The sequence below is a fragment of the Melospiza melodia genome, unplaced genomic scaffold, assembly GCF_035770615.1.
Source record: "Melospiza melodia melodia isolate bMelMel2 unplaced genomic scaffold, bMelMel2.pri scaffold_28, whole genome shotgun sequence".
Lineage (NCBI taxonomy): Eukaryota > Metazoa > Chordata > Aves > Passeriformes > Passerellidae > Melospiza > Melospiza melodia.
In genome coordinates this window covers 8,976,371-9,090,371 of record NW_026948600.1, presented here as the reverse complement: position 1 = coordinate 9,090,371, position 114,001 = coordinate 8,976,371, and the positions used below count along the sequence as shown (strand labels likewise).

Genomic DNA, 114,001 nt, shown 5'->3' with positions numbered 1-114,001 from the left:
TGGGGAGACATCTCCACAATCCTCTACATGGTGAGTTTTCTGTGGCAGAGCAGGAGGAGGAGGAGGATGTGTTGCAGAGCGGGGCTGCCAGGGGCACTGTCAGAGGGACAGGGCAGGATGGCTCCTGCTGCCAGGGACGGCTGCAGGGGGTGAAGCTGAGGCTGCAGCCAGGGCTGCTCTGAGATGCAGCTCATGCCCAGCTCATTTCTGAGGGGACTTTTCATGAACTCATTTAGGGTAGGAGTTTCCTGCTTGGGTCTCCGCTTTCCGGAATCTGTCCTCCCATTTTTGCCTGGCTCAGTTTGGGGGCAATAGAAACTCAGCTGTGCAGGGCACAGCAGGGGCTGAGACTCCTAAACCATCACAGTGAGGATTCCTGGGAACCTCAGCAAGTGTCTGCACCTGCCCAGCCTCCAGATCCATGCAGCATCACCTTTCCATGGTGCCCAGGCTGGGGGAGCTGTTCTTTAATCCCTGCAGGGCCCAGCAGCTGCAGGGCAGGGCTGGCCCAGGGGCTGGGCTGGGCTCTGGCAGCTCTGGCAGGGAAGGAGCCCGGGGCCACAGGAGCAGCTGGGGCTGGGACAGCTCCAGCAGCAGAGCCGTGGGCAGGCAGGGAGGGAGGCAGTGCTGAGGGAAGCCCTGCTGCAGGGCAGATGTGGCACCTGCCAGGCTTGCCCTGCAGGGCAGACACTGCCCTGAGCAGCACAGCTCTTGTGTCCCCTCACAGCCAGCACAGCCCTCAGCACAGGGGCTTGGGGCCCTCAGTCCCTCCTGGGCCAGCAGAGCAGCCCCAGAGATGAAGGGCATCTCTGCGGCCTTGTGCCCATTCCCTGCTGACCAAGGCCTGAGGGCCACAGTCCTGCCCTGCTGCTGCCTGGCAGGGGCTGGGCAGGGCTGGCCAGAGAACGGCTTTTCCTCAGGCCCGGCTCTCTCTCTCTCCTTGCCTTGCCCAGGGTGCTGCTGGCATTGCTGAGGGGCTCTCTGCAATGGCAGTTCCAGCGGCAGGGCCAGGCCCAGCCCTTAGGCTCCTCCTGTGCAGGCTGAGCACAGCAATGGGGTGTCCCAGCTCCCTGTGCCCGGGCAGCTCTGGGCAGGGCAGCCTGGGAGGATGGCAATGACCCCACTCTCCTGACTCTGGGAATGGCAGGAGCCACTTTGTGTGCCAGGGATCCCTCTGCTCTCAGCTGTGTCTCCTGGCTGTCCAGGGTAACAGAGGAGTGGATCTTAGAAAGGTGCAAGTCCAGGGCAGATGGAACAGGAGAGAGGGACAGAGCAGCTCCCCTCATTCTGCACTAAGCCTCAGACAATCCTCCTGCCTCTCTGGACTCTGTTCTTCCACAGTGCCGCAGAATCTCACGTTCTGCCTCTTTCATTCCCCGTCCCATCACCCAGGCAGCTCCTCTGCCATAGGAGAATATTCTTTATCCAAGTCATAACACTAGGACTGGCCTCTGCCCTCACTGTTCTCCTGCACTGACTGGGAGTCAGGGCTGATTCCCAGGTGTCCTGCAGGTCAAGGTCCACCTCCTCACACAACATTGGCCAGCAGCAATCGGGGCTCCAGCAACAAAGGTGAAGGAAGATCTCAAAGACATAGACAGGGGGAGGTGTTTAGTGGCAGGAAAGGGTCTATGAGAAACAACTTTGATTTTCTGTGAGAAATCTCCCCTCAATTACCACTCTAATTCCTTCTTCAAAAGGTTCCACTGTCTGGAGACAGCAAATGTCCAACAGCAGCTCCATCAGGCACTTCCTCCTGCTGGCATTGGCAGACACACGGCAGCTGCAGCTCCTGCACTTCTGCCTCTTGCTGGGCATCTCCCTGGCTGCCCTCCTGGGCAACGGCCTCATCATCAGCGCCGTAGCCTGCGGCCACCACCTGCACACACCCATGTTCTTCTTCCTGCTCAACCTGGCCCTCAGCGACCTGGGCTCCATCTGCACCACTGTCCCCAAAGCCATGCACAATTCCCTCTGGGACACCAGGGACATCTCCTACTCAGGATGTGCTGCTCAGGTGTTTCTGTTTGTCTTTTTCTTTTCAGCAGAGGTTTCCCTCCTGACTGTCATGTGCTACGACCGCTACGTGTCCATCTGCAAACCCCTGCACTACGGGACCCTCCTGGGCAGCAGAGCTTGTGCCCACATGGCAGCAGCTGTCTGGGCCAGTGCCTTTCTCATTGCTCTTGTGCACACAGCCAATACATTTTCCCTGCCCCTGTGCCATGGCAATGCCCTGGGCCAGTTCTTCTGTGAAATGCCCCACATCCTCAAGCTCTCCTGCTCCAAGTCTTACCTCAGGAAAATTGGGCTCATTGTGGTTACTGCCAGTTTATCATTGTGTTGTTTTGTGTTCATGGTTTTCTCCTATGTTCAGATCTTCAGAGCTGTGCTGAGGATCCCCTCTGAGCAAGGACAGCACAAAGCCTTTTCTACCTGCCTCCCTCACCTGTCAGTGGTCTCCCTGTTTTTCAGTACTGGCACATTTGCCTACTTGAAGCCACTCTCCATCTCCTCTCCTTCCCTGGATCTTGCCCTTTCAGTTCTGTACTCGGTGGTGCCTCCAGCCCTTAACCCCCTCATCTACAGCCTGAGGAACCAGGAGCTCAAGGCTGCAGTGTGGAGAATGATGACTGGATGGTTTAACAAACCCTAAACTGCTGGTCATGTTCTGCAATACGCTTGCAATTCAAGTTGTCTTTGATAGTAGTTAGGTTTGGTGCTTTAGGTGTTGTCTTTTTCTTTTGTTTTAGTTTTTTAAGATTGTCCAGAAATAAATGCCATTGTTTGTGCCATTTCTATATTTGTTTCTTTCCACCTTTGCTGTGGTCATAGACTGTGTCAATGAGGTGCTGCACTCTCAGTGGCTTCAAGTGAACTAAAGTATCTCCCAGCAGTTTTCAAGGGAGATCCCCTTTTTTTCCTTCTCTGGAGCTGCAGCAGCAATGTCTGTGTGCAGAGCTGGGGGCAGATCAGCGCTGGCCCAGCAGCTGTGCCCAGCAGCAGCAGCACTTGGTGTTGCCAGTGCTGCTGCCATGGCCCTGCCCCGCTGCCCCGGTGGCCCTGGTGTTGCTGCAAGTCCTGAGTGCTCTCGGGGCCGGGCACAGCCCTGGAGGTGGCAGTGCCGGGGCTGCAGCAGGGACAGGCCATGGGCACTGCTGGGGCAGCGCTGATGCCTCAGCCCAGGGCCTGGGGGCTTCAGACTCCTTGCCCAGGCTCTCTCAAGAACACGCCCAGGCCAATGCTCAGCACAGAAAAGCCCCGTGAGCAGCCCCAGGCTGGCTGTGGGCAGGCTGGGGGCAAACAGCATGGCTGGGGCTCTGCAAGGGCCCTGGGGCAGATGGGAAGGAGCAGCAGAGCAGGGGCTGATCCATCCCCAGTGCACTGGACAGCCCAGGGCAGCGTCCCAGAGCGTCCTCATGGAGCTGCCAACAACGTCCCCCCTCTGCAGCTCTGGCCTCTCCCCCAGCTCACACAGGTGCCCCATCCTTGCAGGCACAGACACGGCAGCACTGGCTCAGCAGCCCCTGTTTGCATTGCACAGAGCAGGGGGAGCACCCCCATGCTGTTGCTGTGGGGACATGAACCTGAGGGAGCACAAATGCCATCAGCCCCTGGGGCCAGCAAGGGCTGGGGGACACCAGGGAAACCACTCAGGTTTCTCTTGGCCTCTGCAGTCAGCCAGAAAGTTTGCTCCCATCAGCTGGGAGTTTTCTGTCCCACTGCAGATGCTGTTGCTCAGAGCCAGGGCTGCCTGGCAGCCACCCTCAGACTGCCCCAAGCATTTCCTTTCCTTCAACTGTGCTTTCGTTCTTCTTTCCTGATCCAGATTTCTTCCTCTTGCCCATCCCTGTTCCCTCCCCTGCAAACAGCCCCTCCCTGGTTGCCCTTTCCCCTCTGGCCCCACTCCCCATTGCAGTTCCTGACTTGGCACCATGGGAACATCCCTTCGGCTGCAGGATCATCCTACAAATGCTGCAGGAATTGTCTGCAGGCTCCTGCAGTCCCTCGTGCTGCTCCCTTGCCAGAGGCACCCCAGGCCAGGGGGACACATCTGGGCTGCTGTGTCTGGCTCTGGGGCTCCCTGTTCTGGGCAGTGAGGAGGAGCTGCAGAGGCTCAGCAGGACTGACAGGATGGGCTTTGGGGCTGGGAGGAGAAGTTGAGGGACCTGGGCTGCTGGAGCTTCTGAAGAAGAGGCCCAGGGCTCCTCCTGCAACTGCTCCAAGGGTGGTTTCAGAGAATCCCAGAATCAACAAGGTCTTAAAAGACCTTGGAGATCATACAGTCCAATCTGTGCCCTGGTACCACCTTGTGTCCCCTGAGCCTCCTCTTCTCCAGGATAAACAACCTGAGCTCCCTCAGCAACTCCTCACAGGACTTGTGTTGCAGACCCCTCCCCAGCCTTGTTGCTCTTCTCTTGACACACTCCAGCCCCTCCATGTCCTTCCTAAACTGGGGGCTCAGAACTGGACACAGCACTCAAGGTGCTGCCCAAGCAGTGCTGAGCACAGGGGAAGAATCACTGCCCTGCTCCTGCTGGCCACACCATTCCTGATCCATAGGAGTGCCAGGGGTCTGAAGAGAGAAATGGTGGGGAGGGAGTGGGGATAAGGTCTAATTGATTGTCAGCCATGAAGGGTCTTGATTTTCATGCATGTTCAAACTGCATTAGAAGGTGCAGGGGGTCAAGAGTTACTGAGAGAAGCACAAAGGGTGTATATGAACAGAGATGAGGAAAAGCAGAAAGCAGAATTTTGTAATAAAAAGCCAGAATTTTGGTGGCAGCAGTTCACGAAATGCAGGCAGCTTTGAATACAGAAGAATCTGCAGGGAAAAACAAACAGCCGATGTCAGGATCTATTTTTAGGAACACAGGACCTGTGCATTTTTCCGCCACAAGAAAAGACACTTAAAAAAATTCTTGCCCCACTTTGAAGGGTGCGGGACCCACCTGTTTTCATTGTCATAAAAAGGGGCACCTGCAAAAAAATTGCAGAAAGAAACAGCAAGATGAGAAAACTACTCAGGAGAATCAGAGAGGTCAGGAGTTTTGTTTAATGAAGAGGACCAAAATACAACCAAAAGAGCCCTTGATAATAAAGCTAAAAATAGGTCCTCAGAGTGAAGAAGTTATATTTTTAGTCAATACAGGAGTTTCTTGGTTGACAGTGACAAAATTACCCCAGGGAGATAAGTCGTGAATGAGTTTCAGTAATTGGAATTATGGGAGAGGCTTTCCCTGTAATAAAAGGAGTGCAAATTGAAACAGATGACAAATTTGGAGTAAATGATTTATTGTTGATACCAGAGGCTGAGAATAATTTTTTAGGCAGAGATTTAATAATAGCCTTAAATTTACAGATAAAACCCTGTGAAGGAAAACTTAAAATTTATTCTTTAACTGAAGAAGATAATCTAGAAATTAATGACAGGGGTTGGCATTCAGGTGAAGTGGGAAAAAGTTTAGAGTAAAGGAGTCTGGTCCCCTTAGTCCCTCCTGGTCAGCACAAGCCTGTGAATTTTATGCATTACTTTGTGCATTATTAATACTAAAAGGGCAAGAAGGGACTGTTTATACAGACTCCAAATATGCTTTTAGTGTAGTACATACTTTTAGAAAAATTTGGAAGGAAAGAAGACTTATAAACACTCAAGGGAAAGGGTTAGTAAACGGCGAATTAATAATTCAGATACTTGAAGCTTTAAAAGGCTCAAAGAAAATAGCAGTAGTTCATGTAAAGGGACACCAGAGAGGGAGGCATATTAGAGTCCGAGAAATAATTTGGCTGATGAAGAAGCAAAAGAAGAACGACCTTAAGAAAGGGAGATACTGAAATCATCACCTAACAAAAAATAGAAATTCAGCAAGAGACACTTTCCCTTTCACTAGAAGAACTGGCAGATATAAGGAAATTAGGAGTAACATTTAAGGAGGGAAAGTGAGTTTTTCCTGATGGCAGGATTATGATGCCAAAACCAGTGGCACATTAGATCTTAGATAACTTGCATAGACAGACACACTGGGGAACAAGAACCTTTTGTGATCACTTTTTAAAATTTATGGGTGTATAAGGATATTTGAAATTGGAGAGCAAATTACCCAGGGGTGTCTCACCTGTCAAAAGGTAAATAAGAAAACGTAAAGAAGCCCTCCCTCTAGAGGATGCAAAACAGCCTTCAGGCTATTTGAAAAGATCCAGGTTGATTTTATAGAATTGCCTAAAGTGGGTTGGTGGAAATATTTGTTAGTTATAATAGATCAACTAACTCAGTGGGTTGAAGCATTTCCAGCAGCTCAGGCTACAGTTCAAACAGTAACTAAAATACTGTTAGAACATGTAATTCCAATAATATGATAATATGGTAGTGTTAGCATTCAAAAACACATAATCACGGGGGATTATACGCGGTGCTTTTTATTGAAGAGCTCTGGGAATCAGGGTATATTCAACCCAAATCTGATTCCAACCGTACATCCAAAATGATCATGTTTTTATACTCTATCGTTACATAACTTTCATGTTAATTATTAAACTTATATTGTTCTATTGTATCCATAAATTTAACCCCTCTCTGAATTTCCAACATAGTTTCTCATTATTCTTCCTATGGTTATATAATAATTACATTTAATTACTAAACAATCATCACATCTAACAATTATATAATTTATCATACTGCTTACGCAGGTGCAGTTGATCTGGGAAAGCACAAAGCCTAACATTTTAGATTCTATCTTTAACTTTTTCCAGGGCTCCACTATCAGTAGGATTTAAGTTGCTTTTATTAACCCTGATTTATTAAGAATGAACTAGGCACTCTGGAGTGGCTGTGGACTGCAATTCCCTTGAGCTCAGACACAGAAGAACACCGGTGGAAAAGAATAAAAGACTTTCTGAATCAGTGGGAACAGCCTAAAAGGATCAAAGATCTCCTCCAGGGTTACCCGCCAGCAACATTATTAGAATTTATTACAAAACTGCAATTCCAGAAACTGAGATTGATAACACCTGTTGTTGAAAGAGTCCAGAGACAACTAAGACATTGGGAGTGCAGTAAACATGGTTTAGGGTGTCATCCGTGGATATGTATTGTTTGCACACTTTGCTTTAACTCATGGTGGAGAGTAACTAAGAGGGAAGAGAAGGAGAAACAATTGATTTGCTTGCTTTGCTATAATTATGTATTTAGACAGCTAACTATAGAACGCATTGCTAGTGATTTTTTTTAGATACCAATGAGACTGGGAGACGGGACCCTTCCAGGAGCAATTGGATTAATAGAGAACTTAGATCAATTGGTTCTTGCCATATTGGCTGTAGCACAAATAAGAGAACGAGCAATTTATAATATTATAGACCAGTGTCTCATAATCGATAGTTGTTGTGGAGAAGAAGTCTATATATCACATCATAAGCGCATTCCAGGGGCATATTGGCCTGGCGAGTGTGCCTATTGGAGGCTGCGATTTAATGCACTTCTTGCACTTGAAGTAGAAAATATTTAGTGAAATCTTATTGTGGTTGACACATCCCTGAAATTTTGGAAAATACAGGTTTATGGTATTCCAGCCTAACCTTTCCCCTGTTCTTGTCGTTTTAATTATTTCTTCTTAACCAGCCAGAACTGAGAAATGGCATTTAAGAGGGGACAAGCAAACTGTGGGGCTATGGGTACCAAAGAAACTAAAAAAACCAGTGACTAGATCCCTAGATATTACCTTTGCTACTGAGAAGACTGGCATCTCGGCCCTTGGTTGCAACCCAAGGGGCCTTGAGAAAGGTAGAAAGGTAGATTTCCTAAAGAAATCTATTATATTATTTTCACTGTGATCATTCTGGTACCCTGGATGGTTGGCCAAAGCCAGAGAGCCACACTGGACAGAGTTTCTTCAATAAAAAAGCAAACAGGGCAAAAACCAAGTCCCAGCAATTTCAATATTTGTGACTATTGCAATCACCCTATGAAGATTAAGGACAAGATGGGATCTGTGTTTGTGACACACCCATATGTTAGTTCTGCCTGCTACAATCGCAACCACTTTATAGATGTTTGTGTTAAAGAAAGAAAGATGCATTGGGTAGGGAAAAATTTAAACTATAATGGACGAGCTCCTCAATCCCATGGTAATCAGATTTGCCCCCAGTATGAAAAGTTCTTTTGTTTTGAAAGAGATGATAATTGAAATGATCCAAGTATAAGCATGGGAAACCAGGCACTAAGAGAAAAATTGAAAGAGAAAATAAAAGAAGAGAAAGAAACAAAGGAGAAGAGAGGAAAGAACAAGAGAAAAGAGTCAAAAGAATTGGCTGAATTGTATAAATAACTTAAACAGCACTACAAAGATTGGAACCTGCCAGCCTCGAATAAGAATCTGTTTGTGAGGTTGATGCAAGAGATTGCTACACAATTGGGATTATCCAAATGTTGGATTTGTGGAGGTCTAAAAATAGCTGAAAAGATGGCTGTGGAAAAGTGAGAGCTTAGCTCCAGAACAATTTTTAAAATGGAACCATACCCAAATTTCTAGAACATTGAAGAGACTTGAAAGATAGATTCTAAGCTATCAAGTAATTGAAATCATTTGTATAACTCAAGAAGGAAGAAAATTTAATAAAGTAGTGGGGCATACTCCTTGTAAATCCACATTGGTGGTCAATATGGATAATTGTTCAAAAGTTTGGTGACCTGAAACCCCTGTTGGATATTAGAGACCAATAAAAAATAAACTGTGAATGGGATGAACAGATTGATATATGCTGGTACAGAAGTCCTGGAGCTAACCCCTACCGATCTATCAATGGCTCAGGATTGGTCATGGGGATATAGGACCCTAATTTGCCTGTTGAATCGAGTGATAGGGCCCCAAGTAGTAGTGGAAGTGGTGTCAAATCACACCACCGGTGCCTTAAAAATGTTGGCCAGGCAATATACACAAATGCGGGCATTTGTGTACCAAAACAGGATTGCCCTAGACTATCTGTTAGCAGAAGAAGGAAGAGTTTGTGGGAGATTTAACAAATTTTACTGCTGTATAGAAATTGAAGATTATGGAGAAGCTATCACCGAACCTGTGGAGGAAATTAAAAGGGTGGGTCATGTGCCAGTACAAAAGTTGAATTCAATCTAGAAAGCAGATTGGTGAGATAACCTCTTTGGAGGTGTTTGGTAGAAAAAGTTAGAGTTCATGTTGTTTTGTTCAATTTTGAGACTTTTGTTTCTGCCTTGTATGATTCCATGTTTTATTAGGCTAATTCGCTCAGTGATTCAGGAGATGCAGATTACAATAATATCTCTAGATTCAGAATCAGTAGAAAGAGGAAAACCAAAATCTGTGATGGTACTAACAGCTCAATCAACCCGTGTTAAATAATAAGGACCTAAACAGATTGAAATAGCCCAGGAAATGCTAACCAAATTTGAAAAAAGTGTGGAAAATTAGAGGCAGCAACAGAAATGCTGGAAAAATTTGAAGCTGAAAAGAGACAAGAAAATCAAAATTCTGAGGAATATAAAGGATATCAGGGCATAGATTTTTAATAAAGCACAGATCATAATGATCAAGAAGAGAAATGGGGGATTTGTGGTAAATAGGTATGATTCATGCTGATAAAAATTGAAACAGGAATCAATATTAATACAGTAATTAATATTTGTGGATAATAAAACAGTTAAAAATTGTAATGCCAAAGAAGAAAGGGAGAAGAGGGGCTCCACCCCCCCTCCCTGCAGATGTTCAGGAACAGGAGGAAAGCAAGAGATAACAGTTGCTAAAAATTAACACAGAAGGGACACTCTGGTTGGGTCCCAGAAAAATGTTAATTATAAGGGATTTATTGCCTTGATATGTAGATGTAGTGATATGTTAGTCTTGGCTTACATTGTACTGGCTTGGTGGCGCATGTGTAATCCAAAGGTGAATTAAAAGACACACAGGAAGACTACGAAATCTTCATCAGACGACCTCCAAAAGACTTGTGCGACCACCAAACTGAGTGGTGGCGCATGCGCGGTAAAGGTGGTAATGAGGGTGGAGATAGAAATATGACAAACCAAAAATGGGAGGAGATGGTATTAACACATGGCATGTAAGGGGGTAATTTTCACTTGGCAAGCTCATATGTGAGGTGGCACAGGTCCAAAAGCCCTTCACTCTGTACCCCACATCTTTTTTTCCTTATGCGCTATTATTTGAACCAAATTATCCCTTACTTATATATTTCCTCAGCTATTCAATTAAAATTGCTGCTATCTCAAATATTGTTTGGGTTTTTTTTATGATGGGAATATTGGGCAAACATAACACAGACAGCCAAAAAAGCTCCTTGTGGGCAGAGCTGGCAGCATTGGACCCCCAAATTGTGTCCAGTGCTGCCTTGGGTAGCCCAAAATCGCCAGTAGAGGCACTGGATGTTTGTGCACTGGGATGCTTTAGAACCATGGCTGAAATTTAGGAACCCCAGCCCTAATTACAATGTCTCCTTAACGGTCTGCAGCACCCAGAGCAGAACTGGGGCATTGGCCCAATCAGCTCCAATTTTGCCCCATTTTGCCCTCCCAAGGCACTGCTTCCAGCCTGGGCTGCCCCTGTGCTCCAGCTGCAGCTGTAGAGCCCTCAGAGCTGCAGCTCTGCTCTCCTTCTCCTCCTCCCCCTGTGGCTTCTGTGTAGGGACCAGCAGTGGCCCAGGAAGAGCAGGAACTCCAAACGTGCTCTGGAGCCCTCTGAGGAGCCCTGGCAGAGTCAGCACCGAGTACCAGCTTTCCTCAACATGCCAGGGCAATTCAACATTTCCAGAGTGGCTGTGCCAGGGCTGAAGGAAGAAAACGGAGTGAAAGGCTGAGGGTTTGCAGGAATTGTGGTGTAAAGCCACTAGAGGGGCTGCTGTGGACCCAAGACCTGCCTGGGGTCAGGTGCTGCCTTCCTTCCATTCAGGATCAAGGAGAGCAGTTGCAGATGTTGCACAGGGCGTGTGCCAGGCCCTGGGACACTGCTACGCTGCCAGTGGGCGCTGTGATGCAACCTGCTGCCTTGGCAGCTTCTGCTCGCTGCCGGTGGTGGTGCCGGGAGCGATTGGTGCCCGTGAGTTTGCAAAAGGAGCAATTTCCCCTCCTCTCTCCCGTCCGAGGCCGCCATGGCCCCTGAGGGGATGGAGCTGGACCAGCGCGCCTCCTGCTGGCCGGGAGTGCTCCCTGCAGCACCCCCTGATGGCTGCAGTTAGAACTGCCACAAAAACCAACAGCACTGAGCGGGAGGGAAAGTTCTGGGTTTCTGTTTTTTGCTCTGTTCTGGTTTATAAATTTCTTAGTAAAGAGCTGTTATTCCTTTTCCTACACTTTGGCCTGGAAACCCCACCATTTTTGAAATCAGAAAACATTTTTGACATGGGTCTTCATTCTATTCCAGGAACATTCCCACTTTCTTGGCACATATTACTCATAAACGAGATGTCAGCTCCTGAGCTGCAATGTGGATGGGACAGACACCTAAAGGGAAGACAGGATCAGGGACTTGGCCACCTCATGCTCTGCCCTTTAAGCCAGTTGGGCCACCAAGGGCCCTCTCCCCAGATGGCACTTCTGCTCACACGGCCACTCAGGAGCTGGCTTTGGCAGAGTTTCACACTGTCCCCAGTGTGCCATGGCTGTGATGCCGAATTTTGCCCCAAAAGGTGAGAATAACTGCTTAAGAGACTCATCTTAAGTCAGATAAGCAGGAGGTATTTTATTATGACGCGTCGGAGAAATCACAAAGTGGATTTCTGAGTTTCTCGTAACAAAACAAGCCTTTTATACAATTTTGAATATAGGATTACATCAGATCATATACATCATCATATCTTTGCATGCATATTCATAGGGGGTGTGGCATAGGCGGAGCGTGGGCGGGGACACTTCTTTTGAGGATTATCTTGGTGGTCGTTCCGGTTGCCTTCATCATGGGCTGGGGTCTCTTGATGAGTCTTCTTCCTTAAACTTTTGATCTCTTCTCCTAATTTGGTCAGTTCTCGGTGTACTTGGCTTGGTCTCTATGGCTTGGCAAAGTTCTTAGGGTCAGTTTGACATTGTTGGCTCTGAACATGCTTAGCCCATCGCTTCTCCTCTCGCTATCTCTTCCTTGTCATTGTGTTCTGTGCTTTAGCTGATTAATTGCTCTATGTGTTTCCTAATACTATACCTTCTTCAAATGCCTCACATTCTATGTTTTAACTCATTATTTCTTGAAGGCTATTTGTTTTGGGGCTTCATTCCCCTCTTTTTCTTATAATTTACGAATTCTTTCGTCAAATTTTAACCTTATAGGGCGTTGACATGCTTGTATCATAGCTCAAGTTTTGAACTCTTTAGCCATTCATCGATTCTTAGCTCTTCTTCTTTCTTTAACTAGTGGACTCTTTCTCGACTGTCTCTAATCTTGCTGTGAATCAATACAGAATGATCAGAGAGACTCATGCAACACATTTTTTAAACTTTTCACAATTATGGCCCGGCACTAAAACGAAAGTCTGTGGCTGCTCTATTCTGTAATACGGCACGATTAACACTTTGCACACTTGTAATAAGCTTAAAGCTTTTATCGTTTTATTTGGCCTATCTTTGGCTTAACATCTCAATTGTTCAGCTCACTAGCAATAATATAACTGCAGCAATGAAATGCATTTCGTGTAGCTTTTACTTCTTTTCTCTCTTCTTTCTTTTGAGTTTTGCTGTTCTCCACTTTCTTACTTTTAATCTCTGAAGGTTCTCGATGCACTGATCTAATGCTTGGTCAGGATTTTCTTTAAAGGGCTCTACTACAGTTTGGGTCAGTGGGACTCGTTGTCTACATTGGGCAGCTACAATGTGAGAATTTTTCTTTATTTCTAGTCTCTTTAGTTTGTGATTCAAACGCTACTTTACAAAAGCAGTAATTATTTGTTCTGCACTCTCATACAAATTAAGTCTCTCTGTTCCTGCCAAACTTGTAAATTTGTTTAACGCTCTAATTCAGTTACGTTCTCTTACTCATTGGCTACGACACCTCTAACACTAAATTTGCCACACAAGTGCTTGATCATACTAGTAAGTATACTTGCACCTAGCACATTTTAGAGCAACCTAAGCACAGCAAAACATATTACTACAAGCACAACAGGTTGTACTACTCAGTGGTATGGATTCATCAAATTGCGTGGTAAGAACATAGTTTACTTAATCTTGTGGTGGGTTCATTAGGGCTCTGGTAGCTGGTTCACTATATTGTGCGAGACGTTGGAGGTCTTGCTGTACATTAGAGAAAAGCTTTCTCAGTAGTCGCCGTCTTTCATCTTTTGCTGTTATTCTACCTCACTACTCGTCATCTCTGATACGTAAGGCTTCACCCATTTGGCAGGTATCTAGAGAGTCTCTCGAGAACTCAATGATTAGAGTTGTAAAGGTTTGAGGTGGAGTCTGAATTATGATGTCTGCTTTTCTTGTTTGTTCTCCGGAGCTTTCTTGACTCGTGAGAGTGGATTCACGTGGGTCTCTTCTTGATCTGAACTGCAATGAAGGTAGTCAGCAGTGCTTGGAAAGGTTCTTTTCACTTTTCTTGTAGGGGTTTTCTTAAAAGATTCTTAACATACACTCAATCACCGGGATTAAACGGATGCAATTTACAGTCAGGTTGTTTAGGTTGGTGCTCTATCATCACAGTAGCATTTTTATCAAACTGTTTCTTCACCGTAATTACATAATCAGAAATGTATTGATTTCTGATTTGGTCTATGGCTTCTCCATTTACAACTTGCATAGCATAAGGTCTACTATACAAAATTTCAAATGGGCTTAACTTTTCTTTTGATCTTGGTTTGACTCTCAGCCTTAGCAGAGCAATAGGTAAAGCTTGACACTACTGCAAATTAGTTTCCTGGCATATTTTGGCAATTTGCTGTTTGATAAGGTGATTCATCTTTTCTACTTGCCCACTGGCCTGTGGACGGTAAGGCGTGTGTAATTGCCATTTGATTTGTAATGCTTCACTTATTGCTCTCACTATTTTTGCACAGAAATGTGTACCCTTATCTGAAGAAATGCTCTTCGGTACCTCAAACTGTGGAATAATTTCATTTAACAGTACTTTAGTTACTTCTCTTTTTCTTTATTTGTCTTACAAGGGAATGCTTCAGGCCACTCAGAAAATGTATCAGTTAACACTAACAAATACCGAAACCCCCCTTTTCTTGGGAGTTCAGAAAAATCAATTTGCCATACTTCACTTGGGAATTTACCTCGGTTTATGGCTCTTTGGTGTACCTTGGTTCTTGTATTCGGGTTGTTTTTCAGACACCGCTCGCACTGGGACGTGACGTGTTTTATAGTGGTAAATAGTTTCGGTCTTGCTATCCTGGTATGCAAATATTGGTAAAGTGGGTCTAGACCTATATGGGCCTTCTCATGTTCTGCTTTTACAAACTGCTACATCACGTTTCTTGGTATTACTAGCTGTCCTGTTTCTAATTGACTTCAACTATTTTTTAATATTTTGCCCTTATTCTTTTGAATCTATCTATGGTCTGATTCCTGGTAGTCCGGCTGGGTATCGGTATCTAGCTCTCTTGGTATTAGGGCTACTATTTCTACTTCTTTAGTTCTTGTGGCAGCCAATTTAGCTTCTGTATCTGCTTTCTTGTTTCTTATTTTTGGAATAGTGTTACTTTTCAGATGTCCTTTACAATGCATTATGGCCACTTGTGCTGGGAGTTGGACTGGCTCTAGCAATCGCAGAACTTCTTCTGCAAGTTTGACTGTTTTTCTTTGTGTAGTCAACAGTCTTCTTTCTTTCTAGATGGCCTCATGAGCATGTACAACGGAAAAGGCATATTTAGAGTCTGTCTATATATTAATTTGCATGTTTTTTGCCAATTCTAGGGCTCAAGTCAGAGCTATCAGCTCTGCCTTTTGGGCTGAAGTCCCTGCAGGCAAGGGGTTCGACTCAATTACCCTTTCGGTAGTAGTGACTGCATAGCCGGCCATCCTTACTCCTCGCTTCACGAAGCTGCTGCCATCTGAGAACTAGTTGTCTGCATCTTTGAGCGGCTCTTCTTTGAGATCTGGGCGACTGGAGTAGACGGCTTCAATTGTTTCTAGGCAGTCGTGTTCGATGGGTTCTGCTGGGGCTCTCCCTTCTAGAAATGAAGCTGGGTTCACAATGTTAGTTACCTGAATGGTTACGTCATCTGATTCAGCCAGGATGGCTTGGTATTTTAGGAATCTGGAAGGCGACAACCAATGGTTGCCTTTCTGCTCTAGCACAGCTGACACGGTGTGAGATACTAACACAGTCACCTTTTGGCCTAGCGTGAGCTTCTTGGCCTCCTCTATGTTAATTATCACTGCAGCTACTGCCCTCAGACAGCCTGGCCATCTTTTACTTACTTCATCTAATCGCTTGGAGAAGTAGGCCACAGCTCTTTTGTGTGGTCCCAGCTGCTGTGCTAGGACTCCTAGGGCCATCCCTTGTCGTTCGTGGGAAAACAGCCAGAATGGTTTTGATACATCTGGGAGACCTAAGGCCGGTGCTCTCATTAGCTCCAGTTTCTACTTGAAGGCCCCTTCTGCCTCGGGGGTCCCAACTAGAACGTCTTTAGCTTCTTTCAATAAATCATACAGTGGTTTAGCGAGTATTCCGTACTGGTAGATCCATAGCTGATACTACTCTGTCATCTCTAGAAAGGCATGCAGATCTCTCACTGTCTCTGGTTTAGGCATCTGACAGATGGCCTCTTTTCTAGCTGCTCCCAGGGATCGCTGTCCTCTGGAGACTTCGTATCCCAGGTATTCTACTTCTTTTGCACCAGCTGTGCTTTCTGTTGAGAAACTCGATATCTACTTAAACTCAGGAAATTTAACAAGGAAATTGTTCATTCAATGCATTCTTTCTCTGTCACTGTTGCTATTAGGAGGTCGTTTAAGTACTGCAGAAGGGTGCCATCTCTCAGTGGCTTTTTCTTACTGTTCTAAGGCAAAAATTTTTTGATTCTCGGGAGCTAAGGGAAGGCAGAAGAGTGCGTCCTTCAAATCTAATACGGTGAACCAGGCCAAATTATCTTTCAGTCTAGTTAAAAGCGTGTATGGATTAGCAACTACTGGATGTAATGTTTTGGTTATTTCGTTTACTGCTCTCAGATCTTGAACTAGTCTATTAGCTTCATTAGGTTTCTTTACTGGCAGGATTGGTGTATTAAAATCTGATTCGCATTCTATCAATAACTCCAGTTCTAAAAACCTTTTGATTATGGGCTCAATCTTCTTCTTTTCTTCTATCTTCAGAGGGTATTGTTTTCTTGCCACTGATTCTGCCCTAATTTTAAGTTCAACAACAATCGGTGCTGCTTATTTGATTTCAGGGGGGGGATTGTGAAAGGGGCTAGCGGTGGGCCTGTTAGCTAAAGGAGCAAGAAGTAAGAAGAAGAAACTGATAAGGAGCTTTCTTCAAGGCTTTGGCAGCTTTCTCAGAAGCCTTGGCAGCACGCCAGGTAACTCTCATGGCATCTGAACTTTCTTTACCAAGTTCTCCATCAGAGCCTCTTTCTACCTCAGCCCCCCCCCCGTTAGGTATCAGCCTCGACCTTTTGTCTGCATTTTGCTCCGTTTCTCTCTCTATTCTCTATTCTTTTAAAGCTTCAAAGAGAGAGTTCTAGGTTACTGTTAAATCAACAGCTGTTTTATCTGCTGCTCGAGTAGTAGCTTAGACTAATGGGTAAGTCTCGCTCGGGATTTGCTTGAAATTGTGTTAGTTGTGATTCTCAGGTTAAGGTTCTACACAACTGATTGTTAGGCTTAGAGCTGTAATCAGTTCTTCATTTACTTAAAATTCCAATTTGTCCTTATTGAACTTTAATATGGCTCTCAAGTTTTTCAATAGGTCTCTTCTCAATAAGGGCTTTGGTGAATTTGGTAAATATAAGAACTGATGAATTCTCATCTGTTTCTTAATACTGTATTTAATGGGTTTCAGAAAGTAAGGCTTTTCTGGTTGGCCTGTTGCTCTCACAAATTGTATAAATCTATCACTTTTAGGTACCAATTCTTGATTTAAAACTGAAAAAGTTGCTCTCGTATTAATCAAAAGTACTGTTTAAACTGTGCTTTAACCTACTGAGTTAATTGATCTACTATAAATAACAAATATTTCTACTGACCTACTTTAAACAAATCTATAAAATCAACTTGGATCTTTTGAAATAGCTGCTAGGCTGTTTTGCATTCTCCGGAGGGAGGGCTTTTAAGCACTTTCTTATTTACCTTTTAACAGGTGAGACACCCCTGGGTAATTTGCTTTTTTTTAAATTTCAAATATCTTCATACATCTAAAAAAATTTAAAAAAAAATGATCACAAAAGGCTCTTGCTTCTCAATATGTCCGTCTATACAAGTTATCTAAGATCTAATGTGCCACTGGTTTTGGCATCATAATTCTATCATCAGGAAAAACTCACTTCTCCTCTTTAAATGTTGCTCTTAATTTCCTTATAGCTGCCAATTCTACTAGCGGAAGGGAAAGAGTCTCTTGCTGAATTTCTATTTTTTGTGAGGTCATGATTTCAGTATCTCTCTTTCTTAAGGTTGCTCTTTTTGTTTTCTTATCAGCCAAATTATTTCTCTGACTTTAATATCTCTCTCCCTCTGGTGTTTAACAAATATGAACTATCTCCCCATATATTAACTCCTTCCTTTAAGTGTTTATAAGTCCTCTTTCTTTCTAAATTTCTCTAAAAGTATGTACTACACTAAAAGCATATTTGGAGTCTGTATAAATAGTCCCTTCTTGCTCTTTTAAAATCCACAAGCTTGCGCTGACCAGGAGGGACTAAAGGGACTAGACTCTTTTACTCTAAACTTTTCTACTTCACTTGAATGCCAACTCATGTCATCAGTTTCTAGATCATCTTCTTTAGGTAAAGAATAAATTTCAAGTTTTCTTTCACAGGGTTTTATCTGTAAATTTAGGGCTATTATTAGATCTCTGCCTAACATATTCTCCTCGGCCTCTGGTACCAACAATAAATCATTTACTCCAAATTTGTCATTTGTTTCAATTTTCACCCCTTTTATTATAGGAACAGGGAAAGCTTCTCCTGTAATTCTGACTACTGAAACTTGCTCACAACTTACTTCACATCCTTGGGGTAATTTTGTCACTGTTGACCGGGAAACTCCTGTATTTACTAAAAATACAAATCTTTCACTCTGAGGACTTACTCTTAGCTTTATTATCAAGGGCTCTTCTAGGTGTAACTCGATCCTCTTTGTTAGACAAAACTCTTGCTCTCTCTGACTCTCCTGAGAAGTTTTCTCATCTTGCTGTTTCTTTTTGCAACTTTTTTGCAGGTGCCCCTTTTTATGACAATAAAAACAGGTAGGTCTCGCACCCTTCCTTTTCTTATTTCTACTACATGCATCACAACAACGTTCTTTAGGCTTTGGACCTTTCTTATCTTTTTCCAGGGCTAGTACTAGGGGATCTTGAGGGACTACATTATTTTCGCATTCTTTTTGCCACTCAGGTTTATTTCTTAGGGTGAAAAACATGTCTGCGTACATTATCTCATCCCATTTAACTTGTACAGTGGCTACCACTGTGTACAATATTTAAGGAGTGTCTTTTTGCTTATGTTTCCCCCTGGAATCTTTCCCAAGTCCTTCCAGTGCTTTAAGATACATCCTAAGGGGGTTTTCATATTTACGTCTTTACTCTGTTGACCTCCCATGGCTATTCCTTGTGTCTGTTTAACTAGGTCAGTCTCCCTCTCGCCTCGCAGCGATACTACTTGCGTCTCATTCACTCTCAGCCATACTCACACACCTTTATGAAATAATTCCTACCTTATGGTCTATATCAGAACAGACTGTTTTACCAGGTTTGGTCACGGATGGTCGCTTACAGACCGTGAGATACCGGTTTGCCAAATTCATGCAATCGCAACCGTAGACAGTATAAAGATGTTTCTTGTAAGATTTCACAACAGACACATAGAACAGACACAAAAAGATCACCGGCTGACAGACTTCTCAGAGAGCAATCTTAGTTCTTAACCCTTAATCCACAATATTATAACATTAAATAGAATGTTGAAAACAGTAAAACAGTTTCTCACACAGTAAAAACAGACCAAAGATACCAAGATAAACAAATACTCCTTCTAGCAGGACTTTAACTTGCGTTTTCTCTTTTTTTTTTTTTTTTTTTTTTTTTTTTTTTTTTTTTTTCTTCTTCGTTCACAAAACCAAATGCTGGGACTCTAACCCATGCTGGGACTCTAACCCAGTAGCTGGGACTCTAACCCAGTAGCAGGACTTTAACTTGCGTTTCTATTACTGGGACTCTAACCCAGTAGCAGGACTTTAACCTGCGTTTCTATTTCTGGGACTCTAACCCAGTAGGGATTCTTTACCGGGGCGTCCCCCAGCTTTCCTTTCGGCAGTCACGTCTGACCCCTGTTTCCCAACAAAAGCGCTTTATTCTAAAACTAATAATCAATTGAAATACCTCTTTATTGGAGCAGGAGATCAGGAGATGCAGGATACTCTTCATCTACCAGGAGCACTGGTCTGGGGGGGAGTCTCTTCTGACAAAAATTCGTCAGGGCGCCCAGAGAGTCCTGACTCCGGACTTGGCCGGGGAGGACCCCTCAAGGCCTGGATCTCCTGTCTGATCCCATCTGGGGTGCCAGAAATGATGCCGAATTTTGCCCCAAAAGGCGAGAATAACTGCTTAAGAGACTCAGCTTAAGTCAGATAAGCAGGAGGTATTTTTTTACGACGCGTCGGAGAAATCACAAAGTGGATTTCTGAGTTTCTCGTAACAAAACAAGCCTTTTATACAGTTTTGAATATAGGATTACATCAGATCATATACATCATCATATCTTTGCATGCATATTCATAGGGGGTGTGGCATAGGCGGAGCGTGGGCGGGGACACTTCTTTTGAGGATTATCTTGGTGGTCGTTCCGGTTGCCTTCATCATGGGCTGGGGTCTCTTGATGAGTCTTCTTCCTTAAACTTTTGAACTCTTCTCCTAATTTGGTCAGTTCTCGGTGTACTTGGCTTGGTCTCTATGGCTTGGCAAAGTTCTTAGGGTCAGTTTGACATTGTTGGCTCTGAACATGCTTAGCCCATCGCTTCTCCTCTCGCTATCTCTTTCTTGTCATTGTGTTCTGTGCTTTAGCTGATTAATTGCTCTATGTGTTTCCTAATACTATACCTTCTTCAAATGCCTCACATTCTATGTTTTAACTCATTATTTCTTGAAGGCTATTTGTTTTGGGGCTTCAGCTGACAGACTGATGGACAGACGGGACCCTGTGTCACCAAAAGCAAGGCCTGACCCACCCCTGCCACACATAGCTGTTCCAAAATGTCTCCAGACATCACACTTTTCCTGTCTCTGACACCCCACCATGTGCCATGGTCTGATCCCAACTGCTCTGGCAAAGGGGCAGGCTCCAGAACCCTCACAGGGCCTTCATGGCATCGTTGTGGGATGATCACGGGAGAGGAGGGGTTTGGGAGGGGAGAAGAGGAGGGGAGAAGAGAATCCCGAGCCTTCTGAAGGCTGCTTTGGCCATCAGAGTGAGGAAGATCCAAGGCCGTGCCAGGTTACTCTGGGGTGGGAAACATGCTGGGAGGAGTGTTCAGGGTTTCTTACTTGTTGGGGGTTCTCCTAGGAAATTGTTCTTTTTGTGACTCTTTGGACTCTGAAACTTGTTGCTGTTGCTGGTGGTTTCATTCTCTCTTGTTGCTGTTTCAGGAAATTGTTCTTCTCTCAGTCCTTTGGGATGTTTGTGCCCCCACAGGGAGGCAGAGGAGCAATTTTTTAGTGGCAGCACACACAAGAGTGTGTGCCCATGGGTGGGCACCCCCAGTGCTCCCCAGTGTCACAGCACATTCCCGTAGATGTCACCGGGTTCCCGCAGTCTCCCCTGGGTTCCCCTCAGCTCCGCGTAGGTCACCTGGGGATCCTGGAGTGTGGTGGCATGGGGGGACGCTGCGAGACACATGGGCTGTGGGATCTGGATGGGGTGACACTCGTGGGTGAGGTGTCCCTCTGTGTGTGTCCCCACCTCCCATTACTCACCCCCTGCTCTCTTGGTGACCACGATGTAGGTGTACAGCAGCTCCCCCTCCTCTGGGGGGGCCGGGGGATCCGGGGGGACCCTGACGGAGCAAACGGGATGTGGGGGAAGAAATGGGAGGTCGTGGCGGTCGGGGTAAAAGGAGAGAGTGTGGGTTGAGCCCCCATTCACTTTTCCTGCTGCTTCCTGGCAGTTGCAGAGGAAAGAGGGGAGGGGTGACTGTGGGATCTGAGGGCTATGACCCCTCTCAGGAATCCTGAACAGCCATGGGGGCCTCAATTTCCCACAGGACCCCCAAGCATCCCTGAGGTCCCCCAGAATTCATGAATATCCCCAGTGCCCCCGACCAACTCAGCCTCAAGAACCCAAAGCCCGGCAGAGACAGAGACACCCAAACACCCCCAAGGGAACCCCCAACATCCCTGCAGGACCCTCCAGCACCTCCCCAAACCCTAAAGGACCCCCAGACAAGGTCACAATTCTGGGGCTGTGAGTGCTAATTGCTCCCCAACTCTACAGCTCCCTGGGACCCCTGTCTCCCCATTGTCATCCACCGATAAGGTGCCACTCGTGCCAGGTCACAATGACACCCACAAGCAGGTGCAGGAACAAAAGGGCCCAACCGACCCTTGCAGCCACTGCAAGAAACAGAGGGGGACACGGTGTCAGGGTTACCCATCATTCCAGGGGTCCTGCACTCCCTAGTGACCCTGTGTGTCGCCACCTGTGTCCCTGTGTCCCCATGTTTTCACTGTCAGTGCCAGCTCAGGGCTGAGTGCTCAGAACATGCGGTGCCGTCCTGTCCCAGCTGGTTGGTGGCCACGTACTGGTAGGTGCCCGAATGTCCCACATTGATGGCTCTGAGCTCCAGGAGGGGACCCCAGCCAACCTCCTGCCCAGTGTGCAGTCAGGTGAAGGTGACAGGGGCTGAACTCACCTGCACCTAGCAGCGCAGGGTCATGGGGTCACCTGCACGCACCTGGTGTGACAGGGGACTGGGGGCGATGGTGGCAACGACCACGGGCACTGTGGGGACACAGACAGGGCTGAGGGCACAGGGAGGGGCTGGCAGCCGGTGTGGGTGGGTATGGACAGGGGGGGATGGGTGTGATGGGGGATGTTGGGGATGAGGTCACACCATGGAGGGGTGAGAGGACACAGGGCAGAGGTGGGGGGACACAAGCAAGGTGTCCGGGGGCCATGGAGGTGCCCAGGCAGGAGACCCAAGGGGTCTCTTGGGGCTCCCTGTACCCATCCTAGCACTCATTGCGCACCGTGACGCAGAGCCGGGCACTGCTCTTCCACATGGCCTCCCCTTGGAGAGCGCCTGGCAGCTGTAATTCCCCCAGTGGGAGACCCCCACAGTGGCCGAAGACCCCTGCAGGCCCCCCACCACTTGCCTGTCCTGGTAGAACACGTGCAGGAGGGGGGCTCAGGGCCGCAGGGGCCTGGGGGTGCTGAGGCAGCTGAGAGTCAGGGGGAACCTACGGTGAGATCAGGGGGACCTTCCAGCACTTGCACCATGAAGAGCTCAGGGAAGGAGAGGGGAGGGAGATTTGTGACCCCAAGTTCCCTGGAAGGGGCTGGAGGTGTCAGGGTGGCAGCTCTGGGATGCTCACCATGCACTGTCACTGTCACCAGCGCAGACTCCTTCCACACCCAGTATTCCTATGGCCTTTGCAGCTGTAGTGGCCACTGTGGTTCAGCTGCAGAGGGGACAGGGACAGCTCGGTGCTATTGGAGAACACCTCCAGATCTGTCTCCTTTTGGTAGAAGGACACCAAGGTGACTGTGTTGTTCCACCAGCCCTGGCAGCGCAGTGTCACTGTGTCCCCCTCCAGTAGCGCCTGCCCCAGTGCCTGCAGTACCAGCCAGTCTCGGAGACAGAGAGGATTCATCACATCACATCACATGACAGGGATCTGGAGGGTCCTGGTGAAATCGGGACCCCCACTGGGTCGCACTCAGTGCACCAGAGGTCATCAATTCCATCAACAGGATCCTCTCACTCTGGGATGCTCTGGGATGTCCCAGAGCAGGGGACAGGCTCTGGTAACACAGGAGGTGACCTATGGAGCAAAGACCACCAGGGGCCCTCAGGGATCTCATGGGTCCCAGGCTGGGGACACCTAAACATCCCTCACCATTTGAGACTCTCAGGGGGGGACTGCGCCTGGTGCCAGGTCTGACACACCGGTAGGTGTCTTTCTTGGTGACAGTGATGTTTTCCTGTCCGTCCTGCACCCAGCGCTCCCTGTCCTTGTACCAGGTGGTAGCACTGGCAGTCCCCGAGCCCTGGCAGGTCAGTGTCACCCTGTCCCACAGCACTGCCGGCCTCCACGGGGACTCCACAATGAGCTGGGTGGTCTGGGAACCTGTGGGTGACAGGGGACACCAGACTACCAGGGCCAGTGCAGGGCTGAGGACAGCAGGGTGGGGTCATGGCATCCCCCAAGGACTCACCAGCGAGGCTGAGGGTCTGGGCTAAAAGGGAGAAGGGACAGGGCTGGATGGGGGATGGCACTGCAGGGACAGCAGCACAGGGAATATGGGGTGTTGGGGCTGTCCCCAAAAGGTCTCCATGGGGGCATTGGTGTGGCACAGATGTCTCAAGGGCAGGGACACAGTGGCCAATCCATGCTCAGGAATGGGGACCCTGTGCTGACACTGGTCAACATCAGCAGCCCCAAAGCCACATCCCCATGGCCCTGCACCCATGGTCCCATTCCATTGGCACCTGTCCCCATGGCCCATCAGCGTGGTGCTTGTCCTCTTGTCCCTGTCCCTGCATCACTGTGTCCCTGTCCCCACAGCTGCCCCCGCCCCAAGGTTCCTTCTTCAACATCCTTGTCCCAACATCTCTATCCCCTGTCCCCACATCCCAGTTCCCCTATTCCTGAGCCCTGTTCCTGTCCCCAAAAGCCACCCCAGGACTCTGGTCACACTGGGCTCAATGCCCTGCTGACCCTGGGGACCTCAGGGGACCCCACAGCTCCCCTGTGCCCTGTCCTCTCCCCATGCCCGGGGTGTCAGGCCCGTGCCCTGGGCACTCACCCCACAGGAGCAGCGCCACCTTCCCAGCCATCCCGGTGTCCCCAGCCATGTGCACTGGCTGTCACTCGCTGCTGTGGCCACCGCTCCCCTGGCTGGTGACTCTTCGGATGAAGGGGAAGGAAGCGAGGTCATGTCCATCCCCACATGTAGGTAGCCCTTGGTGGGGGCAGGGTGGCTGCAAGCTGGGCACAGGCCAGGGACATTCTGGGATAGTCTGGGGACATGGTTGGCGATGGTGTTGCCAGGAGTGGGGGGCTCAGGAGATGTGGGGAACCAAGGGTGGGTGTCCAGGGGAATTGGGGTCTCCATGCCTAGGGGGATTCAGGGATGGGAGTGCTGTGGAAACAGGGTCCCCAAGGATTTGGTGTCATGGCATGTGGGTGCCGGAGTTGGGGGTGCAGAGGGAAAAAGGGGACCCTTGGGAATAGGGGTTCTGGGGGAAGAAGCAGCCCGTGGGATGGGCTCAAGGCAATGGTGGTGCTGGGCAATGGCAGTTCTGGGATAGAAGTCCCCAGGGAGGAGAGACCAAAGCAATGGGGGTCCCATGGTTGGGTTCCCAGGGGAATGGGGGTGCCAGGGATGCGCAGTGGCTGGGTGGGCACAGGGGTCACAGCTCCTTCCCAGGGTGCTTCAGAAATCGGGGTGACCCAGGGCCCAGCGCTGCCTCCCTGGGGTGCTCATTTCCTGGGGAAGTATCACATGGGGGTCCTGGGTTGCTGTGCCTCTGTGCCAACCCCTGCCCTTGACTTTTTCCTCTCTTTATTTCTCTTATTTCCCTATTTTCCTCACTTTTGTGCCATGTACCCCCATCCCCAGTTCCTGACGCAGCAATCCTGGGAAACACCTGAGCAAAGAACAGGTTGGGGGCACCCCGGAGAGAGGGAAGATGGGGAGTGGGGGAGGCAGGAAAGGGTGGGCAGGCTGTGGGGGATGGGTGTGTTGGGCTGTGTCCCCTCAACACTTTCACTTTCTTTTTCCTAGACAAGAAGGAAGAGGCCATTTGTGCTCAGTTTCAGATGGGAAAGGGGCAGGGTTCTGTCCTGGGGGACACATCAAGGGGGGTCCTGTCCTGAGAGAATCCTGTCCCAGGGCGTGACGTATCCTGGCATGGGGGGTCCTGTCCCAGAGGGTGGCAGTTCCAGAAATGTCCCTGCACATTCCTGGCCGGGTGCCTGTCCCAGGGGTGGCACATCCTGGGGACCCCTGTCAGTGCAAGGGTGGGGCCCAGCCATGGCCCAGCCCCACTGCACAGGGATGGCCATTGCCCAGCCCTGCTCTGGCCAGCCCCAGGTGACAGTCAGGACCTGAGGGTTCCCCCTGCTCCCTTGGCTTTGATTCTGGCAGATTTAGAGCTGCTGCAGAGGTGAGAATTCTGTGGGTGGAAAAAGGCCTGCCTGTGGTTTGCTCAGCCCTGCAAGAAGCACAAGACCCAAAGACAGGCCAAGCAGTGGCTCTGAGAGGGCCTTAGATGGTTTTCAGAGCAGGGCAGGCTGGAAACTCTCCCTGCAGGGGCAGCTGAGAGGGAACCAGTCCAGAAATGCAACAATTGATCACTTTGTCCCTTTGCCCAAGGGACTGAGAAAAACCACAAAACTACTGCAAGGACAACACAATCTGCTCAACAACCTGACCTGGACCCTCCTTCTTGAACAAACTTGCAGCCCTTTGGAACCTCATGGAAAGAATGTGTGTGTTCTGGATGTGTACACCAGAAGAGAGGGGAAAGTGTGAAAATATTGAGCAGGGGCTGCACACGAGGGGCTGGGGAACAGGGGTGTCACAGCAGGAGCAGGGAGTGTCCATGCAGGGGAATTCAGGGCAGGCTGGAGTGGATTTACCAGGGAATCAGACCCTGGGGCACACACAGGCATTTCCACAGATTCCTGTGCACTGTCCCAAGGATAGACAGAGCTTCTCCCCTTCTTCAATGGGAAGTCAATCAGGTTTTAGGGTGGAAATGAGAAACACAGGGAGAGTTCCTAAATATGGGTCAAGAAAAGGTTTCCTTATGGGCTGGGTTGCTGCCCAGCAGGCAGGGAATAATCCCATGGAGCTGTTGGACACTCAGGGAGATAAAGCTGCTGTGGGATGCAGCAAGAGAACCAAAACTTCTCATTTCATTGTGATTTATTTGTGTTTTTATTGTGAGGGATTTGTTGGGAAAGCAATGGATTCTATAAACCAGACCATTCTATACCTTGTCAGATTGATTTTTGATGAGTTTGTTCTTTCTTGGGAAAATAATGCTTTTGCTTTTATTCTATAGATGTATAATTTTGTCTCAAGCAATTTGGCATCAGGTGTTGCCTGGGATGGAAGAGCAAATGGGGGGACCTGACCCAGGGGTGTGTGGAGCAGGGGCACAGAAACTCCCAGGACAGCCCTGGGGTGCCCCAGGGTGGGGGCTGTGCTGGGCCTTGGGTCACCCCAAAATCTGAGGCACTCCAGGAAGGAGCTTTGACCCCTGTGCCCACCCAGCCACTGCCTATCCCTGGCACCCCCATTCCCCTGGGAACCCAACATTGTCCACCAAGAGGGCAGGGGGTGAGTACGGGGAGGACACACGCAGGGGGACACGTCACCCATGAGTTTTACCCCACCCAGATCCCACAGCCTGTGTGTCTTGCAGTGTCCCCCTGTGCCACCACCCTTCAGGATCCCCAGGTGACCTACACGGAGCTGTGGGGACCCCAGGGGCAACTGCAGGAACTCGGTGACATCTACGGGAATGTGCTGTGACACTGGGGGGAACTGGGGGGTACTGGGGGTGCCCACCCATCCGCACCCACTTGTGTGTGTGCTGCCACTAAAAACTGCCCCTCTCCATCCCCATGGGGGCACAAAGATTCCCAAAGGGCTGAGAGAAGAACAATTTCCTGAAACAGCAATGAGAGAGAATAAAACCAACAGAAACAGGAACAAGGTTCAGAGTCCAAATGGTCAAAAAAGGAACAATTTCCAGGGAAAGCCACAAAAGGAATAAACCCCAAATGCTGTCCCCAGCATGTTTCCTCCACCAGAGGAACCTGGCAGGGCCCTGGACTTTCACTGCTCTGATGGCCACAGCGGCCTTCAGGTGGCTCTGGACTCTCTTGTCCCCTGTTCCAAACCCCTCCTCTGCCCTGTACTCAAGACGATGATCTCACAAAGGCCCTGTGAGGGTTCCAGAGCGTCGCTTTTTACCAAGGCAGTTGGGATTAGGGCATGGCACAGGGTGGGGTGTCAGAGACAGGAAATGTTTGATGTCTGAAGACATTTTGGAACACCTGTGTGTGGCAGATGTGGGTCAGGCCTTGCTTGTGGTGAGAGACAGGGCCCCATCTGTCCATCAGTCTGTCAGCCATGGCACACTGGGGACAGTGTGACATTCTACCAAAGCCAGCTCCTGTGTGACCACATGAGCAGAAGTGCCACCTGAGGAGAGGGCCCTTGGTGTCCCAACTGGCTTAAAAGGAAGAGCATGAGATGGTCAAGTCCTTGACCATGTCTCCTCTTGAGGTCTCTGTCCCATCAACTCTGGAACCCAGAAGTTGGCAACTCTTTAATTGACATTTAAATTAGAAATGTCAGCCAAGGAAAGTGGGAACATTCCTGGAATGGAAAGAAGACCCATCTCTTACATTTTTAAATTTGGAAAATTATGTGGCTTCCAGGCAAAAGTGTAGGAAAAGGAATACTAAGAAATTTATAAACCAGAACAGAACAAACAACACAAACCCAGAACTTTCCCTCCCACTCAGGGCTGTTGGTTTTTGTGGCAGTTCTAACTGCGGCCATCAGGGGGCGCTGCAGGGAGCACTCCCGGCCAGCAGGAGGCGCGCTGGTCCAGCTCCATCCCCTCAGGGGCCATGGCGGCCTCGGACGGGAGGGAAGAGGGGAAATTGCTCCTTTTGCAAACTCACAGGCACCAATCGCTCCCTGCACCACCACCGGCAGCGGGCAGAAGCCGCCAAGGCAGCAGGTTGGATCCCAGTGCCCACCGGCAGCGTAGCAGTGTCCTGGACTCAGGCACATGCCCTGCACAACACCCGTGAGGGCTGTCCATGAATCCAAATGGAAGGAAGGTAGCACCTGACCTCAGGCAGGTCTTGGGTCCACAGCAGCCCCTCTGGTGGCTTTACACCACAATTCCTGCCAACCCTCAGCCTTTCACTCTGGTGAGGAGGGCAGGGATGGAGCAGCTTTGGGGACACCTGGAATCCACACAGGGTCACTCCTCAGAGCTCCACAATGGCCTCAGGCAGAGCCTCTGATGGATATTTACTCACATTTCTTTCTAATTTTGTGGCCAAAGTCAGAATCCAAGAATTCGTTCCATGAGGTTCCAGAAGGCTGCAGGTTTTGATCCAGGAGAGTCCAGGTGACATTGAGCAGATTGCTGTGGGATTTGCAGTAGTTTTGCGGTTCTCTCTGTCCCTTACAAAGAGGAGCAAATGATCAATTGCTACATTTCCGAACTGGTTCCCTCTCAGCTGGCCCTGCCGGGTGGGGTTTCCAGCCAGCCCTGTTCTGAAAAGCACCAAAGGCTCTTGCAGAGCAACTGCTTGGGCTCCCTTTGGGGTTTGTGCTTCTTGCAGGGCTGAGCAAACTAGAGGCCGGCCTTTTTCCCCCACAGAATTCTCACCTCTGCAGCAGCTCTACAGAGCCAGAGCCCCTCAGAATTTGTCTAGGGTGACCTTCAGGCCTCCAGCACCTTGTGGGGGCTGTGCTGGGCCTGGAGTCACCCAAAAATCTGAGGCATCCAGAGAAGGAGCTGAGATCCACAGGCCCATCCAGCCACTGCCCATCCCTGGAACCTCCATTTCCCTGGAAATCAAATCATGGGACTCCCATTCCTTATGTCCCATTTTGCCTGGGACCTCTATCCTAATACTGACCTTCCCCAGGATCTCCATGGCCCAGCACCCCTCATTCCCAAGGAACCCTCTCCTATTCCATACCCTGAAACCCTCATTCCTGCAGGACCATGATTCTCCCAGGACCCCCATTCCCGTGGGGCCCCCCCATTCCCCCAGCATCCCCATCCCATGACCCAAAATCTCTGGAGCCCACGTTCCCCTGGGATTCCCATCCCTGAGACCCCCCAGCCCTGGGCACTCCCATTCACATAGGCCCCCCATCCCCAATGATTCCCCCTCTTCGGGACCCCCGTTCCCACAGACCCCATCCCTGGGTCCCCAAACCCACCAATCCCTCTGCTCCTGGGAACCCCATGTCCCACCTTGTCCCTACCCACCCTTGTCCCCAGGTTGTTCCCACCCATCCCACAGCCTGTCCCCATGGCCACATCCCCATGATCCTGTGCTTGAGGCCACCCTGCCCCCACCAAGGGCCACCAACAAGTGAGGACAAGATCTGACCTCGCTTCCTTCCCCTTTGGCCAAAGAGCCACCACCCAGGGGACAGCCACGCCCAGCAGCGAGTGACAGCCAGTCCACACGGCTCGGGACACTGGCATGGCCAGGAAGGTGGCGCTGCTCCTGTGGAGTGAGTGCCCTGGGCACGGGCCTGACCCCCTGGGGATGGGGAGGGGGCACAGGGGGGGCTGTGGAGTCCCCTGAGGTCCCACGTGCCAGCAGAGAGAGAGCATGAGGTGACTGGAGCCATGGGGTGGCTGTGGAGACAGGAGAAGGGGGACTGGAATGTGGAGACAAAAATGTCGGGGCAAGGACTTGGGGAGGCATCAGGGGGCTAGTAGGGTGACCTTTGCCAGCATGGGGTGGCCATGGCGTCCCCAGTTCAGGGGTGTCCACAGTGTGACCCAGTGTTCAGCCTGAGCAAGGGATGGCTGCAATGTCTCTGTCCCTAAGGGGTCCATGTCACACAAGGGCACTTTGGGAACATCCCTGACACCCCATGCCCCTGTGCCTCTGCCCCTGTCTGCACTGAGCCCTGTCCCTTCTCTCTTACATCCCAGACCCTCGGCCTTGCTGGTGAGTCCTCAGGGGATGCCATGGCCCCACCCTGCTGTCCTCAGCCCTGCACTGGCCCTGGCAGGCTGGTGTCCCCTGTCACCCACAGGTGCCCAGACCACCCAGCTCGTTGTGGATCCCCCCTGGAGGCCGGCAGTGCTGTGGGACCAGGTGACACTGACCTGCCAGGGCTCGGGGATTGCCAGTGCTACCACCTGGTACAAGGATGGGCGGCGGCGACAGCAGCAGGGACAGGATCACCTCATTGTCACCGAGAGAGGAACCTACACATGTGAAAGACCTGGCACCAAGTTCAGCCCCTCTGGGAGTGTCTTAAAGGGTAAGGTTGTTTGGCTGTCCTCCGCCTGGCACCCACGGGGACCTCGAGGGCTCCTGGTGGTGGGCTCCACTCCATGGGTCACCTCCTGGTGTGACCACAGCCCATCCCCTGCTCTGGGGACATCCCAGAGCATCCCAGTGTGGGGGAACCCCATGTTGGAATTGGGGACCCCTGGTGCACTGGGTGTGACCAGGGGTCCCGGTGCCATCGGGTGTGACAGGACCTCTCTGTCCCCCAGACTGGCTGGTGCTGCAGGTGCCGGCGGGGGCACTGCTGGAGGGGGACACAGTGACACTGCGATGCCAGGGGCTGGCAGGACAGCACAGTTGCCTCAGCGTCCTTCTACCGTGATGGGAAGAAACTGGAGGGGGTCCGTGATGAGCCTGAGCTGTCCCTGTCCCCTCTGCAGCTGAGCCACAACAGCCGCTACTGATGTGAGGGCTGGGTGGGGTCCTGGCAGTCATGGTCAGCAGCAGTGACAGTGACAGTGCACGGTGAGCATCCCCACTGCTGGAACTCTAATCTCCTGACACCCCCAAAACCACTTCCCCGCAGACTCAGAGCCACAGTCCTCACCTCACCTCACCTTCCCTGAGCTCTTCCCTGTGCTGATGCTGGAGGGTCCCCCCGAGCCCACCAATGGGTCCCCCCTGACTCTCAGCTGCCTCAGCACCCCCAGGCCCCCGCAGCCCCGAGCCCCCCTCCTGCACGTGTTCTACCGGGACGGGCAGGTGGTGGGGGGTCCACAGGGTCCCTCAGCTGCTGGTGCCCACTGTGGGGGTCTCCCACTCGGGGAATTACAGCTGCCAGGTGCGCTCTGAGGGGGGGCTCTGTGGAAGAGCAGTGCCCAGCTCCACGTCATGGTGCGCAGTGAGTGTGGGGATGGGCATGGGGACTCCCAGAGACCCCTCAGGTCCCCTTCCTGGGGACCTCTGTGACCCCCAGACACCTTTCTTGGGTTCCTCCACCTCTGCCCTGAGTCCCCACATTCCTCTGTGGTGGGACCCCATCCCCAACATTATCTATCACACCCATCCCCCCTTCTTCCTATTCCCACACACCGGCTGCCAGCCCCTCCCTGTGCCCTCAGCCCTGTCTGTGTCCCCACAGTGCCCGTGGCCAATGCCACCATCACCCTCAGTCCCCTGTCACACCAGGTGCGTGCAGGTGACAATGTGACCCTGCACTGCTCGGTGCAGGTGGGCTCAGCCCCTATCACCTTCACCTGGCTGCACAATGGGCAGGAGGTCGCCCAGGGTCCCATCCTGGAGCTCAGGGCCATCGATGTGGGACATTCGGGCAGATACTAGTGCATGGCCACCAACCAGCTGGGACAGAACGGGCACCGCGTGTTCCAGGCACTGAGCCCAGAGGTGGCACTGGAGATGACACCTGGCTCACCCTGGGTCACAGGTGGGGTCACATGGTGTCGCCAGGTGGTTCAGGACCCCTAGGGTTCAGGGTGACCCTGACACCGTGTCCCCTCTGTCCCCAGCAGTGGCTGTGAATGTCGGCAGGACCCTCCTTTTCCTGCTCCTGCTCCTGGCTGTCATCGGGGACTGTCACTGGTGGCACTGCTGCGGTGGGTGACAGGGGGGCGTGACGGGGGTTCTGGAGTAAGGGGGAGTCACCAGAGTGAGGGCAGAGATCAGGGATCCATTGGGAATCAGGGCTGCTGTGGGGATTTGAGTGTCCCATTGGTGGTTGGAGCTGCTGAGGTCCCAGGAAGGCTCAGGGGCCCCGGGGTTCCCACAGTCACCCCCTCCCTTTTTCCTTGAAGCTGCTCGGAAGCCACAGGACAGGTGAGTGGGTGTCTTGGGCTGGGACTCCCCTTTTTCCCTCCCCAGACACCACCCAGACCCCCCCCTCCCCCCCAGGACTCCCCCGGTGGAGGGGACTGTGCTCAACACCCACATCATGGGCACCGAGTGGGCAGAGGGTGAGTGCAGGGGGGGACAGGGACACGTCATCCACAAGTGTCACCCCCATCCAGGTCCCCATAACCATTGTCACTTTCAGGACCCCCACGGGTGTCTCTCACCCCTGCCCCACCTCAGGATCCACAAGTGACCAATGCGGAGCTGTTGGGACCTCATGAGGGACAGCGGGACCCCTGTGACTACGATGACGTGCTGTGACACTGGGGGCACTGGGGGGCACTGGGGGCATTGATTCCCTTCAGGGGTCCCTTCTTCCTCTTCACAGCACCCCATGGGGCTCCTCATTCCCCCTGCCAGTGCTGGGGAAGTGCACACACATTTTTCTCTTTTATTGTACCCAAAATAATGGTTTTTGATTAAACTGTGTGAGAAACAGAACTCACTCTTTAAAATTTGTAAATGTTTAATAATGGATAAAAATGACAGCAAACAGCATGCTGGGTGGTTGGCAACTGCCAGAGGCACACAGTTAACTACAACAATTCTCCTTATGTACCTTTTCATTTGTATTTGGTAAATACATACTCAGGAGGGTTATATATATTCAAACATTCTTTCCAATTTACATATTCTGGGAATTTTTTGCTGGATTTGACCCTTGATTCATTTTCATAAAATATATGCCATACTTCGGATTAAATTTGTATATTTTATGTCCTAACAAGGCCCCCCTGTTCTGTGGTTTGACAGTTCTTGATAACTGAATGGTCAGTGGTAAATTCGTCTTCTCATTCTCTCTTTTGATGTTTATTTACTTGCTACATTTCAATGTGTTCCTATCATACAGATAAGATACTCCACCAGTACATTATATGAACATTTCACAATGTGCTATTTCACGTAATTATCTGAGTTATTCTCATAATTGTCACTTAGTTACACAAATAAATTAGCTACTTCTGCAATAATTGATGTTTTAATACACAGCACATTGTCTCTATCTTGATATTTTTTGAGTGTCTAAACTATAATATATTTATCATGCTATAAATATATATTCTACACAGGGATTAGGTTAAAAAGGCTGACAAACTGTGGTCTATCAAAAGAAGTTAAAAAGTGATTACAAACTGTATCATATCAAAATAATTTGCAATAACCAATATAGTAGTGAAAGCCAATGACTACACTGTCATTCACAAGAGGGGGAAGGTGTACTGAGGAGTTTATTTGACTTCTCCTTATCCTGCTCTTATTTTGTCAGCAATAAATTCAACTCATATCTCTAATTCCGAGGCAGTTTTACCTGTGACAGGATTTGATGACTGATCTCTCCTGGACCTTGTCTCAACCCAGGAACCCTTTGCTCAATTTTCTCTCCCATCCAGGTGCAGAGGGCAGTGAGAGAGCGGCTGTGGTGGGTGCCGGGCACCCGGCCACTGTCCATGCACGGCAAGGCAGGGAGGAGGAGGAGAGTCCAGGTCAGGCTGTTGAGCAGATTGCTGTGGGATTTGCAGTAATGCTGGAGCTCTCTCAGTCCCTTGGGCACAGGGACAAAATTATATATTGCTGCATTTCCAGACTGGTTTCCCCACAGCTGCCCCTGCAGGGTGGGTTTCTAGCCTGCCCTGCTCTGAATACCATTAAAGGACCTCGCAGAGCCACTGCTTGGACTCCCTTTGGGGTTTGTGCTTCTTGCAGGGCTGAGCTAACCACAGGCAGGCCTTTTTCCTCCAAAGAATTCTTACATCTGCAGCAGCTCTAAAGCTGCCAGAATCAAAGCCAAGGGGACAGGGGGCACCCTCAGGTGCTGGCTGCCCCCTGGGGCTGGCCAGAGCAGGGCTGGGCAATGGCCATCCCTGTGCAGTGGGGCTGGGCCATGGCTGGGCCCCACCCTTGGATGGCCACTGGCTTCAAGGAGCAGGAGTTTGGGAGCTCCTTCCGGACCAGGGCTCTATTCCCCAGCTGCTCTTGCTGGCTCAGATCCTGCAGGGGATGAGCAAGAATGGAGAAGTCTGGAGCCCCCCAGAGTTGCCATCCTCCAGGACAGGACCCCCTTGTCCAGCATATGTCCCCCCTGGGACCGGATCCCCCCAGGACAGGAGACCCCTGGATGTGCTCCCCAGGAAAGACCCTTCCCCCACCACCATGTGACACTCAGCACAAACGGCGTCTTCCTTCTGCTGCAGGAAAATGAAAATGTTGGGGAGGCACAGCCAGATACCCTCACCCCTCACAGCCTCCCCAACCCTCCCTGAAAACCCCTCAGTCTTGCTTGCCCCACCCTGGGATTCCCCCAACCCATTCTCTGCTCAGGGCCTGCTCAGGATCATCAAGCCACATACTCAGGGAGTTGTGAAATTGTGGGATAAAATTATGGAAATGGAAATGAAGAGAGGGCAAAGTCACTGGGTGTGTGGGGACACCGACCCAGTGTCCCTCGGAATCTGTCTGAGGCAACCCCCAGGCCTCCGGCATCTTCTGGGGGATGAGCTGGCTCTGGGTCACCCCAAAATCTGAAGCACCCCATAAAGTAGCTGAGACCCATGGGCTCACCCAGCCACTGCCCATCCTTGGCACCCTCATTCCCCTGGAAAACCATGGGACCCCCATCCCTTATGTCCCACCCTCTCTGCAACCCCCATCTCAGTACTGACATTGCCCAGGATCTCCATGGTCAAGCACCCCATTCCCGAGGAACCCCCTCCTGTTAATTCCAACCCCTGAATTCTCCCTTCCCCCAGGACCTTGGTTCTCTCCAGGACCATGGCCTAAACCATGACAGACCCCCATTCCCAGGGACACCATTCCCCTGGGATCCCTCATTCCCCTGGACACCCAGCCCTGGCTCCTCAAACCCTCTGAGCCCCCCAGTCCTGCAAACCCCATGTCCCACCATGTCACCCCCAGCCTTGTCCCCATCCTGTCCCCACCCTACCCACAGCCTGTCCCCAGCTTGTGGCCACCCTGCCCCCACCAAGGGCTACCTACACGTGGGGACAAAACATGACCTTGCTTCCTTCTACTGGATTCAAAGAGAAGCCAGCCAGGGGAGCGGTGGCCACAGCAATGAGTGACAGCCAGTGCACATGGCGGGGGACACCGGGATGGCCGGGAAGGTGATGCTGCTCCTGTGGGGTGAGTGCCCCAGGCACAGGCCTGACACCCCGGGAATGGGGAGGGCAGGGGGCACAGGGGGGCTGCAGGGTCCCCTGAGGCCCCCAATGCCAGCAGAGCCAGAGCATGAGGTGACCGGAGCCATGGGGTGGCCGAGGGGATGGGAACAAGGGACAGGAATGTAGGCACAAAAATGTTGGGGCAAGGATTTGCAGAGGCATCATGGGCCTGGTGGGGGTGACCTGTGCCAGCATGGGGTGGCCATGGCGTCCCCAGTTCAGGGGTGTCCACAGTGTGACCCAGTGTTCAGCCTGAGCAAGGAGTGCCTGCAGGGTCTCTGTCCCCAAGGGGTCTATGTCACACCAGGGCACTTTGGGGACAGCCCCCATCCCCCATACCCCATGTGGTGCTTTCCCCAATGGTGCCACCCCCATCCAGCCCTGTCCCTTCTCCCTTCCAGCCCAGACCCTCGGCCTTGCTGGTGAGTCCTCGGGGGATGCCATGGCCCCACCCTGCTGTCCCCAGCCCCACACTGGCCCTGGCAGGCTGGTGTCCTCTGTCACCCACAGGTGCCCAGACCACCCAGCTCCTGGTGGAGCCTCCCTGGAGGCCAGCAGTGCTGTGGGACCGGGTGACACTGACCTGCCAGGGCTCGGGGACTGCCTGTGCCACCACCTGGTACAAGGACAGGCAGTGCTGGTGGCAGGAGGGACAGCACCGCCTCAGTGTCACCGAGAGAGGAACCTACACGTGTGACAGACTGAGAACCGGGCTCAGCCTCCCTGTGACAGTCTTAGATGATGAGGGGGATCTTTAAAGATCAGCATGGCCCCTGAGAGGACAGGGCGGGCTCTGCTCCATGAGTGGCCTCACATCCCTCGTGTGGCAAGGGCCTGTGACCTGCACACAGGGACATCCCAGTGCACCCCAGAGCACCCCAGAGCACCCGGATGTCCCCAGTGCTATTGGCACCCACCTCAGCCTGGTCTCATCAGTGAGATGTGACCTTCCTCTCCCAGAGCCCACTGGTGCTGCAGGTGCCAGCACAGGCACTGCTAGAGGGGCACACCTTGACACTGCGCTGCCGCTGCCGGCAGGACAACCATCTCACCAGGGTGCAGTTTTACCGAGAAGAGAAGGATCTCGGGAGGTCCCTAAAGGGGACCACGCTGTCCCTTTCACCTCTTCAGCTGCACCACAGTGGCCGCTACAGATGCGAGGGCTTGGTGGGGTCCTGGCAGTCACGGCTAGCAGCACCAGTGACAGTGAAAGTGCACTGTGAGCACCCCTGTGGCTGAAACTCCAGTATCTTGACAATCCCAAAGCCACTTCCCAGCAGACTCAGAGTCACAGTCCTCACCTTCCCAGAGCTCTTCACGGTGCGGTGCTGGAGGGTCCCCCCGAGCTCACTGTAGGTTCCCCCCTGACTCTGAGCTGCCTCAGCACCCCCAGCCCCCTGCGGCCCCGAGCCCCTCTCCTGCACGTGTTCTACCAGGACACACAGGTGGTGGGGGACCCAGAGGGTCCCCGCAGCTGCTGGTGCCCACCATGGGGGTGTCCCAACTGGGGAATTATGTCTGTGAGGTGCAGTGTTGGGGCTGGGGCCGTGTGGAAGAGCAGCACCTGGCTCCGCGTCACGGTGCACAGTGAGTGAGGGGATGGGCACGGGGAGCCCCCACAGATGCCTCAGGTCCCCCACCCTGCCTGGAACCCCCCAGCCCTCCCTGACACCTGCTCTGGGGTACCCAACCTTTCCCAGATCACTCCCTGGCTCCCAATATCCTTTCTCAGGTCCCTCCCTGGGACCTCCAGCCCCTACATGGGTACTCCCATCCTTCTCTGACACCTTTGCCGTCTCCTGCAATCCTTGCTGCAGGTCCCTCCCAAGGTCCCCCTATTCCTGGCTCGTGTTTCCCTCCATCCCTCATTGGGTCCCTGTGGGAACTCAGCACATTCCTGATGTGCAGTTACCAAGACAACCCTTGGGGAGCTCGGAGGTCCTGGAACGTTGCCAGAAGTGTTTGGTGGTTAGACTTTAATCCTGCACAGGAAACAACACCTGTATGAGGATGGGAGGATCACACAGGGAAAAATGCTGAAGGGATAGATTAATTATAATGTGAAAACACAAGTTTTAGAATCCCCGTACAGGGGGGTTCTAGGAGACAAAATGGAGGAATTAGGGCGTGTCCTGTCCTTCTTCTTCTTCTTGTCATCCATTTTCGGTGGTGATAGTGGCACTTTGAGATTGGTTCTTACTGAACGTGCACTTGTCAATAAGGGTGAAAGGTATTGGGGAGAAAAAGCAAATATCTGACACGTAGTTTTTAGTGAAAATAAGCGACCGCCCCAAGGGCAGTCAGTGTGCTCATGGCTGGCTTGCTGTGCGGACCTCTGTCGGCCGGGAGAAAATATTGTAGACAAGAATTAATAAACAACACTGAAGAACAGAAAAAATTCAAGACTCATTTCGTCCTTTGGAGCGCGGGCAGCCCCAAGGCCATCCCGAGCCTTTCCAGGCCATTAGAACAGCCGAGAACAGGGCAGGTCCCCTCACCCCTCCCTGGGTCCCGTCACCCCTCTCTGCAGTCTCCACACATTCCCCAGGTGACACCACCCCGTCCCTGGGTCCCTGTACCCTTCCTGGTGTTGCTCATCTCCCTCTCCAGGTGTTCCCTCCCTGACCCTCCCATCATCCCTCGATGTTCCTTTCTAACCCTCCCTCCCCCAATCTCTGCACACCCTCTCCTTCACTAGAGTTCTCCTGCCCCTCCCTGACAACCCCCGGGTCTCTCAATGTCCCCTGGTGTCCCCCTCTCCCACAGGGGTCCCGCCCTCGGGGGTGTCCCTGTCAGCACAGTCCCCCAGGGTACAGGTGGCACTGGGGGACCGACTGGTGCTGAGCTGTGCGGTGGCCATGGGGACAGGTCCCCTGTCCTTCTCCTGGCACCGGGAGGGCTCAGGGGCACTGTCGGACACCGGCCCCTGCCTGGTGTTTCACCGCATTGGGGACAATGACAGCGGCCAGTACCGGTGCTGGGTAAGCGATTGGGACAGCGTGGCTGAGAGTGTCCTCCTGAATGTCACCGTCCTCCGTGAGCGGGACCCTCGATCTGGGCATGACCCCACCCATGGCACCCCCATCCACCTCGCCATGTGCCAGCCGCATCTCTGTCCCTGCAGTGCCCGTGGCCAATGCCACCATCATGCTCGGTCCCCTGTTACACCAGGAGCGCACAGGTGACAACGTGACCCTGCATTGCTCGGTGCAGGTGGGCTCAGCCCCTGTCACCTTCACCTGGCTGCACAATGGGCAGGAGGTGGCCCAGGGATCCCTCCTGGAGCTCAGGGCCATCAATGTGGGACCTTCGGGCACCTCTCAGTGCGTGGCCACCAACCAGCTGGGACAGGACGGGCTCCGCGTGTTCCGGGCACTCAGCCCTGAGCTGTCCCTGGAGGTGACACCTGGCTCACCCTGGGTCACAGGTGGGGTGACATAGGTGGGGTCACCAGGGAGTGCAGGACCCCTGGGGTGATGGGTGACCCTGATGTGACCCCCTCTGTTTCTTGCAGTGGCCTCAGGGGTCGGTGGGGCCCTTTTGTTCCTGCTCCTGCGTGTCATTGTGACCTGGCACCTGTGGCACAGTGTGGGTGGGTGACAATGGGGGGATCCTCTACAGGGAGCTGTAGAGGCCCACAGAATTGGAGAAACCATAGGGAAATAACCACAGCACCACCATTGTGACTTTGGCTAGGGGTCCTGTAGGGTTTTGGAAGGTGCTGGATGGTCCTGCAGGGATGTTGGGGATTCTTTCCAAGGCCCTGGGGTATTTTGGGGGAGTCTCTGTCCCTCCTGGGATTTGGGTTCTTGAGTGTGAGTTGTTTGGGGACACTGGGGAGGCTCATGGATTCTGGCGAGCTTCAGGGATACTTGGAGGTTTTGAAGGGGTTCAGGAATCCTGAAAGGGGTCAGGGCCCTGGGACCCCACAGTCAGTCCTCCCCTGCTTCCTTTGCAGCCGCCAGGAAGAAGCAGGAAAGGTGAGTAGGGGGCTCAAACCACACTCTCCCCTTTTACCCCAACCCCAAGACCTCCCATCCCCTTCCCCACAACCCTTTTGTTCCCTCAGGGCCCCTCCGGATCTCCCGCCCCCCCAGAGGAGGGGGAGCTGCTGTACACCCACGTTGTGGTCACCAAGAGGGCAGGGGGTGAGTACGGGGGACACACACACAGAGGGTCAGGTCACCCACAAGTGTCACCCCACCCAGATCCCACAGCCCGTGTGTCTCTCGCAGTGTCCTCCTGTGCCACCACCGTCCAGGATCCTCAGGTGACCTACATGAAGCTGCGGGGACCCCAGGGGCAACTGCAGGAACTTGGAGACATATATGGGAATGTGCTGTGAACTGGGGGAAACTGGGGGGCACTGGGGGTCCCCACCCATGGACACCCACTTGTGTGTGTGCTGCCACTAAAACTGCCCCTCTGCCTCCCTGTGGGGGCACAAAGATCCCAAAGGGCTGAGAGAAGAACAATTTCCTGAAACAGCAAGGAGAGAGAATAAAACCAACAGAAACAGGAACAAGGTTCAGAGTCCTAAGGGTCACACAAGGAAAGATTTCCAGGGAAAGCGCCTAAAAAGGAACAAACCCCGAACACTCCCCCCAGCACGTTACCTCCACCAGAGGAAACTGGCAGGGCCCTGGACCTTCCTTGCTTTGATGGCCAAAGCAGCCTTCAGGAGGCTCTGGATTCTCTTGTCCCCTGTCACAAACCCCTCCTCTGTCATGTTCCCCACACGAGGATGTCACAAAGGTCCTGTGGGGGTTCCAGAGCCTGCCCTTTTGCCAGGGCAGTTGGGTTCAGGCCATGGGCTACGGTGGGGTGTGAGAGACAGGAAGTTTCATGTCTGGAGACATTTTGGAACACCTGTATGTGGCAGGGGTGGGTCAGGCCTTGCTTTTGGTGAGACAGGGCCCCATCTGTCCATCAGTCTGTCAGCCGTGGCACACCGGGGACAGTGTGATGCTTTGACAAAGCCAGCTCCTGAGTGGTCGGGGGACCAGAAGTGCCATCTGAGGAGAGGGCCCTTGGTGTCCCAACTGGCTTAAAAGGCAGAGCATGAGGTGGCCAAATCCCTGACCCTGTCTCTTCTTGGGGTGTCTGTCGCATCCCTGCTGGAACCCAGGAGGTGGTAACTCATTTAAATGAGGAATATCTGCCAAGGAAAGTGAGAATGTTCCTGGAATGGAAAGAAGACCCATCTCTAAACTTCTTTTAATTTCCAAGATTATGGGGATACCAGGTCAAAGTGTTGGAGAATGAATAACAGCTTTTTACTGGGAAATTTATAAACCAGAACAGAACAAACAACAGAAACCCAGAACTTTCCCTCCCGCTCAGGGCTGTTGGTTTTTGCGGCAGTTCTAACCGCGGCCATCAGGGGGCGCTGCAGGGAGCACTCCCGGCCAGCAGGAGGCGCGCTGGTCCAGCTCCATCCCCTCAGGGGCCATGGCGGCCTCGGACGGGAGGGAAGAGGGGAAATTACTCCTTTTGCAAACTCACAGGCACCAATCGCTCCTGGCACCACCACCGGCAGCGGGCAGAAGCTGCCAAGGCAGCAGGTTGGATCCCAGTGCCCACTGGCAGCGTAGCAGTGTCCCAGGGCCAGGCACACGCCCTGCGCCACACCAGCGACCGCTCTCCCTGATCCCGAATGGAAGGAAGGCAGCGCCTGACCCCAGGCAGGTCTTGGGTCCATAGCAGCCCCTCTGGTGGCTTTACACCGCAATTCCTGCCAACCCTCAGCCTTTCACTCAGGTGAGGAGGGTAGTGTGATAAATAGGTATGATTCATGCTGATAAAAATTGGAACAGTAATTGATATCGATACAGCAGGGATGAAGCAGCTTTGGGGACACCTGGAATCCACACAGAGTTACTCCCCAGAGCCCCACCATGGCCAGGGGCAGAGCCCCTGCTTGGTATTTCCACACTTTTCCCTCTTATCTGGCAGACACCTCCCAAACCCAAGCATTCTTTCCATGAGGTTCCAGAAGGCTGCATGCTTTCTTCAAGAAGGAGGGTCCAGGTCAGGATGTTGAGCAGAATGTTGCGGGTTGTGCGGTAGTTTTGTGGTTCTCTCTGTCCCTTACAAAGAGGAACAAATGATCAATTGCTACATTTTCAGACTGGTTCCCTCACAGCTGGCCCTGTCGGGTGGGTTTCCAGCCAGCCCTACTCTGAAAACCATCAAAGGCCCTTGCAGAGCCAGTGCTTGGGCTCCCCTTGGGGTTTGTGCTTCTTGCAGGGCTGAGCAAATCAGAGGCAGGCCTTTTTCCTCCAAAGAATTCTCACCTCTGCAGCAGCTCCACAGACCCAGAGCCCCTCAGAATCTGTCTGGGGTGATACCCAGGCTGCCAGCCCCTTGTGAGGGCCGTGCTGGGCCCTGGGTCACCCAAATATCTGAGGCACCCAGGGAAGAAGCTGGAACCTGTGGGCCCATCCAGCCACTGCCCATCCCTGGCACCTCCATTCCCCTGGAATTCAAATCATGGGTACCCCATTTCTTATGTCTCCCCCTCTCTGGAACCCAGTACTCACATTCCCCAGGATCTCCATGGCCCAGGACCCCTCATTCCCAAGGAACCCTCTCCAGTTCATTCCATCCCTAACATTCCCTTCCCACAGGACCATGATTTTCACAGGACCCCCATTCCCACAGCATCCCCCATTCCCCCAGCATCCCCATCCCATGACCCCAAATGCCTGGAACTCATGTTCCTCTGGCACTCCCATCCCTGAATCCCCTCAGCCGTGGGGACCCCCATTCCCAGTGACTTCCCCTCCTCAGCACCCTCATTCCCACGGGCCCCATCCCTGGGATCCCCCATTCCCCTGGACACCCATCCCCACATCCCCAAACCCCCTGAGCCCCTCTTTTCTGGGAACCTCATGTCCCACTGTGTCCCACCCAGCCTTGTCCCCGCCGTGCCCACAGCCTGTTCCCAGCTTGTGGCCACGCTGCCTCCACCAGGTGCCACCTACGCATGAGGATGAGACCTGACCTCGCTTCCTTTCCTTTCTTTTGCCAAAGAGCCACCACCCAGGGGACAGCCACCCCTGGCAGTGAGTGACAGCCAAGTCCACATGGCTGGGGACACCGGGATGGCCGGAAAGGTGGCGCTGCTCCTGTGGGGTGTGTGCCCTGGGCATGGGCCTGACATCCTCTCCCGGGGATGGGGAGAGGAGGGGGAAAAGGGGGCTGTGGGGTTCCCTGAGGTCCCCAAAGCCAGCAGGGCATGGAGCCAAGTGTGACCAGAGTTGTGGGGCAGCTTTTGGGACAGAAACAGGAGACAGGGGGATGAAGATGGGGGGGGACAAGGATGTTGGCTGTTGTGTCCCTGTCCTCAAGACATCTGTGCCACACCATTGCCCCCAATGAGACCTTTCGGGAACAGCGCCACACTCCATGCCCCCGTGCTACTGTTCCTGCAGTGGCACCCTCACCCAACCTTGTCCCTTCTCCCTTCCAGCCCAGACCCTTGGCCTCACTGGTGAGTCCTCAGGGGATGCCATGGCCCCACCCTGCTGTCCCCAGCTCCCTGGTGGCCCTGGTAGGCTGGTGTCCCCTGTCACCCACCAGTGCCCTGACCACCCAGATCTTAGTGGAGCCCTCCTGGACACCACTGGTGCTGTGGGACCAGGTGACACTGACCTGCCAGGGCTCGGGGACCTCTGGTGCCACCACCTGGTACAAGGACAGGCGGCGCTTGCGGCAGGAGAGACAGGAACGCTTCACTGTCACCGAGAGTGGCACCTACTGGTGTGACAGACCCGGCACCGGACGCAGCCCCCTCGTGATAGTCTTACAACGTAAGGGGGGTTTGGGTGCCAATGTAAGCCTGGCACCCACAGGGACTCTGAGGGCTCTGGGTGGGCTCCGCTCCATGGGTCACTTCCTGTGTGACCAGAGCCTGTCCCCTGCTCTGGGGACATCCCAGAGGATTCCAGAGTGGAGGAAACCGTGTGGTAACTGGGGACCCCTGGTGCCCTGGGTGTGACACAATGGGGGGTTCCTGGTGCCATCAGGTGTGACAGGTCCCCTCTGTCCCCCAGCCTGGCTGGTGCTGCAGGTGCCGGGGCGTGTGCTGCTGGAGGAGACACGGTGACACTGCACTGCCGGGGCTCCTGGAATAGAACAGTCACCTCAGCATTCTTCTACCGAAAGGGGAAGGAACTGGGGAGGCTCCGCTATGGCACCAAGCTGTCCCTGCCCCCTCTGCAGCTGAACCACAGCGGCAGCTACAGCTGCGAGGGCCGGATGAAATTCGGCACATCAGAGAAGTTGTTGTGATCAGTGCCGGTGACAGTGATAGTGCACGGTGAGCACTCCACAGCCCCCACCCCGACACCCCCACAGCCCCTCCCCAGGGATTCAGGCTCACAAATCCCCCTCCCCTCTCCTTCCCAGAGCTCTTCTCGGTGCCAGTGCTGAAGGGTCCCCCCGAGCTCACCGTGGAGTCCCCCCTGACAGTCACCTGCCTCAGCACCCCCAGCCCCCTGCAGCCCCGAGCCCCCCTCCTGCACGTGTTCTGCAGGGAAGGCAGGTAGTGGGGGGCCTTCAGGGGTCCCCGCAGCTGCTGGTGATTGCCGTGGGGGTCTCCCACTCAGGGAATTACAGCTGTGAGGTGCAATCCGAGGGTGGGGCCGTGTGGAAGAGCAGTGCCCAGCTCCGTGTTACGGTGCACAGTGAGTGCGGGGATGGGCACGGGGAACCCCCACAGATGCCTCAGGTCCCCTACACTACCTGGCACCCCGCAGCCCTCCCTGACACCTGCTCTGGGGTACCCAACCTTTCCCAGATCCCTTCCTGGCTCCCAATATCCTTTCTCGGGGCCCTCCCCGGGACTCCCAGCCCCTACATGGGTACTCCCATCCTTCCTTGACACCTTTTCCACGTCTCGCCATCCCTGCTGCAGGTCCCTCCCCAGGTCTCCTCGTTCCTGGCTCGTGTTTCTCTCCATCCCTCATCGGGTCCCTCACCGAACCCTGGGTCTCTTCACCTCTCTCTGAGGTCTCCACACATTCCCCAGGTGACACCACCCCCTCCCTGGGTCCCTGTACCCTTCCTGGTGTACCCTTCTCATTTCTCTGATGTTCCCTCCCTGACCCCCTTATCATCCCTCGATGTTCCTTTCTAACCCTCCCTCCCCCAATCTCTGCACACCCTCTCCTTCACTAGAGTTCCCCTGCCCCTCCCTGACAACCCCCGGGTGTCTCAATGTCCCCTGGTGTCCCCCTCTCCCACCGGGGTCCCGCCCTCGGGGGTGTCCCTGTCAGCACAGCCCCCCAGGGTACAGGTGGCACTGGGGGACCGACTGGTGCTGAGCTGTGCGGTGGCCATGGGGACAGGTCCCCTGTCCTTCTCCTGGCACCGGGAGGGCTCAGGGGCACCGCTGGGCACCAGCCCCCACCTGGAGCTGTGCCACATTGGGGACAATGACAGCGGCCAGTACCGGTGCCGGGTCAGTGATGGGGACAGCGTGGCTGAGAGTGACCTCCTGAATGTCACTGTCCTGAGTGAGTGAGACCCTCGGGCTGGGGATGACCCTACCCATGACATCCCCATCCCACCTTGCCCAGTGCCAGCCCTGTTTCTGTCCCCACAGTGCCCGTGGCCAATGCCACCATCACCCCTGGTCCCCTGGCACACCAGGTGCATGCATGTGACCCCATGACCCTGCGCTGCAAAGTGCAGGTGGGCCCAGTCCCTGTCACCTTCACCTGGATGCACAATGGGCAGGAGGTGGCCCAGGGATCCCTCCTGGAGCTCAGGGACATCCATGTGGGACATTCGGGCAGATACTAGTGCATGGCCACCAACCAGCTGGGACAGGACAGGTACCACGTGTTCCAGGCACTGAGCCCAGAACTGTCCCTGGAGGTGACACCTGGCTCACCCTGGCTCACAGGTGGGGCCACACAGGGTTGCTGGGAAGTTCAGGACGCCTGTAGTTCAGGGTGACCCCAATATGTCCCCCTCTGTCGCCAGCAGTGGCTGTGAATGTCAGCAGGACCCTCTTGTTCCTGCTCCTGCTCCTGGCTGTCATTGGGGGCTGTCACTGGTGGCACCACCGGGGTGAGTGACAATGGGGGGGGGATGGGAATCCCCCAGAGTGGGGGCAGAGATCAGCAGCACCCAGGGCACCTGAGCTGGGGGACACTGAGCCCTCAGTGACCTCAGCTGGGGATCCTGGGGGAGTTTGGGGGGAATTTGGAAAGTCTTGGATGGGCTCCAGGGCTGTCCCCAGTTGGGCTTTGAGGAACCATGTGGTGCCTTTTGAGCTCCTGGAGGGTTTGGGGAGCTGCTGGAGGACTGTGCAGGGATGTTTGGGAATATTTTTGGGGTCCTGGGCAAGTTTTGGTGTGCCCATCCCTGCCGGGCTTGGGGTTCTTGGGGCTCATGGGGTCAGGGACACTGGGGTGTTTGGGGACCCTGCTGTGGTGCAGAAGTTCTGGGGAGTTCAGGGGTGCTCAGAGTGTCCTGGGGAATCTTGGATCCATTGGGAATCGGGGCTGCAGTGGGGATTTGGGGATCCCATGGGTGGTTGGAGCTGCTGTGGTCCCAGGAAGGTTCAGGGCTCCTGGGGTCCCCTCGGTCACCCCCTCCCCTTTCCCTTGCAGCCACTAGGAAGCCCCAGGACAGGTGAGTGGGGGGCTGAGGCTGGGACTCCCCTTTCCCCCTCCTCAGACACCACCCAGACCCCCCTTATCCCCACAGAACCCCCCGCAGAGGAGGGGGCGGTGCTGGACTCCCACATTGTGGGCACCGAGTGGGCAGAGGGTGAGTACGGGGAGTGACAGGGACATATCACCCACGGGTGTCACCCCACCCAGTTCCCCACAACCAGTGTCTCTCACAGGGCCCCCCTGTGCCTCATCCCCCAGGTGACCTGCTCGGAGGTGCCGGGATCCCACAGATGACAGTGGGACCCTAGTGACATCTGCGAGTACATGCTGTGACACTGGGGACACTGGGGGCACTGAGGTCCCTATCCAAGAGCACCCCCCGCACCCCAGCTCTCATGGGTGCCCACTGTGCCCAGGGGGTGGCCACAAGTGGGGGCTCCCATGTGAGGCTGCCCAGAACTCCCCGTTCCAGTTCTCCCCGTGCTCCCAGTACCCCCAGGGGCTCCCCATTCCCTCCCCCAGAGCCAGGGGGCACAGGACCCTTGTCCCTCTTACAGGACCTAAACTCAGCTTTTTGATTAAACCAGGAGACATGGTTTTTGTTTCTTCAGCTCTGCCCTGTTCAGCTCAGGAAGAAAGAGGGTCCCAGTCAGGTTGTTGAACCAATCCTTCTCAGTTTGCAAAATTCAGAATCCAAAGGGTCACAAAAGGAAAGATTTCCAGGGAAAGCCACCAAAAGGGAACAAGCCCTGGACATTTCCCCCAGGACATTTCCTCCACCAGAGGAACCTGGCAGAGCCCTGGACCTTCCTTGCTCTGATGGCCAAAGCAGCCTTCAGGAGGCTCTGGATTCTCTTGTCCCCTGTCCCAAACCCTTCCTCTGCCGTGTTCCCCACACGAGGATGTCACAAAGGTCCTGTGGGGGTTCCAGAGTCTCCCCTTTTTCCGGGGCAGTCAGGATCAGGCCATGGCACAGGGTGGGGCTGAGTTTCCAGTCAGTTCCAGCAGCTCTGGACACCTCTCCAGGTCAAGGCAAGCTGTGTCCTGCCCTCTGCCAAAGGAATGGTGACAAAGGCTTTGGCAATGTCCATGGGGACACCACTTGTTTGCCTCAGACTCCAGCTTGTCCTGGAGGTCCTGCACAGCCTCTCTCAGTGGTGCTGGCACTTGGTTCCAGCCCCTACAGTCCCTGTCTGTGTCCACTCTCCACTGGATTCACGCTCTGACCATGAGGGTCTCTTGTAAGGGGCATTCCCTGGAAATTGTTCCTTTTCTGACCCTTTGGATTCTGAATTCTGTTGCTGTTGGTTTTGTTCTCTCCTTGCTGTCCCTGTCCCCCATACTCACTTCCTGCCCTCTTGGTGATCACATCTTTGGTGTCCAGCACCTCCCCTCCTCCAAAGCGGTTTGGGGGGGGCTGTGGGGAAAAGGGGGTGTAGAAAGGAATCTCTAGAGGGAGAAAAAAGGGTCCTGGCTGGAGTGTCTCACTCACTTCTCCTGGAGCTTCCTGGCAGCTGCAAGGGAAAGGCTGGAGAAGGTGACAATGGAGTCCCCAGAGACCTTGAACCCCTGGGGGTCCTCAGGACCTCCAAACCTCCCTGGGACTCCTGAACCCCCACTGGACCTTTGAATGTCCCCAGCACTCCTGAGCACCCTGAAGCCCCACAGAACCCCTGAATCGTCCTGGTACCACCAACCCCCCTTTTACTGCTGAACCGCCAGAAACCCAAGCTTCCCCATACAGGGAGGGGCACCCCGTAAACTGTCCCAGGATTCCCAAAGCCCTCTCAAAATCTCTGCACGACCCTCCAATACCTCCCGAGCCCAACCAGGAGCTCCGAGTCCCATCATAATATTCCTCAAGACCCTCCTGGAATGATACAGGAGCACCTGAAGATCCTCTGGAATCCCCAGCCAAAGTCACTTGTTGCTGTCCCTTTGTCTGCCCCCTACCTGGGGACCTCCCTTTGACCAGAGGATCCCCATCCATATCCATTGTCACCCATCCATATCCATTGTCACCCACCCAGGCAGTGACACCTGTGCCAGCCCCCAGTGACACCCACGAGGAGGACCAGGAATGGAAGTGACCCAATGACCCCTGTTGTCACTGCTGGGGACAGAGAGGGACACATCAGGGTCACCCAGAATCCCGGGGCTGCTGCAGCCCACAGGGGGTCCTGTGTGACCCCACCTGTATCCCTGCGACCATGCAGTGTCACCTCCAGTGCCAGCTCTGAGGACACACAGTGCCCATCCAGCTGGTTGATGTCCATGCACTGCTAGGTGCCCCAATGTCCCACAGCCACAGCCCCGAGCTCCAGAAAGGGACCCTGGGCCACCTTCTAGCCATTCCACAGCCAGGTGAAGGTGACAGGGGCTGTTGTCCTTGTCCCTGCATCCCTGTGTCCCTGTCCCTCTGCCCACAGCAGCCCCAGCCCCAGGATGCCTCTCTCCACATTCCTGTCCCTACAGTTCCATACCCGCTGTCCTGTCCCCACGGCCACCCCATGGCCCCGGTCACCACCTGCACTGACTCTGGTGCTATTAGGCACTTCAGGGGACCCTGAAGCACCCCTGTGCCCCCTCCCCACAAGTCTCTGCCTCACCAGGGCCCATCCCTGGGGTGTCAGGCCCGTGCCCAGTGCACTCACCCCACAGGAGCAGCATCACCTTCCCGGCCATCCCGGTGTCCCCAGCCATGTGCACTGGCTGTCACTCGCTGCTGTGGCCACCGCTCCCCTGGCTGGCAGCTCTAAGGGTGAAGGAGAAAGAAGGGAGGTCATGTCTCATCCTCACGTGTTCGTGGCTCCGGTTGGAGGCAGTGTGGCCACAAGCTGGGGACAGGCTGTGGGCAGGATGGAGACAGTCTGGAAACAAAACTGGGTGGCAAAAGGTGGGAGATGGAGTTCTCAGGAGTGGAGGGTTGAGGGGATCTCAGGGATGGGTGCCCAGGGGAATGGGGGTCCTGAGGAGGGGAAGTCACCAGAGATTGGGGTGCAAGGGGAATGGGGGTCCCCAGGGCTGGGGGGACTCAGATATGAGAGTCCCAGAAGAACCTGGTCTCCAGACTCATGGGAGGAACGTGCTGGTGGAATAGGGGGTCCTGGGAATTTCAAGGTAGCGTGGGAAGGGGGATTTTTGGGGATGGAATGAATGGGGGAGCCAATATTGCTGGATGAAACGTGCATGGGCTTGTCTGGCCTTGCTGCTGGACCAAAGGCAGCAGCTGTGGTGGTCTCAGACCAGAGACACCCCCGGCTAGCTGGGTATTGCAGCTGGTGCTTGGGACAAGTCCAGGAAAGCAGGAACTCAGTTTTACCTCTGGTGGAAAGGCTTTAGGCGATGGTGAAGGAAAAAGGAGATGGGTCCTGCTGGAGGGTTTGCATGCAGAGCTTTATTTCTAGGTCACAGACCTCTGAATGTTTCAACAGCTCCAACAGAACCCAGAACCCTGTGGTCGCCCCTGTCTTTTAAGCCCGGGAGAGGCGGACGGAAGGGGTAGGTATGCCACCAAGGAGGTAGGAGGGGGGAAGTCTCAGGAGAAAAGTGACACCTGGATAGCCCAATGTCCCCAGGGCTGCGGGGCATCTTTTGAAGTTTGCCAATCAGACAATGCTCTAGCTGGAATGTTAAGATTGACAGAGAGCACTTAGCAAGGGGGCAAGGGGGAGGGGAAGGAAGAGGCTGTTGGCACACCTGAGGGAGGAACTGGGATAGCTAAAACAGGAACTGCAACAGGAGAGGGTTCCTTGGGAATGGGGTTCCTGGGCCAAGGAAATCCTGAGGAATGTAAGTACTGGGATGGGGCTTCCAGGGACAGGGGGCTGAAGGAATGGGGGTGCTATGGTTGGCTTCCCTGGGGAATGGGGGTGCCAGAGATAAGCAGTGGCTGGGTGGACCTGTGGTTCACAGCTCCTTCCCTGGGTGCCTCAGATTTTGGGGTGACCCAGGGCCCATCACAGCCCCCTCTCTGGATCTGTGCTCCTCAGCCCCCAAGGACTTTTCCCTCTCTTTTTTTCCATTTCCATCATTTTACCCCTCAATTTCACAACCCCCCAGTTTGTGTCTTGATGATCCTGAGGGACATCTGAGAAGGGAAAGGGTTGGGGGAAGCCCAGGGTGGGGGAAGCAGGGGTGAGGGGTCTGCAGGGAGGGCTGAGGAGGCTGTGGGAGATGGGGGTGTACGGCTGTGCCTCCCCAACATTTTCACTTTCTCTCTCCTGCACAGAAGGAAGAGGCCGTTTGTGCTGAGTGTCACGGGGCGGGGGGGGGGAAGGGGGGAGTGGGCTCTCTCATGGTGGGGCACATCCAGGGGTCTCCTGTCCTGGGGGGATCCTGTCCCAGGGGGGACACATGCTGGACAAGAGGGTCCTGTCCTGGTGCATGGCAGCTCCAGGGGGCTCCAGACTTCTCCATTCTTGCTCGTCCCCTGCAGGATCTGAGCCAGCAAGAGCAGCTGGGGAATGGAGCCCTGGCCAGGAAGGAGCTCTCAAACTCCTGCCCCTTGAAGCCAGTGGCCATCCAAGGGTGGGTCCCAGCCATGGCCCAGCCCCACTGCACAGGGATGGCCATTGCCCAGCCCTGCTCTGGCCAGCCCCAGGGGGCAGCCAGCACCTGAGGGTCCCTCCTGCCCCCTTGGCTTTGATTCTGGCAGCTCTAGAGCTGCTGCCGAGGTGAGAATTCTGTGGGTGGAAAAAGGCCTGCCTGTGGTTAGCTCAGCCCTGCAAGAAGCACAAACCCCAAAGGGAGTCCAAGCAGTGGCTCTGCGAGGTCCTTTAATGGTATTCAGAGCAGGGCAGGCTAGAAACCCACCCTGCAGGGGCAGCTGTGGGGAAACCAGTCTGGAAATGCAGCAATATATAATTTTGTCCCTGTGCCCAAGGGACTGAGAGAGCTCCAGCATTACTGCAAATCCCACAGCAATCTGCTCAACAGCCTGACCTGGACTCTCCTCCTCCTCCCTGCCTTGCCGTGCATGGACAGTGGCCGGGTGCCCGGCACCCACCACAGCCGCTCTCTCACTGCCCTCTGCACCTGGATGGGAGAGAAAATTGAGCAAAGGGTTCCTGGGTTGAGACAAGGTCCAGGAGAGATCACTCATCAAATACTGTCACTGGTAAAACTGCCTTGGAATTAGAGATATGAGTTGAATTTATTGCTGACAAAATAAGAGCAGATAAGAAGTCTAATAAACCCTTCCATACACCTTCTCCCCATTATGAATAACTATGTAGTCATTGGCTTTCAGTATATTGGTTTCCCCCAATTATTTTGACATAATACAGTTTGTAATCTATTTTTAACTGCTTTTGGTACACTACTATTTTTCACCTTTTTACCCTAATCCCTGTGTAGAATATATATTTCAGTGTGAATATTATGTTATAGTTTAGGCTCTCACAAAAGATCAAGATAGAGACAATGTGCTGTGTGTTATAACATTAACTGTTGCAGAAGTAGCTAATGCCTTTATTTGTGTAACTAAGTGACAATGATGAGAATAACTCAGATAATTTTGTGAAATAGCTAATGTTGATTTAATGTACTGGTGGGGTATCTGATCTGTATGAGAAGAACACATTGAGAAGTAGCTAGTAAAGAAACATCAAAAGGAACCTCCATTCCCATGGCACCTCAATCTTCAGTGATTTCCCCATCTTCAGGACCCCCATTCCCAGGGACCCCCTCCCTGGGATCCCCCATTCTCCTGGACACCCATCCTCAGGTCCCTAAACCCCCTGAGCTCCCCACTCATGAGAACCCCATTTCCCACCATGTGCCATACAGTCTTGTCCCCAGCCTGTGCCCAGCTTGTGGCCACCCTGCCCCCACCAAGGGGACGGACGTGACCTCGCTTCTTTCTCCTTCATCCGAAGAGCCGCCAGCCAGGGCAGCGGTGGCCACAGCAGCGAGTGACAGCCAGTGCACATGGCTTGGGACACTGGGATGGCCGGGAAGGTGGCGCTGCTCCTGTGGGGTGTCCAGACATTTTTTCATAGAAATCCTTTCTTTGGGATTTTTTCATCTTCTGGGAAGCTGAGGCCCCAGAAAGAGAATGTAAACAATAATTATCAGCTGCTGTGAAATGCAATAGGTGCACCTGAGATTGGCTCATGTTCCATGTGTACAATTAAGGGCCAATCACAGGGCAAGCTCTCTGGAACAGAGTCACAGAGAACTCTCTTGTTTTTGGATTCTATTCTATTCTTAGCTTAGCAGCTTCTGCAGCTTTTCTCTCTATTCCTTTTAGTATAGTCATAATGTATTATATTTCATATGTCAATAAATCCAGCCTTCTGATCATGAACCAAGATTCTCTTCCATCTCCCTCACCCTGAGAAACCCTCATCAAGTCTCTGCAATAGTGGGGTGAGTGCCCCAGGCACAGGCCTGACACCCCGGGGATGGGGAGGGCAGGGGGCACAGGGGGGCTGCAGGGTCCCTTGAGGTCCCCAATGCCAGCAGTGCCAGTCCATGTTACCCACAGTGGACCTTGGTGGGACTGGGGATGTAGGGTGGCTTTGGGGACAGGAACAGGGGGGCAGGAATTTGGGGATGGGGATGTGGGGACAGGAATGTGGGGACTGGCACCTTTGGGCTGAGGTAGCTCTGGGCATAGGGACAAGGGAACTGGGATGAATGGACAGAAGGGGACAAGAATAGTGAGGATGTGGCCATGAGGATGGGCTAATGGGGATGGGATCATGAGCTGGTGGGGGTGACCTGGACAAGCATCTCTTCCCCGAGATGTCCACGGTGTCCCCATATTCTGCCTCAGCCCGGGGTGGCCTCAGTGTCCCTGTTCCCAAGGCGTCTGTGCAACAGGGATGTGGTGCACGGGTGGCTGTGACACAGACATGTCCCCCTGCCTTGCCAAATCTTTTGGGGACCACCCAGACACATTTTCCCACAAGAACTGCTGTCCCCACAGGGACAGTTTGGGGCCAGTCCCCACACCCCTTGCCCCTGTGCTGTTTTCCCTGCAGGGCCACCCCCACCCAGCTCTGTCCTTCCTTCCAGCCCAGACCCTCAGCCTCACTGGTGAGTCCTCGGGGGATGCCATGGCCCCACCCTGCTGTCCCCAGCCTCATGCTGGCCCTGGCAGGCTGGTGTCCTCTGTCACCCACAGGTGCCCAGACCACCCAACTCCTGGTGGAGCCTCCCTGGAGGCTGGCGGTGCTGTGGGACCGGGTGACATTCACCTGCCAGGGCTCGGGGACCACTGGTGCCACCACCTGGTACAAGAACAGAAGGCGCTGGGGGCAGGAGGGACCTGACCGCCTCACTGTCACCGAGAGTGGCACATACAAATGTGACAGACCCGGCACTGGGCGTAGCCCTGCTGTGAGAGTCTTAGATGGTGAGGGGGCTTCAGGTGTCTCCAGCTGGCACCTGCAGGGACCCCAAGGGCTCTGGTTGGGCTCAGCTCCATGGATTACCTCCTGTGTGGCCAGAGCCTGTCCCCTGCTCTGGGGACATCCCAGAGCATCCAGTCTGGGGGAACCCTTTCTTGGAATTGGGGACCCCTGGTGCACCTAATGAGGGGGTCCCGCTGCCATCAGGTATGACAGGACTCCTCTGTCCCCTGGACTGGCTGGTGCTGCAGGTGCCAGCAGGGACACTGCTGGAGGAGGACACGGTGACACTGCGCTGACAGGGCTGGTGGAACAACACGGTCATCTTGGTGTCATTTTACCATGAGGGGAAGAAACTGGAGGGGCTCCACAATGGCACCGAGCTGTCCCTGTCCCCTCTGCAGCAGCACCACAGCGGCAACTACCACTGTGAGGGCCGGGTGAGCAATGTGGCATCAAAGTGGAGCGTGTAGAAGAGGGTTACAGTGACAGTACACAGTGAGTGCAACAATGAGGACAGGGAAGCCCACTGAACAGGCACACAGACACCACCCTGATTTTCCTCTCTCCCTGGCAATCCTTGGTGTAAGTCCAAAATTCCATACATTATTGTTTCAGGGGGACTCAACAATCTCAGATCCCCAAATACAAACTGAATGTGTCTTCAGAGCACACCAACCTACTAAAATGATAACAACCCAACAGAGAGTTATTACACAACTAATCAGGAAAGCTAGAAAACATCAGTGCTCCCTTGCAGGAAGAGACCTTGTGAATATATACTTACTTCTCACTCCAGAGCACCTCAATTGCCTACTTCAAACATCTGAACCATTGCAATACGCCTCAGACAGTCTTTAAACAGGCAAAGATAAGCCATAAATTCTACCATCAAACCATTTCTGTGCTGCACAAGATGTTCAAAATTACCCGAGACCTGGCAAGATCCATTGTAGCCACCTGCCCAAATTGTCAGGAACATGGCCTTGCTTCTGTCAGAGCTGCAGTCAATCCAAGAGCACTAGAGAGTCTCCACATCTGGCAATCAGACACCACACACTAAGCACCTTTCGGCAGACTAAAATACATCCACGTCTCAATCAAAATATTTTCCAGTGAGATTTTTGCCTCTGCCCATGCTGGTGAAAAATCAAAAGATGCTATAAAACATTACTTTTTCATTTTTTCCACCTTAGCAGTTCTACAGGAAATTAAAACTGATAATGCTTCTGCATATACCTCACACTGATTCCAACAAGTTTCTCTCCACTGGGGTATAAAACATGTCACAGGCATGCCACACTCCGCCACAGCAAAGTCCATAGCGGAGAGGGCCCAATGTTCCATCAAAAGGATCCTTGATCAACTGAGAGGGGGAATCCAGATATTATCTTCCATTGAGAGACTGGCCAAGGCCTTTTATGTATTCAACTTTTTGACCAACTCATTTATGGAGCCAACTCCCCCAGTCATCAGGCAGTTTACTAATTCAGCTGCAGCCCAATTAAAAGACCAGCCCCCTGTGTTGATCAAAGACCCTGAATCTAAACAAATTTATGGGCCCTTTCCCATTAAATACTTGGGTAAGAGAAGATGCCCTTGTCTTTACAGCAACACTCCTAGGATCGATCCCAGCAAAATACATAAAAACTTTCTCTGGGAACGGTGAGGCAAACACCAGAGCCACCACCAGAAGAACAGAATGGAAGCCTAAGAGAGAGAGCAGCAGCCTGGAAAAGAAGAAGGAGAAGGACAGAAGAAGATCTCCTAAGCAGCGTTGACCACACACACCAAGACCAAGATAGCTCAGACATCATTAACCAGGATCTATGTCTTAACATTTGTAAAAATTATATTTTAGCATTGATCCATGATTCTTCTAATAAGCTGTGTTCACACACTTGCCTTACAGAAGAGAAAGTTTAGTGGGACCACAACTTATGTTTCATCTTCTAATCTCTTTATCTGTTTGCTTTTAGGACACCCAAGCCTCAAGATACTAAATTAGCTAAAGTCAGAGGATGCTGCCGTTGGTTGGCGCTGCAGCAGGAATCTGGATGCTCCTCACTGAGCCACATGCCTTCAGCTGGGCGCTTCCACAGACAAGCCACAATTTCTTGTCCATGGCCATGCCTGTAAGGCACTACAAGGCATGTGTTTTTTCTACCTGTTGTCACATAGGGAGTCAGTATACCAGGGCATCCAGCTGCTGAAAGATCAAGGAAACAAGATGCAGATGGAAGGCAACAACGACTGGTTCACTGGAATTTTAAAACACAGCGGGATGAAAGGCTGGTTTACATCTTTAGTTAAGACTGTTTTGTGGAGACTGTTTATTGTATTCATTGTGTTGGTTATTTCATCCTATTTTACTAAATTCCTGCAAAAATCTAGGGCAGAAGCCCTCTTTATAGACAACAAAGAGGCGGGAGTTGTGAGGGCCCAGGGGCCTACCACTGGAACTGTAATACCTCAGGGCAAAGTGACCAAGGAAAAAGAGAGACACCGCTCTGAATGCAATCGTGCCACCCATGGCCATTTGCAGGCTCATGGTGATGCAGCACGTTTTGCTGGCATCGCCCAGTTCAATTCCTGTATTTTCCTTATATCTTCACCCCCTAGAAGGTTCTCCCCTCTCTTCTACAGTTTTGGTCCTTGCTCACTGCAATGCTACCCTGATTTTTCCCCCATTTTCCATCTGTGTGCCCAGCCCCATTTTGTCTCCCTTCCTGCACCCTCTTCAGGGCAATCCACAGTGTTTGGAGTTCCACACAAAGACCCCGCACTCGCCTTGTTCACCAGCAGTTTAAGCAAGTGTGCTCCCAGCTCTGGGAGTGCAGGTCCCTCACAGAGGCTGGGTGTGGGCAGGCTGGAACATAGGAACTGAGTGCAACAGGGAAAATAGCCTCGAAGAAAACGCATGAATCCCGTTTTGGGGGTATTTTAGTCCTGTGGGTGGGCCACCCTTTACATCAGGGGCAGCTCTGTGCAACAAATTATCCAAAGATGAGAGGGACATATATGTTCGAGTTAGGGAGTTCTTCTTTCAGAATGGAAGACTTTTACTAAGGGAAGTTTTAAGTCGTTTGTTCATTGGCTGTTTACGGAGTTCCCAGACATTTCTGTTGATTCAGTTCGTCATGTAGCATTTTGGGACTGAGTTAGGGAAAGACTATCTTTTGCAAACTCAGGGAGTGATAAGAGTCACAACATTTTCCACAGTTTTTCACATGTTTTATGGAGTTTTCTCAAGGGTTCAAAGTTCTAATATTCAACCCAGACTTTCTGTTCTGCCCCCAGCATTCCTCAACCCACTCACACCATTAGGATGAGAGACAGAAACTGCTGTAAAGCACAGACAAGCCACCTGCTGTCTGACATCTCCGCTCCTTCTCTACCGCCTGGCACGTCTGCACAGATCACACAGGCCTGAATTCTACCCTAACTTATTCTCCAGTACCTCTCCTCCCTGGATCCCCCTCAGATAGCTCACAAAATGGAGTCCCTCCTCTGGAGGGGGTTGTCAATGTCAAACTCCCTCCCACCCTCAGCTCTCTCATTAAATCTTCCCCATGTGTTGGGTCCTACCCCTGCATCACGTACCACCCCTGCATTGGGATATCCAGCGCGTCCTTGCCTACTCCCGCTGCCCTACCCCCTCCAACTCAGCCCCTTGCGGATCCCACACTGTCGGAGCCGGAAGTGTGAGGGGCGGTAACCGGAAGGCCGCCATCTTGGCTACCAAAGGCCCACAACACCGGGCCTGGTCAGTCACCCCAAGGCCCCGCTCCTCTGCCAAAGAACAAGTTCTGTCTTCTGGAGAGGAGAGGGAAGGTTCATCTGACGTTCATCATGAGCCTGAGGATTCTTGGACAAGGATGTTGAAGCTGGCGGCAGAAGAAGGGGACTGGGAATTGGTAGCTAAATTACAAGACCCACCGGTGCAGTAGCAGAGTGGGGCTAAGCCCCAATTGGAAGCTCTCATACATAGCAGATGAAAGACATTTATAAAGCAGCGAATGACCATGGGAGGGGCTTGCCCTATATTAATCATTTGTTAAATAACATCTATCCAATACATGTGTTGGTGCCCCACAATTTGCACCATTTTATGCGCATCCTACTTTCTCCCACTGAAATTATTCTGTGGGAAGGAATGGGGAAAAAACTACTGCAACATCTATTAAAAGACTATGCTAGAGAAGACAGGCGGGTACACCTAACACTAGACCATCTAGCCAGGGAGGAAGATTTCAGTAATCCTAATTCAATAGACCTTCCCTGAGCTCTGTTAGAAGAGACCTGCAGGGACCTGGGAAATCCCTTCTAAAATTTATTGATCACCTTACACAAGCAATAGAGAAGAAACTTGAACATCCAAAAGCCAGGAAGGTACTGCTTACTAAACTTGCTGAAACAAATGCTAACAACACCTTTAAAGACATTTTACCTTCCCTACCCCTCTGCAGAAAGCCTACCATTGCACAAATGGTCGTGGCATGCACCATTAGGGCATCCTTATAGTGTGATGCTAGCCGAGATAATGCTTCCTGTCACGGTGTAGTAGAGGTGCTGGTAGCCTCCCACGTTATTCCCTGGCACACACATGAAAAAGGACCTTGCTTTAAATGTGGGGAGGTGATGCATTCTCAATAGAATTGTAAAAACACAGGCTATTACCAGGGACCTTCTAGGTGTCACAGCCACTTTCCTCACTGTCCCCCTTGTCCACACGCTTTCCAACATCAGCAAAACCGATGCCTGCGGGAAACCCCACACAGACACAGAAAGGCCCCGCACGATGACACCAAATGCAAGCCCGTTCTGCCCTACTCTCCCCAACATCGTGGAGAACCAGCACAGCGACCTTCTCAGATCCATCAGGACAGCTTGATCACTGCAGAATGCTTGACAAAAGACAGCTCTGCCCCGGAACCTAAAGGCAGCTGGTAAGCGCCTTTTCTATTCCAATCCACGATATTTATGTTCACCATATTCCAAAAGGCAAATACAGGCCTGAAGGATGGCCCAGAGACATTTTGATTTTAACCAACACCAGGGAAGGTATGGAGACACACACTATACTACCTGAGATAGTCGCCTTGACATCTTTGCAGGAGATACCTGTCCAGGCTTTATGCTTAGACCCTCCCCTTTTCATTCCAAAAGGAACAGTTATAGCCAGAGCCTACCTCCCACGGGATATGATCACCTCACCAGCTCATCCAAAGCTGATGTGGGCACAGATTACGGGCAGAAATAGACCCATTCTAAAGTGTGCTTGGTCATGTAAAGCGAGAAAGAGATGTCATTCAGGACTATTAGATACAAGAGCTGATGTCACTGTAATTTCCCTCTCTGACTGGTTAAAAGAATGGCCCCTAGTTCCAGGGGTTGAAGTGATAACTGGCATCGGGAGAGCCACTACCAGCTTCTGGAGTCAAGGTACCATGTGCATGGAAGGTCCTGAGGGCACAGTGGTACCGTAAGATCATTCGTCACCCGGGCACCAATAACAATTTGAGGAAAGGCCTCTTGTCCCAAAGAGGGACAGGGCTAGAGATCATATCAACACCTCAAGATTTCCAATGGGGCAACCGAGTAGCGTGCCACCCTTCAGTCAACCTGGAAGACCAACGACCCCATATGGGTGGATCAGTGGCCCCTCCCAGGCAGAAAGTTAAAGGCCCTGCAGTCCCTCATGCAGGAGCAGCTGTCTGTGGGCCACATTGTACCCTCTACTAGCCCCTGCAATGCACCTTTCATTATCATATGAAAGCCTGGCAAGGACAAGAGGCGGCTCCTGCAGGACCTCAGGAAAATCAATGAGGTCATCAAGGACAGGGGGTTCCCTCCAGTCCAGCCTGCCCTCAGCCTCCATGTTACCTCGAGATTGCCGATGGTGCACCATGCCGTAGTTGAGGGTAGCAGTTTTTGGAGTCCTCCTATTTTTCGGATATCTTCTTTGCCATTTAGGCTGTGATTGATGGAGCCTGAGCATAGGAAGAGCATTGCTTTGAAGATTGCATGGGTTGAGATGTGAAGGAAGGCTAGTTCAGGGAGGTTTAGTCCAATTGTACCTATGATTACACTGTTATTGGCAGATGGTTGATATAGATCTTAATGACTACGTTTTTGACACCCCCATGCAACCCAATGACACCCTCCTGGGTTGCCTTTTCCGTCACTAAATCGACAAGCACCTTTACAGAGGTACCAGTGGACTGTATTGCCTCAACGAATGAAGAGGAGACCAAATATTTGTCAATGGCTTGATGTCCAAATTCGCTTGCCCTAATGCTAATCGCTTTTCGTTATATGGACCATTAAATGAACATCCTAATGCTATCATTTTTCATTACATGGACGACACAGTTGTTTGTGCAGAAGCTCAAATCATTCTGGATGTTGCAGTACAAGATGTCATCACTGTGGTACAGGAGAAAGGTTTTAAGATTGCAGCAGATAAAGTTCAAAGGACAGCCCCTTGGAAGTGTCTCGGCCTAAAAACTGCAGAGAGAACCATCACACCACAAACACTGCACATCAAGGACAACCCAAAGACTCTGCCAGAACCCCAAATGCTCTGTGGAAGCATCAGTTGGGTACATTCACTGCTGGGAATCACCACAGAAGATCTCATGCCACTGTTCCTGCTCCTTAAAGGCAGTGAAGGACTCGATTCCCGTGATCACTGACACCACAGGCAGAAGCAGCTGTACAAAAGGCATCCTGGGTGATTCAAACTAAACAGGCACACAGATACCACGCTACTTTTCCTCTCTCCCTGGCAATCCTTGGTGTAAGTCCAATATTCCATGCATTATTCTTTCAGAGAGACTCAACTATCTCAGATCCCCTCATAGAAATTGAATGCGTTTTCAGAGCACACCAACCTACTAAAATGGTAACAACCCAACAGAAAGTTATTGCAGAACTATTGCAGGAAACCTAGAGAGCGTCTGTGCTCCCTTGCAGGAACAGACCTTGTGAATATATACTTACTTCTCACTCAAGAGCCCCTCAATTGCCTACTTCAAACATCTGAACCACTGCAATACGCCTTAGATCGTTTTTACACAGGCTAGGATCAGCCACCAATTCTACCATCAAAACATTCCTGCGCTGCTCAGGATGTTCAAAAACACCCGAGACCCGGCAAGATCACTTGTAGCCACCTGCCCAAATTGCCAGGAACATGGCCTTGCTTCTGCCAGAGCTGGAGTCAATCCAAGAGGACTACAGAGTCTCCACATCTGGCAATCAGACATCACACACTAAGTCCCTTTCGGCAGATTAAATAATCCAGGTCTCATTTGATGCCTTTTCCAGTGTGGTTTTCACCTCTGCCCATGCTGGTGAAAAATCAGAAGATGCTATAAAACATTACTTTTTCGTTTTTTACACCTTAGCAGTTCTACAGGAAATTAAATTTGATAATGCTCTTGCTTATACCTTGCACTGATTCCAACAAGTTTCTAACCACTGGGGTATAAAACATATCACAGGCATACCACACTCCGCCACTGGAAAGTCTATAGCCGAGAGGGCCCACTGATCCATCAAAAGGACCCTTGATCAACTGAGAGGGGGAATCCAGATATTATCTTCCATTGAGAGACTGGCCAAGGCCTTTTACGAACTCAACTTTTTGAACAATTCATTTATGGAGACAACTCTCCCAGTCATCAGGCATTTTACTAATTCAACTGCAGCCCAATTAAAAGAACAGCCACCTGTGTTGAGCAAAGACCCCGAATCTAAACAAATTATGGGCCCTTTTCCCATTAAATACTTGGGGAAGAGAAGACGCCCTTGTCTTTACAGCAAAACTCCTAGGATCGATCCCAGCAAAATACATAAAAACTTTCTCTGGGAACGGTGAGGCAAACACCAGAGCCACCACCAGAAGAACAGAATGGAAGCCTAAGAGAGACAGTAGCAGCCTGGAAAAGAACAAGGAGAAGGACAGAAGAAGATCTCCTAAGCAGCGTTGACCACACACACCAAGACCAAGATAATTCAGACACCACTAACCGGGATCTATGTCTTAACATTTGTAAAAATTATATTTTAGCATTGATACATGATTCTTCGAATAAGCGGTGTTCACACCCTTGGCTTACAGAAGAGAAAGTTTAGTGGGAACAAAACTTAAGTTTCATATTCTAATCTCTTTATCTGTTTACTTTTAGGACACCCAAGCCTCCAGACAATAAATTAGCTAAAGTCAGAGGATGCTGCCATTTGTAGCCACTGTAGCAGAGAACTGGATGCTCCTCACTGAGCCACATGCCTTCAGCTGGGCACTTCCACAGACAAGCCACAATTTCTTGTCCATGGCCATGCCCGTAAGGCACTACAAGGCAGGTGGTTTTCCTACCTGTTGTCACATAGGGAGTCAGTATACCAGGGCATCCAGCTGCTGAAAGATCAAGGAAACAAGATCCAGATGGAAGGCAACAACAACTGGTTCACTGGACTTAGCAAACACAGGGACCTACCACTGGAAGTGTAATACCTCAGGGAAAAGTGACCAAAGTAAAAAAAGTCACCGCTCTGAATGCAATGGTGTTGCCCATGGGCATTTGCAGGCTCATGGTGATGCAGCACGTTTTGTCCGTATCACCCAGTTCAACTGCTGCATTTTCCTTACATGTTCTCCCTCGGAATGTTCCAACTCTCTTGTATCAATTTGTTCCTGGCTTACTGTAATTATCCTGCGCTGTTCACCCCCACATTGTGTGCCCAGCCCCATTTTGTCTCCATTCCTGGACCCTCTTCAGCGCAATCCACAATTTTTGGATTTCCACACAACGATCCCTCTCTTGCCTCATCCATCAGCCATCCAAGCAAGCCGGATCCCAGCTCTGCGAGTGCAGGTCCCTCACAGAGGTTGCTGTGGGCAGGCTGCAACACAGGAACTGAGTGCACCAGGGACGGGCCTCTAATAAAAGGCATGAATCCCACAGCCCATGCAACCCAAAGACTTCCTGTCTTTTCTTTTTCCTTATTCTCTCAGTTCTCAAGCCACATTCCGCATTTTTTCTGACTGGGAACTTGGCTTGTCTCTCTCCTGTCTGCAGGTAAAGTCACGCGTGTAACCCTGTAGGAACAGCCTGACCTACAGGGAAGTGGGAGAGGACTCTTGGTCAGGAACTGTAGTGACAGGACAAGGGAGAATGGGATCAAACTGTAGGAGGTGGAAGAGATTTGATGATGGAAAAAGTTCTTTACTCTCAGGGTGCTTGTCCCTGACACAGGGACCAGTGCAGAGAGGCTGTGGATGCCCCATCCCCAGCAACATCCAAGGCCAGGTGGGACAGGGGCCACAGCAACCTGCTCTGCTGGGAACTTGCTCAGCTTGGAACCACATCATCTTGAGGGTCCCTTCCAAGCCAAACCATTCAAGGATTTGATCATTCTGCCATCCCCATCTCCCACTGCGCAGCGGCCCTGAAACTTCAGTGACATCACAGCTCCCAGAGGGTTCCAGGTGGAACGTCCAGGACCTGGAAACGAGCACAGCAGACACTTCACCGGCTGCCAAGGGTCAGTTGCCACTCGCTCTGCGCTCTGACCCTCAGCGCTGAGGTGCTTCTGCTGCCTGGGCTTTCCCTGCCGCCGGCTCTGGAGCGCCGATCCCAGCAGGATGTGCTCTGCTGTGCCCATGGAGGTACAGTGCCATGCCAGGCAGGGGGCACCCGGCTTGGGCAGGCTGCAGCCATGTGGCAATGGATGGTGTGGGACAGGAAGCCCACTGGGAGATTGTGCTGCCCCTTGCAGACTGACAGAGACACTGTGGAGGAGATGGATGTGGACCAGGGGCTGGATGAGGAAGAAATGATGGAGGTGGACTCCTCCTCTACTTCCATGTCCTCCACTGTGGAGGACATGGAAGTAGACGAGGAGGACACGATCGAGGAGATGGAAGTAGATGAGGAGGATGACAACGAGGACATGGAAGTTGACGAGGAGAATGAGGAGCCCATGGTCCTTGGATGAAGATGCAGCCCCACAGGTAAAACAGGCAGATGCTTCCCACGCCCTGCCCACACACACACTGGGTCCCCTGATGCCAGGCTGGGGCTGGGCTGATGGCCCCGCTCAGGGACACGTTGCCCGCAGGGGGCCTGGATTGTGCTGCCACAAGCACCAGCCCCGGCCTGCCCTGCGCTTGCTTGGGGCCACGCCAGCCCTGCCAGCCCCGGCCCAGCCCCTGGGGCCCAGCTGCCAGCCCTGCTGGGCCCAGTGCTGCCAGCTGAGTCCAGCTCTGCTGCTTCCTTTCTTCCAGGACTCATGCATATGATGGCACAGATGGCACGCCGTTGTAAATACGTTTGAAAGTTTTGAAGTTCCTGTAAATATGTTGACTAGATTAGAAGTTCCTGTAAATACGTTTTGAAGATTGTTAGCCCCTCGGATCTCATGTAAATATGTTCTGTACATTGTTGTTGTTGAACTTATAACGATTGTTATAACGAAAAATGTTCTGTAAATCCTAGGTTTGCCAATCTTCGGTAAATAAATACTGTTTCTTTTTAAAACTTGACTTCTCTGGGGCATTCCTTTGGGCAAAGGCAGCCTTTGCACACTTGTGAGTTCCACTTTTTCCACGTTCTAAAGGGCTGGAGGTCCCTGCAGGTGCTGTCACAGCCACCCTGGGGCTGGGGGTCCCTGTGCACAGGGGCTCCCACTGACACCACTCCTGCCACTGGGCACTGCTGCTCTTCTTGGCCTGGGGCACAGCGCTGTCCCCAAGAGCTCAGCTCTCACCAGCTCTCACACAGGGGGCTCTCACAGCACTGGCCCCTGCAGCCATGCCACCAAAGCAGCCAGCAAACCTTCAGCCACCCTTCCTGCTGCAGCCACAGGCACTCCTGGGCCAAGAGCTGACAGCAGGCCACAGCCATGCAAAATCCACCTGCACGCTCTCAAGCCCACCACAGCTTTGAAAACTGGGCCACCTGCATCTGGGCTGCTGCAGGGGCTGATCTTTAAGCCTTGCAGCCTCCAAAGGCCCTGGGCTCTGCTTCCCAGCCTGCTCTGCACTGCCCTGAGCCCGCATTGTTCCAGAGACAAAAGCCAGGCCAAGGCATCCTCACCCTGCCCACATTCCTGCTGCTGCCAGCGGCCACTGGCCCCTGGGCCCCACTCGGGTGACAGCTGCAGGGACAGGGCAGCCTGTGCTGGGCAGGGGGCACGGGGCTTTGGGCCCTGGGGCTGCTGCTGCTGCTGCTGCTGCGGCTGCTGCTGCTGCTGCTGGGGGCCATGGGCCCAACAGGGCCCCGAGCTCAGCCCCTGCCCAGGCATCTGCCCCCAAAGTCCCACACTCCCCGAGCATCCCCATCACACCTGCCAGGGGGAAATCCCACGGGCTTCAGGAAAGAAATTCCCCCTAGTGACTAAACCAAAGGATCCAAGGGGAAAGTCAGCACCAGCTGATGTTTACAGCACCTTGACAATGGTGGCTGCAGGGCAGGTGAGATCTCCAGGGCCTCTGGCAGCGCCTGCTCTGCACGTGAGCCTGTGAGCTGCTCCCAGTGGGACACAGCACCGGGCTCAGGCCAGCCCTCAGCCCCTCACAGCTGATCTCAAGGAACAGGCTCACAAAGCAGTTTCAGACCACTGCCTGCAGATATTTCAAAGGACTACATGTCATTCAAGGAAGCCACATTGTACATTTAGTTTTGGTGTCGTGGCATGAGAAGCCATGAAGGTGCCTCTGAATGTGCACTCATGGCACTTCCACTGCCATCCCAAAGGGAACACAAAGGACAGGCCTCTGCTTTCAGCACTGCTGAGCTCCTCAATGAAGTCAGCAATGAAGTCTCAGGAAGCAGTAGTGTTTTGGAGGTCCAGGGGCCTACCACTGCAACTCTAATACCTCATTAGTACTATGACGAACTTAAGTAAGTTGCGGCACCCCTCTAATGCAATGATATTTCCCATTGGCTTTTGTAGGGTCATGGGGATTCAGGTAATTTTCATGATATCATGAAGTTTTTTCTTTCCTTATATGTACTCCCCTAGGTGTTCTCCCCTTTCTTATCCTCTATTGGTCCTAAGTTACTGCATACAAGGTCCTTTTATTCCCCCATATAAAACCTTGTGTGCCCAGCCTCATTTTGTCTCCTTCCCTGGACCCTCTCCAGCACAAACCACACTGTTTGGCGTTCCACACAAATGCTCCTCTCTTGCCTCATCCATCATCCATTCAAGCAAGCCTGCTCCCAGCTCTGGGAGTGTACGTCTCTCACAGAGGCTGGCTGTGGACATGCCACAACAAGGGGTGCCCAAACAGGGACCTTCTTTGAGAATTCCTGAGAGCGATTCCAGTGATGATTTGACTGTTCCACCGTCACGGGACAGAAGACACCTTGGGTCAGCCTCCGCCCTGGAGTGAGAGCTGAGTTTTATCAGGGCTCGCTGAAGGCAGCGTTGGCACCCTCCAGCATCAAGAGGGCCGACTCGATGGACAAAGCCCACGGGATATTTTGAAACATCTGCATCCAGAGCCACCAGAGCAGTGAATTGGGGGACAGCCACCAGCAGTGCAGGATTTTTGGAGGATATTTTAGTCCTGTGGGTGGGCCACCCTTTACATCAGGGGCAGCTCTGTGCAACAAATTATCCAAAGATGAGAGGGACATATATGTTCGAGTTAGAGAGTTCTCCTTTCAGAATGGAAGACTTTTACTAAGGGAAGTTTTAAGTCGTTTGTTCATTGGCTGTTCACAGAGCTCCCAGACATTTCTGTTGATTCAGTTAGTCATGTAGCATTTTGGGACTGAGTTAGGGAAAGACTCTATTTTTAGAAAACTCAGGGAGTGATAAGGACTCGCAACATTTTCCATAGTTTTTCACATGTTTTATGGAGTTTTCTCAAGGGTTCAAAGTTCTAATATTCAACCCAGACTTTCTGTTCTGCCCCCAGCATTCCTCAACCCACTCACACCATTAGGATGAGAGACAGAAACTGCTGTAAAGCACAGACAAGACACCTGCTGTCTGCCATCTCCGCTCCTTCTCTACCGCCTGGCACGTCTGCACAGATCACACAGGCCTGAATTCTACCCTAACTTATTCTCCAGTACCTCTCCTCCCTGGATCCCCCTCAGATAGCTCACAAAATGGAGTCCCTCCTCTGGAGGGGGTTGTCAATGTCAAACTCCCTCCCACCCTCAGCTCTCTCATTAAATCTTCCCCATGTGTTGGGTCCTACCCCTGCATCAGGTACCACCCCTGCATTGGGATATCCAGCGCGTCCTTGCCTACTCCCGCTGCCCTACCCCCTCCAACTCAGCCCCTTGCGGATCCCACACTGTCGGAGCCGGAAGTGTGAGGGGCGGTACCCGGAAGGCCGCCATCTTGGCTACCAAAGGCCCACAACACCGGGCCTGGTCAGTCACCCCAAGGCCCCGCTCCTCTGCCAAAGAACAAGTTCTGTCTTCTGGAGAGGAGAGGGAAGGTTCATCTGACGTTCAGCATGAGCCTGAGGATTCTTGGACAAGGATGTTGAAGCTGGCGGCAGAAGAAGGGGACTGGGAATTGGTAGCTAAATTACAAGACCCACCGGTGCAGTAGCAGAGTGGGGCTAAGCCCCAATTGGAAGCTCTCATACATAGCAGATGAAAGACATTTATAAAGCAGTGAAAGACCATGGGAGGGGCTTGCCCTATATTAATCATTTGTTAAATAACATCTATCCAATACATGTGTTGGTGCCCCACAATTTGCACCATTTTATGCGCATCCTACTTTCTCCCACTGAAATTATTCTGTGGGAAGGAATGGGGAAAAAACTACTGCAACATCTATTAAAAGACTATGCTAGAGAAGACAGGCGGGTACACCTAACACTAGACCATCTAGCCAGGGAGGAAGATTTCAGTAATCCTAATTCAATAGACCTTCCCTGAGCTCTGTTAGAAGAGACCTGCAGGGACCTGGGAAATCCCTTCTAAAATTTATTGATCACCTTACACAAGCAATAGAGAAGAAACTTGAACATCCAAAAGCCAGGAAGGTACTGCTTACTAAACTTGCTGAAACAAATGCTAACAACACCTTTAAAGACATTTTACCTTCTCTACCCCTCTGCAGAAAGCCTACCATTGCACAAATGGTCGTGGCATGCACCATTAGGGCATCCTTATAGTGTGATGCTAGCCAAGATAATGCTTCCTGTCACGGTGTAGTAGAGGTGCTGGTAGCCTCCCACGTTATTCCCTGGCACACACATGAAAAAGGACCTTGATTTAAATGTGGGGAGGTGATGCATTCTCAATAGAATTGTAAAAACACAGGCTATTACCAGGGACCTTCTAGGTGTCACAGCCACTTTCCTCACTGTCCCCCTCGTCCACACGCTTTCCAACATCAGCAAAACCGATGCCTGCGGGAAACCTCACACAGACACAGAAAGGCCCCGCACGATGACACCAAATGCAAGCCCGTTCTGCCCTACTCTCCCCAACATCATGGAGAACCAGCACAGCGACCTTCTCAGATCCATCAGGACAGCTTGATCACTGCAGAATGCTCGACAAAAGACAGCTCTGCCCCGGAACCTAAAGGCAGCTGGTAAGCGCCTTTTCTATTCCAATCCACGATATTTATGTTCACCATATTCCCACAGGCAAATACAGGCCTGAAGGATGGCCCAGAGACATTTTGATTTTAACCAACACCAGGGAAGGTATGGAGACACACACTATACTACCTGAGATAGTCGCCTTGACATCTTTGTGGGAGATAACTGTCCAGGCTCTATGCTTAGACTCTCCCCTTTTCATTGCAAAAGGAACAGTTATAGCCAGAGCCAACCTCCTACTGGACATGATCACCACACCAGCTGATCCAATGGTGATGTGGGCACAGACAACAGGCAGAAATAGACCCATTCTAAAGTGTGCTTTCTCAGGAAAAGGCAGATAGCAATGTATTTCAGGACTATTAGATACAAGAGCTGATGCCACCATAAATTCCTGCTCTGATTGGCTAAAAGAATGGCCCCTGGTTCCAGGTGCTGGGGTAATTATTATCTACCAGGGGAGCCACTACCAGCTTCTGGAGTCACAGTAACATCTGCATGGAAGGTCCTGAGGGCACAGTTGCTACAGTAAGATATTTTGTCACCCAGGCACCAATAAAAATTTGAGGAAAAGACCTCTTGTCCCAAAGGGGGACAAGGCCGGCGATCCTATCAACACCTCAGGATTTCTAGAGGGGGCCACTGAGCAGCGCGCCACCCTTCAGTCAACCTGGAAGACCAACGACCCCATATGGGTGGATCAGTGGCCCCTCCCAGGCAGAAAGTTAAAGGCCCTGCAGTCCCTCATGCAGGAGCAGCTGTCTGTTGGCCACATTGTACCCTCTACTAGCCCCTGCAATGCACCTTTCATTATCATATGAAAGCCTGGCAAGGACAAGAGGCGGCTCCTGCAGGACCTCAGGAAAATCAGTGAGGTCATCAAGGACAGGGGGTTCCCTCCAGTCCAGCCTGCCCTCAGCCTCCATGTTACCTCGAGATTGCTGATGGTGCGCCATGCCATAGTTGTGGGTAGCATCTTTTGGAGTCCTCCTTTTTTTCGGATATCTTGTTCGACATTTAGGCTGTGATTGATGGAGCCTGAGCATAGGAAGAGCATTGCTTTGAAGATTGCGTGGCTTGAGATGTGAAGGAAGGCTAGTTCAGGGAGGTTTAGTCCAACTGTAATTTTATTGCACAGTTATTGGCAGAGGGTTGTTATAGATGTTAATAACTACTTTTTTGATGCCCACATGCATCCAAATAACACGCCCCTGGTTTGCCTTTTCCGCCCCTAAACTGACAAACACCTTTACACAGGTACCAGTGGACTGCATTGCCTCAAATTAAGAAGGGTAGCTCAACTATTTGTCAATGGCTTTGAGCCCAAATTCTCTCGCCCAGACGGAAAAAACATCCTAATGCTATCATTTTTCATTACATGGACGATACAGTCATTTGTGCAGAAGGTCAAATCATTTTGGATGCTGCAGTACAAGATGTGGTACAGCAGAAAGGTTTTGAGATTGCAGCAGATAAAGTTCATGCGACAGCCCCCTGGAAGTACCTCGGGCTAAAGAGCACAGAGAGAACCATCACACCCCAAACACTGCAAATCAAGGACGCATCCACAGACAAGCCACAATTTCATGGCCATGGCCGTGGATGTCAGGAACTTGAAGGCATGTGTTTTTTCAACCTGCTGTCACATAGGGAGTCAGTATATCAGGGCATCCAGCTGCTAAAAGATCAAGGAAACAAGATCCAGATGGAAGGCAACTACGACTGGTTCACTGGACTTTTCAAACACTGGGGGATAAAAGGCTGACTTTCATATTTAGTTAAGACTTTGTTTAGTGTATTCATTGTGTTGGTTATTTTATCCATTATGCTAAATGCCTGCGAAACACTATGGCTGAAGCCTTTTTTATAGACAACAAAAAGGGAAAGTTCTGGGGGCTGAGGGGCCAACCATTGGAGCTGTAATAGCTCTGGGTAAAGTGACCAAGGTAAAAGAGAGACATCATTCTGAATGCAACGATGACACCCATGGGCATTTGCTGGCTCATGGTGATGCAGCCCGTTTTGTTGGTATCACCCAGTTCAACTGCAGTATTTTTCTTATATGTACTCACTTGAGAATGTTCTCCCCTCTCTTATACCATTTTGGACCTGGCTTACTGCAATGCTACCCCGATTTCTCCCCCCCATTTTCCCACTGTGTGCGCAGCTCCATTTTGTCTCCCTTCCTGGACCCTCTTCAGTGTAATCCACTGAAGTGTTTGCAGTTCCACACAAAGATCCCTCTCTCACCTCGTTCACTAGCAGCTTAAGCAAGCAAGCTCCCAGCTCTGGGAGTGCCGGTCGCTCAAAGCGGCTGGCTGTGGAAAGGCTGGAACACAGGAACTGAGTGCACAAGGGAACCCGGCCTCTAATAAATGGCATGAATCCCACAGCACACTCAACGCAAAGCCTTGTATGTTTCTTCTTTATCGTTCTTCTCTCAGTCCTCATGCAATTTTCCCCACTTTATCTGACTGGGTACTTGGCTTCTCTCTCTCCTCTCTGCAGGTTCAACTACACGTGTGACGCTGCAGGAAGAGCCTGACCCAGAGAAGTGGGAGAGGACTTATGGTCAGGAACTGTAGTGACAGTACACGGAGGAATGTGATCAAACTGTAAGAGGCAGAACAGATTTGATGATGGGAAAAAGTTCTTTATTCTCAGGGTGCTTGTCCCTGACACAGGGACCAGTGCAGAGAGGCTGTGGATGCCCCATCCCCAGCAACATCCAAGGCCAGGTGGGACAGGGGCCACAGCAACCTGCTCTGCTGGGAACTTGCTCAGCTTGGAACCACATCATCTTGAGGGTCCCTTCCAAGCCAAACCATTCAAGGATTTGATCATTCTGCCATCCCCATCTCCCACTGCGCAGCGGCCCTGAAACTTCAGTGACATCACAGCTCCCAGAGGGTTCCAGGTGGAACGTCCAGGACCTGGAAACGAGCACAGCAGACACTTCACCGGCTGCCAAGGGTCAGTTGCCACTCGCTCTGCGCTCTGACCCTCAGCGCTGAGGTGCTTCTGCTGCCTGGGCTTTCCCTGCCGCCGGCTCTGGAGCGCCGATCCCAGCAGGATGTGCTCTGCTGTGCCCATGGAGGTACAGTGCCATGCCAGGCAGGGGGCACCCGGCTTGGGCAGGCTGCAGCCATGTGGCAATGGATGGTGTGGGACAGGAAGCCCACTGGGAGATTGTGCTGCCCCTTGCAGACTGACAGAGACACTGTGGAGGAGATGGATGTGGACCAGGGGCTGGATGAGGAAGAAATGATGGAGGTGGACTCCTCCTCTACTTCCATGTCCTCCACTGTGGAGGACATGGAAGTAGACGAGGAGGACACGATCGAGGAGATGGAAGTAGATGAGGAGGATGACAACGAGGACATGGAAGTTGACGAGGAGAATGAGGAGCCCATGGTCCTTGGATGAAGATGCAGCCCCACAGGTAAAACAGGCAGATGCTTCCCACGCCCTGCCCACACACACACTGGGTCCCCTGATGCCAGGCTGGGGCTGGGCTGATGGCCCCGCTCAGGGACACGTTGCCCGCAGGGGGCCTGGATTGTGCTGCCACAAGCACCAGCCCCGGCCTGCCCTGCGCTTGCTTGGGGCCACGCCAGCCCTGCCAGCCCCGGCCCAGCCCCTGGGGCCCAGCTGCCAGCCCTGCTGGGCCCAGTGCTGCCAGCTGAGTCCAGCTCTGCTGCTTCCTTTCTTCCAGGACTCATGCATATGATGGCACAGATGGCACGCCGTTGTAAATACGTTTGAAAGTTTTGAAGTTCCTGTAAATATGTTGACTAGATTAGAAGTTCCTGTAAATACGTTTTGAAGATTGTTAGCCCCTCGGATCTCATGTAAATATGTTCTGTACATTGTTGTTGTTGAACTTATAACGATTGTTATAACGAAAAATGTTCTGTAAATCCTAGGTTTGCCAATCTTCGGTAAATAAATACTGTTTCTTTTTAAAACTTGACTTCTCTGGGGCATTCCTTTGGGCAAAGGCAGCCTTTGCACACTTGTGAGTTCCACTTTTTCCACGTTCTAAAGGGCTGGAGGTCCCTGCAGGTGCTGTCACAGCCACCCTGGGGCTGGGGGTCCCTGTGCACAGGGGCTCCCACTGACACCACTCCTGCCACTGGGCACTGCTGCTCTTCTTGGCCTGGGGCACAGCGCTGTCCCCAAGAGCTCAGCTCTCACCAGCTCTCACACAGGGGGCTCTCACAGCACTGGCCCCTGCAGCCATGCCACCAAAGCAGCCAGCAAACCTTCAGCCACCCTTCCTGCTGCAGCCACAGGCACTCCTGGGCCAAGAGCTGACAGCAGGCCACAGCCATGCAAAATCCACCTGCACGCTCTCAAGCCCACCACAGCTTTGAAAACTGGGCCACCTTCATCTGGGCTGCTGCAGGGGCTGATCTTTAAGCCTTGCAGCCTCCAAAGGCCCTGGGCTCTGCTTCCCAGCCTGCTCTGCACTGCCCTGAGCCCGCATTGTTCCAGAGACAAAAGCCAGGCCAAGGCATCCTCACCCTGCCCACATTCCTGCTGCTGCCAGCGGCCACTGGCCCCTGGGCCCCACTCGGGTGACAGCTGCAGGGACAGGGCAGCCTGTGCTGGGCAGGGGGCACGGGGCTTTGGGCCCTGGGGCTGCTGCTGCTGCTGCTGCTGCGGCTGCTGCTGCTGCTGCTGGGGGCCATGGGCCCAACAGGGCCCCGAGCTCAGCCCCTGCCCAGGCATCTGCCCCCAAAGTCCCACACTCCCCGAGCATCCCCATCACACCTGCCAGGGGGAAATCCCACGGGCTTCAGGAAAGAAATTCCCCCTAGTGACTAAACCAAAGGATCCAAGGGGAAAGTCAGCACCAGCTGATGTTTACAGCACCTTGACAATGGTGGCTGCAGGGCAGGTGAGATCTCCAGGGCCTCTGGCAGCGCCTGCTCTGCACGTGAGCCTGTGAGCTGCTCCCAGTGGGACACAGCACCGGGCTCAGGCCAGCCCTCAGCCCCTCACAGCTGATCTCAAGGAACAGGCTCACAAAGCAGTTTCAGACCACTGCCTGCAGATATTTCAAAGGACTACATGTCATTCAAGGAAGCCACATTGTACATTTAGTTTTGGTGTCGTGGCATGAGAAGCCATGAAGGTGCCTCTGAATGTGCACTCATGGCACTTCCACTGCCATCCCAAAGGGAACACAAAGGACAGGCCTCTGCTTTCAGCACTGCTGAGCTCCTCAATGAAGTCAGCAATGAAGTCTCAGGAAGCAGTAGTGTTTTGGAGGTCCAGGGGCCTACCACTGCAACTCTAATACCTCATTAGTACTATGACGAACTTAAGTAAGTTGCGGCACCCCTCTAATGCAATGATATTTCCCATTGGCTTTTGTAGGGTCATGGGGATTCAGGTAATTTTCATGATATCATGAAGTTTTTTCTTTCCTTATATGTACTCCCCTAGGTGTTCTCCCCTTTCTTATCCTCTATTGGTCCTAAGTTACTGCATACAAGGTCCTTTTATTCCCCCATATAAAACCTTGTGTGCCCAGCCTCATTTTGTCTCCTTCCCTGGACCCTCTCCAGCACAAACCACACTGTTTGGCGTTCCACACAAATGCTCCTCTCTTGCCTCATCCATCATCCATTCAAGCAAGCCTGCTCCCAGCTCTGGGAGTGTACGTCTCTCACAGAGGCTGGCTGTGGACATGCCACAACAAGGGGTGCCCAAACAGGGACCTTCTTTGAGAATTCCTGAGAGCGATTCCAGTGATGATTTGACTGTTCCACCGTCACGGGACAGAAGACACCTTGGGTCAGCCTCCGCCCTGGAGTGAGAGCTGAGTTTTATCAGGGCTCGCTGAAGGCAGCGTTGGCACCCTCCAGCATCAAGAGGGCCGACTCGATGGACAAAGCCCACGGGATATTTTGAAACATCTGCATCCAGAGCCACCAGAGCAGTGAATTGGGGGACAGCCACCAGCAGTGCAGGATTTTTGGAGGATATTTTAGTCCTGTGGGTGGGCCACCCTTTACATCAGGGGCAGCTCTGTGCAACAAATTATCCAAAGATGAGAGGGACATATATGTTCGAGTTAGAGAGTTCTCCTTTCAGAATGGAAGACTTTTACTAAGGGAAGTTTTAAGTCGTTTGTTCATTGGCTGTTCACAGAGCTCCCAGACATTTCTGTTGATTCAGTTAGTCATGTAGCATTTTGGGACTGAGTTAGGGAAAGACTCTATTTTTAGAAAACTCAGGGAGTGATAAGGACTCGCAACATTTTCCATAGTTTTTCACATGTTTTATGGAGTTTTCTCAAGGGTTCAAAGTTCTAATATTCAACCCAGACTTTCTGTTCTGCCCCCAGCATTCCTCAACCCACTCACACCATTAGGATGAGAGACAGAAACTGCTGTAAAGCACAGACAAGACACCTGCTGTCTGACATCTCCGCTCCTTCTCTACCGCCTGGCACGTCTGCACAGATCACACAGGCCTGAATTCTACCCTAACTTATTCTCCAGTACCTCTCCTCCCTGGATCCCCCTCAGATAGCTCACAAAATGGAGTCCCTCCTCTGGAGGGGGTTGTCAATGTCAAACTCCCTCCCACCCTCAGCTCTCTCATTAAATCTTCCCCATGTGTTGGGTCCTACCCCTGCATCAGGTACCACCCCTGCATTGGGATATCCAGCGCGTCCTTGCCTACTCCCGCTGCCCTACCCCCTCCAACTCAGCCCCTTGCGGATCCCACACTGTCGGAGCCGGAAGTGTGAGGGGCGGTACCCGGAAGGCCGCCATCTTGGCTACCAAAGGCCCACAACACCGGGCCTGGTCAGTCACCCCAAGGCCCCGCTCCTCTGCCAAAGAACAAGTTCTGTCTTCTGGAGAGGAGAGGGAAGGTTCATCTGACGTTCAGCATGAGCCTGAGGATTCTTGGACAAGGATGTTGAAGCTGGCGGCAGAAGAAGGGGACTGGGAATTGGTAGCTAAATTACAAGACCCACCGGTGCAGTAGCAGAGTGGGGCTAAGCCCCAATTGGAAGCTCTCATACATAGCAGATGAAAGACATTTATAAAGCAGTGAAAGACCATGGGAGGGGCTTGCCCTATATTAATCATTTGTTAAATAACATCTATCCAATACATGTGTTGGTGCCCCACAATTTGCACCATTTTATGCGCATCCTACTTTCTCCCACTGAAATTATTCTGTGGGAAGGAATGGGGAAAAAACTACTGCAACATCTATTAAAAGACTATGCTAGAGAAGACAGGCGGGTACACCTAACACTAGACCATCTAGCCAGGGAGGAAGATTTCAGTAATCCTAATTCAATAGACCTTCCCTGAGCTCTGTTAGAAGAGACCTGCAGGGACCTGGGAAATCCCTTCTAAAATTTATTGATCACCTTACACAAGCAATAGAGAAGAAACTTGAACATCCAAAAGCCAGGAAGGTACTGCTTACTAAACTTGCTGAAACAAATGCTAACAACACCTTTAAAGACATTTTACCTTCTCTACCCCTCTGCAGAAAGCCTACCATTGCACAAATGGTCGTGGCATGCACCATTAGGGCATCCTTATAGTGTGATGCTAGCCAAGATAATGCTTCCTGTCACGGTGTAGTAGAGGTGCTGGTAGCCTCCCACGTTATTCCCTGGCACACACATGAAAAAGGACCTTGATTTAAATGTGGGGAGGTGATGCATTCTCAATAGAATTGTAAAAACACAGGCTATTACCAGGGACCTTCTAGGTGTCACAGCCACTTTCCTCACTGTCCCCCTCGTCCACACGCTTTCCAACATCAGCAAAACCGATGCCTGCGGGAAACCTCACACAGACACAGAAAGGCCCCGCACGATGACACCAAATGCAAGCCCGTTCTGCCCTACTCTCCCCAACATCATGGAGAACCAGCACAGCGACCTTCTCAGATCCATCAGGACAGCTTGATCACTGCAGAATGCTCGACAAAAGACAGCTCTGCCCCGGAACCTAAAGGCAGCTGGTAAGCGCCTTTTCTATTCCAATCCACGATATTTATGTTCACCATATTCCCACAGGCAAATACAGGCCTGAAGGATGGCCCAGAGACATTTTGATTTTAACCAACACCAGGGAAGGTATGGAGACACACACTATACTACCTGAGATAGTCGCCTTGACATCTTTGCGGGAGATAACTGTCCAGGCTCTATGCTTAGACTCTCCCCTTTTCATTGCAAAAGGAACAGTTATAGCCAGAGCCAACCTCCTACTGGACATGATCACCACACCAGCTGATCCAATGGTGATGTGGGCACAGACAACAGGCAGAAATAGACCCATTCTAAAGTGTGCTTTCTCAGGAAAAGGCAGATAGCAATGTATTTCAGGACTATTAGATACAAGAGCTGATGCCACCATAAATTCCTGCTCTGATTGGCTAAAAGAATGGCCCCTGGTTCCAGGTGCTGGGGTAATTATTATCTACCAGGGGAGCCACTACCAGCTTCTGGAGTCACAGTAACATCTGCATGGAAGGTCCTGAGGGCACAGTTGCTACAGTAAGATATTTTGTCACCCAGGCACCAATAAAAATTTGAGGAAAAGACCTCTTGTCCCAAAGGGGGACAAGGCCGGCGATCCTATCAACACCTCAGGATTTCTAGAGGGGGCCACTGAGCAGCGCGCCACCCTTCAGTCAACCTGGAAGACCAACGACCCCATATGGGTGGATCAGTGGCCCCTCCCAGGCAGAAAGTTAAAGGCCCTGCAGTCCCTCATGCAGGAGCAGCTGTCTGTTGGCCACATTGTACCCTCTACTAGCCCCTGCAATGCACCTTTCATTATCATATGAAAGCCTGGCAAGGACAAGAGGCGGCTCCTGCAGGACCTCAGGAAAATCAGTGAGGTCATCAAGGACAGGGGGTTCCCTCCAGTCCAGCCTGCCCTCAGCCTCCATGTTACCTCGAGATTGCTGATGGTGCGCCATGCCATAGTTGTGGGTAGCATCTTTTGGAGTCCTCCTTTTTTTCGGATATCTTGTTCGACATTTAGGCTGTGATTGATGGAGCCTGAGCATAGGAAGAGCATTGCTTTGAAGATTGCGTGGCTTGAGATGTGAAGGAAGGCTAGTTCAGGGAGGTTTAGTCCAACTGTAATTTTATTGCACAGTTATTGGCAGAGGGTTGTTATAGATGTTAATAACTACTTTTTTGATGCCCACATGCATCCAAATAACACGCCCCTGGTTTGCCTTTTCCGCCCCTAAACTGACAAACACCTTTACACAGGTACCAGTGGACTGCATTGCCTCAAATTAAGAAGGGTAGCTCAACTATTTGTCAATGGCTTTGAGCCCAAATTCTCTCGCCCAGACGGAAAAAACATCCTAATGCTATCATTTTTCATTACATGGACGATACAGTCATTTGTGCAGAAGGTCAAATCATTTTGGATGCTGCAGTACAAGATGTGGTACAGCAGAAAGGTTTTGAGATTGCAGCAGATAAAGTTCATGCGACAGCCCCCTGGAAGTACCTCGGGCTAAAGAGCACAGAGAGAACCATCACACCCCAAACACTGCAAATCAAGGACGCATCCACAGACAAGCCACAATTTCATGGCCATGGCCGTGGATGTCAGGAACTTGAAGGCATGTGTTTTTTCAACCTGCTGTCACATAGGGAGTCAGTATATCAGGGCATCCAGCTGCTAAAAGATCAAGGAAACAAGATCCAGATGGAAGGCAACTACGACTGGTTCACTGGACTTTTCAAACACTGGGGGATAAAAGGCTGACTTTCATATTTAGTTAAGACTTTGTTTAGTGTATTCATTGTGTTGGTTATTTTATCCATTATGCTAAATGCCTGCGAAACACTATGGCTGAAGCCTTTTTTATAGACAACAAAAAGGGAAAGTTCTGGGGGCTGAGGGGCCAACCATTGGAGCTGTAATAGCTCTGGGTAAAGTGACCAAGGTAAAAGAGAGACATCATTCTGAATGCAACGATGACACCCATGGGCATTTGCTGGCTCATGGTGATGCAGCCCGTTTTGTTGGTATCACCCAGTTCAACTGCAGTATTTTTCTTATATGTACTCACTTGAGAATGTTCTCCCCTCTCTTATACCATTTTGGACCTGGCTTACTGCAATGCTACCCCGATTTCTCCCCCCCATTTTCCCACTGTGTGCGCAGCTCCATTTTGTCTCCCTTCCTGGACCCTCTTCAGTGTAATCCACTGAAGTGTTTGCAGTTCCACACAAAGATCCCTCTCTCACCTCGTTCACTAGCAGCTTAAGCAAGCAAGCTCCCAGCTCTGGGAGTGCCGGTCGCTCAAAGCGGCTGGCTGTGGAAAGGCTGGAACACAGGAACTGAGTGCACAAGGGAACCCGGCCTCTAATAAATGGCATGAATCCCACAGCACACTCAACGCAAAGCCTTGTATGTTTCTTCTTTATCGTTCTTCTCTCAGTCCTCATGCAATTTTCCCCACTTTATCTGACTGGGTACTTGGCTTCTCTCTCTCCTCTCTGCAGGTTCAACTACACGTGTGACGCTGCAGGAAGAGCCTGACCCAGAGAAGTGGGAGAGGACTTATGGTCAGGAACTGTAGTGACAGTACACGGAGGAATGTGATCAAACTGTAAGAGGCAGAACAGATTTGATGATGGGAAAAAGTTCTTTATTCTCAGGGTGCTTGTCCCTGACACAGGGACCAGTGCAGAGAGGCTGTGGATGCCCCATCCCCAGCAACATCCAAGGCCAGGTGGGACAGGGGCTGCAGCAACCTGCTCTGCTGGGAGCTTGCTCAGCTTGGAACCACATCATCTTGAGGGTCCCTTCCAAGCCAAACCATTCAAGGATTTGATCATTCTGCCATCTCCATCTCCCACTGCGCAGCGGCCCTGAAGCTTCAGTGACATCACAGCTCCCAGAGGGTTCCAGGTGGAACGTCCAGGACCTGGAAACGAGCACAGCAGACACGTCACCGGCTGCCAAGGGTCAGTTGCTGCTCACCCTGCACTCTGACACTCAGCACAGAGCTGCTGCTGCTGCCTGGGCTTTCCCTGCCGCCGGCTCTGGAGCGCCAATCCCAGCAGGATGTGCTCTGCTGTGCCCATGGAGGTACAGTGCCAGGCCAGGCAGGGGGCACCCGGCTTGGGCAGGCTGCAGCCATGTGGCAATGGATGGTGTGGGACAGGAAGCCCACTGGGAGATTGTGCTGCCCCTTGCAGACTGACAGAGACACTGTGGAGGAGATGGACGTGGACCAGGGGCTGGATAAGGTAGAAATGATGGAGGTGGACTCCTCCTCTACTTCCATGTCCTCCACTGTTGAGGACATGGAAGTAGACGAGGAGGACATGATCGAGGAGATGGAAGTAGATGAGGAGGATGACAACGAGGACATGGAAGTTGACGAGGAGAATGAGGAGCCCATGGTCCTTGGATGAAGATGCAGCCCCACAGGTAAAACAGGCAGATGCTTTCCACGCCCTGCCCACACACACACTGGGTCCCCTGATGCCAGGCTGGGGCTGGGCTGGATGGCCCCGCTCAGGGACACGGTGCCCGCAGGGGGCCTGGATTGTGCTGCCACAAGCACCAGCCCCGGCCTGCCCTGCGCTTGCTTGGGGCCACGCCAGCCCTGCCAGCCCCGGCCCAGCCCCTGGGGCCCAGCTGCCAGCCCTGCTGGGCCCAGTGCTGCCGGCTGAGTCCAGCTCTGCTGCTTCCTTTCTTCCAGGACTCATGCACATGATGGCACTGCTCCGATGCCTTTGTAAATACGTTTGAGAATTCAGAAGTTGCTTGTAAATATGTTGACTGCGTTGGAAGTTCTTTGTAAATATGTTTCGAAGATTGTTAGCCCATCAGATCCCATGTAAATATGTTCTGTACGTTATTCCTGTTGTTGTAATAATGATTGTCACAACGAAACTTCTTCTGTAAATCTGAGATTTGCCGATCTTCGGCAAATAAATACTGTTTCTTTTTCAAACCTGACTTCTCTGGGGCATTCCTTTGGGTACGGGCAGCCTTTGCACACTTGTGGGTACCCCTTGTTCTGCGTTCCCAGGGCTGGAGGTCCCTGCAGGTGCTGGCATGGGGCGTGGGGTCCCTGTGCACAGGGGCTCCCACTGACACCACTCCTGGCACTGGGCACTGCTGCTCTTCCTGGCCTGGGGCACAGCGCTGTCCCCAAGAGCTCAGCTCTCACCAGCTCTCACACAGGGGTCTCTCACAGCACTGGCCCCTGCAGCCATGCCACCAAAGCAGCCAGCAAACCTTCAGCCACCCTTCCTGCTGCAGCCACAGGCACTCCTGGGCCCAGAGCCGCCGTCAGGCCACAGCCATGCAAAATCCACCTGCACGCTCTCAAGGCCACCACAGCCTTGGCAACTGGGCCACCTGCATCTGGGCTGCTGCAGGGGCTGATCTTTAAGCCTTGCAGCCTCCAAAGGCCCTGGGCTCTGCTTCCCAGCCTGCTCTGCACTGCCCTGAGCCCGCATTGTTCCAGAGACAAAAGCCAGGCCAGGGCATCCTCACCCTGCCCACATTCCTGCTGCTGCCAGCGGCCACTGGCCCCTGGGCCCCACTCGGGTGACAGCTGCAGGGACAGGGCAGCCTGTGCTGGGCAGGGGGCACGGGGCTTTGGGCCCTGGGGCTGCTGCTGCTGCTGCTGCTGCTGCTGCTGGGGGCCATGGGCCCAACAGGGCCCCGAGCTCAGCCCCTGCCCAGGCATCTGCCCCCAAAGCCCCACACTCCCCGAGCATCCCCATCACACCTGCCAGGGGGAAATCCCACGGGCTTCAGGAAAGGAATTCCCCATAGTGACTAAACCAAAGGGTCCAAGGGGAAAGTCAGCACCAGCTGATGTTTACAGCACCTTGACAATGGTGGCTGCAGGGCAGGTGAGATCTCCAGGGCCTCTGGCAGTGCCTGCTCTGCACGTGAGCCTGTGCGGCTGCTCCCAGTGGGACACAGCACCAGACTCAGGCCAGCCCTCAGCCCCTCACAGCTGATCCCAAGGAACAGGCTCACAAAGCATTTCCAGACCACTGCCTGCAGATATTTCAAAGGACTACATGTCATTCTAGGAAGCCACCTTGCACATTTAGTTTTGGTGTCATGGCATGAGAAGCTATGAAGGTGCCTCTGATTGTGCACTCAGGGCACTTCCACTGCCATCCCAAAGGGAACACAAAGGACAGGCCTTAGCTTTCAGCACTGCTGAGCTCCTCACCCAGAAATGAAATCTCAGGAAGAGGCAGGAATTATGTGCTCCAGAGATTCTGGACTCCAATAAATGGCATAAATTCCACAGGCTATCTAACCCAATGACCTGCATGTTTCTTTTTCCTCTTTCTCTCATCCCTCATGTCACTTTCCCCAAACCGTACCATTGCACAAATGGCCGAAGCATCAACCATTAGGATATCCTTACACCATTATGCCAGCCTAGCTAAGGCAACATTAGTTTGAGCAGAAGCTCAAATCATTTTGCATGTTGCAGTACAACATGTCATCACCGCAGTACGGGAGAAAGGTTTTTAGATTGCAGCAGATAAATTCCAAAAGACAGACTCCTGGAAGTAGCTCGGCCTAAAAATCACAGAGAGAACCATCACACTCCAAACACAGCAAATCAAGGACAACCCAAAGACTTTGCCAGAACTCCACAGGCTGCGTGGAAGCTGTTTTGATGTCGTGGCCTGAGAAGCCATGAAGTGCTCTGAAAGTGTACTCAGGGCACTTCCACTGCCATCCCAAATGGAACACAAAGGACAGGCCTCTGCTTTCAGCACTCCTGAGCTCCTCACCCAGCAATGAAGTCTCTGGAAGATGCAGGAATTGAGTGTACCAGGGAACCTGGCCTCTAATAAAAGGCATGAATCCCACAGCCCTCCCAACCCAAAGCCTTGTATATCTGTACCTTTTTCTTCTTCTCTCTTCTCTCGTGTCACCTTCCCCATATTCTCTGTCCGGGAGTTTGGCTTCTCTCTCTCCTGTCTGCAGGTTCAGCTGCACATGTGACCCTGCAGGAACAGCCTGACCTGCAAGCAAAGGTCACATTATTTCCGAGCACTTCACTGCTCCAGCTTGGGGAGGAACTGGGAACTGGAGACACATGCTCCCCCTTGGGAGCAGCTCCTCCCCATCCCACACAGTGAGGAGTGGGATATCTACCACTGACCTCCTCCCATGCAGCAGCACCCCTGAAGTGCTGCTTTTCCCTCCCAGAATTGCCACCCTGAGCCACCCAAGGTGTCCCTCCGCTGCCGGGCTGGCTCTGATCCACAGTGGAGGTGGAACCCTGAGCCCAGCAGACACTGATTCCCTCCCTTCTAGCCCAGGTCCTAGCAGAGCACTAAAACTCCACACCAGGAGTGGATTTGGAGGCTACATGGAGATAGGGATATTGTGTCTGATTGGGGCAGACAGAATAAAATGCAGCTGCCAAAGGGAAATCAAAGCATCCCGCAGAGTACAGCCAGGTACGCTGCACATCTAGGCTGTGCTGGTGTAGAAATACTGTATTAAAAGGAATTTATGATCACTACTATCTGCCAACAAAAATACACAGAATACATTAAGCTTCAGTTTTAAATGCAGAAAAGATAGGAAATTCAGAGTGGTTTTCACCAAACACATCTCAATGGCCAGCCCAGCACTGGGGTCAAGGGGAGGCAATATTTTGTTGCTACCTCTTGATGGCATTTCTTCTTCTCCTAATGCAGGAATTCTGCCTGCCCAGGACAGCAAGGATGCAGGTGAACAGCCACAGAGCTGCTCACAGATGGACAGACAGACCAAAGCTGCTCATCTTCCCCCTTCTGAGGAGGATTTCTTATTCAAACTTTCCTTTCTCTCTTCCTTTTACCTAAAAAGATACCTGGGATAGAGTAACAGCTTGCAGGAGACAGGGAGCATCTCCTACCAAAGGGAAGTGAAGGCAAGGGTAATTATTTTGTAGAATAAGTACATGTACTCACAGATAAAAACTCTGATCTTGGGAACAAATGAATCGATCCCTCCCTGTTCAAGACCAAAGAGACATTTCCCTGATCGAAGGACCTGGTCCCTCCTGTGTAAGACTGGGATGTTTGTCACAATTCAGACAGAAACATTTCAAAGCCTGTAGTCATCCAATAGGTATAAATGCTTTTAGAAAATGCAGGAAAATCCATCTTGGAGGATTTCCTATTAAAACAAGGTTTGTATTTCTGGTAGATTCTCTCTCCATCAGTCCTGTCCACTGGAAGCTGCATTGGTTGCATATGTGAGAGGACAGGTGTGATTATCTCCCCATTTTAGGGGAGGATAGGCTACATGTTCCTCCTCCACACTTGGAATGCTTTCCATGGAAAGATCCCAACCTTCTCCTGCTCCTCAAATTTGTGATACACAGGACCTTTAATCTCTGTCTATCTATGGGAGCATCCTCCCACGCTGAGAAATAGGGCTCTGCAGGAATTCGGTGCCCTCACCAATGTGTGCCCCTTGCTGGCGGTGGAGTGCTGGTCAGAAAGGAGTTTGTAGGATCTCCATGAAAAGGCCAACATCACATCTCCTGTCCCTGGCTCGGGCAACACCAGGACAGGGCTCTGCCAGCAAGGAAAACACAGCCAATGCTGACCTGCTCTAGTGGGAGACGTCCCTGCCCATGGCAGGGAGGTGGAACAAGGTGAGCTGTGAGGTCCCTTCCAGGCCAGGCTCTGAAGGATGAAATGCCATCGCAGGCTGAACGGGAGGCAGGAGGACGATCCCCTCCTCCGCAGACACAGCCAGGGCCCGGCTGCCTCCCCCCAAACCCAAAGTGTTCCTGACCGTGCCACCAGCGCTGGGCAGGCCAGGTCACAGCCCCAGGAGTGGCTGTGGCAGCTCTGGGCTGTCACACAGCTGGGAATGGCCCCTGACAGGGAGCACAGCACAGCTCCAGCTGCATCCAGCCACAGCAGCCTGCCAGGGAGGGGAAGGAGGTGGATGGAATCCCATTGAGGGAATCACCCAAAGGGAAAGCACAGGAGCAGGCTCCAGAAGGGTGGGGGGCTGGGGGGCCCAGCCCTCCTGTTTCTGTTCTCAGTGTGAGAAATGCTACTCACTCCCAAAAAATTTAAAAGGTTTATTAAAACCTTATCAGAAATACAACAGCAGACGGAATAGAGAAAAGCGCTGGGAGCAGAGGATTTCCCCACCATGTGCTCACCCACACCAGGGAGGTTTCATCTTTTAACCCTTTAGCCCCCCCCAAAGTTCTGTCCATCGACTCCTCCTTCCCTGCCCAGGGGTGGAAATCCCTTCCTGACACTGTGAGTGGGGCTCAGGTGCTGCCACAGGAACGAGTGACCCTCCCAAATGTCCCAAACCCAGGGCATCCCTGATAACAACACAAGGGGGTAAAACACAACTATAAAACTTCTCTGAACATTTTCTTTTTAATTGTGAGAGTCAACCATGGCATTACTCATCTGTCTAATCAGCAAGCAGAAAACAAAACCAAACCCAAGCCTGGTGCTCATGAGCTGCACCCCCGGCACAGTCAAATCCCCGAGGCTGCATCAGCCCAGGCACAAACCCTTCCTGCTCCTCCTTTGCACACTAAATGGGATTTACCCAGGAGCATCCGAACCCCAGAGCAAAACTCACAGCCCTGATGTGTTTAAGCAGCTCTTGGTGCTCCAGAGATTTCCCCTCCCCACCCAGCACAGCAACTCAGGCTCATGGCACAACAGGACAAATGTGCTGCTTTAATAAATAAACCATGAAAAACATCTCTGTTTTCAACAAAAAGATTGACACTGACACATAAAAATGTTACAGCTGCTCAAGGAAGGTCTTCTGTCTTATTTAGTTTGGGGTATTTTGAAGTCAAAAGTGTGTTTGAGGGTGGGTTGGCTTGAATAATGTGATTAAAATTGCTGATTTAGACAAGTAAGTTGGAAATACTGAATTTTAATCATGTTTCAGTATGTAGTTTCTAGACATTTCTCTTAAAAATAGTTGATTCTCTTTGATTCCTATAATGTGATACTATTTAACAACTGGGAGCACACACTGGAGCAATACATGTGTAAGCAATTACACAGCTTCACATGCTGCTAAAACAGAACCATTCGGTTAATAGCTTTTTCCCGAGAGAAAATAATTTTTACTTATTGTTTGCATTAAGTTGCATTTGGGAAATGAAACTCAATTTAAAAAATACAAAACCACGCTTTCATTTAAGCCATTTCGTAACATTTTTTCTCCTTGACACCTCAGATAAATAAAATATGTGTATCCACAGGTAGGCACTGCATAGATGTGTTACTGAATCGTCCCTCTTCCCTGAGAGCTGCAAATACTACAGGTTTGTGGAGGGGATTTCCCAGCTCTAAATCAACTACCCAGTGAGCAGAAATAGCAGTGAAATCCCCTCCACAAACCTGCAAGAAGGGTTCCAGCTGTGGAGAGGGAAGCAGCAAATTCCTGCTCCCACAATTGGTTTGGAACCCTTACCAATTAAAAAATATCCCACTCTTGGGATTTTTTTAACCACAACTAAAATAAATTAAAATCAATTAAAAATAAGATCACAGACTCACAGAATGGCTTGGGTGGAAAGGAACCTTAAAGCTCATTCAGTGCCACCCCCTGCCACAGCAGGGACACCTCCCACTGTCCCAATGTCCAGCCTGGCCTTGGGCACTGCCAGGGATCCAGGGGCAGCCACAGCTGCTCTGGGCACCCTGTGCCAGGGCCTGCCCGCCCTCACAGGGAAGAATTCCTCCCTAATATCCAATCTGAACCTGCTCTCAGTTGGAATAGGTGTTATTGCATTGCCTTGGGATGATGGATCAGGAGAAAGCCCCAGGGTGTGAGCAGAGCTCCCAATGCCGCTGCTGGGGACGTGCCTCCCACCTGCTCCTCAGGCACTCAGCTGCCTCACAGCCAAAAAGACAGTGTCCAACAGGAAAAGTACTCCCAGAGGATGAAACCCTTGTCACTGCACAAATGACAAGGCCTTTATTGGGAATAAATGTCAAAGCAGAGCAACAGCGTTTATTTTCCAAACAGGAGACACTGATCCTTTGGCGACGCTGCAGGGATGGTGTTATTCCTGCTCCTGATTTAATCCCTTTATCAGCTGCAGAAGCACCAGGACAGGCTTTGGTCTCCCATGCCAGCTCTGACGCACACTGCTGTCCCCACAAGCTGTCCCCACCCCTGGGTGCTGCCTCTGCAGCCCAAAGCACCTGGAGGACCCTCTGAGCACTGGCACTCCTCCATTTGGATGCACTCTGTCCATAAAGATGCTTAAAGAGATGCTGAGGAAGACTTTAATTTATAGCCCCATTCTTTTAATCTCGGTCAGCCAGGTTTTTTCAGACATCTGTTTATATCTCCTTATAATATATTGGCTGGAGCAGCAGCACCAGGCAGCAGCTCCCTCGCAGGGGCTCTGCTGACATTTATAAACCAAAGCGATTTCTCTCGTGTGCTTTATGTTATCAGCTAAACCTGTCCACTTAAATTATTGCCTTGTAACCAAATCACAACTATCTGTTACTGTGCTCTGTGCACGTTTCCCAGGCTCTATACCAATATCAAGCTTTGCAGAGGCTAAAAACAAGATGATAAATTAATAAACAAATGGAAAACAGGACATGCTTCCACCAGGCTCACAACTGAGGGAGGATCAGGCACGTTGTGCACCACATTAGTAAAAGCAGAGGGCTGCTGGTGGAATATGCAGCACGCAGTGATAACCAAAGAACCCCATCTCTCTTCTTCTAGAGCAACCAAATGATCAGCTGTGTTTCCTCACTAAAGGAGAAAGGTCTCATCCTGGGCTCCTTTCCAGCACATCATTCCACATTCCACAGGTGGGTTTGTGTTCCAGCATGGGGACAGGGCTGAGCCCCAGCTCACTGCACAGCTACGGGCTGGCAAGTTGTACATCACACACTGACCTGAAAACCTCCCACCAAGGTTGTGCAGTAACTCACTGCACTCCTGAGAGTGGCTTCCCATCCCATCCCATCCCATCCCATCCCATCCCATCCCATCCCATCCCATCCCATCCCATCCCATCCCCACCCCTTGGACAAAGCTGACAGCCACTGACTGCCCATCAAGAGGAGCCCAAGAGGGACAGGAGACTCTCCCCCTGCAGCACCACCCTGCCCCCTTGGCACAGGAATGTCCCCTGGGAAGGCTGGAGCAAGCAGAACAAATGTGATCCAGCTCACTGAGGCAGATTCCTGGCTTGTCCCCAAGTGAGCATCCGTGTTTGCCATTGTAAGAGAATTCAAAATCTATCAAGGGTTTGAAAACAAGCCCCAGTTATGAGTCAGTAAGTGGCTCTGCAGCTCTCAAAAATTACCTCGGTGTGTGAGCAAGCTTCAGATAACATCTACCTTCCTTTACTCTTTGTTTCTCTCCGCACAGGGAGTGAGGGAAAAGGGACTTTCTTTCTAGTACAGGCAACAAAGGAATCTGGAATCAATATGTGAATGTTCCAGCAAAACACACCGGCAGTGCTGCAGTACTGAAATAATCACACTGCCAGAGCATCCATAATAAGTTATCTGATGGCACCACACCTTCTCCCTTAATAAAATAATGATTAAAAACCACCAGGAGACAAATCCCAGTGAACAGCAGAGCTCCCCACAGCTGCGTCCCCAGCTCCAGGAGCCACCAGTGCCAGGGCTGGGGACCCGGCTGAGGCTCTCCAGATTGTTTGTTACTTCAAAACAGAACATTTGTACACACAAAAGGAAGACATGTAACAGACACAGGTAAGGAAGAGATGGATTACTAATGGGAAGAAGAGGCCCAGAGCCTGAATCTATCTTTCTTTCTTTTCTTTCTTTCTTTCTTTTCTTTCTTTCTTTCTTTCTTTCTTTCTTTCTTTCTTTCTTTCTTTCTTTCTTTCTTTCTTTCTTTCTTTCTTTCTTTCTTTCTTTCTTTCTTTCTTTCTTTCTTTCTTTCTTTCTTTCTTTCTTTCTTTCTTTCTTTCTTTCTTTCTTTCTTTCTTTCTTTCTTTCTTTCTTTCTTTCTTTCTTTCTTTCTTTCTTTCTTTCTTTCTTTCTTTCTTTCTTTCTTTCTTTCTTTCTTTCTTTCTTTCTTTCTTTCTTTTTCTCTCTCTCTCTTTCTTTCTTTCTTTCTTTCTCTCTTTCTCTCTCTCTTTCTCTCTCTTTCTCTCTTTCTTTCTGTTCCTTTCTTCCCTTTCTTTCCTATCTTTTCTTTCTTTCCTTTCTTTTTCTTTCCCTTCTTCACTCAGCTATAGCCTTTTGCATTAGTTCACAGTCTGACACTCACTGCTCCTCCCAATTAAGTGCCACTGGAAAATGTCATTAATATGCTCTGTGTCACCTCCTCCTGATAGCTGGTGGGGAGGTTTCACAGCACCAGGCCTGGAAGCTCCTCAGCAGCTGCCCCTGCACCCCCAGCATTCCCCACCTCAGGCAGGGAGGAAGCTCAGACACCTGTGTGCACATCCCAAGTACAAACTCCTGTGACAAACTCCTCTTCCTGGGGAAGAAATGCTTTACAAATGCACTCCCTGGGCAGCTCCTCCTCCCACGGTACTGCCGGGGAGCCAGAGCTGCCTGCTGAGTGCAGCATCTCCTCAGAGCAGCACCAGCCTGGGCACTGCCTCTCCACTGCTCAGGTAACCAGGGACAGCAGGGGCTCTGCAGGGGATGGGATGCAGAAGGAACCCCTGGGGTGATGCACCATGCCCAGTGCCATGGTGCCACCTCTCCCAGGCGCTGCCCAGCTCAGGCTGGAGGAGCTGGGCTGCCTCTGCCTTCGAGTGACCAGCCCTGGTGCTGCCAGCCTGGTTTCATTGCTGTTCTGTCTGATCATTGCCCAGAGGGCTGACAAGGACAGAGATGTCCTTCTCTTCCTGGGATTGCAGAGGAAACCCTCAGAGAGGAGTTCTGTCCTTACAGCATGAGCAAACAATTGGCACTGCTTCTTCCTTCTGCCTCCCAGGCCACCCAGATGGAGCAACACAGGGGTTTGGATGGTGGATGCTGCTGCCTATTTCCCAATAAGCATCTCCTTGGAAAAGCTGCTTGGGTGAACATTCAGGGAGAGCAGCCAAGTCCACACACCAGACCTCACCATGGCCAGTTCAGCCACGAGAGGCAGAAGGGCCTTTTGTATGACAAATTCCAGCAAAGGTTTATTCCAGCACGCCAAAGGGGAATCAGAGACAAAAGAGCCGGCCATGTGGTGTGCACAGGGTTAATTAGGGGTCAGTGGCCAATGGTCCAAAGGCACTGGGGTGGCACAAAGGGCAGGGCAAAGGGCACTGCCCTACAGGAAAGACACAGAGCCAGCCACCAGGGATACCACAACCAATGAGGGAACAGGGAAAGGAGAAACTGCCAGAGTTTGGGACATACGGGAAAGGAACTGGGGTGGTTCATAGTGTTGTTTAAGGCTCCATGGGGAAATTTTCCCTTTCAGCCTAGATGGAGACTCTATAGCATATTCTTCCAGGGCAAGGCCCTGGGGATTGCCCTGAGGGATTCAAAGGATTCCACACCCAGACACACAGGGAGCAGGCAGGGCCTGATCCCCCAGCCACAGACCTTGCAGAGGCTCCTCCAGAAAGGCCTGAATGGGATGAATTGTTGAGAGATTGAATGAAGAGCTCAAAGCACCTCAACAAAACCAAGGAAGTCTCATGTAAGAACTTCAGTTGGCTAGTTTATCTGACAAACCTTTCTGTGACATTCCAAGCTATGTTAATAAACATCCTGGAAATTGACCTGTCAGAATGGTGACGTCTAAGTATGACATCTTTTCCAACATCTGATTTTGTTCTGTGCTGCACTGGAGCAGGGACACAAGCCATCTGAAATGCTTTCAAGCTTGCCAAGGGTGAATCTGTACCCTGTCCAACATCCAGCACAGCTGCTAGCAGCAAAGGCATTCCTGGGAAAGCCCCAAAGCCACCCTGTTCTGGTACATCCCAACAGCAGGTGTGCTCCTGCCCAGGCTCCTCACAGGTCCCAAAGCAGCAGCTCTGCTTTCTGCTTGAACCCCACTTGGACAGGGGCAGGGAAAGAATTGTGGAACGGTTTGGTTGGAAGGGACCTTAAAGATCATCCACTTCCAGCCCTCCTGCCACAGTGATGCCACCCCAAAAGGGCTGATCCCGTTGCAGTTTCTCATTTAGCAAGAGACAAGTGACTCACTGGTGCTTGCTGTGCTGCTGCTCTCCCATGGCTGATGCCACAGAGCTCACTGGTGGACTCAGGGTGTTAAGGGCTCCTCACACCAGGATTACAGGGAGACACACCCCCACAGTAACCTTGGGAGAGCTTTCTTGCACCCAGGGATTTTTAATGCCAACCTTGCTGCAGTAACCACATCTTTAAGCACCATCCATCAGGCCTTCAGCTCAAACACTTGTTTGGCTGAAAAGGGTTTTAGAGCCACTCTGTTGTCACAGTGCTGAGAGGTCTTCTCTGTAATTTGTTCCCCTCAGCAAATAGAATGAAAATGTTTTTAAAATGATGCCAGAATCCAATCCCTCCTCCTGGGATTCAATCCACAGCTAGCAGAGATCAAAGCCTCACAAGGAAGGGGCTCTCCACTAAGTAACCCTTGATTAGAGATGTGAAAGCACCATTCCATTTGGACACTGGGCTGGACAGCGCTCACAACTGGCCCTTTTCCCTGAGCCAGGGCTCTCCTGTGGCACTGGGATTTATGTTCTCCCAGCTGATCAGTGGGTGCTGAGTGCTCTGAATGCTGCTATTCAAACAGAGGCACCCTGTGGGGGAGGCTGGGCTGGGCTCTCTCCTCACACCGCCTGCCAAATCCACTTGGCTTCTCCTGCAGCTCCTGCAGCAAGGGGGAAGGAGGGGCAGGCGAGCCCCTGGGACAGGCAGGGCCGTGGGGACAGGCAGGGCCTGGCAGTGCCAGAGCAGGTCCCTGTGACTGCCACCCACCCTCGATGGCAGCCAAGGTGACGATGATGATGGTGGTGGCACACCAGGGGGCCCAGCCTCATGCCCAGAGCTGAGCCTGCTGAACACACACCAAACCTCATCCCTCCCGTGTAGGGGAGCCAAAAGGACAGAGGGGTGTCTGTCACACACAGGGCACAGCGTGGCCCTCCCATGAGGTGCCTGGGTCCCCTGGGAAGTCTGGAAGTGATGGAATTGAAGGTGGAAGCCAGCGAGGAGCCTGGGGAGGAGGGATCTCAGGGAAGGAGGGGTGACAGGAGGGCTCCAGGGGGAAATACAGGGCCTCTGATGGGGGCACTGCTGCAGCATCTGCTGATGTACCTGCTGCTGCTGCTGCTGCTGCTGCTGCAGGAGGGAAATGCTTCCTGTGGCAAAGAGCTCATCCAACAAGTGCTCCATTCTCCACCTCCCTGCTGGAAGGGCTGCTCTGCCTTCAGTGCAACAGCAGCAAACACACCAGGAAAAAATAACCACAGGGCAGGAAGAAGAAGGGGTGTCCTTTTGTAGAGTGGGCACAACCTGTTTTCACTTTGCCAGCAAAGCCTTCTCCCCAGTTTCAAGGCAGGCACTGCAGTGAGTTACCACTGCCCTGGGTGCAGCAGGAGCCATGTGCTGAGGATTTAATACAAGGCACTTGATTTATTTTTTCTTCTGATACTGGGCTTGAAGTCTGTGAACTGCAGCAGTTTAGAGAGTTTAATCCCACAAAGGTCCGAGCAGAAGAAACAGAGAGACCAAATGTATCCAGCCACACAGATATTTCATCTCTCAAATGGCACACCAGGCTGCAGAGACACTGCAGTGACCTTTGTCTCACCATGTCCCCAAGTCAACATCCATGAGAAGCTTACTTACAAATGCCAGTTTTAATCCCTTTCCAACTCCCTACAATATTTATCCCAAGCCAATGCTACAATCCATTCAATAATTGTCATTCCTCAGGTCTATTTTTTACTCCAGAAAGCCCATCTGGGATGCTGAAGGCTTGGCTACGTTCAGAGAAGATCAATACAGGATGTAGGCAGAGAAGAACAAGGCAGCTGACCAGGAGAATTGAGAACCTGACAAAAGGAACTGAGGATGATATTAATTTTGTGAGATTTTAGGCATTTAATACCTTTTGAGAGAGGCTTCTTTACTATGATGGAGGTTAGCACCTCCAGAACATCATCAACCATCGTGTCTCCCACATGTGTCACTCTCAGAGAGCCTCTCCTCCTCTCTCAGCGACTCAGGAGAGGGCCACCAAAGAACCTGGCAATGTGGAGGCACAGAATGGACACAATAGGGAGGGATAATCCATCAGGACCAACACCAGTGTGAGAATCAGGAGGTTTAAAACAGCCCTGGTTAATCTGTTGTTGGAAACAAGGAGTTAAAGGCTAAAAGGGCTCAACTTGAGGAGGGTAAAGGAGCTAAAAAGGAAACTATTTTCCAGGGGAGGGCTGGGAAGCTCAAGAAGGGGATTCATGACCAGGCCTCAGCACTCTCTGTTCCTGTCCTCAGCTTCTGAGTCTGTAGCTCAGCGCTGAAATTGCAAGGATGAGACACGCACAACACAAACTCCCTTCTCCCAGCTCCAGCTCGCAGTGGGAGCGTTTCAGGACACGCCGTGCCGCTGTCAGGGCGTGCAGCTGACTGCCTTGGATCCCCTCTGTGCTCGATGGGTGTCAGCTGCCTCCCCTCACCCAGGCCCCAGCCCCGTCCCAGCAGTGGTGCCCCCCAAGCCGGAGCATCCGGGGGCCGAGGGCTCCGCGGGGCTTGGCCAGCACTGCTCGGGCCAGCCTGGAGGTGCTGCTCCCACCCCCTGGCTGCCAGACCAGCAGGATGGATGGGCAGAGCTGCCTGCCAGCCCTGCTGCCAAGGCAGAGTGAGTACAAATTTGGAAAATAAAAGCTGGAACAAGGAGATGCCTTGGAGAGGGCGCTGGAATAGCGCTTTGCGGAGCTTCAATTTAAAGCCTTGTTTCTTTAGCTAACGCAGCCGTAAGGGACATTAGCCTAATTTCTGTCAAGAGAACTTGCCAACACTGCAGTATTTAAGATAGACACTAAAGATGTGTTTTGTCTCACAGATAGATCGCTGGGAAAGGAAGGAGCTGTGCCACACTTGGTTCACAGGAAAATAAATTGACGTTCTCCCTGGGCCTAATTGGTGGATGCTGTTTTATAACACCACATGCACGAGCAGCCTCCCATTTTATCAGTGTGCAGCTGAGATTGGTGCCAAACCCACTAGAAAGTGGGGTTAGATACAGGAACCCACAGGGACATGCTTCAAATGGGCACCCAAGGACACAGAGCTGGGCATTTTCCAACCACAGAGTATCTGAAACATTGGGCAATGTCCTGAAGGGTCAGGTCCTTCTACTGATGGTGCTCACCAGCTGAGCCATAGTTGGTGGGGGGGGCTTTCAGGGCCAAGGGGAGAAAACTGGGGATAGAAGAAAAGAACTGTCTTGGCTTCCTCAGGACCAGCAGCAAGAATTCACCTGGCCTGGTTTTTAGAGATGCTCCATTGTGAGTCAATAGAAAGCAAAGAAAAGAGAGGCTGTACCCTGAAGCTTTAGGAGAAAAGTGTTGCAAGCTCCTGCTCCCATCATACCCCACTCTGAGGAACTAAAACATTCCCAGGAGTCCAAGTGTATTAAGGCTGGCATGGCTCCACAAGTCCCACATGCCAGCCTTGGAGCTGGGTTTGAGACATGCCCAAGATAATGCTGGTGCCATGGCTCAAAGGCTTGTCCCAGACTTGCAGCTTCTGCAGTGGAAAGTTGAAAATGCCCTTTTATTTGCAGTTGTTACACTGAAATAACAGCCATGTAACCTTGTCCCAGCCTTGGAAAAGAAATCAGCTTGCAGAGGAAGCCTGAGGGAGCACGACCCTGAGCTGCAGGCTCGAGGGCAGGAGGGTGGCTCTGCTCTGCCACGGATTCTGCACTTGCAGAAGAACTAAATCACTACAGCAGCCAGAAATGTCTCTCGGGAAGGAAATCCTCTCAAAGATAAATCAATAATTCAGTGTAATTTTAGCATGCAGCCAGGAGAATTTACATTGCCAGGAAGGCTGAGAGCTCTGCCACAGAGACAGAGGCACAGCATCATCAAACAGCCCTGCAGCAGACCCTGCACAGAGCTCAGGCTCTGGGTGTTCACTGCCAAGCCACGAGGCTGGGCTCTGCATTTTGGGACCCCACAGACCCAAATCACATGGACAGCAGCAGGGATGTGGTCCAGCCAAACTCCCTTGGGACAAACCCACCTTTCCCTTTTCTCCTCTGCAGCAGCAAGGCTGCAATCATGGCAGTGATGGCAAACACTCCAGATCCTCCACTCCGGGGTGAGACACACAAAGCTCAGCTAAACCAGGCTCAGGAGCAGAGGGGGAGCGCTCCAGCCACAGCCCCCATCCCTGGCCAGGGGTTCCCACCAGCCAAGCCACCCACGAAACAGCACAACAAGGATGTGCTGCAGCCCCCTGGTGATTAATGAGACTGCAATTTACGTAATTATATTAATGCTAAGTACACTCGGAGCAGTAAGTTCAAGGGAACTGATGACACTGTAGAGCACAGTTCAACACTGAGCAGTAACTCCAGCAAAAAGAGGGGAGAAGAAAAAGCCCCTAATTATTCAGTAGCTCTTCTCCCAGATTCTCAGGGTCAGCATGGCAGAGAAGGTGGCCTGAATTATATTTTCATTTCCAGAACATCAACAGAATTGCTAAGTGAGTTCCAGCGGCAGTGTCAGAGCCTGCCCATTGTTATGCATGCCAGCCCTGTCTCCTCCCCGGCTCTGCAGGGCCAGGCAGGGCTGGGCTGCCATGTCCCTGCCAGCGCTGCCACCACCGAGCCCTGCCACCCCGGGACACAGGACCAGCTCCTGTGCCAGTGCCTGTCCTGGTCCCCAGCACAGACAGACAAACTGCAACAACCAATTCCTCAGAAGCCAGGTGTAGCCTCCATGTGTGAAGGTGCAGGAGCCTGTCCAGGATAAGCCTGAGGAGCAAACAGCCCAGTCCAGCCAGCAGAGGTTTGTGCACAGCCAGCCCTCTCCAGAGTGCCTGTTGGCACAGCCACAGCCCCTGGCAGATGTGGAGCCTGTGCCAGGGCATGCAGAGGTGGGAAGGACTGTGCCCACACACACACAGAGCTCTTCCCCTGTACACCCACCTGGAGCCACGGAAGCATTTTGGAGCACCCGTGCTGGCCACAGTCCTGTCACTCCTCACAGATTCCTCTGGTGCCAACAAGCTCTCACACAGATTGTGCCATCAGTGCTGATGTCCTCCAAGAGCCTCAGTCTGCAAATCCAGCTTTACAGCAGTAACCAATGCACACTGGGCTTCTGCATTGCTTCATTGAGACTTGAACTTTTACAGGGGCCTGGAGTGCCAGGACACAGGGAATGGCTTCCAGTGCCAGAGGGCAGGGATGGATGGGATATTGGGAAAGAATTGTTCCCTGGGAGGGTGGGCAGGCCCTGGCACAGGTGCATAGAGCAACTGGGGCTGCCCCTGGATCCCTGGCAGTGCCCAGGGCCAGGCTGGACATTGGGGCTGGAGCAGCCTGGGACAGTGGGAGGTGTCCCTGCCATGGCAGGGGATTGGAATTGGATGAGTTCAAGGTTCCCTTCCAACCCAAACCATTCTGGGACCCAATGACTCTGCACCTCTGAAATGATGAGATCTGCCTGCAGAGCTGCCCCAAGGGCCAAGGTCAGGGCTGGAAGCTAAAGGTGCATCATGACCACCCCACACAAAGCCAGGACAATGACTTGTTTTGCTCCGACAACACAGAACACGAAGCTGCCTGAAAAGCCAGGGCAGAAGAACTCTGCAAAGACAACACAAAAGAGGAGACCCCACAAGCCTCATGTGACCCCTGTGTCTGATTGAAAACCAAACCCAAATTAAATGAGGGGTCACAAGTTTGGTGTCCCAGGATTGTACTCAGAGCTCTCCTGGTGCCTTCCACGCTCAGCAGCCACATCCAGCAACAGGGAACATGAAGGAGCAACTCAGTGATGATTAGGAAGACACATATGAAGTTATCTATCACAGAACAACCTGTGTGCAGCTACATGTCCTTCAGTACAATCAGAAATCAATAGCAAGATGCAGAAACCCTCAACCACTCAGTAAAATATGAAGAACAATTGTAATATTGATTTTAAAAGCAGCTCTGTAAAGACAGTTGAGAAGAAGCCAGAGAAACCAAAGTAAAATGCCTGAATTGAAACCTTTTTTTTTTTTCCTCAAAAAACATTAATAATGGATTTTCAATGCAAGAAGAAAAACTGAAACCCACACCAGATTCTCCTGGTAATAACAGCTTTCTGCAAAGCCCAGCTATTAATGTAACAGGGACGTCCATCAATCAAGCACACAGAAAGTACTTTGAGAGCTAAAAAAAGAGCATGCAAACATCTGCTTTTGGCAACCTAAATTTTGCCCTTAAGCATAAGGAACATAATAAATTATCAGGAGGTTGGGCTTGAACTTGTTTTCCTCCATCCTGGACCTAAATGCTGAGGATAAGGATGAAGGTACACAAACATGCTGCTTCTGAGATTTGTCATGACAAAAAGTGGGTGAAAGGAGCATAATTTCATTTGTGTTTTCATTTGAGAACGCTGGTGCAAGAGGACACCAAGCAGGGGTGTAGCATCTCCCTGTGTGCAGTTCAGGGAGCTCCTGTGAACCCTTTTCCCCCTCCAGAATCCTCAGCACATCCAAGACTGCTGGAGTGGTCCCACAGTGGAGTGACAATGTGCCAGTGTGCTCCAACGTGCCCATGGCTCCCCCCTCGCCCAGCTGCTTCCCTGCTCCCCGTGGAGCTGTGGTGATTTTGGCAGCTCCTCAGTCCCTCAGTGTTCTCTTCAACCATCACATCACACCTGGGGTCCATCCACACAGCCAAGCACTGCCTGGGGGGTCCCAGCAACCCCAGAAAAGCTGGATTGGCACCAGGGGAACGGCTGCAGAAAGCAGCTGGGGTGTCCCCACGCCTCCAGTGTCTCCCCCCTTGTAAAACACAGCAGGTCAGAGCAAGTGCTGGAGATAATGAACACAATTTATGGATTCCAGCACAGGAGGCTGCAGGCATGGCTGCAACTAAGTCTTAATAAATTCTGAAGAGTGGCACCATAAAATGGCATTATGGAAGGCTGTATTTATTGTCTCCCCATGCTTCCGTCTCCAAGGTGCCACGCTACACTTAATAACAGTTTTCTCCCCAGCTGCCAGTGTTGCAAACCCTGACAGGCTAATGGTTGGGCCAGCCCTCCCCAAACACACACATCTCACCCAGTACACAGCTTCCATGGCAGGAACAGGCAAAAAGGATTAAACCAGTGCTGCCCAGCTGCTGCCCAGCCTGTCCCCTCCGTGCTGGCTCTGCAGGGCTCCCTGCCACGCAGCAGGACAGGAGTTCTGTCCCTGGAAGTGATGCAGAGGAGGAGCAGCTGCTGTGGGGTGGTACCTGCATGCCCAGTGTCCTGCTGGGACAGGAGCATCCCTGCCCTGCTCTGCTGGGAACACCAAGGCCCTGCCAGCAGAGCAGCCCCACCTGAAACTACTGCCTGCTGTCACAGCAAGCTCTGAAAAGGCACCAGCACAGCCCTGGGGGGAACCATGGGGAACCAGGGATCCTCATGGAGAACCAGAGATCCTCATGGAGGACCAGGGAGAACCAGAGATCCTCATGGAGAACCAGAGATCCTTATGGAGGACCATGGAGAACCAGAGATCCTCAAGGAGAACCATGGAGAACCAGAGGTCCTCATGGAGAACCAGAGATCCTCAAGGAGAACCATGGAGAACCATGGGAAACCAGAGATCCCCATAGAGAGCCAGAGGTCCTCATGGAAGACCATGGAGAACCAGAAGACCCCTGGTTCCTCGTGCCAAAAGGACAGGAAACCTCACCATTCAGCATTCCCAGCTCCACTATCACTGCAGTGTGCACTTCCATGGTTCCATATTTAGCTTATGGGCCACGCATACAGTTTTTCTGGAGCATATCTCCACTGAGCTTCTTGTTCTCCCTGCTGGTGTAGTGTTCAAAGCCTGCAAGAAAATCACTTTGAGCTTCAGGCAGTGCCTTGGGTGTGGATGGAGACTTGACAAGTATAAAGATGCTGCTGTTCCATCCCTGCCTGCATCGCCTGCACTGCTGAAGGCACAAAAAAAATCATGTGAACCATCTTTAGTTCTCTTCAGAATACAAAAAGGTAACAAAAATGCCCAAACTCACATCTATCAGTTTATCAAGTACAGCAAGCCGTACAAACAGGAGTGCAGGTGTGTTTGGCACTCACAGTGGATGGAGCTGAGTGTGAACATCTCCTCACCCAGTGTCCCCCCTCTGGCCTCCGTGTCCCTCCTCTCTTGCCAGCTGCCAGCGACCACTCTCCTCAGCAGCCTGGCTCTGCTCCTCTTCCAGGACAAGTCCTTTCCCCTTCAGAAAGCAAACCAAAGGTTTGGAGAGCATCTGAAGAGATCAGTGTGGGGAAGGATGATGAAACAGGAGTCAAGTGAAAGCCCCTTGGCTTCTCTTCCAGCAAAGGCTCTGCCCTCATGGACCCCCTTCCCTGCAGCCTCTGGCTCCTGGCTCCAGCCCTCTGGACCCACAGCTCCCCAGCAGCTCAGACATTTCCTGCTGCCTCTTTTCAGAGGAGCCCTTTCTGTGCTTGCCCTGCTCAGACTGCAGCTGATGTTAGTGAGGCAGCAGTCAGCACCACCACCAGGGCTTGCAGCCCTCTGTGAAGCCCCTGTGACATTTTCTGTCTCAAAAAAGGCACTGCCAGAGAGTCCCTGATAGCTGAGCCTGGAAACACCTCTGGGATCAACCCCTGCTCCAGCAGTGTCCCCTCCAGCCCTAGGGCTGTGCTCAGGAGGGTCTGGGATGTCCCAGGACTCCATCACCTCTCTTGTGGAGCTGGCCTGCTCCAGCCACCCTGCAGTAACCATTTTTCTGTGTTTAAGCAGTGTTTTCTGTATGTTTTGCTGCTGGGATGGCAGCACAGCCAGTGGGGCAGCAGCCACTCATCCATTTCCTCAGACAGTCTATAAATACCTGCACTCCACCTGTAAAACCCATCACCATGTGCACCCCCCTTACAGCTCCAGCTAATCCAGATACAGCCAGGGATAACAATTTTTTGTGTATTATCTGGTGAAGAACAGACAGAAAACTGTAATTAGTAGCACCCTGGTTAGGTGAAATGATAGTGTAATTAATGAAGATCAGGTAGGCTTTGTTTCAGGTAAGGAAAGCAGCAGATTCTATCAAAATGTAAATGCAGCTCAAAATCCAGCCTCAGTGATCACTTAGAGGTGCTTTTAGAAACACCACCAGCCTGAGATGCAGAGGTTTCGCTTGGGCTGAATGACACATCCTAAAAATAAACCCTGGTCCGGTGCTAACATGTAAATTGTTGATTAGATCTATTTATTCACACCCTGCAGTGATGGGGGAGACTTGCAGCTCCCTGCTCCTCCTCTGGCTTTGCAGGATCACTAGCACATTCCTGTTATTGCTGCTTGCAAGGACTCTGCAACCCCGGGAGCTCCCCAGCAGCAGAACAGCACCAATTCCAAGTGACAAGCTGCACACATTAATTCTGTATTCACATAACACCCTGTTGCAAGTGAATGACCCAAGCAAAACTTCCTGCAGTCTGAAGGATCAGGCAGAAAAATCAGAAGAGAGGAGCCTGAGTCTTTTGAATCAGAAATGTTGTCCCTCATTAGAATTTCCAACACCACCACCCTTACTCCTTCCAAAATGTAAACACATAATAAAAAATTAAACGTTAATATGGCGTGGAAGAGTTCTTTCAATAAATGAGAATTAGCTGTACAAAACATCAGGAGAGACCCCAGGAGATTACATTTCCTTCCCCAGCTTTTGCTGGTAAAGCAGGGCTGGAAAAACAGAGCCATATTTATTTTTTTACTGGGAAGCTTCCTCAGGATGCCAAAGGAAGCAGCTTCAGTAAAGCAGAGCCATTTGTCTCAGTGTGCATTCATGTAAGAACAAATGCAAAACCAGCTTCTAGACCTCAAGGAGCATCAAATAGCTTTTTAATTTATGTCCCAAATTCCCTGCAGATTCTGAAATGAGCAGAGGGCAGGGTTCTGAGAAAATGCCTCGCTCAGTCAAGACAGCTGGATGGATATTCTGAGTTTTCCTCAGAGGAGAAGGTGCTTTTGCACCAGAATGGAGCAGGCACAGCACATGGCTCTGGAAGGATCTGTGGAAAAAGCAGACCTGTTTCTTGTGTGACCTATAAATAAATGTATGGAAAACTGAATAACTTAGGAAAGAAAAAGGAGAAAAAAAAGAAACTGGAGCCCCATCTGAGCAAGAGGACAATCTGCAGGCAAGAGCTGTGAAGGAGCAAGTGAAATATTCCTCACAGGACCCATCTGACTGTGCTGACTGCTGAAAACCCTCTGACCTTGTCCCTGCCCACCCAGAATCAGCTCTGTGGAAGTTTCAGTAAGTCAGGCCTTAACCCACGGGGGAAACTGCAGGGAGGAAGGGCCTGAGCAAGACCATGGAAAACACTCCCTAATTATGGAAAAAGATAATGCTGCAAAACTATAGTTAAGGGATGTACATGATTCAGGCTGAACAGCAAGGAAAAACCAGGGATTAGCCCCTAGAGCCAAGTTCTTTTGTAACAACTGCCACACACATCCCAAGGCCCAAATCCAGCATCTCCTGGAGTATATGGCCACAAGTATCCTGGTGTGATAAATAGGTATGATTCGTGCTGATAAAAATTGAAACAGTAATCAATATTGATACAGTAATTAATATTGGAGAATAATAAAATAGTTAATAGTTAAAAGTTGTAATGTCAAAGAAGAGAGGGAAAGGAGTGGCTCCACCCACTCCCCTTCTCAGCATATGTTTTCAAGGACCACAGGAAAGAAGCTGAAGTTGCTAAAAATGACCAAAGAACCTGGTTTGGTCCCAGAAAATGCTTATTATAAGGGATTTATTGCCTTGATATGTAGATGCAGTGATACGTTAGTCTTGGGTTACATTGTACTGGTTTGGTGCACATGTGTAACCCAAAGGTGAATTAAAAGACAACGAAGAAGACTACAGGGTCTTCATCAGTGACAACTCCCAAAGACTTGTGCGACCACCAAACCGAGTGGTGGCGCATGCGTGGTAAAGGTAGAAATAAAGGCGGAGACAGAAAAGTGACGAACTGAAAATAGGAGGAGATGGCATTGACACATGGCATAAAAGGGGTGACTTCCACTTGGCAAGCTCGTACGTGAAGTGGCAAGGGTCATTGAACCCTGCACTCTGTACCCCGCGGTATCTCTTCCTTATGCGTTATTATTTGAACCAAATTGTCCCTTATTTTAATCTAATTATATTGTATCCAATTTTATATTTTTCATTTTAACTATTCAATTAAAATTGTTACTACTTTTAATATTGTTTGGCAAGGTCTGGGTACAGAGACAGCAATGCCAAAGGGACAGATGTGGAAGGAGTTGGAAAGATGGTGCATCCCCTCAGGGCTGGGGCTGCCTCCTTCACCACCAGCAAATGACAGCAAACACAGGAGAGTGGGCTGAAAACACAATGTCTGCAAGATATCTATAGGTCAGGGTTTAATTTATGAAATTACAGAATAAAACGGACAAATTTAGGAAAAAAAAATCTCTTCAGAAATGCCTGACCCCCAGAGCTGCCAGCCTCTCCCAGAGTGTGTGGTCAGTCACATCCTGCAGCAAACATTGCAGCGCCTGCAGCGCCTGTCCCACACAAGATCACACATTTGAAGCCTGAGGCAGTTGCTGTGATTATGTTTGATCAAACCTTCAGAACTGTTTCAGTGACCCTGGGACACAAGTCCCATGTTTTGAAAGCATATTCCCCCAGGAATTTCCCATTTCCCAAGGAAAATGTTGCAGCTGTGGGCCTGCTGTGGCTTACTGGCTTTGGAAGGAGGAGGGATGCTAGTCAAACTGGAAATTCAAGATAACCAAGGCTGGAGGCACTGCCAACACATTTCAGAGGAAGGAAAACATTTTTCTTCCAAAGCACTGTTACAAGCTTGAAATAAATGTGCAGACTGTTAGATAAAGACAGAGATAAAAATAAGCCTGTTATTAAATACCTCTTCTTTATTAATGAGGTTCATCCTTCTAAACAGCCACGTGAAAGTTATTGGAGCTATTGCAGTAAATCCAGCCTACTTGCACATAAAAACCAGAGCAAGGTATTCCTTATCACCCAGCACACATTTGAGCACCTCTCAGCAGCTCACAGGCTCACAGCATCCCCAGCTTGGCAGGGAGGAGATAAAAGCAAGGAATGAGAGATGTCTTCCCTGGGAAACAGTCTCTCTTCTTTCAAAGCACTTTTCTTCCACCAAACAATGTACATTAAACCACGGGAATGGCTCCCACTGCTGATGTCTGCTGCTATTACACCACCAGCAGCCTGAGCACCATTAAAGTGAAGTTTGAAATTATTCTGAAAGCTGCAGCTTAACCTCCTCCTGTTGCACTAAAACCACTGTTTGACTCTCAGCACCTCATCCCCTGGTTTATGGCCACCTGGAATACCCTGCAGGGCTCAGAACTCCACAAACCACTAGCAGGAGTCATGGCTTGGCTCATGACAACACAGCACTGCACCCTTGTTTTGGCAGTGCCCACAGCCTAGCCCATGGCTCTGTGTTACAGAAGCTCAGATTTTATTCTGGCTGCTCAGAAGCACAGTTAGTTTTTGGCAGAAGGAGCATCACTGCCAAAGTCTTTTGTAGCCAGTTTGAAACCAGGAACATCATGGCCAGTAAGGAAAAGGACTGACCTGACACACCAAAAACCCACCCCAAGCCCACTCTGCTCCTAAACCTGAGCAAGCATTGTAGGGCTTTTCCTCACCAAACCAGTGCTGCCAGGACACTGCCACTTCTGGAAATGACAGAAGAGAAGTTTTACCTGCATTTGGGGAGCAAAAGATGGCTCCCAATTCATGGAATTTGGGGTCCCAATTCTGTACAGAAATGCTGAAACCAAGCTACAGGACAGGACATACTCGTGCTGTCTCCCTGACCAGAGCTGTCATCCTTCAAACACATCCTCCTGCTGGAGCAGGGGGCTGGGAACCCCTGTCTGCTCACTGTCCCAGCATCTTCTCAGCCTCAATCCTGTCCTCTCACCAACAGCTGGAGGGAAACACCACTGTCCCTCTTACCCAGACCAGGACCAGGGCATGGAGGGTGTGCTTGGTGAGCCCCATCTGCCTGGCACTGCCCCAAACACCAGGCAGGAGCAGCACCTGGAACTTCAGCCCTGGCACTTCTGCCAAGGACTTGGAATTAGGCACAAGTGTTAGGGACACAGTGCCTCCTGTGATGTGAGGATGAGGGGCAAAGGGAAGCTCACAATGGTAGAAAGCTGAGAGAGGAGCCCATGAAGACAGCTGACATTAAAAAGAACAGCCATGAGATACATTTAGGAGATGAAAAGCCTCAGCTATGCAGAGGGATCTGGCCAGGCTAGAGCCATGGGCCCAGGACAATGGGATGAGTTTCACCAAGGCCAAGGGCCACGTCCTGCCCTAGGCTCACAACCACCCCAAATCCCTGGCTGTGCCCTGGCAATGCCCATTGTGTGAGAAGGGGAACTGAAATTCACCAGCCTCAGTGTCCTGCAGCTCAGCCAGGCCCACTGGAACATTGGGGTCCACGAGCACCAGGGACCACCAGAGAGACCTCAAGGACAGGAGAATGCATCGGTAAAGGGGAAGGGATATATGTTAATGATTCTGGGGAAATGATTATCATATATGTGTTTAGTCAAGGACAATCAATGAATGTGTATGCAAAATACAGAATATAAACAGAAACCTTCCAGCACTCAGCATGCACAGGTTTGGGAGGAGCTGTCCCCCGTGCATCCAGCCAAAAAAAGAATGCTGCTTCTTAATGCTACATTTGGTTTATGGAGTTTAATTTTTTTGCCAAATTTTTGGTAACAATCCCACTGCCAAGGAAAGCTCTGTCTGCTGCTGTTCACAAACAGAGAAGGGCATGGGGCAGATGTGGTGGTCGGAGGGTGCCTGGGGCACAGTGACTATAAAATACTGGAGTTTCCAATATTCTGTGAAAGAAGGAGGGGCAGCAACAAAACTTCATCACTGGAATTACTCAGGGCAGACCTTGGCCTGTTTGGAATGCAGATTTGGAGAGTACTGAATCAGGTACTGATTTTTTAAGGGAAACAGTCCTTAAAAACAAAGGTGTCCTGGAAGGGTGGACACACCTCAAGAAAGTAATCTTAAGGGGGAAGGAGCAACCTGTCCCTCTGTGCCAAAGTTGAACCAGAGAGGAAAATGACTGTCCTGGCTGATCATGAGCATTTTGTGGGAACTCAGAAAAAACAGGTCAGGCAACTCAGGAAGTGTTTAAGGAGGTTGTTGGGTCATGCAGAAAGTAAAGTAGAAAATGAAAGCTCAATTAGAGCTTCACCTGGCCACTTCTGCAAAAAGTAGTAAAGGAAAGCTTTTATAAACAAACTAATAGCAAAAGAAGGAATAAGGATAACCCCTACTCAATACTGGATGCAATGGGAATACAGTAACTAAAGAGAAGGAAAAGGCTGAGCTGCTTAACACCTTGTGTATCTCAATTTTCAATAATAAGTGAAGTTTTCCTCAGGACAAGTGTTCTCCTGAGCTGGTGGATGGGCACAGGGATCAGAACAGCCCCCTGTAATCCAGGAGGAAGCAGTTAGAGACCTGCTAAGCCACTCAGATGCTCACAGGTGTCTCTAGGAGCAGATGGGATCCATCCCAGGGGGATGAGAGAGCTGTGGATGAGCTCCCCTGTCGCAGACATTTCTCCACAGAAATTCTTTCTTTCGGATTTCTGCATCTCCTGGAGGCCAGAGGCCCCCGAAGAGAAGGTAAACAATTATTATCAGCTGCTGTGGAATGCAACAGGGACACCTTGATTGGTTCATTTCCTATGTTTATAATTAAGGGCCAATCACCAGTACAAGCTAGGGGACTGTATCCCTGGACACAGCTTTGTTTGGGATTCTTTTCTATCTATTCTTAGCTTAGCTAGCAGCTCTGCAAACCTCTCTCTATGTTCTATTTAGTATAGTCATAATGTATTATATATCATATCTTAATAAATAAGCCTTCTGATCAAGATACAAGATTCACCGTCTCTCTATCACCAGCCGCGCCCACTCAGGTCACTGTAATATCTGGTGACCCCTCGTGTAAGAGCAAAAATTAATCTAATAAGACCAGAGGAGCAAAAATTGCTGCACTGGGTAAAAATCCTGTATGTGTAGCATTTGATGGTTGCTTTGAAGTGACCACAGAAGTGGATTCAAGCCAGGAGCTGAAGAACTGAAGATCCTGATATGGACAGAGTTCACAGCCAAGGCTGACCACAACAGAACTTTCTTCTGGAAAATCATCAGGAAACATGGTAGACAAGAACAGCACACCTGCAGAGCTGGCCAGAGAAAGCTGGACTCTTTCAAAAGGTACTGTTCACTTTTCTATCCCTGATGAACCAGCCCTTCGTAGCTTGTGGCTGTTCGTATGGCACACCCATGCCTTGCCAGAAGAGATTCAATTCTCCCCTTCAGAGGAGAAATTGATAGCCCTCTGGAAATATTGGTGCAGGGAAGACGGTTTCTTTTTGTCAGAAACAGATATCTATGAATTCTTTCGATGGGCAAAGCTTTTTGGGTTCTTTGCTGATGTCTTATATGCTTTAGATGCTTTTGTCTGGGAGTGCATGGACTCGATTATCCAGCGCGTCTTCAGTAAGGGACGCGTGTTGCCTTCCATCTACCCAGCATTTATAAAGCTTTTCCCAGTTCTGAAACGCAAAGCAGCTTGTTTTCAATGGATCTCTAATTGCTATGGCCAAGCTCCGTTTCCACCATCCTTGGCAGAAGACCCGGTGGGTGATGACTTTGGGCTTTTCCCCCCCCCCCTGCTTCGCGGCGGGGGGGGCTGAAACTTCACGGCCCGAAGAAGTTTTTTTTACTCTTGCTCCGGAGCATGCTCAGATGGAGTGTTCTCCTTCCCCCCCTTCTCTCTCTCCGGGGGGATGGGAGTGGCCGCTCAAGCCAGCACCGGCCTCTCAGACTCCGCCTTCAGACATGGGGGCGGCACCGGTCTCTGAGGTTTCCTCCACGCCCCTGCTAGAGCTGTCACTCCAGGAGATCCCGTCTCCGCCTCTCCAGGCTGTCCCGCCCGCGGTTTCACCGGCCTCCCCGCCCCTGCCAGAGCCTGTGTCGGAGAAGGCAGAAGAGACAACACCTTCGGCGATTGACCTGTTGCTAAGCAACAGCGACGCTTCGCCGTCTCTCCCAGCTCCATTGCTGCCCGTGCCGTGCCTGCCGCCGCTTTCAGAGCCAAGGGACGCAGCAGCAGCGTGTTCCCGCGTGTCCCCGCCGCCTCCGCAGCGGACCCCAGAGTCAGCGGCAGAAAACCGCGTTGAACCTGCGGGACCCTCGGAGCAGCCCGCGGCTGATCCCACTCTCAGCCCGGTTCCCTCCTCAGTTCCGGCTCCCTCCCCGCTACTTCCACCGGACGTCCCAGCAGTCGCCCCGGCGGGGAGTCTCTCCTTCCGTGGAGCGGGGGCTGCCCGCCAGCTCACTGTTGTGGCAGTCCAGCTGCCTGTTTTTAAGATCAGCATTCTTGGCGGTTTGGGGGGTGGTTTTTCGGGGATTGTCCCATGGAGGCCGCCACCTCTCTTGTGCCCTAGTGGCATGGGGGGGCAGGTGCATCCTGAGAGCCCTGCCTCTGATCCCCAGCCCGGAGGGGGTGGGGATGAAGCCATGGGGCAGATGAGAGACAAACCCGATGCAGTGCAGAGGGAGAGGGCACAGCTGGAGGAGACCATAGCTGGTTTGCTGTGGGAAACAAACATCTCCAGACCCCAGATGGGATTGCTGGGGAAGGCTTCTATTTCCCTGCTGCTGGCATGCCTCAGTGGTTTAGGGGAAAGGAAGCGTCTCACTACCCGTGCTGCCATTGTGCTGGCAGCAGGGTTCAGGCCTGTGGATATGCAGAGCCTTCCTCATGGGTTTGGCCTGGGCCGGTTGGCTCAGGAGGTTCCTGGGCCAGGGCCATCACTTGGCCTCCTTATGTTTTTGGGAATTGTGGTTTGTCCTACCGGTCCGGGCCCCCCTCTTGTGGGCCAGTTTTGGGGTTCCTGGTCCAGCATGGGCCAGGGCCCCCAGGGCTTTTCCTTCTCTGGCACTGCACTGCCTGGCTGCTGCTCTTTTGCTTTTTGATTCAAAAAAAAAAAAAAAAAAAAATTAAATAAAAAAGATTGAAAATACTGGGCGGCAGCTCTGAAGCGCTGAAGCATTGAAGGGCCAGAAAGGACATTCCAAAATTGTTCAAGTTGTTTCAAATCGTTTCAAATTGTATTAAGACTGTCAATGGTTTTTGATAACTATTGATGGAACTCTTTTGCAGAAGTCTGTTTCAGGACCAAAAGGACTCTCAGATATTCCAAGGGAAACACCTTCGGCTCTTGGACTGTTCCTGAAATTCATCTGCATGGACTCAAATTCTCTTTACATTGTATTTTGCATTTTTCTTATATTATAGCATTGTTTTAGTGATTTGTTAGTTATTGTATATTCTATAGATGAAGAAATTTCCTGTTCATTCCACATCAGCATTTTTCTTTTATTTTATACAATTTAGAAAGGTGAGATGTCGCAGACATTTCTCCACAGAAATCCTTTCTTTCGGATTTCTGCGTCTCCTGGAGGCCAGAGGCCCCCGAAGAGAAGGTAAACAATTATTATCAGCTGCTGTGGAATGCAACAGGGACACCTTGATTGGTTCATTTCCTATGTTTATAATTAAGGGCCAATCACCAGTACAAGCTAGGGGACTGAGTCCCTGGACACAGCTCTGTTTGGGATTCTTTTCTATCTATTCTTAGCTTAGCTAGCAGCTCTGCAAACCTCTCTCTATGTTCTATTTAGTATAGTCATAATGTATTATATATCATATCTTAATAAATAAGCCTTCTGATCAAGATACAAGATTCACCGTCTCTCTATCACCAGCCGCGCCCACTCAGGTTGCTGTAATACTCCCCAAGCCGCTCTCCATCATTTACCATCAGTGCTGGCTCAGCAGGGAGGTCCCAGAGGACTGGAGGTGCCAATGTGAGCCCATCCCCAAGAAGGGCTGGAAGGAGGAGGTGGGCAACTCCAGGCCTGTCAGCCTGACCTGGGTGCCCGGCAAGGTTATGGAACAGATAACCCTGAGTGCCATCCCAGGGCACCCACAGGATGGCTGAGGGATCAGAGACAGCCAGTGTGGATTTCAATGTCTGCACTGATGATCTGCATGAGGGGACTGAGTCCAGCAGCAGCAAATTTGCAGTGACACCAAACTGGGTGTGAGTGTGGATGTGCTGGAGGGTAGGGGGGCTCTGCACAGGGCCCTGGACAGGCTGGATCCAGGGCCCAAATCCAACAAGGTGAAGTTTAACAACACCAAGTGCCGGGTCCTGCACTTTGCCCACAATAACACCTGCAGTGCTACAGGCTGGGGACAGACTGGCTGGACAGCGGCCAGGCAGAAAGGAACCTGCAGGGACTGATGGACAGAAGGCTGGACATGAGCCAGCAGTGTGCCCAGGTGGCCAAGAAGGCCAATGGCTCCTGGCCTGGATCAGGAATGGTGTGGCCAGCAGGAGCAGGGCAGTGATTCTTGCCCTGCTCTCGGCACTGGTGAGGCCACACTTCGAGTGCTGTGTCCAATTCTGGGCCCCCCAATTTAGGAAGGACATGGAGGGGCTGGAGCGTGTCCAGAGAAGGGCAACAAGGCTGGGGAAGGGTCTGGAACAAAGGAGCTGTGAGGAGTGGCTGAGGGAGCTGAGGTTGTTTATCCTGGAGAAGAGGAGGCTCAGAGAGACAAGGCAGTGTAAGGGCACAGGTTGGGCTTCATGATCTCCAGTGTCTTTTCTAACCTTGCTGATTCTGTGATTCTCTGGAACCACCCTTGGAGCAGTTGCAGGATGAGCCCTGGGCCTCCTCTTCAGAAGCTCCAGCAGCCCAGGTCCCTCAGCTTCTCCTGCCAGCCCCAAAGCCCATCCTGTCAGTCCTGCAGAGCCTCTGCAGCTCCTCCTCACTGCCCAGAACAGGGAGTCCCAGAGCCAGACACAGCAGCCCAGATGTGCCCTCCTGGCCTGGGGTGTCTCTGGCAAGGGAGCAACAGGAGGCACTGCAGGAGCCTGCAGGCAATTCCTGCAGCACGTGTAGGATGATCCTGCTCCCCAGTGGACATTCCCATGGTGCCAAGTCAGGAATTGCAATGGGGAGTGGGGCCAGAGAGGAAAGAGCAAACAGAGATGGGCTGTTTGCAGGGAAAGGAACAGAGGTGGGCAATGGGAAGAAATCTGCAGCAGGAAGTGTAAAGAAAGCAAAGGTGAAGCCCAGAAAATGCTGAGGGCAATTTGGGGATGGCTGCCAGGCAGCCGTGGCTCTGAGCAACAGTGTCTGCAGTGGGTCAGGAAACTCCCAGCTGATGGGAACAAACTTTCTGGCTGACTGCAGAGGCCAGGACAAAGCTGAGGGGTTTCCCTGGTGTCCCCCAGCCCCTTCTGGTCCCAGTTGCTGATGGCATTTTTGCTCCCTAAGGTTCATGTCCCCACAGCAACAGCATGGGGGTGCTCCCCCTGCTCTGTGCAATGCAAACAGGGGCTGCTGAGCCAGTGCTGCTGTGTCTGTGCCTGCAAGGATGGAGCACCTGTGTGAGCTGGGGGAGAGGCCAGGGCTGCAGAGGGGGGATGTTGTTGGCAGCTCCATGAGGATGCTCTGGGATGCTGCCCTGGACTGTCCAGTGCACTGGGGATGGATCAGCCCCTGCTCTGCTGCTCCTTCCCGTCTGCCCCAGGGCCCTTGCAGAGCCCCAGCCATGCTGTTTGCCCCCAGCCTGCCCACGGCCAGCCTGGGCTGCTCACGGGGCTTTTCTGTGCTGAGCATCGGCCTGGTAATGTTCCTGAGAGAGCCTGGGCAAGGAGCCTGGAGCCCCCAGGGCCTGGGCTGAGGCGTCAGCGCTGCCCCAGCAGTGCCCATGGCCTGTCCATGCTGCAGCCCCAGCATTGCCACCCCCAGGACTGTGCCCGGCCCTGAGAGCACTCAGGCCCTACAGCCACACCAGGGCCACCAGGGCAGCGGGGCAGGGCCACGGCAGCAGCACTGGCAACACCAAGTGCTGCTGCTGCTGGGCACAGCTGCTGGGCCAGCACTGATGTGCCCCAGCTCTGCACACAGACATTGCTGCTGCAGCTCCAGAGAAGGCAACAAAAGGGTATTTTTGCAGAAAACTTTGCTGGGAGTACCTTTAGTTCCTTTAAACCCATCAAGGGAATAGCTTCTCATTGACACAGTCTGTGGCCACAGGGAAGGTGGAGAGAAACAAAATGAGAAATAGCACAAACGATGACATTTCTCTGTGGACAATATGAAAAAAATAAAACAGCAGTAAAAAACCTCCAAAATGACTCCAACAAGGAGTATCAAAGATGGCTTTTATTACAAGTGAGTTGCACAAATTGGCCAGCAGTTTAATGTTTGTGAAACCACCCAGTCATCAGTCTCCACACTGCAGCCTTGAGCTCCTGGTTCCTCAGGCTGTAGATGAGGGGGTTCAGGGCTGAAGGAACCACTGAGTACAGAACTGACAGGGCCAGATCCAGGGATGGGGAGGAAATGGAGGGGGGCTTCAGGTGAGCAAATGTGCCAGTGCTGATAAACAAGGACACCACAGCCAGGTGAGGGAGGCAGGTGGAAAAAGCTTTGTGCCGTCCCTGCTCAGAGGGGATCCTCAGCACAGCCCTGAAGATCTGCACATAGGAGAAAACCATGAACACAAAACAACCAAAACCTAAACTACCAGTAACTACAAGAAGCCCAAATTCCCTGAGGTTAGAATTTGAGCAGGAGAGCTTGAGGATCTGTGGGATTTCACAGAAGAAGTGGCCCAGGGCATTGCCATGGCAGAGGGGCAGAGAAAATGTATTGGCTGTGTGCATGACAGCACTGAGAAAGGCGCTGGCCCAGGCAGCTGCTGCCATGTGGGCACAAGCTCTGCTGCCCAGGAGGGTCCCGTAGTGCAGGGGTTTGCAGATGGACACGTAGCGGTCGTAGCACATGATGGTCAGCAGATAAAACTCTGATGCAAGGAAGAAGATGAGAATAAATAACTGTGCAGCACATCCAGTGTAGGAGATGCTCCTGGTGTCCCAGAGGGAATTGTGCATGGCTTTGGGGACAGTGGTGCAGATGGAGCCCAGGTCAGAGAGGGCCAGGTTGAGCAGGAAGAAGAACATGGGCGTGTGCAGGTGGTGGCTGCAGGCTACGGCACTGATGATGAGGCCGTTGCCCAGGAGGGCAGCCAGGGAGATGCCCAGCAAGAGGCAGAAGTGCAGGAGCTGCAGCTGCCGCGTGTCTGCCAAAGCCAGCAGGAGGAAGTGGCTGATGGAGCTGCTGTTGGACATTTACTGTGGCTGCACATTTCAACCTACAGAATGGGGAAAACATAGGGCAATGGAGGAAAGATTTCTCACATAAAAATCAAAGCAGTTTCTCACAAACACTTTCCTGCCACTGAACACCTCCCCGTTGTCTGTGTCTAGGGGACCTTCCTTCAACTCTGTTGCTGGAGCCCTGATTGCTGCTGGCCAATACTGTGTGAGGAGCTGGATCTTGGCCTGCAGGACACCTGAGAGTCAGCCCTAACCCTTCTGTCAGTGCAGGGGAACAGTGAGGGCAGGGGCCAGTCCTTGTGTTTGAACTTGGACAAGGAATGTTCTCCTGGAGCAGAGGAGCTGCCTGTGTGAAGGGATGGGGATTGCAGGAGGCAGAAAAAGGGATTTAGCTGCACCTGGGGAGAACAGAGAGTCCAGGGAGGCAGGAGGATTGTCTGAGGCTTAGTGCAGACTGAGGGGAGCTGCTCTGTCCCTCTCTACTGTTCCAGCTGCCCTGGACTTACACCTTTCTGAGATCCACTCCCATGTTACCCTGGACAGCCAGGAGACACAGCTGAGAGCAGAGGGATCCCTGGCAAACAAACTGGCTCCTGCCTTTCCCAGAGTCAGGAGAGTGGGCTCATTGCCAGCACCCCAGGCTGCCCTGCCCAGAGCTCCCTGGGCACAGGGAGCTGGGACACCCCATTGCTGGGCTCAGCCTGCACAGGAGGAGCCCAAGGGCTGGGCCTGGCCCTGAATCTGGAACTGCCATTGCAGAGAGCTCCTCAGCAATGCCAGCAGCACCTGGGCAAGGCCCAGAGAGAGAGAGAGCCTGAGGAAACGTCTTTCCTTTCCTGGCAGGGGCCAGGCAGCAGGGGTTAGGCAGGGCTGGCCAGGGAAAGGCTTTTCCTCAGAGATGCCCTTCATCTCTGGGGCTGCTCTACCGGCCCAGGAGGGACTGAGGGCCCCGAGCCCCCGGGCTGAGGGCTGTGCTGGCTGCGAGGGGACACAAGAGCTGTGCTGCTCAGGGCAGTGTGTGCCCTGCAGGGCAGGCCCGGCAGGTGCCACATCTGCCCTGCAGCAGGGCTTCCCTCAGCACTGCCTCCCTCCCTGCCTGCCCACGGCTCTGCTGCTGGAGCTGTCCCAGCCCCAGCTGCTCCTGTGGCGCCGGGCTCCTTCCCTGCCAGAGCTGCCAGAGCCCAGCCCATCCCCTGGGCCAGCCCTGTCCTGCAGCTGCTAGGCCCTGCAGGGATGAAAGAACAGCTCCCCCAACCTGGGCACCATGGAAAGGTGATGCTGCATGGACCTGGAAGCTGGCCAAGTGTAGGAACTTGCTGAGGTTCCCAGGAATCCTCAGGGTGATGGTTTAAGAGCCTCAGCCCCTGCTCTGCCCTGCACAGCTGAGTTTCCATTGCCACCAAGCTGAGGCAGGGAAAAGTGGGAGCACAGATTCAGAAAAGCAGAGACCCAAGCTGGAAACCCCAGCCCTGAATGTGCTCATGACGAGTTCCCTCAGAAGGGCAGCCCTGCTCTGGAGCACATCCTCCTCCTCCTGTGCCACAGAGAAACTGGGAGAGTCCTCCTGACACATCCCCCAGGCTGTGGGGTGTGCTGGCTTCAGGAGATCCCTCCAGGAGCACAGGGGACATTGCCCTGAACCCACACACTCACCATGCACGGGTGAAGATCTTTCCCCAAGTGAAGTCTCAGCTCAATGTCTTCCCAATCCTGATTGCCTTCAGCCTGTCTCTGCCTGGCTCCTGTCCCCTCAGTGCCTGCAGGCAGAGCCCTCAACCCTGCTGGGTTGGGAGAGGAGCTGGTCCTGGCAAGAGCTGTTCCTTTAAAGCTCAGCAGCACAGACATGGCACAAGGACTTTAATGAGCCTCTAGGGGATTTGGTGTTGTTTACATCAGACTCGGTCCCTGAGAGTGTCTTCAAATAACTTCTCAAGAACTCAAACTTAAATTGAAACTCTGAAGTTTCTTGAAGTTTTAATGGGTCCCACTGAGAAAGTGTCCCCATGTTCCAGTTAGAGCAGAACGCTGGAGGCAGTGATGACAGCTGGGGACAAAGAAGGCAAAGGTGTCTCTGGTGCTGAGCACACCTGGATGTGTTTCAGGAATGCAAAGGGCCAAGGCCTGAGCCCCAGCCCCTGGCCAGGCAGATCCTGTCCCTCCCTCCTTGCTCAGGGCTCTTGCCGGGATGGGCACTGGCATGTGGGGATGTGCAATGGCAAGGGCAGGAGCATGGGGCGGCCCCTGCCAGGCTGCTGAGCAGGGACAAGGAGGCAATGAGGCCCCAGCCCTGCAAGGGTCACTTGTCTCCTGCTCCTGCCTCAGGCCTCAGGCCCAGCAGCCATGGCCAAAGTGCTGCCCAAGTTGGCTCTGTCAGGGCTGTCTTGCAGCTGCTGCCCATGCCTGTGCCCTGTGCAGCCCAGGCTGTCCTGCTTTATCCCTGCCCTGCGCCTGTGAT

General features: G+C 51.8%; 2 protein-coding genes across 2 annotated transcripts; one reads left to right on the top strand and one right to left on the bottom strand.

Annotated features, from left to right (window-relative positions):
• The first annotated feature begins 1,723 nt into the window (after window positions 1-1,723).
• On the top strand, window positions 1,724-2,656 carry LOC134433892 (olfactory receptor 14A16-like). Its single transcript, XM_063182590.1, has one exon. The coding sequence runs from the start codon at window positions 1,724-1,726 to the stop codon at window positions 2,654-2,656; it is 933 nt and encodes a 310-aa protein (XP_063038660.1).
• A 45,540-nt stretch (window positions 2,657-48,196) lies between these two features.
• LOC134433891 (olfactory receptor 14J1-like) lies at window positions 48,197-111,177 on the bottom strand (the record flags this gene model as incomplete). Its single annotated transcript, XM_063182589.1, has 2 exons — window positions 48,197-48,202; window positions 110,716-111,177. Coding segments are annotated over 2 exons (468 nt in total), but the record flags the coding sequence as incomplete, so codon positions are not given.
• Between the last annotated feature and the right edge of the window lie 2,824 nt (window positions 111,178-114,001).

What these genes read in the sequence shown, in the direction of transcription:
- LOC134433892 (XM_063182590.1), top strand. Translation starts at nt 1,724, where the DNA reads ATGTCCAACAGCAGCTCCATCAGGCACTTCCTCCTGCTGGCATTGGCA.